At 44.1% G+C, this 144179-nt stretch overlaps 1 protein-coding gene across 1 annotated transcript; it reads left to right on the top strand.

Moving 5' to 3' along the window:
* The first annotated feature begins 53728 nt into the window (after nucleotides 1–53728).
* On the top strand, nucleotides 53729–133222 carry CALY (calcyon neuron specific vesicular protein). Its single transcript, XM_073596926.1, has 5 exons — nucleotides 53729–53916; nucleotides 102845–102999; nucleotides 108971–109090; nucleotides 111489–111602; nucleotides 131998–133222. The coding sequence occupies exons 2-5, from the start codon at nucleotides 102877–102879 to the stop codon at nucleotides 132190–132192; spliced, it is 552 nt and encodes a 183-aa protein (XP_073453027.1). The 5' UTR covers nucleotides 53729–53916; nucleotides 102845–102876; the 3' UTR covers nucleotides 132193–133222.
* The last annotated feature ends 10957 nt before the right edge of the window (nucleotides 133223–144179 follow it).

Below are 144179 nucleotides of genomic sequence, written 5' to 3'. Positions count from 1 at the left end.
GTGAGAGATCGCTGAACTAACCTTGCATGGTTAATACAGCGGCTCCAACCGGAGCTGACAGGTTTTTTTTTTCAACCCGCGGGGTTGAACGAAAAAAAAAAACTGATGGTGTGTACCTGGCTTTAAAGTTCACCTTTACCAAAAACTACCTATACAGATAAAGGATGCCCGTAGATAGCATAAACTGTTCTGCTTTGACCAAAGATGAATAATGCCCTTGCTATAAATGTAGGCCATTTATGTACCTCATGAAGCCTGAAAACTCCTAGGACAGTGAATGTGAACCTTGACACCCCAGATGTTTTGGAACTACATTTCCCATGATGCTCATGCGCTCTGCAGTGTAGTTGAGCATCATGGGACATGTAGTTCCAAAACATCTAGGGTGCCAAGGTTCGCCATCACTGTCCTAGAACAGTGCTAAGAGACTCCTAGCTGTTACTATTCACTGTCATAGGAGTGAGCTCTTTCTATGATTCAAACCCCCTCACCTGCACTTTCTCTCCCCGATGCAATAGCTTTGAGCTCAACATTTGAGAGCTCGGTGATAGTGAAGTTTAACAGTAACGGCTAGATGTCTCTTAGTAACATCCCAGGAATTTTCCAGTCAGTTGTGCGGTCGCAATAATTCACACAGGCGGGAGCAATAAAGAACTTGTATTAAAGTATGCAGAAACTGTTCAGAACAGAACCAGGGGGGAAGACCACCCAACCGGGAGTACTCACGGTTTTCAGCAAAGTGAATGGAGCTGGACTGACAGCACCTGTAAAGAGGGCAGAATGCAGCCTGGCTGTCTCATGCCCAATCGGGAAGATGTCTAGAGGAGTCGCAGACTCTATGCTTTCCCTCCTCGTCAGAAACCTTTTCCCACTACTAACACTGTCGCTAACAGACAGGGTACCTTTCTCCACGCTGCCCACACATGAAATATGTGCCAAACCTGGGAGCCAGGGCCTTAAATAGTCTCTGCCTGACCCCAGATGGCCACCACAGTCACATGGGGCAGCAGCTTTCAACAAAATAGCTTTCCCTGTGGCTCAGGGGTGCCGCTGTGGAGAAAGTATACAGCGCCTGCCTACACTCTCCCCCCCCCTTTTAACAGATGCTGTCCTCGGCATCGCAATACAGTAAGAGCAGCAACAGCAATCAAAGTGCAACAAAGGTTAAAATAGAACAATTAAACAATTATAAACATCTTATATTGCAATATCTTGCAGGAAGTTGCCCGTGGTTAGTCTGCTTTCAGCCGAGTCACTGAGCAAAGGTCCATCTTCTCGTAGTGACTCAGGGACTTCAGGTGGCAAGGGACTAGGGGTGTCTTTTGCATCCTCTCCCAATGCTCTTGTACCCAGGACCTGGGTGTTCTGTGTTCCCAAAAGGAGGTCCATGGGCATTCGGTCGTATCGCCCGAACATTAGGAAAAAGAACTGGTGGCTGGTGGACTTGTGGACAGTGTTGTTATAGGTCCATACCACAGCCCCTATGTGGTGGTGCCACCGATTCCGGTGACCCAACTCTAGAGTACCCCGCATTCCCAGAAGGGTGCGGTTGAACTTCTCCCAGGTGCCATTGCCTTAGGAATGATGGGGAGTGGTATGGGACTTCCTGTTGCCACTTAAGCAACATAGCTCAGTCATTATCACGGACTCAAAGTCCGGGCCTTGGTCCATTTTGTGTAGCCGTACGGTTGGAAAAGATGCTCCCAGAAGAGATTTGCAGTGATGGTGGGTGTGTGGTCCTTAGTAGACACCGCCACGTATGTGGTGAAGTGGTCAATGGTAGGCACCACCACTGCAAATTTGGTGAAGTGGTCAGTGAAGACCAGCACATACTGAAACCCAGAAGGAGCACTGGAGATGATTAGAAAGTCCATAGTCAGCAACTCAAAAGGTTCAGATGTGGTGATCGTTATGGGGGTTGTCCTCTCTGGAGGAGCCTTGTGGACATTTCAACTCTTACACTCCTGGCAAGCCTTGTGCACCCAGTTTGAGATATAGGGGCAGAAGAAATGTCTCCGAACTAGCGACTCAGTCTGATCTACCACAAAATGAAAAACGGCAGCATGAAGTACCTGACAGACTTGCAAGATGTGTGACTGTGGGACCAAAACTTGAAGGATATCTTGCTTGGTGGGAATGTGTGCCTGATCGTAAAATATTTTGTCCTGAAGTTCCAGCTGATCCCATTCCCTTAGGACAGCCTAGGCCAGAGGCAATAACTTTTGGCACTCTCAAAAAGTGAGCTTTGAAGGTATGGAGAGTGGCTGGCACACGCAGGACAGGGGCAACTTCTATGTCTTCCCGGTTGGAGTCCATGTCCTCCCCTGGGTTTTCCACCAGTAAATGGGGCATAGCGCCAGCATGCCGATTAATCTTTCCCGGCCGATAGTGGATTTTGAGCATAAACCGTGCCAGGCGAGCCACTCACCTTTGTTCCAGTGACCCCAGTTTCGCAGATTCTAGGTAGGCCAGGGGGTTGTTGTCTGTGAAAACTTCAAGTTTGGCCCCTGTAAGGTACCCTGCAAACTTTTTGGTGATAGCCCAGACCAGGGCGAGCAACTCTAGCTTAAAGGAATTGTAGTTGTAAGGGTTCTTCTCGTTGGGCCGTAAGTTCCTGCTGGCATAGACAATCACCCTCTCTTGGTCATCTTACATATGAGCAAGGACAGCCTCCAGAAACTGGAGGTTCCGATCCGTGTATATCCAGAATGGCTGGATGTAGTCAACGTAGGCCAGCAACATGCCCATGGTCAGTCTCTGCTTAAGTGTTTAAAAAACCCACTGTTGTGGTTCATGCCATTGGGCTTGAATGGAAGGTGAGGATCTGCCCTTACATTGGGTGCTGTGCCCACACAGCTGGGTAAGTGGGGTGGCTATCTGGACAAACTTCATTATAAACTGCCTGTAATATCCCACTAGACCTAGGAAGGAGAGTAATTCTGTAATGTTTTTTGGGGGTTGCCAATCCTGAATGGTTTGCACTTTACGCAGGTCCAGGGAAACGCCTTTATCTTTGGCTACATGTCCCACATGCTGGATCTTTTGCCTTATCAGGTGGCATTTGCTGGTCTCGAGTTTTAAGCCATATTGCGCCAAACAGAAGAACACCCAGTCCAGATGTTCCTTGAATGTCTTGGAGAAGATGATAAAATCATTGAGGTAAATGAGCACAGTCTTGAAATTACAATCCCCAAGACATCTCTCCATTGGGTGCTGGCAGGTGCTGGGGGTCCTACTGAGGTCAAATGGCATGCGGTTAAGCTCAAACAGTCCCAGGGGTGTAAAAAAAGTCTGTCTTTTCTTGGTCTTGATCCTGTACTGGGACTAGCCAGTAGCCACTGGCCAGGTTCAGGGTAGAGAAGAACTTGGCTTGCCCAAGGGCTTCAACACGAGGATGGGAGTAAGCATCTCTGTGAGTGCATGTATTAAGTTTGCAATATTCCACACAGAACCGTCTTTCTTGCGCACCACTACATCAGGAGTGGCCCATGGACTGCGGCTTTCCTGGACCATCCCACTTTGTAGCATATTGCGAAATAACTCCTTGACCTCTTGGCACAACACAAGGAAAATGTGAGGGTATCAGATGGGCGGTGTGTCCACCATAAGGATAGGGTAGGCAATGGCTTCAGTGAACCCTATCCAGGGCTGGAGGCTAGTATCTTTGCCAAAAGCTGGTGGAGCAGTCACTGTTGAGGCAAGGTCTTTAAAGGTTATGTCCAGTTGCTCCCAACAGGGACTGGTATTAGGTCTCACCCCAAGGAGACATAGCTCCCTGCAAGAGCACACATACCACTTCCACCCCTGACTGGGCCTCAGAGATGCAGTGACGGGGTACAGCATATATGTCAGCCAACGTGGCATGCCTGGGCAGTGAGATTGGTGTTGTTTCTAGGTTGATGAGCTGCACCCACATTCTTCCACAGGGGACCCTAAATAGCGTACAGCACACCAACCATTCCCCTGGGTCACAGGGTCCTTGCAGGGTTTTACTATAACAGTGGCTCCCTGTAGTTTCCTGTGGGCTCTTACTGAGAGGGACCAGACCACCTCTTGCAGGGGTGCCAAGATTAGCTTTTGTTTTGGGGGTGTGCGGACCACACCTATTTGTTGCGGTTGTCTCTTTGTTGCTCTATGTTTTGCCTCGAAAGTCTGAAATACTCTGAGCCATACGGCTGCAAATGCTCATATTTGGCTAGCAGGAGTGGTAAGTTCAGGTCCTTCAGGATTTTCTTGCCCAGCACCACAGGCACCGCAGGGTTAATTGGGTCACCACTACTCCGACCTACTACACCACCTTGTGCTCGATTTGAATCCTTGCCCAAGTGATGCCTTCGACCAGAATAAGCAGATTATTGGCCACTCTGAGGGACACCCAACAGGGGTCTAGCCATTTCCGAGCTCCAAATCTTTGCACATAGAAATCATATTTCATGACAGTGACCTCTGACCCAGTGTCAAATAAACATGGGACCTCTTGCCTGTTGACTAGGATGGATACCACTGGGCTTGGAACGACCATAATATTTAAAAGAACCTTGCGCCAATAACAAAGTGAAAAGGATTTGAAAATAAAATATAATAGTGAAGCTGCTCCCCTTAAAGTGTAGACGTGCTAACTTGCAAAGTGGTAATCAGGAGTGAGGGGACGCTAATGATGCAATAAATACAACAATGATATATTGCACAATTTCAATTTCATATGCAAAAATAAATCGCATGTGCTCAATATATGTTGCGGATAAATTTATAAGATATTCCAGTCCTTGTGAAGTCCATATATTGTTTATTGTTGTTCAATTGGGCTTTGATTCCTAAAGTTCTGCTTTTTACAGAACACAACCAGAATTCAGTTTTGCACACACAGAGACCGTAACTATGTCTGCTATGTGGACAGCATAGTGGTCAGTGTAGTGGACAGTATAGTGTAGTGGACAGTATAGTGGTCAGTGTAGTGTAGTGGACAGTGTAGTGGTCAGTGTAGTGGACAGTATAGTGTAGTGGTCAGTGTAGTTATGTGGACAGTATAGTGGTCAGTGTAGTGTAGTAGACAGTATAGTGGTCAGTGTAGTGTAGTGGACAGTGCAGTGGTCAGTGTAGTGGAGACAGTATAGTGGTCAGTGTAGTGTAGTGGACAGTATAGTGGACAGTATAGTATAGTGGTCAGTGTAGTGTGTAATGGTCAGTAAAGGAATCAGGTTGGTCAGTGTTGAAATCAAGTAGGTTAGTGTAGTGGTCAGTATAGAAATCAGGTAGGTCAGTACTATTGTATTTGAAGGGACTCGGGGAGTGCTAAAAGTCCACAGGTTAGGGGGCGCGAATTATATGCCTTGCCCCAGGTGCTGACAACCCACGCTACGCCACTGGTGGGTTGGTTAGTCTCAATGAATGTCTCAGATTTATCTAAATTTTTATCTGGTGCAAATTTTAATCCTTGAGCTAGGACCTCCATCTCCTCGTCTGAGAATTGGACTCCTGCCAAATTGAATAGTCCTTCATTTAATTGTCTCGCTTTCTTTTTTTCCCTCTTCTTCCCCTGTTTCCTTTCTTTCTATGTGATCTCTTGGGTACTGTTGGGGTGGTGGGGGTGGGATCCTGTAAGGCTCCTTCTAGCCCCTCAATTCCCCCCCTGGTGATAATAGTTCTTGTAAGGTGTTGGTCTACCTCTAAAATTATCCCTAAATCCACCTCCAGTTAGCCTGGGTGGATAATGGTTTCTATCATAGTCATAGTAGTCATGATAGTTGGGTGTCCTGTTTCCCAATGGTGCAAATCTATTTTGAGTGGGCACTGAATATTGGGAGAGTCCGTGGATAATCATTTTGATGATTACCGGAATTATTTTTGGGTTTATTTTGCACATTTGCAGTGTTCCCCATTTGATGGGGCACAGTGAGGCTGCATTTGATGGGGCACAGTGAGGCTGCATTTGATGGGCACAGTGAGGCTGCATTTTTTGGGCACAGTGAGGCTGCATTTGATGGGGCACAGTGAGGCTGCATTTGATGGGGCACAGTGAGGCTACATTGGATGGGCACAGTTAGGCTGCATTTGATGGGGCACAGTGAGGCTGCATTTGATGGGCACAGTAAGGCTGCATTGGGTGGGGCACAGAGAGGCTGCATTTGATGGGGCACAGTGAGGCTGCAATTGATAGGCACAGTGAGGCTGCATTTGATGGGCACAGTGGCTGTGTTTGATGGGGCACAGTGGCTGCATAAGATGGGCACAGTGGCTGCATAAGATGGGCACAGTAGCTGTATTTGATGGGGCACAGTGGCAGCATTTGATAGCACAGTGACAGTATTTGATGGCACAGTGGGAACATTTGATATGGCACAGTAGCTGCGTTTGATGGGCACAGTGGCTGCGTTTGATTGCACAGTGGCGGCAATTGATGGGCTCAGTGGCTGTGTTTGATGGCACAGTGGCTGCGTTTGATGGTACAGTGGCGGCAATTGATGGGCACAGTGGCGGCAATTGATGGGCACAGTGGCGGCAATTGATGGGCACAGTGGTTGCGAGTGATGGTACAGTGAGGCTGCAATTGATGGGGTTTTTTTTTCAGAATTTTTCAGTTTGTTTGTGCACCCCCAAAAATTTTGAGCACCAGCCGCCGCTGGGTTAGACGCTTTCTCTTCAGCTTTGCTGAGGGAAACTGTATATGGGCACAGCCTCTCAGGCAGCACCAAGGATTAGCCTGCCTGGATAGCTGCTGGTTGGAGACCAGTGCAATCAGCCTAACTTGATTTAATTCAGTTAATTGAGTATTCAGCCCTGTCCAGCCACAGCCTGCCATAGACTTTGAAAGACTGCAGGCAGCAGGGCTGGATGCTGCACCTATCCCATCCAGGTACAATGTCTCTGTGTGCAAGGAGCTTGATAGGCATAATAAATAAATAGCAAAATAATCTAGCCGAATACACATGGATAAATCTGTTCTAATCTGAAATGAAAGAATGTCTGCTTCCTTGAAGAGCACTACTATATATTAACCACTTCAATACAGGGCACTTAAACACCTTCCCGCCCAGACCAATTTTCAGCTTTCAGTACTCTCACACTTTGAATGACAATTACTCTGTCATGCTACACTGTATCCAAACAAAATTTTGTATCATTTTTTTCTCACAATTAGAGCTTTCTTTTGGTGGTATTTAATCACCGCGGGGTTTTTTCTTTTTTGCGATATAAGCGAAAAAAGAGCGAAAATTTTGAAAAAAAACACTTTTTTTTTAGTTTCTATTGTAAAATTTTGCAAATAAGTCATTTTTCTTCATAAATGTGGGCCAAAATTTATACTGCTACATATCTTTGGTAAAAATAACCCAAATTAGTGGATATTATTTAATCTGTGTGAATGTTATAGAGTCTACAAGTTAGGGTGCAAATCACTGAAAATTGATCACATCTGATCACACCTGATGTACTAAAGGCCTATATCATTTCCTGGGACACTAACAATCAAGGAAAGTACAAATACCCCCAAAATGACCCCTTTTTGGAAAGTAGACATTCCAAGGTATTTAGTAAGAGGCAATACAATAAGTTTTTACACAAACTTATTGTATTGACAGGTTATTTCTTATACACAGCATGCGCATACTTGCAACCACACCCAAAAATACATTCTGCTACTCCTCCTGAGTATGGCGATACCTCATGTGTGAGACCTTTACACAGCCTGGATACATACAGAGGCCCAACAGGCAGGGAGCACCTCCCAGGCATTCTAGGAGCAAAATTACACATATAATTTCATGACGACCTATCTCACTTTTGAAGGCCCTGGAGCACCAGGACAATGGAAATGCCCACAAAATGATCCCATTTTGGAAAGCAAACACCCCAACGTATAATCTATGAGGCATAATGAGTCTTTTGAACGGTTCATTTTTTTCCAGAAGTTTTTGGAAAACGTGGGAAAAAAATGAAAACGCATTTTTTTTACACAAAGTTGTCCATTTATAAGATTTTTCCAACATATAGCATGTACATAGCAAAAATGGCACCCAAAAAAAAAACAAAAACTGATTTTCTCTACTCAGAACGCTATTCTGAAGCCCCTCACATATGTGAGACCCCTGTGTACTGAAGTAGAAGGGCAAAAGATCAGTCCAAGTGGCAGGCAAAAACATGGTCAATTTAACAGGCCGAGGTCGGTGCACGTGGAAGTCAGAAACGTGGTTAAAACGGCAGGCAAAGGCATCGTCGGTAAACAGGCTGAGGTTGGTGCACGTGGAAGTCAGAAACATGGTTAAAACGGCAGGCAAAGGCATCGCCGGTAAACAGGCTGAGGTCGGTGCACATGGAAGTCAGAAACGTGGTTAAAACGGCAGGCAAAGACATTGTCGGTAAACAGGCCAGGGTCAGTTAACATGGAAGGTAGAAACATGGTGGCAGGCAAATGATGCACACAGGTAATTGAAATGGAGAAATGGCATTCTGTTACTAATAAGGGGAACTAATATCTGATGGATGTGTGATAATTTTTGAAACAATCACCGATACACAGGCCAGGTTGGGGGGGACATTGGGGACAATAATAACTTGTATCTATTCTGGCTCCTCTACGTGAGCATACACAACATTTCTTTTGGCGTCTTCTTCTGGATTCTGCACGGGGAATGTTATAGGGAAAATGTTGCTCATGAAGTCGACTCACACTATCAGAGCGAATGCTTCTTGGGGCGGGTCTTTGCTGGTAAATAAGGGCAGTAACAATATGTTCAATATATTTGAGGTAGGTGATGGGTTGGTTTTTGGGTGATTTTTGATAGCAGACAAATTAATTGAACATGGCTATATGAAACAGATGAAATGCAACTTTTTTATACCAATAATTGGACTTGCGGGTTGATAAATATGGTTGCAGCATCTGATCATTTAAATCCACCCCCCATATACAGATTGTAGTCATGAACACATTCAGGCTTTACTACGGGGCCACGTCTTCTCTGAACCTCCACCAAGGTGTTATTGTGAATGGTAGTCATCATGTGAACATCCTTCTTTTCCCGCCACTTCATGGCCAACACCTCCTCATTCCTCATGAATGCGGCTTCCCCCTTTTGTAGCCATTTTGAAAGTAAATTCTGTGGGAAGCCCTTCCTATTTTTTCAGAAGGTTCCACAGGCCAGGGTTTTTTCACGATACAGGTGATGGAAAAGGGGCAAGCTGCTGTAGTAACTATCTACATATAAGTGGTAACCTTTTTTGAACAGAGGGTATGCAAGGTCCCACACAATTTTACCACTGGTTCCTATGTATGTGGGGCACTCACGGGGCTGGAGCTGGGAGTCTTTGCCCTCATAAATACGAAATGAGTACACGTATCCAGTGGCTCGGTCACATAATTTGTTTAATTTCACCCCGTACCTGGCTCTCTTACTTGGGATATACTGCTTGATATTCAGCCGGTCAGTAAAGTGGATAAGGGATTTGTCTACACAAATATTTTGGTCAGGGACAAAGACTTCAGAAAATCGTTTGGTAACAGAATTTATTAGGGGGCGAAGCTTATATAATTTGTCGTGGTTGGGATGATCTTGGGGAGGGCACTGCGAATTGTCATTGAAATGTAGGAAACGCATAATCATATCGTATTGTGTCCTGGACATAACAGAAGAATATATGGGCATGTGGTGGATGGGGTGGGTGGATCAGTAGGCATGAAGTTCATTTTTCTGTAAGCTCCATATTAAAAGTAAGGCCCAAGAACAATTTGAATTCGTCTAGTGTGAGACGTCGCCAATGGAACATACGGGTGTAGGACGAACTGGGGTTGGCAGCAATAAATTGCTCTGCATAGAGATTTGTTTGGTCCACCATGTACTGCAACAAATCTTCCGGGAAAAACAAACAGAAATAGTCCAAATATGAAAAATTTGAAGTGTTGGGCTGCACACCTGGCTGTGCAGTGAAAGGGGGGATTGTTGCGGATCTTGAGTTGTCAGGCAACCATAAGGGGTTTGCCGGGGCATCGGGAAGGTAGGTGGGCCTGGATTCTTTGGGCTGCATGTGCAATTCCAGTACTTGTACTGGGCTCCTCTTCCTGGGGTCTGGCGCTGCTGGTGGTAGGCAGGTGTTCTGATCTTGGCCCTGATCTCCTTACTCTTTTAGGAGGGGCGGTTTCCTCCGCTGACTCGGACTCTGATCCACTACCCTCTACTGGCTCGTATTCCGAACCAGAATCAGATAATGAGAGCTCCCCACTGCTCTCATCATCCGACATGGTAAGGATGTTATATGCCTCCTCAGCTGTGTAAACTCTTTGGGATATGATGATGGTACTTTTGGTGGGCCTGTGTGACGGAACTGGTGGTGCTACTGACAGCTCACTGATGGCGGGCCTGTGTGATGGTACTGACAGGTTACTGATGGCCTGTGTGACGGTACTTATGGCGGGACTGTGCGATGATAGTGATGGCGGGCCTGTGTGACAGATGGGCTATGACAGATGGGCTGTCAGATCCAGATGGTACCGATGGCGGTACTGATGATGGTACTAATAGCGGTACCGTTAGTGGTACTGATGGTGGCCTGTGTGACAGATAGGCTGTCAGATCCAGATGGTATCGATGGTGGTGCTGATGGCGGTGTTGTGCTGATGGGGTGCTGATGGCGGTGGCTGTGCTGATGGCGGTGGCTGTGCTGATGGCGGTGGCTGTGATAATGGCGGTACTGATGGCGGTGCTGATGGCGGGCTGTGACAGGTTCTGATGGGCTATGACAGGTTCTAATGGGCTCTGACAGGTTCTGATGGGCTATGACAGATCCTGATGGGCTGTGACAGATCCTGATGGGCTGTGACAGGTCCTCTTTATTGGTGGGGGGTGCGTGTTATGCAGACAGTAGACAGTAGTGTAATAAAAAGTGTTTCACTCACTGATCAGATCTCTCCTTTTCTCTCCTCACACGATCAGTGTGTGAGGAGACAGAAGGAGCGATCACTGGAAACCGCTACTATGTTTATACTTGTGACCGGCTGTGATTGAACACAGCCGATCACGTGGGTAAACAGCCATTTCATTGGCTGTTTACCCTGATCGGGATGGGACTGTGTTCAAGGGACACTCGGGATCTCCGATCGGCGCGCTGCGCGCACCCGATTTGTTTTGACATGTGACCGGCTGTTATTGGACACAGCCGATCACATGGTAAACAGCCAATTTCATTGGCTGTTTACCCTGATCGGGGATGCGCTGTGTCTGAGGGACAAGCGTCATCCCCGATCGCCGTGGTGCGCGCCCCCGGGGGCGCGCAATAGCGGTGAATCCTGCGGACGTCATATGACGCCCAGTCAGGATTTTCAAACCACTTTGCAGTCGTCATTTTGTAATAGGGCGGGCGGCAAGTGGATAAACTCTGTTACCTTCCTGTCTGGTTGGCAATGAGTGTCACAGACATTTCCTAAAAGTTTAAATTATTACAAGAGATGCTGCGAATGGTACATGATTCTGTTAAAACACATGGTGGCAGCCAGTGTTTGTGTGTATAAAGGGTTGACTGCAGAGTTAATCAACCACCAGTGATGATCACTGCTGACGCTAAGGCCTAGTTCACACCTATGCATTTTTTAGTGTATTTTCAGTTTTGCCGAAACATACTACAATCCATTTAACATCTTTTTCTATTGATGTAGTTCACATCTATGCATTTTATGGAAAGGGCCAGGGACTTTTTTCTGGTTTTTGGTTCCATAGACTTCAATGGATCAAAAGCATATATTGAAAAACGCAAAATGCACCTGCAATATGCAAACTGCAACCTGCATAGGTGTGAATCAAGCCTCAGGCTACATTGACACCTAAGCATTCCAGGAACATGGACAGAAATACATGAAAAATGCAGTAAAGTGCACAATGATTAGAAAATTTGGAGGAAGAAGATGCACATTTTTTCTCAAACAAACACATTTTTCTAACTGTGAATGTGGTTTTCATTCAAGAAATAAAGTACATATCATTATGAAACCTGTTTCATATGTTTGGGATTCCATTCAAATAGCAGGTCTCGACAAACTTCAAGGGCTTTCAAATGAAATTGTTGACTCAATATGGCAAGGAAGAATATTCTGACAAAATATTTTTTGGACGGAAATCTAACCATGTATTCCTACTTTATGTGATAAAAAAGTGCAGTGCTACAAAGGCGTATATACCCCAGGTGTAAACTGAGTGATGGGTTGCCATGCACAACAGCAATTATGCTGTAATGTTTTAGATAAAAACGTGCACTAATCTGTAAATCCAGTCCTAATAATGGTAACCTTAATTCAATGACACCTGAGGGTCAGGTGACTCCAAAGTGACAAAAAATAAAATTATATATATATATATATATATATATATATATATATATATATATTATACCAAAATAAAGTGTTATATCAGTGAATATCGTAATTATCGGCGTATAACACGCACTTTTTTTCCCCTTAAAATCAGGGGAAAATCGCGGGTGCGTGTTATACGCCGATCCCCTGCGATCCGGAGCAGCCAGATCTTCAAAATCGCCGACCGCGATTTGAAAATGGCGCAGCCGGCGCCGAAATACACAGACTTCTCAGCCACTTTCGTCTTCACTCGAGCGCCGCTCGGCTAGGTTCAGATAGCTTCGCTCATAGTCACGCCCATCCCGGGCGGGACTACGAGTGGAGCCGAAAGTGAACGAGAGCCGCCGAGAAGAGCCGAGGACCGGCTCTGTGTCTTTCGGCGCCGGCGGCGCCATTTTCAAATCGTGGTCAGCGATTTTGAAGGACAGGATGGCAGGGGTCCGGGATCACAGGATGCAAGGCTGCTCTGGGGAAGGCTGCACTGACAAGGCTGCACTGGGGAAGGCTGCACTGACTAGGCTGCACTGGGGAAGGCTGCACTGACAAGGATGCACTGGGGAAGGCTGCACTGACAAGGCTGCACTGGGGAAGGCTGCACTGACAAGGCTGCACTGACAAGGCTGCACTGACATGGCTGCACTGACAAGGCTGCACTGACAAGGCTGCACTGACATGGCTGCACTGACATGGCTGCACTGGGGCAAGGCTGCACTGAGAAGGCTGCAATGATGGGCATTTAAATGTAAGTTTTTTTTCCTTCAACTTCCCTCCTAAAAGTTTTTTTTTCCTTAAAATTCCCTCCTAAATTGGGGTGCGTGTTATACGCCAATGCTTGTTATACGCCGATAAATACGGTAATTAAATCAACCTTAATACATATTAACACAATATAAAGTCCATCAATGATGAGTGTCATGATGTACTCCTCAGGAATGGCCCATGATGCCATGAGTATCAAATGAATCTCAAAAACATAGGTGGTAATGTTCCAGTATTCCTAAAACACCCAGGACTGTGCTTCCACCACCCAAGGAAGGGGTAGGTACTCTTACCAGAAGACGTGGACACACACGCCAGCAGCGGTGGGTCAAACAAGCATGTATGGAAACCAGGATCTCAGGCCATGATTTCCGATGGTTGAAAAGGTACAGACACACACTCTCAGCAATAGGATGAGCAGGCAAAACCGAAAGCAGGAAGGTGACCACAATTGTGGGTATGTTAAACATCACTAACCGTGCAAATGATCATACACCACAAAGTCCAAGACCCAATAATTTATAAACATAATGTCTAATATACTGACCTTATACGACGGTAAGAGGTCATAGATAAAAAAACAGATCAAATACGGTATCCATCAAATCACAATAATGTAAAACATGAATATTGTGGGAAATAAAACATATATATAAATATGAGCAAATTAAAGAAAAATAGACCATCAAAAACTTATCAACAACCATCTAGAGTCTATGCCTTATTGATGAAGGCATTTAAGTCCCAATCAATATTCATCCCAAAAGGCGAATATGATTTAAGCTGGTAAATCCAGAATGTTTCCAGACGTGATACCCCCGTAAGGAAGAATCTCCTCTCGAATGAGGGACAAATTTGTCTATAATCTGAAATGTGGTACCTAATGGATTCTTGTTATGATGGTGAAGATAGTGCCTAGGTACACTGTGGTTGATGAAGCCTTTTTTAATGCTGGCAATATGTTCATTTCACCCTTACAGAGAAAGATCTGATAGTTTGTCCAACGTACTGCTTCTTGCAAGGGCAAGTTATTAGATAAATGATGTATCAGGTAGCACAGGTGGTAAAGTGTTTCATCTCATATGTTGTAGAAGTAGCAGTAGACACAAAGGACTCAGATTTCGCCCTGCCACATGTATTATCATTTTTGAGCACCTTCTAATGACGGTTAAAAATATATTTTATTTGTTTATGTTGTACAGAAAACTCAGTCACAAAGGACCACCTGAAACTTGTGTCTTGTATGTGTTTCGGTTGTTCTGTTATCAATGTACTCCTATCCAACAAAGACACTTTACTAATTTCCTCATCTATGGTTGAAGGATGATAGCCTTTCTCTACAAACCTAGACTTAAGCGTTATGGCCTGGTGGTGAAAGTCGGATATATTCGTGCAATTGTGCCAAATCCACAATAGTTGGCTACGTGGAACTGACTTTAACTGTGAATTATGGTGGCAACTATCGACCGAAATGTATCCAGGTTGATAGATTTTAAAAAAGTCCTAGTGACCACTTGGTGATCTATAATAGATTTTTCTAGATCTAAAAAATGTATAGTAGTAAAACTAGCCTCATAACTCAATACTCATTATCATTCAGGATAGTCATGAAGTCCCGCAGGGATTCTTCATCACCCTTCCACAGGAGGAGGATGCTATCTATATATCTATCCCAAAGTACCAATTCAGGTCTATTAAGGGCATAGGCGACATCCTCCTCCCTTTGGGCTATAAAAAGATTGGCCAAACTGGGGGCAAATTTGGCCCCCATGGCCACTCCCTTTTGTTGCAAGTAAAACTGTGAATTATGGTGGCAACTATCGACTGGAATGTATCCAGGTTGATAGATTTAAAAAAAGTCCTAATGAGCAGTTGGTGATCTATAATAGATATTTCTAGATCTAAAAAATGTATAGTAGTAAAACTAGCCTCATAACTCAATACTCATTATCATTCAGGATAGTCATGAAGTCCCGCAGGGATTCTTCATCGCCCTTCCACAGGAGGAGGATGCCATCTATATATCTAGCCCAAAGTACCAATTCAGGTCTATTAAGGGCATAGGCGACATCCTCCTCCCTTTGTGCTATAAAAAGATTGGCCAAACTGGGGGCAAATTTGGCCTCCATGGCCACTCCCTTTTGTTGTAAGTAAAACTGGTTAAACAAGAAATAATTGTGTTTTGTTGCGTATTTAAGAAGTTCCATAATATACCCCCGTTGGACCATGGGGATCTTATCACTTTTGGCTAGATAGTAGTCTACACCAGAGAGCCAAACTTGTGTTGTATACAAGTGTACAGGGCTGCAACATCTGCTGTGACTAACAAATAGTCGTCACAGTAATCTACTTGTTCCAAAAGGCTGATGGTATCTCTAGTGTCCTTGAGATAAGAGGGAATGGATTTCACCAAAGGTTGTAAATGGAAATCAACATAATGTCCTATACGAGATGTGACAGAATCAATTCCGCTAACCATAGGACAACCAGAGGGGTGTACGGCATCCTTATGGACCTTTGGGAGATAATATAATACAGGTATCAGGGGAGCCAGGGGTACCAGATACTCATTTTCTTTTTTATCTAGAATTCCCAATTGTACACCCTTATCCACAAGTGCAACCATAATCTTTTTGAAGTCTGAGGTGGGATCCTTAGGCAATGGTCTATAAGTGTCTAAATTGTTGAGGATTCTAGACATATCTTTGTAATAGTCGCTTTTATCTAAAATGACTATGCCCCCTCCTTTATCGGCCGGGCGTATAGTCAGGTCTTTACGTTCACATAATTGTTTAAGCCCAACTCTGATATTGGAATTATCATATATTCTTTTTGGGCGATACGTCTAAATCCTTCAATACCAAGTCTGGAAAGACATTGATTGAAGGTGCAATGGGACCTGGAGAGTTAAAGAGGGAGGGGTTAGAAAGACCCGAATGAACTGTGCTTCCCGCGCTCTCCTGAATTGCTGATCTTTAAGGGTTAATAATAAAGTGTCTTTGTATATTCAGTTTGCGTATAAATTTCTGTACATCTACAAATGTGGAAAAGTTTTTTGGGTGGGACATATTTAAGTCCCTTATCTAATGAGCTTTTCAATGTAGCGTGACTGAGGTTAAAAATGCCTTTACCATTTATGTTCTTTTTCTTTTTCCTGGCACGCCGCCCCCCTTTGGAGCCTCGTTTTGTTCTTGTCCTTGTTTGTGACCTGGTATTTCCCGGGGAAAACCCCCAGCATGGGAGGGTCCAGGGTAGGTCTGATTGTAACTATACGGTGATTTGTTGTATTGGTCATTTTCCCTTTCCATATAGAAGTAATGAGTATTGTATGTCTCTCTCGAATAATCGTCTCTAAGAGGTGAGAAGCGATTGTAAGTGCGTATAGGTGTTCTCTGAGTATGATATTGATCTTGGTGGTAGTCTCCTTGGTTACCATACCAACCATGTGGTGATCATTCATGTCTCTGATGATCATAGTGTTGTGAGCCTTCCTGTTTACCACACTGTTGGCCTCTACCCCTATTCCTACAACCTCTCCCCCTCCCATAGTTGGACTGTGTCCCTCTGTAGTAGTGACTGGGAGTATGGACACTAGGATGTCTATTCCTAGGCCCACCGGGGTAGTTGGATGATCTATCCTCCCCAATTTGAAAGGCTGAATGGGGTATGATACTGGCCTAGATTAATCCCCCACCCTATTAGATTGTAAGCTCTTCTGAGCAGGGCCCTCTTAATCCTATTGTATTGTATTGTATTATATTATAACTGTATTGTCTCCCTTTTATATTGTAAAGCGCTGCGTAAACTGTTGGCGCTATATAAATCCTGAATAATAATAATAATAATAATTTGTCGATGTAGAGGGAATGGATGTCTCCATTTGTGATAATTCTACACCGACATCTAAAAGGTGTAGCTTCCCTCTTTTTCCAACTAAAGACCATGTTAGATTTATAATGATTGACGTCTCTAGTGTATTTTTTCTGTTTCTTTGTTCTCTGTTCCCTTTCTGCCTTCTTCGAATGTTTTTTTAGAGTGAAAGGGAAATATATTCAGATGTTGTTTTATGTGGGAGAAGTTTCTCTCTGAGATCTTTAATTTTTTTGTCAATAATTGTTAGTCTGATCCTTTTCTTTTCAGTCAGGAAACTAAGAAAATTGATCCCCGCTTCATTGAAGTAGCGGAACCATGGTTCTGTTTCAGAGTCTCCTTGTTGAGGATGTATATCCCATCGTAGGCCTCTAGGGACCATGCGTTCCTTAGAATATTGTTCAAGGAATGCTATGTCCCATTCCAAATGTAGTTCAGTTACCATAAGATTTTTTAGTCTCATAAAAAGACCACCTAATTCCGTATCTAGATTTAGAGTGACAAATACACCGTCTGTGTTAAAGGAACGGGTTGTTCTGTAATGGAGCATTACCACCTATGTTTTTGAGATTCATTTGATACTCATGCCATCATGGGCCATTCCTGAGGAGTACATCATGACACTCATCATTGATGGACTTTATATTGTGTTAATATGTATTAAGGTTGATTTAATTATTCACTGATATAACACTGTATTTTGGTATATTGTATATATATATATATATATATACATATATATATATATATATATATTTTTTTTTTTTAAATTTTTTTTTATTTTGTCACTTTGCTTATATGGAGTCACTTGACCCTCAGGTGTCATTGAATTAAGGTTACCATTATTAGCACCGGATTTACAGATTAGTGCACGTTTTTGATAAAGATGTGTAACATCGCGCCAAAAAAATTTGATAAATGTGACTAAATAAAAATGTAAGCTGCTAACCCCCGAACTAGATAGGAATTCTAGTGCAAGTGGAAGAATATATGTGATGAGGGGGGGAGGGCTGAATCTATATGAACAGTGAACTGAATAGCATCTAGATAATTATGCTCAAACAAACTGAATGTGAACACAACAGTGTACCATACAAAAAAAGAAAAATAAGAAATAAAAATATATGTATAAACTTAGTGTCAAAAGTGCATATTACAAGAGAATGACAACCATCCAATCTCTGCATATATAGCAAAATAATGTCTTTGTGAAAAACAGTATGAAAATTCTAATGATGAAAAAATGTGAATAAAAAATATTAGAATAAAATAGAGTTCACAGGCAATTGAAAATGGTGCAAATCAATATGCATTAATCTTCCGCTGTTGCAAAATATACAAAATGTACAAAATGAATATAGGTGAATCTTCCTTTGTGTCACATCACATAGTGCACGTTTTTATCTAAAACATTACAGCACAAATCACATAGTTTACACCTGGGGTATATACGCATTTGTAGCGCTGCACTTTTTTATCACATTTCTATTTACAATAAGTCTTATTGTTGGTGCTGGCAGCCTATTTTTTGACTAGTAGCGCAGTAATTTTTCTTTATAGCTATTCCTACTTTATACAGATGAAATAATACATGGTTTATCTATTTCTAAAGAATGATTAACTGGTAATCTTCTTGGTTTATCTTTCTGTGTAGGTTGGACAAAGATATTGGGTGCATTTATCAGTTTTCTCTAATTGATGCCAAGTCTAAAGGTTTATATTCTGATATATACATATTGATTTCTTGCTATACTTAGTTTATCTTTAAGGTATTACAAACAATAGAATAGTACAACAAACAGTACATACCATATTCGCTAAATCTTATTAAATATTATACTATTATACTACTATTGTTTGGTCAAAGTAAATCAAAACACAAAACTGTAATTCATTACAGCTTACCAATCCTTATTATACTAGACTGTTTGGTCAAAGTAAATCAAAACTCAAACACAAAACTGTAATTTATTACAGCTTACCAGTCCTTGGATGGATGTGGTGGCTGCACAGATTTCTTTTGTTTGGCTTTTTTTCACCTCTATTTCCATTGATAATCCTGCCAGTAACACACTCCTTGCCCTATGGGGGTTGATTTACTAAAACTGGAGAGTGTAAGATCTAGTGCAGCACTGCATAGAACCCAATCATCTTCCAGGTTTTTTTGTTAAAGTTTAATTAAACAAGCTGAAGTTAGAAGCTGATTGGCTATCATGCACAGCTACACCAGATTTTGCACTCTCCAGTTTTGGCGACATGGTACTGTATTTTTGGAGGAGCAGTGTTACAACTCTAAGCTGCACTTCTAATTTTTTCTCTTATACACTCCTCCCCATCTCCTCATCTCTATAACATAGGGGGAGGTGTTTTGTAGTTCACGGAAGATAGCTGGAAAACCTAATAACTGTTTGAGATTTTAGTTCAGTACACATGAAGTTATAAGGACATAAAACTTTAAGCAGTCAGCATCAATTTTCCTAGTTTTGCAAAAAATGTACTTGGCCTGAGAAAAAATGGAACGAATGCCGCCACCATAATTAAGGATAGGGAAGCTGCAATATATGAAATTTTTGTTCTGGGGTTTAGATGCACAGTATCATAAAGTGTCAGCAGACAGAAAATGGAACTTTGCTGAATTTCCAAAAATGGAGATCATCAAACTCCATATTCTGCTTACCGCCAGGACGTTACTCACTCTTTAGGGGTATGTACACAATGAGCTTCTCTTATTTCTTTTTGGTTTGTTAAATATAAAATTGGACGATTATTATTCTTACTATAGTACAGGAATTATAACAGTTTGCAAAGCTTTACAATATAAAGGAGGACAGTAACATTACAATACAGTTCAATCCAGAAGGAATAGGAGTTCCCTGCTCATGGAGATTGCAATCTAAAGGGAGAGGGAGGTGATACAAAAGTAATACCCGCGGTGGATGATCTGGTAGAGATGGCCCAAGTGCAGTTCTTAGGTGGAGATGGGGTAGGCTTCCCTAAAATTAGTTTTCAAGAATCGTCCAAAGGCAGACAGGGTAGGAGCTAACCGGACATATTGGGGTAGGGGGTTCCAGAGGGTGGGAAAGGTTCTGGAAAAGTCCTGCAGGCAAGCATGGGAGGAGGTAACAAGGGAGATAGAGGGCAAGATGTCTTGGACGGAACGAAGTGGACGCTTTGGTTGATATCTTGAGATGAAGTTGGTGATGTAGCTGGGGGGGCAGTGTTGTGGATGGCTTTGTATGTTATGATTAGTATGTTGAATGTTATACGTTAGGCTAGTGGAAGCCAGTGAAAGGATTGACATAGAGTGGCAGCATTCATGGTTTGATTAGTAAGGTGTATAAGTCTAGCAGCAGCATTCAGGATAGACTGGAGGGGGGGATAGCCTATATAAAGGTAGGCCAGTGAGGAGGGAGTTGCAGTGGTCAAGGTGGGATATAATCGGGGAGTAAATAAGTTGTTTTGTGGTGTTGTTAGTTAAGAAGGGGTGAATTCTGGAAATGTTGCAGAAGTTAAGGCAGCAAGATTTAGCCAGTGATTGGATGTGGGGCCCAAAGGAGAGGTCAGAGTGTGGGATTACACCTAGCACCCTGGCATGTGGGGAGGGACCAATAATGATGCTGTTGATCTCAATGGTAAAATCATGAGGGGGAACTGGGGAGGAGGAAATATTGCAAGTTCAGTTTTAGACAGACTGAGTTTGAGGAAATGGTGTGACATCCAAACTCATATGTTGCTCAGTAAATTTGTGATACATGAGGAGATTGGGGGGTAGAAAGATAGATCTGGGTGTTGTCCACATAGAGGTGGTTTTGTAAGCCATGAGAGGTTATCAACCAACTGGCCCAGGGAAGAAGTGTAAAGAGAGAATAGGAGGGGCCCAAGGACAGAGCCTTGGGGTACTCCAACAGAAAGAGGAAGAGGAGCAGAAGAGATAGAATTGAAGGTGAGCTTAGATAGGTAGGAGGACAACCAGGAAAAAGGCAGAGAAAAGTTGCGGAGGCCAAGGGAGTGGAGTTTATTGAGGAGTGAGTGGTTGACTGTGTTAAAGGCGGTGGAAAGGTCTAGAGTATAAGTATGTAGTAATGGCCGTTGGTTTTTAGCAGCTAGTACTGTAGGTTATTAGTGAGTTTTGTTAAAGCAGTTTCATGGAATGTTGAGGGCAGAAGTCAGACTGTAGGGGGTTGAGAAGGTTGTTATCAGTGAGGTAGCAACTCATATAGTTGAGGACAAAGCGTTCAAAAATTTTGGAGGCAAATAAGAGCAGAGAGACGGGTCTTATGTTGCTCAAACAGGTGGGGTCCAGCGAGGGTTGTTTAAGTATGGGGGTAACCAGTGCATGTTTGAGCGGGGAGGGAAAGATGCCAGTGGAGAGGGAGAGATTAAAGTTGTGGATTAGAGAGTGTAGGATAGAGCAGGAAGGGGACCATAGTAGTTGTGTGGGGGACAGGAAGGTTCAGGGGACAGGTGGTGAGGTGGGCCTCAGATAGGAGTTTGGCAATTTCCTCAGTGATAACACGATTGAAGGAGGAAGTATTCAGTATGGTTTTTGACCTGGTATGTTGATTTGAGGCGAAAGCTGGACACTGGAGATCTCACCACAAATTGTATCGATCTTGTTTTTGAAATCACTGGCAATCTTCTGGGCTGTAAGTAATGTAATGGTTGGAGGCATTTAGGAAATATGTTTAAAGCGGTAGTAAACTCAGTTTTTTCACTTGTACCTACAGGAAAACCTATAATAAGGCTTACCTGTAGGTACAGTGAATAGCTCCTAAACTTGCACTATTTATTACTGAGAGACATTATATAGTAAGTACCATTTGGTTTACATTGATAATCCCCTTCTTTGGAGTCATTACTATTGATCAAGTGTATCTATCCTAATAATACATAATTTACAGTGTTATCTTTATGGGATAGTAACATATTGTAGCCATTTAAGGTATTTTACCATTTTATATCATTTGATAATGTTTTGTACGCCCCCGTAATGACCAGTATATTTCTGCCTCTTTCGTGCTTACTCCTTGTTGGTGCAGTCTGGCCTTTGTGGGTTCCTGGCTGTTTTGTTTATTCATGCAAATCCTTGTGCTTGTTTTATTTTATATTGATTGTTTATATCTGTTTATATCTTCATCTATCTGTCTTTATCTAGCCACAATAATCTTTGCTCCTGAAGAAGCGTGAAGGCACGCGCAACATGTTGAGCACAATCTGCAGTTGAACTAATCATCGTATACCCACTGCCCAGCCATACCCTTGGATATCTATTTTGGATTGATCTCCAGACTTCCGGGTTTTGTATATATATGTATGGCTTTGTACAGGGGCAAAAATATATTGAAACATTGAATATTCATGTACTTAGATTGCTTTGTGGTTTTTTAATAATTGCATTTTATATGTCTTTTTTCAATAAATAAAATACCCCCTTTATTGTAAACTATTTTGTATTACTGTGCCTAAAAAGTCCAAAGTCCCTCTCTTGAGGGTGGTAAGGGGTAGTTCTCGATTTCTTTATGTTCAAGAGTTCACACAGACTAATTTGCTCTTGAAGTCCCGGCCTTGATCTGAGTGTAAACGCTGAGGAAGCCCATAATGAACAAAGAACTTCTCTACTAGGGTCTTGGCCACCATGCTAGCTTTTTGATCCCTGCTGAGGAAAGTCTGGGCATATCGGGTGAAATGATCTGTCACAACTAGGACATTACTCCTCCACTCAGATCAGGTTGCAGACACAGGAAATCAATGCACACCAACCCCATAGGTCCCTGATTTTGTAAGTGGCCCATTGGGGGGCTCTGCCCAGTAGAGTCTTTCTCTGGATACACCTGACGCAAGAGCAACAGTAGCTTTCCACTTCCGTTCTCATGTTTGCCAGTAGAATCGGTCCTTGACTAGTTTGAAAGTTCTATCTGGGCCTAAATGATCATGGTCATCATAAAGTGCGGTTAACACAGTCAAGCGATGTTTTTCGGGAAGGAACAGCTGGCTTAGACTTTTGGCCTCTTCAGAGGGGCCTCTTCGATAAGGATCCCCTCTTCTATTTTCATTCTCTCCCATTCTCTATGAATCACCTTGGCACCCTCAATGGAACTATCCATCAGTATTCAAGGGTCTTTGGTCGATAGTGACTTTCTTATTAGGCTTCCTAGCAGATCTTCCCACTGATCTCTCCTCATGTCCTCCTTAGTCAGCTGAGGCAATTCTTGGCTGCATACTAGGGTCAGGTTGCAATAATGTTTCGGTACTCCCCCAGGAGTGACCCTCACAGCTTCAGCCCCTATAATGCTGCGCACACACGAGCTGACTTTTCGACCGACTGGTCTGACGATCTATCCGATGGACTTTCGGCAGACTTCTGACGGACTTTCCTAACGAACGGACTTGCCTACACACGATCACACAAAACTCCAACGGATTCGTACGTGATGACGTACGACTGGACTAAAATGAGGAAGTTGATAGCCAGTAGCCAATAGCTGCCCTAGCGTCGCTTTTAGTCCGTCGGACTAGCATACAGATGAGCGGATTTTTCGACCGGACTCGAGTCCGTCGGAAAGATTTGAGACATGTTTTTTAGGAAAAAAAAAGTCCGCTGGAGCCCACACACGATCGAATTGTCTGACGGAGTCCGGTCCACCGGACCAAGTCTGATGGAAAGTCCGCTCGTGTGTATGCGGCATTACTCCCCTGTGCTTATACTCTACCCCTTTGCATACTGCTTGCCCTCCTTCAGGAGGTAAATTAACCCAACTTCTCAGATCATTATAGGTGAAGTGTGGTCTTCGGGAAAGAGCGTCAGTGTCTCTATTTCCCACTCCTGGCTGAAATTTCAAACTGAATTGGAACTCCGATAAAGCGGCTAACCACAGATGCCCAGTGGAGTCCAGCTTGGCAGAGGATAACAAATAGGTCAGGGGGTTGTTATCTGTTTTCACTACAAAGGTCGCTCCATACAGGTAGTGTCGAAGTTTGTCCACTACAGCCCAGTTGAGGACCAGGAGCTCCAATTTGTGCTCCGGATAATTCTTCTCAGGAGGCCCGAGGCTCACATATGCTACTGGGCGGAGCTTCCCTTCTTACACTTGGTACAACACTCCCCCAGTACCATCTCTGCTTGTATCCACTTATAATTCGTATGGCTTCGAGGGGTCAGCGTAGGCCAGCACCGAAGCTTCAACCAAGTTCCCCTTCAGCCTCTCAAAGGACCTCTCACACTTCACTGTCCACTGGTCCTGGATAGATTCCCTCGGGTTTCTGCCTCCTCCTTTCGGGATTTTCTGTTGCTCTCTATCGGTTGGCTTCTGTAGCATCTGGTTCAGTGGCCGAGCAATCTGAGAGACATTCTTCACAAACTGTCTGTAGTAAGAACAGAAGCCCAAAAACTACCTTAATTCAGTGACCATAGTGGGGTGAGGCCAAGAAGTGACTGCCTCTAGTTTTTGTGGTTCAGTGGCTATCCTCTCTGCAGATACCACATGTCCTAAGTAAGTGACAGAGGTCTGATAGAATTGGCACTTCTCCAATGACAGCTTCAACCCCTCTTCATGTATTCGCTGGAAAACCTTCTCCAACCGGGCCTCGTGTTCTTCCAAAGTTCAGCCAAACACTATGATGTCATCAAAGTAGACTAGTACTTCTACCAGGTTCATACCCCTCACTGTATTCTCCATCAGTCACTGGAACGTGGCAGGAGCCCCAGTCAGTCCCTGAGGCATCAGATCAAACTCAAAGAATCCCAGTGGGCTAATAAAGGCTGTTGTCATGAGAGGGTTTACCCGTTGGTGGCGCTATCAGTCTCTTGGATCGCAGTACCAGTGTCCATCAGCAGGTGTCTTCCAACACCTAGGACCTGCAGTAAGAGGTCTCTCCTGCTGGTGGCACTGTTGCATCCTTGGGCCGTAGTACCGGTGTCAACCAGCGGGTGCACTCTGGCAGTGTGGAGCAAACAGCACACACTGCGCTCAGCTGTGACATGAGGTCAATTACCACAGCCTTATAAATACCCGGCAAGCCCTCATAGGCTTGCCTTGGTATCTTTCTCCCTGTGCCTTGACCTTGCTGCCTGTATCCTGTTTGTGAACCTGCTCTGTCCCGCTCTGCTCTGCTCTGATCCGATCCGATCCCTATCCCAGGCCCATCCTGTTCTTGTCCCTCCTGATTCCCTTGGATCCCTACCCTGCAGCTTTACCATCCATCCTCTCCCCTTCCTGCTGGTTTCCCATCCTTACCCATCTGCTGACCTCCTGTGTATGACCCTGGCTTGGCTAACGTTTATGCTTCTGGTTTATCCCTTGTTCCTGCTTACCTGCTGTATATGACCCTGGCCTGGCTGACATCTGTGATTCCGGTATTGCCCCTTGCTGTATATACTATTGTTTGCTGTGGGTTTGTTGTGTTGGTTTTGCACTGTTTGTATTTTCTGGTTTATCACTTATTTTTAATAAATATTATTTATTCATTTACATGCGTTTGGGTTATCTCTGTGCAGTCCACACAGTCTGGTCAATTAGATCTCCTGACAGCTGTCTTCTCCTAACCTTTTGGGAGCATAGGGATCTGGTAGTATCCACTGTTTAAGTCCAACACACTGAACCATTTGGGCCCGGATAAGCACTGCAAAGCTTCTTCTATGCGAGGAGTCGTGTTTTGGGCGGGGATAGTCCTTTGATTCAAGGTTCGATAATTGATGCACATCCTGAGAGACCCATTCTTCTTTCTCACCATCACGATCGGAGAGGCATAAGGGCTTCGGGACTCTTTAATCACCTCTGATCTTTTCAGTTCAGTCAGTTGCTCCCGAAGGTCTTCCAAATCGCATAAGGGGACCCGCCTTGCCCTCTCTCGAAATGGCTTATCCTCAGTCAATCGGATACGATGTTGAGCACTCTTAGCACAGCCTACGTCTAAGTCATTTTTTGAGAACATCTTCTCCCATCGAGCTATTTGAGCTTTAATCCTTCCTTCCCAGGCAGGGTGGAGGCATGGGCAGTGAGCAGTGGTGTTTCTTCATCTCCCACTTGGACTGTCTTCTTCTTCTCTATCGGGGTAGCAGCACTAACTTTCTCAATCACCATTCGAGGCTTCAGGCTGATCGGGTGAGTAGTGACTAGTGACCAGGACAACTTGACGGTGGCTTTGAGGCAGGCTCTCTCCCTCGGCTTCAACACCCTTTCTTGAGTGTCTAGTCGCCACAACCTCCCCACTCCTTCGGCGGGTGCCTTCTTTTCTTGCAATACCCTCTGAAATGCTTGCCTCAACTGAGGATGGATTTTCCCAACAGGGGCACCCTCTAGAGCCAAGGGGGTGAGTAGTCTTCTTACAAAATTGGTATTAGTTCAGCAGGGAATTTCTGCCGGCTCCAGTCGGTCGAAGGTATACGACTGCTAATGTGTCGAATGTCTCTGACCTTCCGGCTAAAGCAGAGTGGAAGGTTACCTTGATAGGTATGTAACCATTGTAAGGGCACTTCTGAGTTCAGATTCCCCAAATTTCCAGCTCATCGAATTTGCACAAGGAGATGTGTTTCAAGTACTTATGATAGAAATCTTAATACAGCAACGTTACTTGAGCTCCAGTATCCAACAGTGCTTACGTATAGATGCCCTCCACTTGGACTGATACTATAGGGGAAAGCCCAACTAAGTTCTTGGGTATGTTTCCCCCAGGTGACTCTAAGGTATGTGCTCTAACAGGCATCCTGGGAGGAGATGCTTGAGATTTAATTGCTTGCTTAGCAAGGTGTGCATTGATTTCCTGTCCCCTTCTTCCATTGTTTGGGGATTTTAATTTTGGGTTATGCTTGGGCACAGGCGGGTGCGGGAGAACTGATTGCTGGCGTTCTCCTCTCTTGCTTTTCTTCCAGTTTCCTTTCTTGTCCTTGGAGCATAGCCTTCCCTTGGGACTCCTAACTAGCTACCTCATTGAGGTCTCTTGAAGTTTCTCGCCGCCTTGGGGAAAATGAATTTCTGTAATGCTCTCAGGACTTCATTGAGAAGTTGAGGACTGACACCCACCTTAGGACATTTGGCTCGAAAATGTCTGGCTTCTGCACATTCATAACATCTCCTTTCTGGTCCTGAGTACTGTTTTGGCCTCGCTTGCACGAGTCCCTTGCTCCTGAACTTTTGTTTGGGTCTCCATCACTCGCATCAGCACATGGTACATTTGAATCTGAGCCTGCGCTACCTGAGCCATCAGTTCCGTTGGCCCTAGTTCTACAACTGGTTTATGGATGTCAGTGAGAGCCAATCCCTTCGGTTTAGATCCGGTTCCGCTGTCGTCATCGGAAAACTATCTCATCATGGACAGAGCGGGCTACCACTTTCTCTTTGTTTCCAGTAACCGGATTCACGTCTCTTGGTCGTTGACTCTTTTCTTCCAACAGAGCCTCTTCCTCTCGAACCTCTCTTATCAATTCAGGATAGGTTGGTACCACCTGGGTTCTTTTCAGTAGCAGCTTCAACACAATAGGATGGTTTTGCAGAGCCCCGTGCAGAACCCAATCCAGTCGGGCCAGATCAGCGTCTTTGGGGTCAAGACATTTCTTGAGGATGATTTGGTGTAGCATCCGGCCTACCCGAGAGATATATTCGGACAGACTCTCCCCTCTCTGTTGATGGGAGTGGTTGAACTTGTACATCATATCAGCGATTGTTTCAACTCTTACAAAAACATCACACAAAGCCTCAATGTAGTCCATGGCAACACACGTCTTCTTGCCCATCCTTAGGTTATGGATCACATCGGCTGCTGGGCCTCCAGGGCTCTCACTAAGTCGTTGTCGTTTCACAGCCTCTTGAACACTCCACTCTTCCATAGCCTGTAAAGCTTGACTCATCCATGTTTCAAATTCGTCTTCTCCCACAGGCGTCGGCAACTTCCCAGAGAAAAATCAAAGTCTTAAATAACTCTGATTAGAATTTTACATGCCCATTCTTCACCAGGCTATCAACCAGGCAACTCATATCTGTGTAGAAAGAGAGTGGAGGGGCGCCAGCCCCTTGAGAGTCAGTTTCCATAGACACAAGACTTTTCTCATGAGCTTTTGTCGGAGGTGGCTTTTCATTCCCTCCTCCCTTGCTTCTGAGAAGGAATACCCTTGCCGTCACTTCCTCCGTTAAGCGGATGTCTTCCTCCTGAAAGCACACTGTCACTTCTTCCTGCCATTCTATCAGTGCCCTGACTTGATCCATTTCTGCGGAGGCTTCAGTTTCCACTAGGTATGCCCGGTGTCCTGGCACTAAAGCTCTCAGCTACCTTCTGATCTCCCTCTCGGTATGCTCACTCCCCAAGATCTCCAGAATGGTGCTTTTGTTGATTGGAGTCCCATAAATTCGACCCCAAGGCACCGTGGCCATGGATGGCTTCCCACCCAGATTGTTGCTTCGATCTAGGTTGACTGGAGCCTGCTGCAGATAGCATCCCAGATTAGCCCCCAAATGTAGCACGGCCCCCTTGAGGACTGCTGAGAATTACCTGCTCATCTGCATGGCCATGACAAGTGAACCTTCCAACCCACCTGACATTCTGGGTTCTGACATCCTGTTAGCACGTTATTTCACGTAGAGAAGGAATAAATCTGCTGAGCCAAGATAACAGCGCCAACTCAGTAAACAGATTCCTCCCAAAGATACAACAATTGGTAAACAATGAATAATACTTTATACATAAGTGTACACTATGTTCAGATCCAAAGTCACCTCCTAGTGGATATTTCAGTTAACTACTGATGTGGCCACACAGAGATAGCGGTAATATAGACAGCCTATGCTATTCTAACAAAAGAGCAAATCTCCTGATGTTGATATATATATATTATATATTGGCTTCCCTATGAGTAATGGCAATAGAGTTCCACATTGCAGATCCTCTGTCTCGGTCTTCCGTAGTGACTTATCCCACACACCCACACTGATGGGCCGGCGATCCAAATGATGTTAGTAATAGGATGTCCAACACGGATACCAGACTAGGCCTCTTAGGCGTCGGGTGGAAGTAGTGTTCCTCGTGGTAGCCCACGACCTCTCTCTTGTTTACACAGAGGAATCCGTATTTCCCCGTGTGCTTCTAGCTCCTTTTATCATCACTCCCAGCAACCTTCATGCCACCGTAAGGATCCCTGGGATGTGTAGTCTTAGGGTACCTGGATGCATAACAGTAGGCTCAGGAAAACCTTTCCCCCCCTATAAGTCACTTAGTTGGGCACACAAATATGAGGTCACTGGCCACACGAATAACCAAAGGGACAATTAATGTCTAGAGATACTGAAAGGTACGATGCTTTCTGGTAACATTTCTTATTGCTACATCTACACTAATAAAAAAATAGAAGTTTACCAAAGAGTCAATTAGTCCAGTCACAGTACTTCTGTATACCAACAACTTTAGGCAACTTAGATGTACATGCAATGTACAGTGTGATACTGACAAAAACACTTGTATTCAGGGCATGCTCAAAAGTACCAGCAGCAGTTGTTAATGGGACAATTGAGTAACACCCCATCTTAGTGTATGTATAGGAGTACAAAGCTAACGCATCTTCAGTAGTGATAAAGGTAACACATGTTGAACTGTATATAAAAACAGCATAAACGTATATGTAAAGGTCAACCAGGGTCAAGGGAGTAGGGCTGTGTGAATGTGAAGAGGGCATCTGTAACAAGTGATGTGGAAACCAAAGGAAAGAGCACAGTCTGGTGTCAGGTAGTGAGATATTCCCCTGGGGGAGACATTTTTATTTTATTTTCTTTATAAATGTTACAATTTCTTTAATAGCCCTGTTTGGGGGGGATGGGGGGGGGGGGCTTTAATGAAATATCAGCGGTCTAAACAGATCCCTGATGTCTCGCATTTGCACAGAGAAAGTTATTGAGGACACAGTCCTGAATCTGGATCTCTGCAGCCCCAGCTGCAAAAAATGAATGAATAGGAAGAGATCTACACAAATCTTCCTGTTCGTTCGCAAACTGAAGAATAGAAAACACAGATATGCTTTGGTTACAATCTCGGTATGGATAACTCACTGTGTTCATTCAGAAAAGGAAGGGACTGGTGAATATAACATACCCTGACCCACCCCACTGTCCATTCTGACACTGATCCCCTGTGCAGCAGCCGCCAAGAGGAAGAGGAATTAAAGCTGTAAGTGCTGTGAGGAGGGAGTGTGGTACTCAGGGGTCCCTGGGCAACAGAAGGAAGGGGAACCTGTACAGGAGGTGTGATCGGTGGGGCATTTATTTGGAACCAATCCCCTGTATTTCCTCCCAGCATTAGCTAAAAGCCAATGAGAGGGAAGGGAGGGAAATAAAGAGTAGTCGGCTTTAAGCTGCTGCAGGGAGGAACGACAGGGGATCAGTTCCAACAAATGCCACCCCTGCCACACTGATCATCCTTCCTGTACATGTTCCCTTTCCTTCTTCTTGTCAGCTGCCCGGGCCTCCCTGTTGAACTGATGGGGCCTGGGCAACGTACAGGAGGACAGGTAGTGCCTCCTTATCAACGGCCCTGGCTGGATCTCTAGATATCCTGATCACTTTAATATGTGTTTTTTTCACAGAATGTTGATTGTTGCAAGTTATGGGTTTAGAAGTTCTGCTAGCTTCTGCTACTGGAATGGCTCACATGTGAACCTGGCAGTGCTGCAGTGCACAATTGTTCAAGTTCCTAGTTTACACCCATATTTCTGCACAGTGGAGATATAAAAAGCTGGCTCAATCAGAAAATATTTAAGACACAGGTCAATCAATATTAAGTGACAGATAAGCTGAATAATTAATTATTAAACACAGCAAGTATGGTTAGGAGTTAAGTACATGTTTTTGTCACATAAAATCAATAGGAAAAAGTGTAGAAAACTTGACAAGAGTGTAAATGTGAGATATCTTGTGCTGCTTGTGGTACCTAACACCTCATTTTCAGGTGCTGGGACTAAAGCACTCTATGATGCCCAGCTGGAATATAAGCCAATATTATAGAGCAGTGTTTCTCAACCTTTTTTCAGACAAGGCACCCTTTATAAAACTGCACAATCTTGAGGCACCCCGTTGTAAAATGTAAAAAAATGAAACAAATCGTTTTACATAATGCAGTAACATCCACACACATAGGACACCCAACATTATGATGATTTATTCTTCCAAAGTAAATACACCTTTGCAGACTAGTACTCCAATGTTTCTCTTCTCCCTCAGTTTTTCTCCCTCACTCAACTAATGGGACCCCAGTGCTAATGGAGAGGGGCAAACAAGAATGCTGTGCAGGGTCCAATGTCTAATGGTGCACAATGAAATCTGTGACTTTGCGTAACTAAAAACCAGGATTGATCCACAGGCTGGCTTGTATGCAATTTTTGGGCAATGTTTAGGTATTTTGCCAAAGCACCCCTGAAGATACCTGAAGGCACCCTGGTTGAAAAAGATGCTAGTGCCAGAACTGTCCTGGTGGTGTACCTGGCAAATCTGGCACCTGGGGGCGATCATTTTTTTAACACCTCCCCTACAAAAGGGGCATGGTTGAATAAAACCTGAGTTTACTCACCCTATATATCATACACATGCCACAATCCTTTTAACCACAAAATATGCTTTAACAACTTGCCGAATGCCTCACGACGATATACATCGGCAGAATGGCACGGGCAGGCAGAGTAATGTACCCATACGTTACTCCCCTCCCGCGGGCGGGGGGCGTGATCACTCCGCCCTGGTGCCCAAGGCGGTTGGCATCGTTGCAGGAGCAATCCGTCCTGAGGGGGAGGCCACTGATTCATGGCCACCCCTCACGATCGCTCCTGACGAATGGGAAGCTTTCTCTGCTTCTGAAACTGTAAACAGAAGCAGAGGAAGTGATGTCATCTCTCCTCGTGTCAGTCTTTTCGTCCGGAGCCCAAGGAGAGAAGATATCACTGTGAGCTTGCATCAACAGCACACTAACACTAGTACACATAGGCACACAAATCACCCCCAATCACCCCCTGATCACTCCCCCCCTGCACCCCCAGTCACCCCCTGTCACAGTGACACCAATAGCAGTTTTCATTTTTTTACTGATCACTGCATTGGTGTCATTTTGTGACTGTTATAAGTGTTAGGGCAATTAGTGGTAGGCCCCTTTAGGTCTAGGGTACCCTCCTAACCCCCCCTAACAAAGGTTTAACCCCTTGATTTCCCCCAGTTAACCCTTTCACCCCTGTCGCCAGTGTCACTAATCAATAATTTTTCAGATCGCCGTATTGGTGTCACGGGTGACGCTAGTTAGCCTGTTAGTTATTTAGGTTCACTGTCAGCTTTTTATAGCGTCAGGTACCCCCATATACTACCTAATAAAGGTTTTAACCCCCTGATTGCCCCCTAGTTAACCCTTTCACCAGTGATCACCGTATAAGTGTTACGGGTGACGCTAATTAGTCAGTTTGTTTTTTTTACCAGCCGTTTATTACTCAATAAAGGTTTAACCCCCGATCGCCTGACGGGTGATATCAGTTAGGTTTTAGGGTCAGTTAGGGTCTGCGTCTCCCCAGGCAGCGTCAGGTTAGTGCCAGTACCGCTAACACCCACGCATGCAGCATACACCTCCTTTAGTGGTATAGTGTCTGAATGGATCAATATCTGATCTGATCAGATCTATATTAGCGTCCCCAGCAGTTTAGGGTTCCCAAAAAATGCAGTGTTAGCGAGATCAGCCCAGATACCTGCTAGCACCTGCGTTTTGCCCCTCCGCCCAGCCCAGCCCAGCCCACCCAAGTGCAGACGGAAAAACAGAAAAGAGAGGGCGCACCAGCCTTGTGCATTATCCTTTGATACATTTATTTAAAAAAACATAATAAAAACTGCTCACAAAGGTCCTGAAGAGAGGACGTGTGATCGCACGTCCTCTCTTCAAGACCTGGAGACTGCTATCAGTGGACAGACTGTCACAAGTCAAAGACTGTTATAAGCGTGATTTTCTTTCTACCTTTGTGAGTAGTTTTTTATTATGTTTTTTTAAATAAATGTATCAAAGGATAATGCACAAGGCTGGTGCGCCCTGTCTTTTCTGTTTTTCCGTTTCTCCGTTTGACTACTAGGATATCCCTATCCTGGAGGGCAGCAAGACCGAAAGCTATTGTCCATCCTGAACTTTGGACTGCCTAGCCAACACACCCATGCGCAAGAGTATTTGTTTTTGTTGCACCCAAGTGCAGCATTGATTGATAACTGTCACTTACAAAACACTAGACACTTAACTGCAGCGTCAGGCCTGATCCCTGCGATCACTAACAGTTTTTTTGGTAGCGTTTAATACAGTTGCTGACAGCCTAGGAGCTCTACCAGTAAATTTAGAGCCCAAAATGGCAAATCGAAGGTACACTAGTGAAGAGGCCTACACGTTTCTGAGCATGACAGATAGTGAAGAGGAAGTCACTCATCTGTCAGATACAGGCTCAGAGTACGATCCTGTAGAGGACAGCAGCTCCATGACAGATAGCTCTGACAACGGAGTTGTGGTCACTGCCAAGGTCAGGCGTACCAGACCCCGAAATTCTTCTGCTGTTGTTGAGGTGCAAGAACCGCAGGGCTGTCGAATGGAGCAGAGAAGTACTAGTGCCGCTCATCCTTCTGGTGAACTGGCAAGCACCAGCGGCCTAGTACACCCTAGTCTTACATCCAGCACTGCAGTATCACGTGGTGACATGGCAAGTCCCATAAGTGCAGTTCAAGCTGGCGAGGTGGCAGGCACAAGTAATGTCCTGCTGCCACCAAGAAGACAAAGACAGGCCTGTTGTGCCCATAGTGTCCTTCCTGCAGAATTTGCCAATCCTAATTGGGAGCCCACCACTTCTGCAGCACCCGTACTTCCCCCATTCACTGGCCAACCTGGAATTCATGTGGAAACAGTTGATTTTACGTCACTTGATTTTTATTCACTGTTTTTCACGGAAGATCTCTATATTCATCGTCGCTAATCCCCAGTCCTCCCTTGCCAGAGATTGGAAACCAATTACGGTTTCCAAATTTAAGACCTTCCTGGGCCTATCCCTCGACATGGGCATAGTTAAAAGGAGTAGGTTGCAGTCATATTGGTCCACTGACCCAATTTACCATATGCCCCTGTTCTCTGCCTCCATGGATATGATCGGCTCTATAAAATTTGGCCCCTCGTAAACCACTTCAATGAATGTTTTGCAGCCTTGTTTACTCCCCATCAAGTTGTCTGCATTGATGAGTCCCTGATTAAGTTTTCTGGCCGCTTGTCTTTCAAACAGTATCTTCCCAGCAAGCATGCCAGATACGGGGTCAAGATGTATAAGCTCTGTGACAGGTCCACAGGCTATACATATAGTTTTATGGTTTATGAGGGAAGAGATAGTCACGTAGAGCCGCCAAACTGCCCAGATTACATAGGGAGTGCTGGCAAGATTGTGTGGGACTTGGTGTCACCCTTATTCGGAAAGGGGTACCATTTGTATGTGGACAATTATTACACGAGCGTGCCACTTTTTAATCACTTGTTTGATCATCAGATTGGCGCATGTGGCACCGTGCGATCTAATCGCTGGGGCTTACCCCAGAGGCTTGTAGATTCCCACCTTAGGCTGGGGGAGAGAGCCTGCTTGAAGTGTAATAACTTGCTCACTGTAAAGTGGAGGGATAATAAGAATGTTTTCGTTCTGTCCTACCTTCATGCAGACACGACGGTCCAAATTCCTACGGCAACTGGTGTTGTGGAGAAACCCCTCTGTGTCCACGAATATAACCAAAATATGGGAGTGGTGGACCTCAACGAACAGTTGTTGGCATCGTACCTAGTTGCCCGTAAGGCCAGACGCTGGTACAAAAAAGTGTCTGTATACTTATTTCAATTGGCTTTGCTGAACGCTATACAGAGCTTCAGGATGGACTGGATCCTTCCTTAAATTCCAGGAAGAGATCGTCAGAGCCCTTCTGTTTCCAGACGGTGTTCCACCTCACCATCCCAATCCAAATGCAGTAAGCCAGCTGCATGAGAGGAAAATTTCTGTATGTCCTCCCTAGTACCCCTACCCAACGAGCCCCCCAAAGAAGATGTCGTGTCTGTAGCAAGCGCGGATATAGGCGTGACACCCGCTATTATTGTTCCTTCTGTCCTGACAATCCTGGTCTTTGAATTGGTGAATGTTTTGAACGCTACCATACACTAGTGGAGTTTTAGCGTAGGGTACAGCACTGCACAGACTAGGACACACTTTCACAGGGTCTCCCAAAATGCCATCGCATTTTGAGAGACCCGAACCTGGAACTGAACCGTTACAGTTACAAATAAAAGTGGAAAAAAAAAGTAAAAAAAAACCACAAAAAATATATAAAAAAAAAACAAAAATAGTTGTCGTTTTATTGTTCTCTCTCTCTCTCTATTCTCTCTCTGTTGTTCTGCTCTTTTTTACTGTATTCTATTCTGCAATGTTTTATTGTTATTATGTTTTATCATGTTTGCTTTTCAGGTATGTTATTTTTTATACTTTACTGTTTACTGTGTTTTATTGTTAACCATTTTTTTGTTTTAAGGTACGCCATTCAGTTGCGCGGATTTATTTATCTTGACAGCAACAGCGTTTGCTCCCACGATACATAAAGCCGATACTCCAGCGCTGTAGGAGGTGATTTCACCACCACAGTTAAAAAAAAAGAGCATATATGCCGAAGCATGGGGGCAGCAGTAGTGGAGGAGCGATTTGCTCCTAACTTTTGGGACGGATGCCCCCGTGCTTCGGCATATATATATTTTAGGCACAGATTGCGTTAAAAAATGTTTTATTTTTTACTTTTTTTTTGTATTTGCTTTGCAGGTATGGTATGTCTTACTGTTATACTGCAATGTTACTTTGTTTTATTGTTAATCATCATTTGCTTAGCAGGTACGCCATTCAATTGCAGCTCGGATTTATTTATCTTGACAGCAACAGCGTTTGCTCCCCCGATACATAAACCTATGACTCCAGCGCTGTAGGAGGTGATTTCACCACCACAGTTAAAAAAAAGAGCATATATGCCGAAGCATGGGGGCAGCAGGGGTGGAGGAGCGATGGGCTCCTAACTTTTGGGGCAGATGCCCCCATGCTTCGGCATATATTTTTTAGGCCATTCAGCTGCAGCACTGATTTATTTATCTTGATAGCAACAGCATTTGCTCCCACGATACATAAAGCTGTGACTCCAGCGCTGTAGGAGGTGATTTCTTCATCACAGTCAAAAACAAAATGGTGCATGTATGCATGTGATTTCACCACCACAGTCAAAAACAAAATGGTGCATGTATGCCCATCATTAGAAGTGGGTGGATGAAGGGAGGTATTTAAATGGTGGGCATAACCACCGATCAATCTCTTTTTTTTGTTCAGCCCACAGGCTGCATGAAAAAAAGATTACAATATACGCCCAACAAGGACCAGCAATGTACTGGTATGTTGCTGGACTTTGAGTGGTTATACCAGAATGATGCCTGTGGGTTTATGTAAAAGCAATCCTAGCAGCTAATTAGCATCTAGACTGCTTTTACAAGGAGTGGGAGGGAATGTCGTCCCCCCCACTGTCTTCCATGGTTTTCTCTGGCTCTACTGTCCCAACAGGGAACCTGAGAATGCAGCCAGTGGTTCCGCCAGCTGACCATAGAGCTGATCAGAGACCAGAGCTCCAATCATCTCTATGGCCTAAGAAACTGGAAGCTAAGAGCATTTCATTACTTAGATTTCGCCATATGTAAACAGCGCCATTGGGAAATTGGGAAAGCATTTTATCACACCGATCTTGGTGTGGTCAGATGCATTGAGGGCAGAGGAGAGATCTAGGGTCCAATAGACCCCAATTTTTTCAAAAAAGAGTACCTGTCACTACCTATTGCTATCGTAGGGGATATTTACATTCCCTGAGATAACAATAAAAATGATAAAAAAAAAATGAAAGGAATAGTTTAAAAATAAAATAAAAAAGCAAAATAAATAGTTAAAAAAAGCACCCCTGTCCCCCCCTGCTCTCGCGCAAAGGCAAACGCAAGCGTCGGTCTGGCGTCATATATAAACAGCAATTGCACCATGCATCTGAAGTATCACCGTGGTCAGATCGAGGGAAATAATTTTAGCAGTAGACCTCCTCTGTAAATCTAAAGTGGTAACCTGTAAAGGCTTTTAAAAATGTATGTAGTTTGTCGCCGCTGCACGTTTGTGCGCAATTTTAAAGCATGTCGTGTTTGGCATCCATGTACTCGGCCTAAGATCATCTTTTTTATTTCATCAAACATTTGGGCAATATAGTATGTTTTAGTGCATTAAAATTAAAAAAAAATGTTCATGTAAACAAAAAGTGTCAAAAAGGGCTTTGTCTTCAAGTGGTTAGATGAGTGGGTGATGTGTGACATAACCTTCTAAATGTTGTGCATAAAATGCCAGGACAGTTCAAAACCCCCACAAATGACCTCATTTTGGAAAGTAGACACCCCAAGCTATTTGCTGAGAGGCATGTCGAGTCCATGGAATATTTTATATTTTGACACAAGTTGCGGGAAAAAGACAATTTTTTTTTTGCACAAAGTTGTCACTAAATTATATATTGCTCAAACATGCCATGGGCATATGTGGGATTACACCCCAAAATACATTCTGTTGCTTCTAATGAGTACGGGGATAACACATGTGTGAGACTTTTGGGAGCCTAGCCGCATAAGGGCCCCCAAAAACCAAGCACCGCCTTCAGGATTTCTAAGGGTGTAAATTTTTGATTTCACTCCTCACTGCCTATCACAGTTTCGGAGGCCATAGAACGCCCAGATGGCACACCCCCCCCCAAATGACCCTATTTTGCAGAGCTCGCTTTTTGTCACAAAGTTTTTAAAATTGAAAAAATAAAAAAAAAAATACAAAAGCAAAATACTCACCATATCCCTGTACTCAGGAGAAGAAACAGCATGTATTTTGGGGTGTAATTCCACATATGCCCATGGCATGTGTAAGCAATATATCATTTAGTGACAACTTTGTGCAAAAAAAAAAAGTTTGTCATTTTCCCACAACTTATGGCAAAATATAAAATATTCCATGGACTCAACATGCCTCTCAGCAAATAGCTTGGGGTGTCTACTTTCCAAAATGGGGTCATTTGGGGGGGGGGATTGTGCCATCTTAGCATTTTATGGCCTTCAAACTGTGATAGGTAGTGAGGAGTGAAATCAAAAATCTACGCCTTTAGAAATCCTGAAGGCGGTGATTGGTTTTCGGGGCCCCGTGCGCAGCTAGGCTCCCAAAAAGTCCCACACGTGGTATCCCCGTACTCAGGAGAAGCAGCTAAAAGCATTTTGGGGTGCAATTCCACATATAACCATGGCATGTGTGAGCAATATATAATTTAGTGACAGCTTTTTGTAAAAAAATCTTTTTTTTTTTTTTGTCATTCAAAAAAAAGTTTAATATTCAATGGGCTCAACATGCCTCTCAGCAATTTCCTTGGGGAGTCTGCTTTCCAAAATGGGGTCTTTTGGGGGGGGGGGGGTTGTATACTGCCCTGCCATTTTAGCACCTCAAGAAATGAGATAGGCAGTCATAAACTAAAAGCTGTGTAAATTCCAGAAAATGTACCCTAGTTTGTAGACGCTATAACTTTTGCGCAAACCAATAAATATACACTTATTGACATTTTTTTTACCAAAGACATGTGGCTGAATACATTTTGGCCTAAATGTATGACTAAAATTGAGTTTATTGGATTTTTCTTATAACAAAAAGTAGAAAATATCATTTATTTTCAAAATTTTCGGTCTTTTTCCGTTTATAGCTTAAAAAATAAAAATCGCAGAGGCAATTAAATACCATCAAAAGAAAGCTCTATTTGTGGGAAAAAAAGAACGCAAATTTCGTTTGGGTACAACATTGCATGACCATGCAATTACCAGTTAAAGCAGCACAGTGCCAAATTGTAAAAAGTCCTCTGGTCTTTAGGCAGCCAAATGGTCCGGGGCTTAAGTGGTTAATGTACCACAGTGGTCATGAGTATGTGGAAGATAGCCCATGTACAGAATGCAGTAGTAAGTAGCATCAAATGTTAAAAGCTCTGTTCACATCTGTGCATTCCAAGAATGCTCAAATAATGTGCATTGTATTTGTGGTGCCTTTAAAGTGTAAGTTCAGTGAAACACTAACTATACTTAAAGTGGTTGTAAAGGCAGAGGGTTTTTTATCTTAATGCATTCTATGCATTAACCTTCAGTGTGCAGCAGCCCCCCTCAGCCCCCATAATACTTACCTGAGCCCCCTCTCTATCCAGCGATGTGCATGAATGCCTCAGCCATCCGGGACTCTCCCTCCTGATTGGCTGAGGCACAGCAGCGGCGCCATTGGCTCTGGCTGCTGTCAATCAATGTCAGTCAGCCAATCAGGAAAGAGAGGGGGGTGGGCCCAGCCCTGGCTCTGTGTCTAAATGGACACACAGAGCTGCGGCTCGGCTTGGGTGCACCCATAGCAAGCTGCTTGCTGTGGGGGCACTCGACAGGAGGGAGGGGCCAGGAGCATTAAAGAGGAACCCGAGAAGAGGAAGATCCAGGCTGCTCTATGCAAAACCTCTGCACAGAGCAGGTAAGTATGACATATTTGTTATTTTGAAAAAAAAAAAAACAATACTTTACAATCACTTTAAATTGTTTTTTGAGCTACGAGAGGACTCATCACCCTCAGGCAGGTGATGCCAAGGGGTGAAATTGCCTTGTTTCAGGAGCTGCGATGCACTCATCGCCTCCCGGGAACCTTTCAATTCCGATACTGGCAGCTGAGGCATGCCCTTTGATCCCAGTTTCCCACTCAGGTGACGCTTGAGCCTGATTCAGTTGAGCGTCTCCTGATCTCTGGGTTACTTGAGAAACCCCTGTCCTCCCTGTACCTGTATCTAATGGTAGCACATGACGCTAAACTCACAAGTTCCCTACACAAATGGAGGGGGGATATCCCCTCCCTGGTAGACGAGGAATAGGAAGATTGCATTATATCATTCATCTCCTCCCTGATTGCAGCCAAAGATAGGTTCATACAGTTGAAGTTCTTACCCAGAGCATATTACACTCCATAGAGGCTGTCTAACATCTATCGCAGTCTTTTTTTTTTTTTAATTCTTTATTTGCAAAGAAATATGATAACAGAAGCCCACATATATCGGTACATCAGACAAGGCAAGTTTTGTTCTTGCTATAAATACAGCTCGACTGTACGGATCAAATAAATCAAGCAATTAAGCATAACTAGTCATGAAAACCTGTATATTCCTGCTCTGGATAACCAATCTTTAGATTAGGGAGCTCACTTTTTCCCATAAAGTGTCAGAGGCCACTGTGTAGAAGTTATTGTGGGAAAGATTACGACCTGTAAGTCGTCATCCCTAACGAGAAGATAAATGAGCATATTCGTATAAATGAAATGAAAGAAGAAGAAAAGAAAGGTGTTGAGGGGGGGAAGGGGGGAAGGAAAGTATTGAGAAAGAAAAAGAAGGAGGAAGCTCTTTCCTCCAGCCCCTCCTTTAGTTACTCAGATTTCAACCTGTGTTTCCTAATTACTAGATGTTAATGCCGTCAGCTTTGCATACTCCTCAGAGTAGAAACATTCGAGCCAATAGAACCACTTCTTGAGGAACTGTTCCCTGAGTCCCCTATCGGTTGCTACAAGGTCCTCTATTTTGTGGATCTCAGCTATCCTTTTCAGCTAGACCGCTACCCCGGGGGGTTCTGTCCACTTCCAAAACAGGGGGATGCAACTTTTCGCAGCAGTGACCAGTAGGGGCAGGATTGATTTCCTGTAAGCCTTGCTTGGTATTTCATGGTGGTGTATTAGAAAGAACTCGGGAGTCTTGGGCAGCTCACGGTCTGTGAACTTCTGAGTGATGCTGTGAACCTCTGTCCAGAAGGGGAAGATGAACCTACAAGACCAGAAGATATGGAGAAGGGTACCCACCTCCTCTCCACATCTCCAACATAGGTCTGAACTCTGAGGAAACATCCGGTGCAGCCTGACCGGGGTGTAGTAGCATTGTGACAAAACCTTAAACCTTGCTTCCTGTTGGTTGGCACTTATCGATGTTTTAAATGTAAAGAGAATTATTCGCTCCACCTGTCTCTCGGTTAATGATATCCCCAGATCTCGTTCCCACTTAGCTAAATAGAGAGGTCTATACCCCTTGGGGGGGTGTGATAAGAAGTTGGTAAGCTAGCGAGACGACATGTCGTACTGGCTCTTGGTCCGAGCAGAGAAGCTCAAAAGATGTTAGGGCTCTTAAAAAAGGTGTCGGGGAGGGTTGTGCTCTTAGAAAGTGAGCTAATTGAATCTTTTGACAAAAGGAGAGGTTCACTAATAGAGGATCAGCCATCAATTCCTCTCTAGACATCCATTTCCCATTACTGGTAAAATGGCGAAGTTGACTCCTGTTACTTCCATTCAGGGCCTGGAATCTGGGGTCACTCAGTCCCGGGCTAAAAGTAGGGTTCCCACTTATTGGGGTAAGTGGTGAGGGGGTAGGCGCGATTGAGTGCTCTCCTACCGTAGGGTGGTCTTTAACATGCGCCGGAAGGTTCCTATGGCACCAGGGTAAGCCCTTTAGTTCCACCCCCGACAAACATCGCTCTATTTGAATCCATTGCTTTAGTGTACACCAGTCAACGATTCTCGTCAAGTGGCAAGCTTTCTGATAAAGGATCACGTCCGGGAGAGCTATTCCCCCTAGCGTTTTTGGTAAACGTAAAATTGACTGAGCCAGCCGTGGGGGTTTCCGAGCCCAAATGAACCTAACCAGTTCTTGGTTGGCTGTTCTAAGGAAAGCGTGCGGGATCCTAACGGGGAGGGTCTGCAGTTGGTACAGTAGTCGGGGCATAATGTTCATTTTTATTATGTTACACCTCCCGAACCAGGAAAACATGCCCATCTGCCACTTCTGTAAATCATTTTTGATGATCCTCAGAAGAGGGGGGAAGTTGAGAGAGAAGACATCCTCCGTCCTCCTTGGCAACCGAATGACCAAATATTTAATGTGGGAAGTCTGCTCGCAGCAGGTTGTCCAGGAATGTCAACAAAAGATAAAAGTGTAGCGCTATAAACTCAACAAACGTGTACATCAAAGACCCATAAGTGCATAAGTACAGTAAATAAATTTTATCAAACCATGTATGACCATAAATGTGGATAACACTATATAGTTATACTGTGTTAATCAGTAAAGCTATTAGGTGAAAACAATGGACAATACACCTTATTGGCAAATATAGCAGTGACTAATATTAAGGAAACCGTGATGGTTTCATAAACCTAACAACTCAAATATTGTAGAAAAAATCCTGAAACTTAATAGTCCATATTGAAAATGTAGAAAATTTGTGAAAAACACCACCAAAAGTCTATGGGGGTAGTGCATAAACAATGGTGGAAATATAACTCCCAGGCTCGCAGGTGGATAGTTTCACCAAATCTGGCAGGTAAGTAGACAGTGAGAGAACCACAAGTGCACAAAGGATTTAAATCGGTGCCGGGGCCATCACCAGAAAATGAAGAGGCTTACCGGAACTAAATGACCTGAAATGACATACGCCATACAAGTCAAAAAGGCTTAATGACCAACAGGTCTGAGCAGTGTGTCTTGTCAGATGTCATCAGCATACAGCAGAGAGGGGGGTAACAGCATGGCCACATCAATAGACACTCCGACATAAGCCAAACGAGTAGTTCATATGCCATGCGAGGAGCAAGAAAACTCACATAGCGTGATAACGTTTAAACACTGGTTTATTAAAATAATTAAAAACAGACTCACATATTAGAAGATAGGAAACAGCTCAAACATCATATAGCGGCAATCGTGAGGGGTCCACCCGACATGTTTCAGCTAAGAAGCCATCATCTGGGGTGTGGAACCCCCTCACCTCACCGCTTTATAAACAAATAATGACCCCCACTGGGAGTGTCCAAATACCGGAAGTGCAATGAGCCATTTCCGGCTTTAAAGGTCATGAGATAACTAATTACAATCCCCCATACACAGAGGTTCAAGGACAAGAGTCATTAAATAATATACTTCAGAAAATATCAATAGCCAAGAAATGTTCTAAAAAATAATACACTGTACATTAGCTCAGTCCGCCTGTCCGGAAATAATCCGAATGCAAACCAAGCCTCACTTTCAGTATATACAACACTTCCTGTATGGGCACAGCGGCGCCGCCGCGCTCCACCCATATGTCCAAGCCTCACTTCCGTGTAGCGCAATGACGTCATTCCCGCACTTCAAGTACGGCGTCAATGCGCTCCAGCCTGCTCACCAAGCCTCATTCTCATGTTACAGCCCGTCCCATCTCATATAGAGACGAGGATAAGAGGATCGAACCAAGCCTCAATCTGAGGCCGGCCACAAACTCCCGAAGTGTCAGCAGAAATGGACAATTAGAACCATTGAGGCAGCAGAGGTGGGCACTTATAATAAAATATAAAATATAAGGGTAAAAAATATAAAAAAAGTGAATGATGCCCAAAGTAATGAAATGAGCTTGTAAAGATCATAAAGGGGCATCTACCCAACATCTAATTGTGCTCAAATATAAGATCATAAAAACAGGATCTGAAATGACACTGCCAATGGGGGGCATCAATATCATTCATACCCAAGATACATTACATATATTAGATTGACCAATAATCAACCCAAAATACATTACATATATTAAATTGGCCAATAATCAACCAGAGTAATACAAAAAATCATAACAGTAATTATATTTAAAAATACTAAGGCTTGATTACAAAGGAGAGATCATAACAGTGCTTAAGCTTGGTTAATGAAAGAGTTGATGTCCCACTCCAAGTTAATACCCTGCGGAAAATGGGACCCCAACTTGTATATCCAATATGTCTCCAAACGGGAGACCCCTGTCCAGGCACGTCAGCACGGAGACATTTAAAGCCTCCGATTTTTGGAAATTGACTTTGAAAAAAGATAGTGTTCCGTATCTCTGCAGTTCTGACATCAATTTTGGTACCGAGATTAGGGGGTTGGATATAAAAAATAACAAATCGTCAGCAAAAGCTGCTATTTTGGGGGCCAGGGAATCACTAAGATGGATCCCCGATATGTTAGGATTGTCTCTCACTGTATGGAGGAATGGTTCCAGGGACAATATAAATATCAATGGGGACAAAGGGCATCCCTGCCTCGTCCCGTTGGTTATACCAAAGGGGGAGGAGAGATGACCATTAACCTTCACCCGAGCCGAAGGCCGGGAATATATGGCTAGTATCCAGTTCATCATCCGCTGACCTAGTCCTACGTGGTGAAAGGTCTCAACCAGAAAAGGCCAGTTCACCCTGTCGAACGCTTTCTCGGCGTCGGTCGAGAGAAGCAGCATCGGGGTCCCCTGTATTTTCGCTGCGTGGATAAGGTTAATTGCTTTATTGGTGTTGTCCCTCGCCTCTCTTGAAGGGACAAAACCGACCTGGTCTAAATGAACGAGTGATGGAATCCACTCTGATAACCGCATAGCGAGAACCTTAGTTAAAATCTTTAAGTCTACATTGAGGAGGGATATTGGCCTGTAGTTTTGACATAATAAGGGGTCCCTATGGGTATCACAGAAATAAAGGCTCGTAGTGTGTCTGCTGGAAGGATCACCCCCTCTCCGGCATCGTTATAGGCCGCTAAGAAATGTGGCGTCAAGATATCGCCGAAGGTCTTGTAGTAAGCCAATGAGTACCCATCGGGGCCTGGGGCTTTGCCAGTTTGCATTCGGGCTATGGCCAGTGCCACCTCCTCTCCCGACAATGGCTCCTCCATAGCTGCCAGAGCTTCATCAGGCAACCCGAGGAAGACCTGATTGTTGGATATACTCCCATATAGCCTCCCTTTCTCGGGACCTCCCCCCTTCTGAAGATTGCTGCGGAAGGTTATACAATGAGGTATAAAACTTGCGGAACTGCTCTGTGATCTCCTCTCCACCTTAGAGCCACCTTCCCCCATAAGCTCAGGGATGAAGGCTTGTGCCCTTTGAGCTCTCAGGGCCCTCGCTAACACCTTACCGCATTTGTTACTATGTTCGTAGAAGGTACGTTTACATTTCGCAATCACCGCCTTAGCCCTGACCAAAGCCAGGGATCTCAATTGATTTTTCAGGTTTGTAAGGTCTAGCAGTGCCCGGGAGGCTAAGGATTGCTTGTGGGTGGACTCCAGAACCCTAATCTTTTCCAGGAGGTCTAGAGTTTGTTGAGCTCTTACCTTCTTGAGGCGGGTACCAATTATTATTAGGGTGCCTCCGATAGTACACTTATGGGCTTCCCAGACCATCAGGGGGGCGCTATCCAAACCCACATTAGAGGAGAAAAAAATCCTCAATACTCTGGAGACTTCCTCCACTACCTCCGGTGTTTGGATTAATGTATTGTTAAGTTTCCACTGCCATTGTTTAGGTGTATGTGATAAGACATCTATGTCCACGAATACCGGGGCATGGTCCGAGAAGGTGATAGACCCTATTGAGGCGGATTTCACCCTAGAAAGTAGAGGTTGGGGCACCATAAGCAGATCGATTCTAGAATATGAATCATGTGGATGTGAATAGAACATGTAGTCCCTCTGGTTTGGGTTAAGAACTCTCCAGATATCCACCAAGTGAAAGGCGTAGAAGTTCCTCTTTAGGCGTTTAAGTGCTGCATAAGAGGCCTGGGAAGTTTGCCTGGAAGAGTCTAAGAAGTGTTCCATGGTAAAGTTAAGATCCCCCCCCAGGATCACCGCCCCTTTAGCGAAATCTTGTAATTTTGTCAGAGTGGATTCAAGGAATCCAATCTGGCCAGTGTTGGGGAGGTAAAGGTTCACCAGGGTCACTAATGAGCCACCCAGAGTCCCCTTCACAAACAAGGCCCGCCCCTCCCTGTCACTCCATTGATCACCCAGCTTTCACGGTGTTGCATTACGTATTAGTATGCTAACCCCCTTGGACTTAGACTCGCAGGAGCACCCATGATAAGCAGCCGGGAAGTAGCAGTCTCGGAATCTCTGTATTCTATCGAGCCGAAAGTGGGTCTCCTGAAGAAAGCATACGTGAGCTTTAGCATATCTTAGGTTGGATAATACCATGGTTCGTTTCTCCGGGGTATTGAGTCCCTTCACATTAATGGACATTAGTCTGAGACTGTCCTTCGGGTTCATGGTCTAAGCTGGGCTGGAGGAAAGAGACGCGAGAGGAAGAGAGAAAAAAAAAAAAGGGGGGAAGAGAAGGGAAAAGAGGGGAGAGTGAAAGAGGGAAGACAAGAAAGGGCGAGAAAAGGGGGTAGAGAGGAAAGACGTTAGGTTAAACAAGAAGACAGTGGGTCACTGGTATGACAGTGTACCCGACAAGCTAAGACGCCTACGGCGGTTGAGAGACTTGGTCTTATTACACCCTTAGGACTCCTACTCCGAGCCCCAGCGGGGTGTTATCCTAAGTGGGGTAGTAACTAGACACAATGGGGGTCAGGAGCTTCCTAACCAGACTCAAATTGTTGTAAGATATAATGACAAGCAAAACAAAACGAAATAACCAGCATATAGGCATATGTAACTATAACTTAAATCCCAGTGACCTTGAGATATCTCAGTAGTTGAAGAGTGTGAATTGATGAAGGCCCCCCCCCCCGCCCGCCAAGCACAGCATTCAACGCACTATGGATTATAAACCAAGGGATCACAATGTAAATCCCCCCCGTGTCCATCCCCCAGAGTGGGTGCGTAGCAGACGGGGGGCGATACTCCCCCCAACAATAATGGGGCCTAACATTACATTAGCAAGCATAACTTCGGGTTTATCTGTGCAGATTGGAATGACAATTTAGCTCAGGTACAACCTCCCCTGTCCTCCCTAATTCCATTCTACTAAAACTCTGTTGCATTGAGTTTCTATCGTACTGCTCAGCACCTGCTGCTTCCTTCCAGCCATGCATTACCTCACAGAATAAGGTCCCACTGTGAGGACCCAGCAACATGTCCCGCGGGGGAGAGGGGACCATCACTGAGTACAGACGGCCCCTCAGGCTCCCTTCACGGTTCTCTGAGAAGCATTGCCGAGCAGCACGGCAAAAATGAAAAAGCAGACTTTATTCCCATCTCCCCAGCATGTCCCACCGCCTCCCCACTCCCAGTCCAACCCATAACCGCACCAACACACAGTACCCCAGCAACATGTAAAATACATATTCCCACATTCCCAAACCGGACCACTAACATTCCAGGTTGCTGTATAAAGTTCCGTGGGTGGGTTCCTCGGTTCCAGCGTTATGAGACTCAAGTCATATGCAGTAGTGCGGTACATACATTAGCTGAAGAAAGCTAGACTGTTACATTCAGAGGGTGATACAGGGGGTAGGCCCCGGGAAGCACACCTAGTGTCATGTCCTGGATCAGGGAATTTCAAACTCCTGAGGGCGGAAGCGTGCCTCAGTCCTGGAGATGCGGTATAAACCGTCTCAAGCCAGCTGGACTCTGCAACAAGGGAGGTGGGGGGTAGAGGGGGAAGTACCGCGGGGATCTGAACGGAACCACACAGGGGGAGATTGGACTGCTGGAGGGGGGGGCTCTCTCCGGCATCCCCGAACCTGATACTGATGAGCATGTAACAATTGGTGGCCTATTGCACAGACAACCCGATCTGTCCGTCATTTACTTGAATATGTCCTCAGGTCTTACATCTCCGGTTCTCCCCTCCCGATCGGAGTGGTCTCTCTCTGTCTGCACCTGGCAGATCGACGGGGAGACCCATCGGAGCACCCTGGGGAGCCAGATGAAGATCCCTGTGTAGAAGAGGGCCCAGCCAGTCCTGCAACGGAACCGGCTCCATCTCCAGGAAGTCGAAAAGATCCGGGAGCTCGGTGTGGTGCAGCAAGGTGAAAGAAGCACTCCCTTTCCGGATGGTCAGCTGAATTGGGAACCCCCATCAGTACGGCAGTTCAGCACGACAAAGCTTTTCCAGCAGGGGCTTTAACATCGCTCTTCTCAGGAGAGTCGCGTGGGTCACGTCTGGGTATACTGAAATTTGAGCTCCGTCGAAGTCCACCGGTCCCTTGAGCCGTGCCACACGCATGATCTGTTCCTTATGGCTGTATCGGTGTAAACGGCACAGAACATTGCGGGGTCTTTCCATGTCGGCATGTTTAGGGCCAAGGGCCCTGTGAATCCCATCGAATTCCAGGGAGGCGGGAAGGTCTTGGAGTCTAGGATGATGTGAATAATTGCCCGCACCGTTTCCGTCAGATTCTCCGGGCCAGTGGTTTCGGGTATCCCCCTGAGCCGTAGGTTTTGGCTGTGGCTTCGATTCTCCAAATCCTCGGCATGAAGCTGCACCTCTGCCAGCTGGTCTTGGTGCCTCTGCTGTGCTTTCTCCAGCTGTGCAACTCGGGTTTCTTGTTAGCCGCTCATCTACCTCATGTACCTCCGAGTGGAGCTCCTGTAAGTCACGGCGGTGTTGCTCTTTCACTCTGAGCACCAGCACCTCCATGTCCGCCTTGGTGGGGAGAGCCTCCATGTCAGCCTTAGTAGATAGCGCCCGCAACAGTGCTCGTATGTCCGGATCTTACCCCAAACTCTGTGTAGCAAGGCTATTGCTCGACTGGCTGTTTAGCAGACTCGGGATTCCCGTCAGGTGTAGCGAGGTCGTGGGATGTGATGCCGCCATACCTCCAGAAGAAGACATTGGTGAGAGGGCCTCGCCACGTGCTGTATTAGTGCGGGCCTCCAGGCCAGACCTGGGTTTTTCTCTAAGGAATCGGTCGATTTGGGCCATCGGGGTCACCTTATTAGATCCCTTGTATTTGCCTCTCTTGCAAAAGCTCATGGCCGGTTAGAAAAGGGCTGGTTAAATGTCATAACATCCTCGATCTATGAGCCTGGAGTCGGGAGCTCAAGCACCAGGTAACTTCACTCCGCCATGTCCAGGCCACGCCCCCATCTATCGCAGTCTTAGACCAAGATGTACTAGATGTACACTTGAACCGGGTACCTTCTTTCACATGGTCTGGTCCTGTGCCCGAGCTCCGTCCATACTGGCGTGTGGTGGCGGGCACCTTGCGGGACATCTGGGGGATAGACATACCTCTGGATCCTCTGGTCTTGCTGCTGAGCCATCTAGAAGACATTGAGGGGGACCGATATGTCAAGTTGGGCCTTACATACTCCCTATTCTATGCCAGGAGAGAGATCTTGCTCAGGTGGAAGCTGATGGAGGCTCCTACTAAAGAATCCTGGCAAAAAACGATCAATAGCGTGTTACCACTCTACCGAATTACATTTGAGAGTAGAAATTGCCCGGGGAAGTTTGACAAGGTCTGGTCGAACTGGATCAACGCATGTGGTTGATTACTCACTATCACCCCACCCCCGGGGCCCTGGGTTCGGATGAAAGTTCCCCTTTATCTTGCCCCCCCTTTTTCCCCCCACTCTCGGGAGAAGTATCTGCTCATACCACTCTTTCTCCATGCCCCCCAAAGCTGAGATCCTCTGCCTCCCCCCTTTCCCCTCCCCCCCTCAATTTTGGCAGTAAACACCTGTTTTTTGGGATAGGGTAGGGAAGGAATACTTGCTTCCACCAGTTCAGACTGTTCACTATTGTTTGGTTATTTATTGGTACAATATGTGTTGCATGACCATCTCATTTTGGTGGAAGGATTTAAATTTGGTATGCTAAAGTCATGTCAGAGACCAGAAATTTTGTATTTGGATGCACCTGAATTGTTGTACTGTCTTGTTTGTTCAGTAAAACCTCTTCTGTTAAAAAGTGTTTGTTACTAAAAAAAAAAAAAAAAAAGGATCCTGTTCCCTTAAAGCATGAGTAACAGCATAGTGCTTGTGCTGTGTAATTTGGTCCCTTCTATCACCTAAAAAACCTGGCTGATCCTGCCTGGTTCTGCCCCCTCTGTAAACTGACCATGGTTTATCATGGCTGCTGAGCCCTGACACTGTGGTCAATTTATGTGTCTCTGTCATCCGCAGCTCTCCTCTCTGCTCCCCTGTGTCCTCCTCCCCCTCCTCTCCCTTCCTGTCAGTTCCATCCACTCCACGATCCTTCCATCCTGCTGCTATCATAACTATAGTATAAGCATGCCATCCACTCTGTTAAATAACATTATGTGTCCCCGTGCCAGAGCTGTATAAAAAAAGATGCAGATTTCTACCTATATTGGAGCATCTCCCGGCGCTCACAGACTCCTCGGCTCTCTCTTCTCTCTTCTGCCCGGCTGACGTCAGCGGGAGTTCTCCTCCCCTTCCACTATAGCTGTCAGCCAGGGAGAGGAGAGTGCCGAGGAGTCAGGTAAGCGCTGGGAGACGCTCTGATATAGGAAGAAATCGCCACAGTGACACATAATGATATTTAACAGAGGAGATTGCATGCTTATATTATAGTGGCTTAACAACCACTTTAAATCTACTCCCACCACCATTATAAGCCTATTCTATCTACCCTGTAAAGGAAATATCTATATACGTATACTTATACCTATGTTGAGAGAGATCCAGTCCGGTCACATCACATCATCAAGAGTTAACTCTTAGCTGTTCATGATACACTAGCTGCAGCACCTAAAACAGACTGAAGAATTCTCTGTAAAAACAAGGGGGCACAAGAGGGCGCCAATTGTAGAAATGTAACATTTTTAATAAATAAAAGGACAAGTGACAACTCAAATAAACCAGGTAAAAATCTGTGTTTGCCATCAAAATCATGGAACTGTCAGCTATGGTCCCAGGGGATCCCTTGTTCCAGGAAAAGAAGCAGTATCACCACTGCAGATCAGGTTGTATAGGGAAACCAGGAAGCAACAGGAACCAGGAAGTGTGGAGCACAGTGCCGCACCCAGGGCTTTTTTTCTCAAACAATAGGTGCTGGAACTCAACCCCGACCCCAAAACCCCTCCCCCTACACACACCCTCCAAATCACATCAAATAGTGGGTGTGGTCAGTCAAATTTCACGAACAGTAGGAGGGTCTTAAAGGGGCATTAAATTCCAGGATTTCATTACATACAGAATGCAGAGCTGTCACTTGTAAACACAGAAATCGGACTTGTGGTGATTGTGGTGAGCAGGCCCCCCACAAGGGTCTGAGCCAAAGGGGGTGGAACTGAGTTCCACCAAGTTCCCCCTGAAAAAAAGCCCTGGCCGCATCAGAAGTGACACACCAGTGTAACACACAGGGGACATGGCTATACTTTTTGGAGCCGCCCAGCTCCTTTGTCAAGCCTCTTAAATTTTAGGGGACCTGTGGAAGTGGAGGTTGGGGTAAATAAACATACTTTTTATGGCCCCCTCTACCTAAATGAGCAACTCAGCTTGCAGTGCAGGGGCAGCCTCACTACGAGGGAGGATTTTTCCTTTTCCCTTTCTTTTGCATTAAAAAACAAGGAAAACAAGCAACTGTGAAAGGGGTCCAAAATGTAATGCTGAAGTTCCTTTAAAGTAGTATTAAACTCAAAAGCAAACATTTATTATATTGCAGCTTACCGATTCTTAGATGTGATTGCTGCATTTGTTGTCTTTTAGGCTTTCTTTCTTTTATTTTCCCCTGGTGATCCAGCCAGTAAGTCTGTTGTTTTTAAAGAGAACAAGCTCTCCTGCAAATGTATCAGTTACAGGGATGAGGCAAACCATTTAACACTGGCAAGGGTGCTTACAATGATCAGCTTTTATTTATTTACATAAAACCTTTTTCCCAAAAGGAAATAAATGTTTTCTATAAAGTGTGAGCTGGAGTTTGGCTTCAATTTGTAAGGGCTAGTTTACACTTGCTTCAAAACATGGCTTCGCACACGCTTTGTTAAAGCTCTCTGAATGCCAGTCAAAGCCCCTGTCACTAAATAAAATGGTTAGCTTGCAGTTCTGTTTACACCTTGCTTTTTCAGTGGGGCTTCGATGAGGCTTTGGTGGAGCTTTGATGGGGCTTTGTGGGGCTTCGATGAGGCTTCCATGGGGCTACAAGCGAGCTTTGCCATAGACTTCTATGGAGGCTTTGAAGACGCTTTGAAGCACCACTAAAGCTACATGGGGTATAATTTTTGAAGCGAAGCCAAAGCAAAGCAAGCAGGACTGTAAGCTAACCATTTTATTTAGTGACAGGAGCTTTGACTAGCATGCAGAGAGCTTTAACAAAGCCTGTCCAAAGCCTTGTTTTGAAGCAAGTGTAAACTAGCCGTTAATGTGTGTTGAAATTGAAGCAAGTATAAGGTCCCTTTCACACTGGGGCAGTTTGCAGGCACTATTGCGCTAATAATAGCACCTGCAAACCGACCCGAAAGTGCCGCTGCTGTGTCTCCAGTGTGAAAGCCCTTGGGGAGCGGTGCGCTGGCAGGACGGGAAAAAAAGTCCTGCCAGCAGCATCTTTGTAGCTCCTTCCCCGATCCTGCCCTGCGAAATCAATGGGACAGCACGGCTATACCGCCGGCAAAGCGCCTCAGAGGCGCTTTGCGGTGGTTTTTAACCCTTTCTCGGCCGCCATCGGGGGGTAAAACTGCCCTGCTAGTGGCTGAATACCGGCAGTAAAGCGCTGCTTACAATAGCTGCACTTTACCGCCGACGCTGCCCCCGCCCCAGTGTGAAAGGGGCCTAAATGAGCCCTTAGTGTATCTAAATCTGCCAGTACATCCCCAGACTGACAATGCTGCTGTCCAAAGGTGCACCTCGTTCATCCAGAATGGAGGCATTCGAATACAGGAGGTGTGTTACTGGCTAGATCACCAGGTGCAAACAGGGAGAAAAAAAAACTTAAAAAAAAAAGAAAATAAATGCAGCCACCACATCTAATTATTGGTAAACTGTGATATATTACATTTTTGGTTTTGGGTTATTATTATTATTTCAGGTACTTATATAGCGCTGTCAATTTACACAGCGCTTTACATATATATTATACATTTACATCAGTACCTACCCTCATAGTTACATAGTTATTAAGGTTGAATAAAGACACCAGTCCATCCAGTTCAACCTGAGTGAGTGTGGGTGCGTGTGAAGGAGCTTCAAGGAGCTTACAATCTAAAACCGCTTTAAAAAGGGAGTCCCGCAAACATTTTTTTTTTTAAAAGTCAGCAGCTACAAATACTGCAGCTGCTGACTTTTAAAATAAAGACACTTACCTGTCACAGGGTCCAGCGAAGTCGGCACCCGAGGCCGAACCGTCCCTCAGTCCTCGGATGCTGCCGCCATCTTCGGTGTGGGAATCTGGGAATCAGGAAATGAAGCCTTGTGGCTTCACTTCCCGGTTTCCTACTGCGCATGCGCGAGTCACACAGAGCAATCTGAATGGTCCGTGCTGTCTCTGGGACCCGTGTGTGTCCCAGCAGACAGCGCGGCAGGACAGGAAGAGGCATAGACTCCCGTGGGATTTTTTGCCCGGAAGTGGGTGCAAATGCCTGTCTTAGACAGGTATCTGCTCCCCCCTCCCCCCTGAAAGGTGCCAAATGTGACACCGGAGGGGGGGAGGGTTCCGAAAAGCGGAGGTTCAATTTTTGTGTGAACCTCCGCTTTAAGCTTGTGGCCTCATGTATTCATTTCTCTCAAGTGCTTAGTGAATCGTTATACCTTTATAATTTACAGCAAGGTCTAAATGATGTATTTTTATTATTAGCTCTGCATCTCTAACCAGATATCTGCGAATGTCTTACGTAACTGTAACGGATGCACGTTTTTTTTTCTTTTGCACTATTTGCAGCATACTTTAGATTATCCATGATTTTGTTCCAGTGATATTCTTGCAGGCTTTGCTGCTTTTGTCAGGCTTATTGAAACTGCTTTCTCTAAGCCCACCCTTTGGGAGACAGTCTGAGAAAACGTCACCTTGGCAACCGGGCTCCATCAGATTCTTTCCAAAGAGAGAGACGCACACATATACACACACACACACATACATATATATACATATATCCTAACAGGAGCACCTCATACTACACATCTCTGACCATCTCCGGGTGAGAGGTAATTCTGGGGGCCGGGTGGGACACATTGATCCTTTGTTGTTGTTATTCATTTCTAACCTTTTACTATGCTGTGTAATGTGTTTTTTTTTCTGCATGAAAGGAGTTTGCATTTCATATTTATTGATCGCTGCATTTTTGATTTTGTCAGTTTGCCTCTCTATATTCCCTTGCATGCTCTAGCCATGAAAGCCTTTGTTAAACAATATACATACAAATATCCTCCTGAGCTATGAACAGGGACAAAGCTGGTGCGAATCATCTGTCCTCATTCATTACACCCTTGTGCTCCTAGTTGGGATCCTTGCTTTTTATTTTGTTGTTGAGATTGTGTTAATTGAATGAAGCTGAATTTGTATTTTGCATTTATATCAGAAAATGTTTTTGGAATGGCATCAGCCCTCTTGTAGACCCAAAGCAGGGCATTATGTAAGGTGCCTGGATTGATGTTTGCATTTTGACAGTTGACAGTTTATAGACATTCCTAATAGATGATTTCTCTTTATGTAGACAAATATTTGGCATAATTATTCACTGCATTTGATGTTAGTCTACAACTGCAGTATTTAAAGAGATGCATGTCGTATGATGTCATCCTAAACCCTGTGTGGAGCATCGCAGATCCATTAAATTGGCTGATTCTATGTTCCGGTGAAATGTAATTGCTCTTTGAATTTACCCTTGAATTGTCATAGATATGTATCTGATTATTTTAAAACCCTTATATACTGATTACAGCAATGCTTAGATAATTCAATCTACTCAATTATTCTTTTTTGTGCTTTTGTTCTCCCAATAAACATTAGTAGTCTGGCTACTTTTAAGGTAATATTACCCTTATTTCATCATTAAACATTCTCTAAAATCTATAAAGTGGCAGCAGCTTATATCAGGCCCTAATTTGCATTTTTATAAGCATTCTAACAAATTCAACAAATTCCAAACCTGTCTTAGGGATATTAGAGCTGTCGATGCTTTGTGATTCAGTTGCCAGGAGCGCAGGCCAACACTGGATTGTATTGCCTAAAAACACAATACAGTCAGCTCTGATCCTGTGGGAGAAATAAATAAGGAAGGTATTGGCACTTTGTAAAACATCTTAATGCAGTTCAATATTTAAGTCTTAAACACTGCAAGTGATTTTTGCTAGAGCGATCGTCATCCATGATCACCCAGCAATCAGGGATGCGTTGGGTTTGGGCAAAGCCCAGTTTGGCAAGCACTGTCACATGATCGCATCCCTGCTGGCTCAGTCAGCTGCGGCTGGGGCATTCGTCGCCCTGCAGCTGCACATGCACAAAGGGACGGGCATGCATGTGATCTTATTGACTTAATATGGCCAGATGACTATATTTTATTTATTATTTATTACAGGTACTTATATAGCGCTGACAATTGACACAGTGCTGTACATATATATTGTACTTTCACATCAGTCCTAACCCTCAAGGAGCTTACAATCTAAGGTCGCTAACTCACATTCATAAATACAAATACTAGGGCCAATTTAGACAGAACCCAATTAGCCTACCAGCATGTCTTTGGAGTGTGGGAGGTAACTGGAGTACCCAGAGGCCACGCAGGCACAGGGAGAACATGCAAACTCTAAGTGCCGGTTCACATAGGGGCGACTTGTCAGGCGACCTAGTCGCCTGACAAGTCGCCTCCCGTTCTGTGCTACGGAACCGTTCTAATAGGAGCGACGCAAGTCGCTCCGACTTAGAAAAAGGTTCCTGTACTACTTTGGGGGCGACTTGGGGCGACTTGCATAGACTTCTATACAGAAGTCGTTTTGCAAGTCGCCTCAGAAGTCGTTTGCAGGTCGCCTCGCTGAGGCGACCTGCAAGTCGTGCCGCCCCTGTGTGAACCGGCACTTAGGGAGTGCCGTGATTGGGATTTGAACTGATGACCCTGGTCAATGTCATTGACCTAGTATAGCCATGTGGACATGTTAGGTCAATGACATCACAAGCATCCCCACCCCTTTGATTACATGAAGCTTGCAGGGCGTGGAAAGCACTGTTCAGGCTGGCAGGGATACCAGCATGTGACAGCTTCCTATGGGTTCGACTGAACTGATATTTGACTGAGTTTGGACCGAACCCAGCTCATTCCTGCTAGCAATCGCAAATTAGATGGAACGATGGAGTGTAGCATGTAGTAGCTATTAAAAATAGTAGTCTAATACTCCAGATTTTGCTTGATCTATCCCTACTACATGCAAGTGAATGTGTATCAATTGCTAGTGATCAAATTGCAAGCAATGTTGCAGTCTGTGAAACGTAAGTATACCACATACAGATTGTCAACTTTTACATATTTAAACATATTTGAAATGGGTAGACATTGGATCCTGATTTAAACTATGCCATAAGATCAAGGTAATATACTTGCACAAAGGACTCATGCAATTAGCATTGTGTATTCAATCTTATTATTTAATGAATGAAATGCAGATTTGTCACATGCAAAAGTAAGCACACCTCTGAATTTACTACCACCTCAAATCTGTGAGATTAGACCGGCTGTTCCACATTAGGTGCCAATGGTTGCAACATCCTTAGGAAGTATGCAGGTGAAACCTTTCTTATTTAAACCTCAGATATTTAGGGTCTGGTGCTCTTCGCTATTGACATGTGTGGTGTTATCATGCCTAGATCAACAGAGCTCTCTAAGGCCCACATAAAGAAGAATATGAGTCTGGAAAAGAGATTTAAAAAGATTGCCAATCATTCATTGTAAGGAAATTAATCTACAAATGGAAAAGATTTCAAACGACTGTTTGCCCAGGACTGACCAGCCCAGCAAATTCAGCTCAATAGCTGAATATTTGATTCTAAAATTAGTCTCCAAGAACCTGAACATCTAATTGCGGGATCTGCAGGTAACTCTTGCAACAGTGGATGTTAAAATGCATGCATCTATAATCCAGAAGAGATTGCACCAATTTAACATGCAAGGGGGTACCAGGAAATCTCAATTGATGTCTAAAGAGAACAATAATGCAAGACCACAGTTTGCCTTTGAACATAGAGACAAAAACCAAGTTTTCTGAAATCATGTGTTGTGGACCAATGAATCAAAGATATAGTTGTTTGGTCACAGTAACAGTTGATGTGTTTGATGCAACCCATTGACATTGAACCATATCTCATACTACAGATATAATTTCATTTTCAGAAGAAACTCAAGACAAAATGTACATGTTTTTGGGGTACCTCTATGACCTTCAGAGGCAGGAAGCGATGTGACATCGCTTCTGGCGACGGCAGATGTAAACACTAATGTTTTTTTAGCTGGGAGACCTGAGATCGTTTTTTTTTTTTTTTTTTTTTTATCTCAGGCTTTCTCTAGAGGAGAGATCTGGGGACTTATAGACTGCAGATCTCTCTGTAAAGAGGACCTGTCGTGCCCTATTCCTATTACAAGGGATGTTTACATTCCTTGTAATAGGAATAGACGTGATAAAAAAAAAAAAATAAATAAAATAAAGGGAAAGTGTAAAAAAAATTTTTAAAAATAAAAATAAACAATATAAAAAAACAAAGCTCCCCATCCTCGCGAGCTTGCATGCAGAAGCGAACGCATATGTAAGTCATGGCTGCATATGTAAACGGCGTTCAAACCACACATGTGAGGTATCGCCGTGAATGTTAGAGCGAGAGCAATAATTCTAGTGCAAGACCTCTGTAACTCTAAACTGGTAACCTGTAAAAAAGTACCGAAGTTTGGCACCATTCCACGATTATGCGCAATTTTAAAGTGTGACATGTTAGGTATCTATTTACTCGGTGTCACATCTTCTTTTACACTATGCATTATAATAAAAAACTGCACTAACGTTAGTGTTTTTTTTTTTTTTAATGAATGAAAGTGTTTTTTTTTCCCAGAAAATCACGTTTGAAAAAATGCTGCACAAATACAGTGTGACATAAAAAATTGCAATAACTACCATTTTATTCCCTAAGGTCTCTAATAAAACATTTATAATGTTTAGGGGTTCTGAGTAATTTTATAGCAAAAAAATGATGATTTTTACATGTAGGAGAGGAGTGCCGGAATTGGCTTGGGCTGAAAGTGGTTAAGAAACATGCTATACACGAATTGTTGTTAGCATCCAATTTATCATGCTTTTTTTTGGAAGGAGTTTACCATGTCCACCTATTTTCATTTCTGCCTCCAGAAACCCCAGGACCACCACAGAGGGGGGATCCCCCTGATCAAACACTCCAACAAAACCCAAAATAGGGGAACTAACAGTGGACTGTAGAAGGAGATAAGTAAACAAAAACTGCAAAAATATCCCACTAAATATCTTGTTAGGGAGACTCTGCTTACTTACTATAACTATTATAGAAAGAAACCACAAGGGGACGCCCAAGAAGCACTTTGACTGACTGTGCCTAAAACACAAATGACAAAACAGAGGGGATTACCTTGGGGGTGTCCAATCTTTTGGCCTCCCTGGGTCACACTGGAAGATGAGGAATTGTCTTGGGCCACACATTAAATACACTAAAAATAAAGATAGCCAATGAGTAGAAAAAGTCAGGCATATCACTGATATGGATTATGTACCTATCTGAGTAATAAACTTAAATTTTTTTGTAATTTTTTTCCTTTAAAAGTAAAAGAGGGCAACATAAAATGAGTGTGATATTTGACACAGTTTTTGATAAACTAACGCATCAATATCTGGTTTAATGGATGTAGTAGCAATTCTCAATGAATTCTCAAGGTGCTTATCAATATCAGATATTTTGTTTCTTATTTTGCCCTTTGTGTGCCCTTTGTGTCCTAGAAAATAGTTGTTCACAAATATAGGTGCTGCCGAAAATTGATGACATGAATAAAATGTGATTGTAAAGAGTGGAATAATTTACTTTAGGAAGATAAAAATGGTAAAATTACAGTAAAGAGACACTGTCAATTTTTTCTTCGGCTGCATGTGTTCGCTAAGTGTAAATGCATTTTTACAAAAAAAAAAAAAAATCAACATTTTTAAGGAAGTTTACAACTTTGTGTTGCGCCACAGTTTGGACACCTCTGCCTTAATCCATATATGATATGTTTAATATATTTGATCAACAAAAAGGAGTTGCCAATCCTTAACAAGAATGGGGGGTGGGGGCTATTCAAACAGCCCCAAATATAATGGTGATAATATTGATGCTAACAACAATTCATGAATAGCACATTTCTTAATGATGTTCCCTTTTTGTGCAGTGTTCTAAGAACTTGTATGGTTTCCTGATGAAATCAAAGAGCAAAACATGTTGAAACCATGAATGATGAGTAAAGTTTTGTATCTGCCTAGAATGGATAAGTGAAGTATTGTCATGATATCTGGAGTCCATCCTTGAACAAGTGTATTATGGTTCAAGTGTCCATTATTACTATATTTAAATTTGTAAGTGATATCTGTTCAAGATCTTTGTAATAAATACTGTTTTTTTTTGCATTCTTTTACATATATTTAATGGCACCTAAACAGTTTTTAGGTGTCATTTTTTAGTTTTTTTTGTGTTTGTACCCTTGATAATAATAGGGGATGTGGGGCCATGACTTGGCTCTCCCCCGTTTGTCCTAAGTTTTGATTAACACCTCTCTTAGTGATATTATTCTTGAGGTTCTCATACCTTGCACTGATTTTTTTTTAATGATCTGTTTAAAAAAATACAGTATGTCAGGGTAAAATGATGTACATGCTATTTGTCAAATTAAATGGTATTTAATGTTATAGCTTAGATAAGGAGCAAACAATTGAATCTTAGGTTGTGAATTATTAAAACTCTCTAGAAGTATTTTTTGCTGAATGTTGCCCCTTTTTTGTTACGCTTGTTTTATACATGGTCAGAGAAACCTCTTTGAGTGTTTGAGAAGACTAGTCTGATAGCCATGTAGTCAAATAGGCATGCATTAAAGGTTATTTTCCACATTAATTATCCTACGTGAATGGCACTGAACTATAAACTCCCATGTGCACAAGGCCTAAGCCTGGAAACCAACACATCAGAGATATAAATTGTCTCAAAGGTGCTAATGAGTTGTTCATGCTAAGATAGGGTAGAATGTGATCTATAGACTGTAATTTGCACATTATAATTTTTGCAGACTATATGACATGTTTTGCCAACTAAAACTGTCATATAGTCAAGCATATCTGTTTTGGCTTTAGATTTACATTAAGGCAACCAATACCACTTGGGTGTATATACCTTTCCTCATAAATTCTTCTTCCCTTGAGCTTCCCCGAAGTCACAAAAGTGTTTAATATGCATACAGAGACTGCGTTTGAAGTCAGAATGTGGGCATGCTAGGCTTCCTCTGGTGTTCACTGTTCAGGAGAAGAATTTAAAATATATAGTCTCTATGTGCATGTTTGGTTGTTTTCAAACACTTAACTTAAAGCAGTAATAAACCCCCCAAAAACCCATATATATTGTAGTTTTCAAATATTTAAATATTGTGGCTGCATTCATTTTATTTTTTAGGCTTTTTTCCTTAGCCAGTAAAACACTTCCTCTCTTAGGGTGGCTCCATTCCACTGAAAGAACAACAGAGCCACCCTGGAACAGCAGCATTATCAATTAGAGGAAATAGAGAGATAGGGTTAGATGCACTAGCAGATTTAGATAAATTTGACTGACAAATTATAGCAAAATCCCTCTAACACTTTTTAAGCAGTTAAAGCAACATTTTTTTTCCTTTTGGGATAAACCTTTTACATAAATGAATAATTCTGGTTTATGATCAGGATTTTGTGTTGTTTTTATATTATGTTGTTATTGTGTTGTTTATTTTTTGGGTGGTGTTAGAGAAAGTGGTGTATTATTTGTATTTGGTAGTTTTATTGTCTGTTACTTTAATCTGTGCTATTTATTCTATGTTGTATTTAATTGTATGGCTGTTTTATTTGTAGTGTTGTTTTATTTGTTTTCTTTGGTGCTAATGGCTGTTATTGGTAATTTTGTTGTGTTTTGTATCTTGTTCAGTTTATTGTTGTAATTTTTTGTTGTCTTTGTTAAGTGTGTCTTCTGTGTCGCAACAATTTTCAATTTTCCCTTTGGGATTATTAAAGTATTTTGTATAAAAACTCATCATTATAAGCACCCCTGTCAGTGGTAAATGGTTTGTCTCAATCCTCTAATAAGTAGAAAAATAAGAGATTTACTAGCCAATTCAACAGGTGAAAATAAAGAAAAAAAAATCCTAAAAAAGAAAATGAATGAACCAATCACATCTAAAAAATGGGAAATGTGCATTATAATGCATTTTTGTTTTTGGGTAAATACCACTTTAAGTGTGCATACCTTTTTTCATTACATCATTACCCTGAGCTCCCCTGAAGCCATGCAAACTGCTTAGTATGCATACAGAGACATTGAACTTTAGGTCAGATGGTGGGAAGAACTATTTATTTTTACAAACCATTCACAAAGTATATTTTTTGGTATGGCAGATGTATTGATGATCTATTGTTAATATGGGATACAGTGGCGCTAAACATTATTGGGGGGGTGTCAAACAAACCCCCCCAGGTCCTCACTCACCCCTCCACTGGTCAAGGTGCTGTGGCTTCCCCCAGCTTCTCCAACTGGCTAACCCTGTCTTCTTTAGATCCACCTCCTGTCCTGATTGGCCGGGAGGAGAAGCCGGAAACCAATAGCACATATGGATTCACTAGTATCACAAGTGGGCGGATTCAGGGTGCAGTGCTCTGCGCCCCGAGCACAACCTATTTTAAGCCAATTAGAGCCTCAGGCTCTAATCATGTGCTTGAAATAAAAGACAGACCTCATAGAAAGGCATTAGTCTGGCGCCCCGCATGCAAACTAGTGGAACAGCGTCCCTGCGCCCCTTATGGACCGGCTGCCACTGATAGGATGGTAACAGCAAACTCTTGGCAGACTTTGTACAGTACCTCATTAGTAATGGCTTGAATATGAGTTTTACATAAGAGTGCCATAATAGAGCCATTGGAGAAACTGTTCCATAGATGAAGCATTTCTTTTGGAATGTGGAGTCATATGAGAGACACTTAGGGAAAGAGGTTACCTAAACACAATAATACAAAGAGGGAACAATGTTTCTGCTGCCAACGAGTGATAGTAACCTGAGACACAACAGGAGCTACACAACAGGAGCAACACAGAGGAGCAGAAAATGTATATACCATTCTTAGGAACAGTTGTCGTTTTTTGAGTAGAAGGGTTCCAACCTTAGGTTCTTTACTAGCTCCAAGTTACTACAGTTCAGACCATAAAAAGCAACACATGTGACTGTCAGCTGTGGTGTCTTATTATTGTGGGATTGGTACTTACAGATATTGCAGAGTTCACATTGTTAATAAGGAGGTGATGTCTCTTTCCACAGAAGAAACATTCCCTATTCAACATTATATTAATTGCAACATGAATAATGTATTTTATATGATACAGTGTAGTGCATGTTCCCTTCAATACATTGGGTGTACCATTTGACTACTTAGGATCTATATACTGTAGGTGAACATTTTTGTGATGCTATGAATATGAATGACAAGCAAATTTCTAAAGATTCCAGACATTTTAGGGAAACTTGTGGGCGCAAATTGTCTGCATTTTCTTTTTTGCTAGTTGAGAAAATGTTCTCATCTGGTAGAGGTAGTGATATATGTTGAAAATTACAAATTTCTTAAAAGAGAAGTCTGGTAGATTTTTAAATTAGGTGCCAGAACACTCCATGATCTAAATCATTATTGGGATGGTAATTTGTATCTTAAATTAAATAGTTTATGGTAAACATATAATTGTGCTTTGAAAATAAACTTCCTATTAAAGCCGGTTACACACTAACAGGTTTTTTTTGCGAAACCTGCAGTGTTGCGCGAATAAAAAAAAAAATGATAGCTACAGTCGGAGCTGTGAGGTTAGTTCAGCGATCTCCCCCGCTGTGCTGTTGAGTTCTGACAGGTGGACGCCCCCCCTGCCAGAACATTCCGATCAGCGCTCTCTGCCATTGGCTAAGAGTGCTGATGGGGAGTCGGTCGGCTGCTGATTTTCCAGCATGCTTGTCTGACAGAAGCCGGCCGAACGGTCAGTTTCTGTCGGACAGACCGACATACACACGGGCCAAATGTCGGGCCTTTTTTTTTTTGGACCGGCCGTTGGCTTCCGACATTTGGCCTGTGTGTACAGGGCCTAAGCCATTTCTGTGTTGAATTTTTTTTAACCTATAATTCCTCCCACTCCACCCGTGAGGGGATTGGGAATGTGCTGTATAATGTGTGTATTTGTGAGTAACAGATAGCTATGACTAATTCCAGAACGGCCGAAACGCATTAATATCTTTGTTATGTTGGATATTAACCCAATGTGCCAGAAAATTGTTACATGTACAGAAGATCCTGTCATGCTGCCCAGTTATTTATTTATTTTTTTTTAGTTTTGTAGTTTACACACCTCTGCCACACCGCATAGCCAGGCAGGTGGCTATTTTCTTTGCAACCTTAAGAAGCTACCTTTTCCACCTAGGTTCCTATTGTACAATGAATCAGCAATAGTGCTATAAAACAGTGCTAATTCAGTCTCCATTTCCATTGAGTATGTAGCTAACATTGTAAGCGGCACAGCTAGCATAGCAAATACTTATGTCACCTTCCTGACTATGCAGTGTGACAGAGATGTGTGAAGTACAAGGCTGGCTGAACAGTTTCTTGGCAGTTAAAGCAACTTACTTATACTATGATCAGCCATAACATTACGATCACTGACAGGTTAAAGTGGAGTTCCACCCCCCAAAAAAAAAATGTCATTAATGTACATGAAATAAATAAAAAAAAAAATTTGGAGAATTTTTTTTTTTTTACTCACCTCTTAATGCCTGTTACTAGGGGGTCCCTCATAATCTGCCTCCTTACTCACCTCGGCTCCTTACGTCACTTCCCTCGGCGCCGGAAGGGAGATCAGCTCTGCCACCTCCCTCTAGGCAATCATCTGGGACACGTCACAGGTCCCAGATGATTGCGCGGCCAGACACGGCGCGCACCCACAGTTACAATGCCGGCCCTGCCGAGTGGAGGGGGAGACGAGCGGGGCTTCGATCCCCCGCATCGCTGGACCCTGGGACGGGTAAGTGTCCGATTATTAAAAGTCAACAGCTGCAGTATTTGTAGCTGCTGACTTTTATTTTTTTTTTTTTAAGCGGAACTCCGCCTTAAGTGAATAATATTGATTATCTCATTATAGTGGCATCTGAAAGTTGGTGGGATATATTAGGCAGCAAATAAACAGCAAGTAAACATATTATTAATGAATTTGATGTGTTCAAAGCAGAATAAAATGGCATCGCAGTTTGTTGTGTATGGGGCTGTGTAGCCGCAAACCGATCAGTGTTCACAGTTAAAAGCTACTACAATGGGCATATGAGCATCAAAACTGGACCATGGAGCAATGGAAGAATGTGCTCTAGTGTGATCATAAGAAAGCGTGTTTATTCTATTAATATATACATATGGACTGCTGCTTATAAATATATATACTAAATGTCTAGGAAGCAAGAGGGACGTTTTATATAAGGCTCAATATAATACTATGCTGAATGCCTGTTTTTTGCTGAGTGTATTTTTTTCCCAAGCATTTGGCTCACAGTTGCAGCACACCCCTCTTGACTTCAGTGGATGGGTTTGACAGGCAGTGCCATCTGTCAAACTCCAAATGCCAATTTAAAATTGCCATATCACTGTTAAAGAAAAGTAAAGCTGCTCTAAAGTAGTCGTTTGAAGGTGGGCTGTGAGAGGTGGTAAAAATGCAGATCAACCAAAGGTTTTTACTGTTCTTCTGCTACCCCGTGTAAGCCAAGCCTTACTATGGCAATGAAATCATCAGGATAACTTGCCATACAGGTTTTATTTCTTTTCTCTTTTTCACCAAAAATGGTTTGGGACTGAATTTTTAACAGTTGGTAAAATTAAAATGAATAATAACAGTTATTTTATAGTACATGGCTTATTCTAAATGCTTTTTTCCATAATGTTGTAACAGGATGGTTTTTCATAGATGGACTGGGAAATATTTATTATATTTATTTAATATCATATTTATTATTTAAAATAAGATAACCTGGTAGTAACCTGGTTGAGCCTTGGTAGGGTGTGTGAAATATAAAACACACAACTTCTATCACAGCCATTCCAGATAACATACCTTTTAGAGGAAAAAGGAACTGAACTCTGGAAGTTAAAAAAAAAACAGGCATAGGGCAAAAGACAAGCCACCAGCATTTATTTCTCTGCAGCTAAGCTTTCACCACTACTGACATACAATGTCTTGTTCTACAATGTGTCTGTGTGGAGGCAGCCATTTTCGTAGCAAAAGAGCTTTGTATCCTTGTGTCAGGGCCTCCAGCAAGAACAACAGTGAGCAGCACAGTAGTGACATCACTAAATCTTTTAAAAGTAGCATTTACAAGTACCAGTGCATTAGATCTGAGGCTGCATGTTTAGTAAACAGCCATGGGTCTGCCTAGGCACGCTCACATACCAGGAAGTGCTGTGCAATTATGCAGACGGAATTCAAGACAAAATCTACATATTTCGGGGTATTTTAGGTACAATTATTATTGATCAATTTTCCTTATACCATATGTAGCTCTAACCCCTCGGAGAGCCCACTGGAAAGAAACTGAATCTCCCTACCTGTCCAAAGGTCTCCTGCAGGTTTTCAGTCCCAGAAGCAAACCCACAAATTCAAGTTCAGTCTAATCTTTTATTGCAATTCTTGAGAAAAATGCAGGGAGGAGGGTTGAGGTTTGCAGGTTACCCAAGGGCACTTACAGATCTTGGAGGACAGCTTCCTGAAAAATCTTGTCCCAGCAATATTTGGCTCTGCAGCCTCAAAAATAATTCTGAATAAATAGGGCACAGCCAGTAAATTTGAGACCCTATGAGAGCAGTCACAGTCCCTGATGCAACTTCTGGCATCGCAATCTCAAGAAGTACTTCTATATCCGGAGCTTCAGGCAAAAGGCACCCACCTCTCCAGCCAAGCTTCCACAGGCAGTTTTCTCCAGCAAGTTTCCTTGCGCCCAGTCTCTTTTAGGCCCTCAGCCATAGCACCTTTTGAGACATAGGAGAAGTAATGTCTTGAACACATGCACATGCTCCTCCTCCCAGGGGGGAACCCCAGAAGAGACAGACTGGTCAGATCCTCCCAAATATTTATCTTCTCCCCAGCAACGCCTTCTGGATCTCCCAGGAGTTGGCTAAGGTCAGATAAACTATTCAAAATCCAGTGACTTATGGAATATTCTTCCAACAGCAGGCAGAAGCACTCAGCCACCAGGTTTAGGGATAAACCTGATCAGACCTAAAAGGTGAATTGCAGCTCAGATAGATACAGCAAAGCAGCACACTAATTTTGCCAGCCCAAGGCACAATTATACAGTTTTAACAGTACATTACAGGACACAGGTTGGGTATTTATAGACCATGGGTTATAGGTTGCCACCTTCAGGTGATTGGACACTGGCAAAGCTTTGTTGTTCATACCACCCCAGGCTTATTCCTATACCCCACCCCAGGTCGTGAGTCTTCAGTTTGTAGGTGGGGTGCAGCGTGGTCAATAATTCACACAGGCAGGTGCAATAAACTTGTATTGAAGGAATGCAGCAACAGTTCACAGCAAATGAGTGAAAATCTATCACAGGGACAAATCGACAGGATGGATGTCCCAGAGATAAAGATAGCTACTTATGGCCAGAGAGGGCAGTCAAGAGAAAGGTATGTAAAAACAAATATCAAATTTTATTATCGATTTGAGCAAAATCATACAAATATATAAAAAGTATATGTATATTACTTCCCAATGGAAGTTTATAGAACATAGGTCCTCTGAGACCAACTGTAAAATGATACACCAAGTGTATAGGTTTACCAATGGTGTATCAATGAAACAGATAAACAAACAAAAACTGACAATACATTCACATTTGACAAACGAATAACACATGCAGTGCAGGCGCCTATAGTGATCCACATTTGCATTGAGACCCCAATGGCTAATCGCCAATATCGGTAATTGACAAAAAATGAGAAAACATATATAATGGGCTAACTATGCAAATGTGGTCCCCGGGGGTGCAGAGAAGAACAAATAATGAAGTGACTCTAGTGACCTTCATAAGCCACATTAGGTCCTACATATATTGCAATCCAGTGCACTATTAACAGTCCTATAATTTATGGCTCCAGTCCAACGGTGGTATCAACCTAGTCAGTTTTAGCTTCTCTGCACCCCCGGGGACCACATTTGCATAGTTAGCCCATTACATATTTTTTCTAATTTTTTGTCAATTACCGATATTTGCTCAAATTGATAATAAAATTTGATATTTTATTTTACATACCTTTCTCTTGACTGCCCTCTCTGGCCATAAGTAGCTATCTTTATCTCTGGGACATCCAACCTGTCGATTTGTCCCTGTGATAGATTTTCACTCATATGCTTTATACAGGCTACAGCCAGAGCCTCTGATTTAGAGGAGTGACAGCGAGCGAGTAATTAATACATAATTAGTAGAGAGAGAGTTATTTTGCGGTCATTCTTTTGGTAATTTACAGTTCACACCAAACCTGATGAGAAAGCCTCCCAGCCGGGCACACTCACGGTTCAGTAGCGTGACAAGAGTAGATTCCAGCCAGGAATGACAGCGTCTGTTGCAAGGGGACTAAATGCAACCTGGCTATCTGGTGCCCATCGGGAGATTGTCCACAAGAGACAAGGCCCTACCTTTACCCACCTCATCAAGAACCTTTCCCTAGCACTGTCCCTTACAGATGGGATACCAGTCCCTAGACTCTGTCCACTCGCCAATGCGCACCAAAACCTGGGAGCCAAGGCCTTTAAAAGACTCTGCCTCCTAAAGTCCATCTAGTTCAAACAATAAAAGAGAAAAAAAATCCAATAGGATAGCTTCCCCAGTGACCTAAGAAACCTCCTGACTTCCTCTCCAGCAACAGGGCCGCTATGGAAGAGCGCCACCTGCCATGAAGAAGGTAAACAACACCTGCCTACAAGTTCTTTGCTAGTGGATGATGGACCTCTTCTGCCCTCTGTAGTTTTCTATGTTTAACCAATTTTTATTTTGAATTCTTTAATCAATATTTTACTGCCTTCTACTATAAAAATAAAAGCCAATACTGTAGCTTTACAGGAAGTGTAAGGCTCACTATTTCCATTACTTGCAGTACACTTATGTAAGTGCCCCTAAATAGTATTCTCTTTGTGAAAGACTATCAGGAATCTGGGAATATGTTTTTAGTTTATTCATTATTGGGTATCAGGTCCACTTTAATACAGCCTTTTCAAATATTATGAAAAGCAGTAAAAGATCATAGGCCCTGCTTCCTCTTCATTTTCCTTCTTTTTGGTCTGAAGTATAGACCTTTATAAGAAGAATTTACGATTTAACTACCAAAAGTGTTATACGTCACTGAACCTTTCATCTAGCCTCTAAATTATTATATTTGTTATTTTGATAAAGCCAGTTTAAAGAAAAAGTAGTAGTGAAAAAGCATTTATGGGTCTAACCAATCTTTTTGTGCTTGTAAAGCGCTGCACACACTGTTGGCGCTTTAAAAATCCTATATAATAATAATGTACTGTAAATTGACTCGATCCTTGCAACTGGTGGGGCAACAAGGGTTGTTGCCTATACACTTTGTGCTAAATGTTGTCCTTCTTTCCCATCTCATACTATTGGGAGGTATATTGGAATGCCCCCTTCAATATTCAGTACATTTCACATACATTTCTTTTAAAAATCAGAACTGCATGTATTCTTTACCGTTTCTGCTGGTTGTTGTAGAATGGTGATACATAATTCAATAACATGACCCTGCTATGAGTATTCATCAGCATTCTTTTTGGATACTGAAAAGTTGATAAAAAATACTTATAAATTCACTGTAAATCAGTTATAACATTTTTAGGCTAAAACAGAATTTCTTTATCGTACATCATGGGTCACAGAGCCTTAAGTAATTACTTGATGGGTTATAGGCTACCTTCAGGTGCTGACACTGGTAAACCCAATCAAGGAAGTTTACTCCCTATATAACCCCTCCTCCTTCCAGGAGCATGTCAGTTTTTTAGCCAGTGTCCAAAGGTGTTGGTCACGAGGGAAGATGTGCTCTGAGGAGCTCAAGGAGGGATCCATGCTGGATTTAAATAGCCTCCATAGACCAGATCCATCCAAAGTGCCATTGAGGCCTAAAGGGATGGTACCTGGGGCCTTGTATCTGAAGCACAAGGTTTTGCCTGTAACGCCTCTCTTTGTAGGGCTGGACCCCAGGAAACCAGGGATTAGGTCTTGCTACATTACCTAAACTTCCTGATGGGGTGTTTTACAGGTCCAGGGCAGTTGGAACCCCATTTTAGGGACCCAGTCCCTGAAAGTTTGTTACGCAGCCCACCGTGATGGGTGAAGGTTGAATTGTTTGTTAATTCAACAAATCCTGCGGCGAGGATAAGGTAAGGGAAGAAACTTAGGTATTAAAAACATCTATGTATTTCTTCCATTAGGGAAAAAATGTTGTCATGCGTTAAATCTCCACTAGAGGGAGTCTATGCACATACCTTACTCTGTTGTCTTCACTGTAAGCTCAGTCCGTGTCTGATTTCAGCAGAGTGTAGAGGGAGACTCTACAAGGTAAGAGAAAGCTGCAAAAGTGTTTCCTTCTCCCTGATGGGACCAGAGGGTTAGGGGGACAGCAGCGCTGTACCCCCCTTACATTACCCCCCCGCCGCGGGGGGGGGGAGTCCCGCGAATACCGCTAATTGTTTTTACTGTGGCTGATTTCATTGTTGTTTATGCTTGCTGCTGGATGTCTCCTGAAAGTTCGGTTTCCTCCTTGGGTTCCTTAAAACCCTCTCAACCTTTGCATGTGTTTCCTGTGCATGCATTACAAGAACAGCTTATTTTTTTTGCTGAATGGGATCACCCAGATAAGCATTTTCTCCCTTCTAACAAAATTGCAATTCTCTATCCCCGAAGGAGAAATTCTCCAAAAGAAATACCAGCAGTTGACGCTGCAATTTCCAATGTGAATAAAGGCCTAACTTATCCAGTAGACAATGCACAGATGCTTAAAGGATCCAACAGATAAGGAGTTGGAACCCCTTTTAAGATCTACTTTTTCCATGGCAGGTGCCATTACTCAGTCTGCAGTCACTGCAATAAGCGTCTATCAATCCCTAAAGGACCAAGTTAAACAGGCCCTTAGAGAGCTTCCTGCACAACAAGCTCGGGATTTGGCTGAACTACCAAAAGCATTATGCTTTGCCATAGATGCTATTAAAGATTCTATTCACCAGGGGTCCCGCCTTACGCTTATGCTTGTGCATATGCGTAGAATCACATGGTTAAAAAATTTTGTCAGCTGAAGCACCATGTAAAGATCTCCTAACTAGGCTCCCTTTTTATGGGGAGCAACTATTTGGAGAAAACTTGAACAAATATATCAAAACAATTTCTAGTGGGAAAAGTACTCTTTTGCCAGTCAAAAGAAAGTATAAACGCCCTTCATTTAAACAGGCTCTTTCCCCTACACCAGGGGCTTCTGCCTCTAGGCAGGGGCGACGGCCTCCGCCGTCACACTCTGGGGGAAGATCTCAGAGTCAGACCCAGGCTCAAAAGAAGTCCTGGGGTCGGAAACCTGCAAGCCAGAAATCTAAAGCCTCATTATGAAGAGGCAACCCCCCTCACCAAGGTGGGGGGAAGACTTTTTGCAGTTTTCAGAAGTCTGAAAAGATCAGGAAAGATGGGTCATCTCCACGGTAACTCTGGTACTGTCTCGCTTCCTGAGGTCAAGCGTTCCCAAAGATCCAGAGAAAGGACAATCTCTGTTTCAAGCACTAGACCAATTAATATCTAATGCCCCGTACACACGATCGGATTTTCCGACAACTTTGTGTGACTGTGTGTATGCAAGACAAGTTTGAGCCAACATCCGTCGGAAAAAATCCTAGGATTTTGTTGTCGGAATGTCCGAACAAAGTCCGACCGTGTGTACGCCCTATAAGGGTGATCATACAGATCCCCACAAAGGAGCAAGGTCTGGGGTTTTTATTCAAATCTTTTCATGGTACCAAAACCAAATGGAGACGTCAGACCCATTCTAGATCTAAGAAATCAAAATCAGTTCCTGAAGATCCGCTCCTTTCAGATGGAGACGATCAGGTCAGTAGTTTATATCCTTCTAGGAGAACTTCTGGCATCAATTGACATCAGGGATGCATATCTGCATGTCCCTATATTTCATCAAAGGTTTATGTTGTTCGAGTTAGAACAGCAGCATTTCCAGTTTGAAGCCCTGCCCTTCTGGCTAGCCACAGCACCCCAGGAGTTCACCAAAGTGCTGACCCCACCTCTAGCCGGGTTAAGGGCACAGGGCATAACAGTCGTAGTGTGCCTAGATGATCTATTGCTAATAGATCAGTCGGTGGCTAGTTTGGGGTAAAGCGTACGCACTACAACCAACTATCTGAAAAGTTGGGTTGGATTCTCAACCTAGAGAAATCTTCCTTAATACCGCTAAAAAAGCTGGAGTACTTGGGTCTGATCATAGACACAGCCCAGGAAAGGGTGTTCTTGCCTCAGGCAAAAATCAGCTCCATAAGAGATTTGGTACAGATGGTCAGGTCAAATGGCGATCCCTCCATTCGCCTTTGCATGAGGTTGCTAGGAACTATGGTGGCTTCATTCGAAGCAGTTCCCTATGCCCAGTTTCATTTAAGACTGTTGCAAAACAGTATCCTGTCTGCTTGTAACAAAACAATTCAAGATTTAGACTTGCTAAAGCAGCTGTCCCCAAGAGTGTACCAAAGCCTCACTTGATTGTTACTAACCCAGAATCTGCTGAAAGGAAAATCATTCAGACCAGTCATCTGGAAAGTGGTAACGATGGATGCCAGCCTTTCAGGTTGGGGAGCAGTACTAGAAAAGACAACTGTCCAGGGACAGTGGTCAAGAACCGAAAAGAACCTTGTCCATCAATATCCTAGAGATTCGGGCAGTACGTCTGGCTCTAAAGACCTAGACTTTCAGGTTACGGGATTGTCCTGTCAGGATTCAATCCGACAATGCCACAGCTGTGGCCTATATCAATCACCAAGGGGGCACCGAAGGTCTCTCAGCGCAGAGAAAGGTGAACCATATTCTAACTTGAACAGAAAGGAATGTTCCGTGCCTATCGGCAGTCTTCATTCCGGGAGTAGAGAACTGGCAGGCGGACTACTTAAGTTGCCAGCAGTTATTCTCAGCGGAATGGTCTCTTCACCCCGACATATTTTGGGCTGTTTGCCAAAGATGGGGGACTCCAGGCGTAGATCTTCTAGCGTCCAGGTTCAACATGAAGTTAGTCAACTTTGTGGCCAGAACAAGGGATCCATTCGCATGTGGAACGGATGCGTTGGTGACCCCATGGGATCAGTTCTCACTGATCTATGCATTCCCCCCTATTCAGTTGCTGCCGACTTCTTTGCAGGATCAGGCTGGAAAGAAAGCCGGTAATTCTGGTGGCACCAGCATTGCCCAGAAGGTCATGGTATGCAGAAATCGTAAAGATGGCAGTGGAGGGCCCATGGTCCCTCCCACTATGGCCAGGTCTGCTCTCACAGGGACCGATATTCCATCCTACCTTACGGTCTCTAAATTTAACGGCATGGCTATTATAACCACATTCTGAAGAAACGTGGGCTTTCCGGGTCAGTTATCTCTACCCTAATTAGTGCAAAGAATCCAGCTTCCAGAACTGTAGAGTCTGGATGGCTTATGTTTTCTGGTGTGAATCCAAGGGTTGGCACTCTCGGAGATATATCATAGGCAGAATTCTTGCCTTTCTATAATTAGGGGTACTGTGAATTATAAACAAATATATACCGCGCTGTCTCAAAAAAAGAAAAAAAGACTAAAGCAGCCAGCACAGCAGTGGATAAAGTTGCAAAAAATGATAAATTAGGTGAAATGTGCAGCGCTTATGTGATCATATAAACCATAACAAATAATATGAGTACAGAAAACGTGAATAATAAATGATGTGCTCAAAAATACTCCAAGCAGTCCTCTATTATGACATGTGATGTCTATAAACAGAGGAACTTGGACGTGTGATGTCCAAAAAAGAAAAAAGTCAGTGACAAGCTTTAGTCATGTGTGATGATAATCCTCAACCACATGTGGATATAATAGTGACAGTCTTTAACTTCAAATATGTATGATGTAATAACAGTTAATAGTAGGTCCACCACCAAAGACACCAGAAGCTGCTTACCAGAGGGATTGAACTCAAATAGGTGTACACCTAGTGAGTCAATCAAGCTTTGTGGTATAATATACCAAGGGGATCAGATGCTCTATCCAGATATGACCTCCAGATGGACCTCCGAACAAGTGTAAGGTATGGATGGACTCAGTAGATATAGGCAGTCAGCCCCATCATTAAAAGAAAGAGGAAGGCATATAGTGTAACTCCGTATGGAAATTTGAATACATAAAAAGCAAAGGAAATACACTCATGTGTTTAGCAGTAAAATCAAGCGCTTGTATAAAAGAAGACAGTGGTCTCAGCATATCTTCCGACGCGTTTCGACTTAGAAGTCAGAAGTTGAAAGGAAGCTCCCCAGTTTGTGGGGGGGTGACCTTGGGCATGGGCTCGGGTGCGGACAGGACACATCGAGGTGTCCTGGAAAGGAGGCACAGGAGCAAGGAGAGGACAGCAGGAGAACACTGCCAGGTAAGTCTCCAGGAGGAACAACAAGTTGCAGCCAAGAGGGTTCATAAATGACACACAGTCGAGAGGACTGGGAGGCACGGCTGAAAGGACTGGGTGCAAGCAGTTTGAGATGGGTGCAGAGCCAGTGGAGAGGACAGTGGCGACCCCTCCATAGGGGGCGCCTGGGCGCCGCCCCCCCCCCCTCCAGGCAGCAAAAAAAAAAAAAGTAAAAAAAAAAAAAAGTAAAAAAAATTAAAAAAAAATTTTTTTTTATTACTGGCCCTTTAAAAAAAAAAGGAAAAAAAAGGTCCTTAAGTGCACTGTGTTTGGACGCCGGACACAGTGCGACGCCGGACACAGTGCACTTATAGGAAGCGCCACGTCTATGCAGTCATGAAATTGCAGACGTGGCGCTGCATTTGCGGGCGTTTAGCCCGCCTTGTGGAGTTTTCTGAAGCGCCGAGTAGCTTCCGCCCGGCCATAGTAATACATACTACAGGCGCCGGGCGGAAGCTACTCGGCACTTCAGATTTGATTGACATCTGCCCTGAGTCAGATGTCACTTCCTGCCTCTCTCTCTCATTGCGCCTGAGAGAGGAAACAGGAAGAATGCTGGTGCCAGTGTGAGGAGGAGGACACCGCAGGAGACCCAAGGTAAGTACTGCTGGTGCTGTGTGGACACCTGCTGTGGGGGGACTCTGAGACACCTGCTTTGGGGGACACCTGCTGTGGGGGGCTCTGATGGGGGACACCTGCTGTGGGGGGACTCTGATGGGGGACACCTGCTGTGGAGGGACTCTGATGGGGGACACCTGCTGTGAGGGGACTCTGATGGGGGACAACTGCTGTGGGGGACCTCTGATGGGGGACACCTGCTGTGAGGGGACTCTGATGGGGGACACCTGCTGTGGGGGGACTTTGATGAGGACAACTGCTGTAGGGGACACCTGCTGTGAGGGGGCTCTGATGGGGACACCTGCTGTGGGGGAGCTCTGATGGGGACACCTGCTGTGGGGGGACTCTGATGGGGACACCTGCTGTGGGGAGCTCTGATGGGGACACATGCTGTGGGGGACACTCATGGCAACTCTGATGTAAGGGGACAGAGGCTGTATTTGGGGGAGGCAGAGGCTGCATTTAGGGGGGGGGACAGAGGCTGAATTCTGGGTGGGGACAGAGGCTGTATTTGGGGGGGGATAGAGGCTGCATTTGGGGGGGGGGGCAGAGGCTGCATTTTGGGGGGGGGCAGAGGCTGCATTTGGGGGGACAGAGGCTGCATTTGGGGGGGGGCAGAGGCTGCATTTGGGGGGGACAGAGGCTGCATTTGGGGGAACAGAGGCTGCATTTAATGGGACACAGGCAAGCTGCATTTGGGGGGGACAGAGGCTTCATTTGGGGGGGACACAGGCATGCTGCATTTGGGGGGGGACAGAGGCTGCATTTGGGGGGGCAGAGGCTGCATTTAATGGGACACAGGCATGCTGCATTTGGGGGGGACAGAGGCTGCATTTGGGAGAACAGAGGCTGCATTTAATGGGACACAGGCATGCTGCATGTAATGGGACACAGGCATGCTGCATTTGGGGGGGCAGAGGCTGCATTTGGGGGGGGCAGAGGTTGCATTTGGGGGGACAGAGGCTGCATTTTATGTGACAGAGGCTGCATTTGATGTGACACAGGCTGCATGTAAGGACGGACTGCTGGGGACACCTGATGACATCTGGTTGTAGGTGACGTGACTAGTGACACACTCGGGGCTCCCACTGATTCTGCATTATGGTGAGTTACATAGTTACATAGTAGGTGAGGTTGAAAAAAGACACAAGTCCATCAAGTCCAACCTATGTGTGTGTGTGATTATGTGTCAGTATTGCATTGTATATCCCTGTATGTTGTGGTCATTCAGGTGCTTATCTAATAGTTTCTTGAAGCTATCAATGCTTCCCGCTGAGACCACCGCCTGTGTAAGGGAATTCCGCATCCTTGCCGCTCTTACAGTAAAGACCCCTCTACGTAGTTTAAGGTTAAACCTCTTTTCTTCTAATTTTAATGAGTGGCCACGAGTCCTGGTAAACTCTCTTCTGCGAAAAAGTTTTATCCCTATTGTGGGGTCACCAGTCCGGTATTTGTAAATTGAAATCATATCCCCTCTCAAGCGTCTCTTCTCCAGAGAGAATAAGTTCAGTGCTCGCAACCTTTCCTCATAACTAAGATCCTCCAGACCCTTTATTAGCTTTGTTGCCCTTCTTTGTACTCGCTCCATTTCCAGTACATCCTTCCTGAGGACTGGTGCCCAGAACTGGACCGCATACTCCAGGTGCGGCCGGACCAGAGTCTTGTAGAGCGGGAGAATTATCGTTTTATCTCTGGAGTTGATCCCCCTTTTAATGCATGCCAATATTCTGTTTGCTTTGTTAGCAGCAGCTTGGCATTGCCTGCCATTGCTGAGCCTATCATCTACTAGGACCCCCAGGTCCTTTTCCATCCTAGATTCCCCCAGAGGTTCTCCCCCCAGTGTATAGATTGCATTCATATTTTTTCCACCCAAATGCATTATTTTACATTTTTCTACATTGAACCTCATTTGCCACGTAGTCGCCCACCCCATTAATTTGTTCAGGTCTTTTTGCAAGGTTTCCACGTCCTGCGGAGAAGTTATTGCCCTGCTTAGCTTAGTATCGTCTGCAAATACAGAGATTGAACTGTTTATCCCATCCTCCAGATCGTTTATGAACAAATTAAATAGGATTGGTCCCAGCACAGAACCCTGGGTAACCCCACTACCCACCCCTGACCATTCTGAGTACTCCCCATTTATCACCACCCTCTGAACTCGCCCTTGTAGCCAGTTTTCAATCCATGTACTCACCCTATGGTCCATGCCAACGGACCTTATTTTGTACAGTAAACGTTTATGGGGAACTGTGTCAAATGCTTTTGCAAAATCCAGATACACCACGTCTACAGGCCTTCCTTTATCTAGATGGCAACTCACCTCCTCATAGAAGGTTAATAGATTGGTTTGGCAAGAACGATTCTTCATGAATCCATGCTGATTACTGCTAATGATATCGTTCGTATTACTAAAATCCTGTATATAGTCCCTTATCATCCCCTCCAAGAGTTTACATACTATCGATGTTAGGCTAACTGGTCTGTAATTCCCAGGGATGTATTTTGGGCCCTTTTTAAATATTGGTGCTACATTGGCTTTTCTCCAATCAGCTGGTACCATTCCAGTCAGTAGACTATCTGTAAAAATTAGGAACAACGGTCTGGCAATCACTTGACTGAGTTCCCTAAGTACCCTCGGATGCAAGCCATCTGGTCCCGGTGATTTATTAATGTTAAGTTTCTCAAGTCTAATTTTAATTCCGTCCTCTGTTAACCATGGAGGTGCTTCCTGTGTTGTGTCATGAGGATAGTTGAATGATTTCATTTTATATTACAATGTAATTATAGTAATAATGCGCTTCAATCATCCTGACACCATAACAACCATGGTGCCGGGATGATTGAAGCGCTAACACCAAGTGTTTGGAGTATCTTTATCTGCTGATTGTTAAACTTTCTAGAATACACATTTCTATTGTTGTGTAGGATCTAGGCCTGCTGTCCCTCTCTCCCTCTCCCTCCATCCCTTGTTCATCTCAGACGCTAACCACACCACCTTAGAGCCACACCCACTATTTCACTGAAACCACGCCCATTTTCACCGAGTGGGAGGGGTCAAAAAGGAAGGGCGGGGTCTGCCCCCCCCATCATAAAACTTCACCAGCCGCCACTGGGAGAGGACTGTTGTGGCACAGGCAGTGGAGAGAGGCAGCTGCAGCCAGGAGGGCTGGCAGGGCCTGAAGAGGTGGTACTGGGAGCCATGTGGGACAGCTAACACTAGAACTACTAATTTTGCTACACTATAGGGGCCAATGGTCCCTGCCTGTAAAAGGCATTTTCTGCTTTGAGCCTGGCAGAGCCAGTGTCAGGCCTGCAATTCAGTGCTAGCTGGTCCTGTGAGTTGTAGTTCTACAAGCAAGTTTGTGCTGGAGGTAGAAGAGAGGAAGTTGTATATACTGGAGGTGTATATAGTTCTTAGTCCCTATTGCTTTCTTCAATCAACTGGGCATCCCATAAGTACCCTATCCCCATCCAAGTTAAATCCCCTAACAAAAAACTGAGTACAATGACTGCTTCTTGACTACTGAGTGTCTGAAGATTTGTGTGCCTGGCTGTGCAGGGTGAGAGGTGGACCAAATCTACCAGTAGCCCCTACGGGGGTACCGCTACCCTTTTTATAGGCTTATAAGCAGTGCAGGGTAATGGCAGAGTGCACTGGAGGCAGGCACTGTAACCTCTTCTCTCCTAGAAGCCTGCTTGATCTCTTGACTGGCTTCTGTGCATGTGTTTTTCTGTTAGTTCACATTTACAGTTCATTTAACAATTCATATTTATTTGATGGGGCAGTATTTTTATGATCTTATGTAGATAGTTATTGTTCTACATATAGTGAATTACATGACTGGCATGGTTCTAACAGGATACTGTAACTGACCACTGCACTCTATATGACATGTGCCTGACCCAGAGGTGTAGCTTGAAGTTTGTGGGCCCTGGTGCAAAAGTTGACCTGGGCCCCCCCACTACCACCCACCTCTTCCACCGTGTGTGCAGATACATCCACCGCACGCCAATATACTCAAAGTGGCTTAAGAGTTTAGAGTTACCAGAGTTCCCCATTACAATAGAGGACAGGGCTCACCCCTGGAGAATCAGAGGACAGGGATCACCGCTGGAGAATCAGAGGACAGGATCCCCTGGCAGGTCATTTGGCAGAGCTCCTTTCCCATTCCAGCACTGTAAACAGCCCCCCCCCCACAATACACAGGGCTGAAATCACATTCCTTTACACACAGTCTATCAGCCTTCACAGGGTGTATCTGGCTTTTATGTTGCCATTTTGACCTGTGAAATCCCATGGACGGAACGGCAGTGTAGTTGCAGTAGGCAGATACACCCTGTGCAGATCATGGCTGACTGGCTGTGTTGTAAAGGAATGTGATTTCAGCCCTGTGGAGGAGCAGCAGTTTAGAGTGCTTTACTGGGAAAGAAGCTCAGCAGCGGGCATAGCTTCCAGGGCAGAGGGAGTGGTCAGGGGGCTTTGGGGGGGGGGGGGGGCGCAACTTAGATCTGGGGGGGGGGGCAATTTCTGAAGGTTTCAGAGAATCCCAGCTAGTGACTAGAAGACCCTGAGCAGTGTCTTACCTCACCAGTGACATTGGTCCCATCGTGGCTACAGGATGGCACTCTCCTCCTCTTAACTCGCTGAGCTCGGTTACCATTCTATGTTGCCAGCACACAGCACAGACACTTCCCCATCCTGGGCTGTTCTCACCCCAGGCTCCTTTCCATTCAGGAAATGGTTCACAGATTCTCCCCAGCCAATGAGAACAAAAGGGTGTGGACTGTGGAAGGCAAAGTGGAAGCCCAGTACTGGAGCGTGGCTGTGGGGCAGATCGGAGCTGGACTTTGTGGAAGATATGATAATATGACAGGGAGGCTGTAGGGGCCCCCTGGAAGTAAGGGCAGGGTTGCGATTGTAACCCCTGCAACCCCTTATGCTACGCCCATGGCTTAACCACTGCACTCTTTACACTGGGTTGTATATGCCCGTAAAGGGCTGAGGTTGCACCGCGATTCTTTGCAGGTTTGGCGACCCCTTATTTAAGTTATAAAGCAGCATGTGTTTTATTGATTTTAGGGTGAATGTTTTTTACTCTATATTTTTGGATTACGATTAAAACTACTACACTATGAGCATTTTTTATGACTGGTGGTTCCATGTGGATGCCAACACTGGTACTAACCCCTGGTGGAGTGGAAAAGAGCAGTCCTATCCTATTATGTATGGAGGGAGAAGGCTCATGCTGGATACCATATATATAACAAAGCGCTCATTGCTGTTCTAATATTAGACAGCATATCTTTGTGGTGAGTTTGAAATTTTACCATATGGAAAAGGATTGACACGGAGGGTGTTTTCCAATCGTTGAGTGAGGGCTGGAATGGAATACTTTTGGACTTTTCCTGTTTTTATGTGTTGTGAATCATTCACATCTGTGGTTGTGGGACTTGGGTATAAGAGTCACATGCTGCTGTTTCTCCTCCCCTAGCTCCTTAGGCAGCCGAGAACAGAGGGAATGTGATCACTTATAAAAAAGGGGAAACATATACTGTATTTTTAACATGTTTTTTATGTGTAAACGCAAATGTTTTGCCTTTTATTTCTATTTTAAACTGAATAGATTATTTTACAGGCTGAGGGTTTACATAGTTACATAGTAGGTGAGGTCGAAAAAAGTCCATCAAGTCCAACCTATGTGTGTGATTATATGTCAGTATTACATTGTATATCCCTGTATGTTGCGGTCGTTCAGGTGCTTATCTAATATATTCTTGAAACTATCGATGCCCCCCGCTGAGACCACCGCCTGTGGAAGGGAATTCCACATCCTTGCCGCTCTTACAGTAAAGAACCCTCTACGTAGTTTAAGATTAAACCTCTTTTCTTCTAATTTTAATGAGTCTTGTTAAACTCCCTTCCGCGAAAAAGTTTTATCCCTTTTGTGGGGTCACCAGTATGGTATTTGTATTTTGAAATCATATTCCCTCTCAAGCGTCTTCTCCAGAGAGAATAAGTTCAGAGTTCGCAACCTTTCCTCATAACTAATATCCTCCAGACCCTTTATTAGCTATGCCCTTCTTTGTACTCGCTCAATTTCCAGTACATCCTTCCTGAGGACTGGTGTCCAGAACTGGACAGCATACTCTAGGTGCGGCCGGACCAGAGTCTTGTAGAGCGGGAGAATTTATCTCTGGAATTAATCCCCTTTTTAATGCATGCCAATATTCTGTTTGCTTTGTTAGCAGCAGCTTGGCATTGCATGCCATTGCTAAGCCTATCATCTACTAGGACCACCAGGTCCTTTCCATCCTAGATTTCCCCAGAGGTTCTCCCCCCCAGTATATAGATTGCATTCATATTTTTGCCACCCAAATGCATTATTTTACATTTTTCTACATTGAACCTCATTTGCCATGTAGTTGCCCACCCCATTCATTTGTTCAGATCTTTTTGCAAGTTTTCCACATCCTGCGGAGAAGTTATTGCCCTGCTTAGCTTAGTATCATCTTATGCTTTTGCAAAATCCAGATACACCACGTCTACGGGCCTTCCTTTATCTAGATGGCAACTCCCCTCCTCATAGAAGGTTAGTAGATTGGTTTGGCAAGAACGATGCTTCATGAATCCATGCTGATTACTGCTAATAATATCGTTCTCATTACTAAAATCGTGTATATAGTCCCTTATCATCCCCTCCAAGAGTTTACATACTATTGATGTTAGGCTAACTGGTCTGTAATTCCCAGGGATGTATTTTGGGCCCTTTTTAAATATTGGTGCTTCAATGGCTTTTCTCCGCTGGTACCATTCCAGTCAGTAGACTGTCAGTAAAAATTAGGAACAATGGTCTGGCAATTACTTGACTGAGTTCCCTAAGATCATACATCATGCATATACCTTAAGATCACACCGTTTCCCATCCAACTGCATTGAGTGACTGTTTGTCATCTGAAAGTGTTACTAAACCCGCAACAGTAAAATCAGTCTGTATATGCAGTAAAGCATGTTTGTTATACTCACTGTGGAACCTAAGGTGTTAAATCTCCACATTGTGTAAAAAGGCTGTTTGATCCTGTCTTCTCTGATCCTCCCCTTCTTCCACTATCCCCAATCGATCTCCTGATAATACAGAGCCTTTGGAGTCACTCTGCCTATGCTCAGTTTGGTGTAGTATTTTTTTCTCGAGAAGGTGCATATGATTAGCACAGGGCTAATCAGCACTGTCCAGACATAGGGTCAGGGGACATCTCAGCATCATAGGAAAATCAGAGTAAAATGAAAACTCCTCTTACAAACTTTAATCAGACTCTGACAGAAGTCACAAGACTGCTATTTACTGCTGATGAAAAAAAGGGTATTTAGTAGTTTATATTTACTAAAATAATTGCATTTCCATGTTTTGAGTACTGTGGGAGACCAGATATAGTGAATGCCAGGTCCTGGGTTTAGTAACACTTTAAGTGACCTGAGACTAAGTAGGTTTCTCCCTATGCTAGAATCACCATTTAGATATGTAGCCAGGAGCTGGCTAAATGCTGCCTGCATAGTCCGGGGACAATGTACAGCGACGCTACTGTGGAGCTGTTCTCTCCAAGTGTTCAGCTGGCCTCTGTGTTGTCATATCCCGAATATAGATGTAGCCAAGTCCCGGGTGCTCTTTGGTCTAATAAAAACCTCCAGAGTTAGGAGTAGTCGACATCCTTCTATGTAGAGTGAGTTAAGAGGCATAGTAGGTGTAATGAAAGGTAGATTCATGGGCGCCAGACACTTCTTCAATGCAAAGAGATTTATTGTCTCTTAAACAGAACTGTGGGAGAGAGAGTTTAGGGCCAGGACACCCTTTAGTAGTTGTAATGTTAATTGGAAGACTTCAAGACTTCTATAGGTAGACAGCAATGCAGGGAAAGGCACCCAGCCAGACACCACATCTCCATGTGTAGAAACGCTGTCTCCTATGGCAACAATCTTGAACAGTTCCTAACAAAGGTTACAATGAACTTTCACTTCCTCTACAATCCCTATTGTAGATCTTCACTCAACTGAGCTCCCAGTCTCTCTCACTAGACTTGTTGATCCACTGCCACTGGATATCCTGAGCTCTTCCAACCTTCTCGCTCAGTATCTTCCTCAAGCGTCACCCCCGCTTCCCTGCTGGGTCCCTAGCTTGACACACAAGGCTGCTCTGCAAGCGTCGCCTACGCTGGCTGGGTCCCTGGCTTGATACCTGCTGAAGTTTCCCAATTCTTCACCGTCCCCAGTTGGTGAGAATACTTCTCCGGTACTTGCTTCAGCTACTCACTTTGGTCCCTGGTAACAAGTTGGATGGTCCCTCAGGGGCGTCAGCTTCCCCTCTACTTCTAACCATGACAGGTTTTCCGGCCGGCAGAACTGTCACTTCTGGTTGGACTGCAAGCCGCACTCCCAACCTACACTGCTCTCTTGCTTCTGGATAGGCTCTGAGACAGTCTAGCAGCCAGATCTTTCCGGGATAGGCCTCAGGCTCTGGCCTAGCAGCCCAGGGCAGCACAATGCACGTCCACCCAGACAGCTGTCCAGGTGGCGCAGAACCCCGATCACCTGACCTCACCCAAATAAATAGGCTCTCCCAGCAGGCCAAGGGACCCAAGAAGATCCTTGCTAATTGGCTGAGATACTCCATCTATTCCTAATCTGTCCTTGCAATGCCCTTGTCCTATCTAATGCCACCAGATACCCAGCCATCTAGTGACAGCAGAGAGAAATGCAGCAATTCCAGAATTAGGGTGGAACCAATTGATCCCCTATCAATTGGCCAAGGCAAATATACCTGGCAGGTAAATTTACTAGCAACCCTACCTACACATCAGGGTGCTACATAGAGTGACTGAGTTCTATGAGCAAAGCAAAGCATCTTGGGGCATGTAGTCCATGGAGTCAAGATTTGCATTCAGCTGGACTGTTTTGAACTATAAATACCAGCCGGCTGGAAGAATAACAGGATGCTGGGAGAGGTGATAAAAGGCCTGTGTGCGGGTGGGATCTTTCCCTTGGGCCCCCCTCCTGGCATAGGAGCATCCATTGCCTGCTACCTCTGTACTACCAGTGGCGACCTGGAGGTCGCTCTTCACACGTCAATGCCAGATCCAGCCGGGCTGAAGCGTGGTGTGTCACTGGACTGCTGTACCCTTTGAGCTGGGCTTTACCAAGGCCTATCGCTGAGCTCCATGCCACTTCCATTACCAAGAGTCGCTGGGACTATTTAGCAAGCACTTGCCCATTCTTTTACCACAGAGACACTGCATGCAGACATCACTGTTTGTTCCTTTGCCTATGCCTGTAGCACCTGGTGCTACACTGACTCTTTGTGGAGCAGTAGCAGCGCTCCTCTTTCACAGGACACCATAAATACTCTGTTAAGGTGTCACCAGGCTACTTCACCTTCTCCCAATAACCAACAGCTCTCATGATTGGCTGGCAACCATTCAAGGGTATTCCCTTTATTGCAGGGATAGAGAGGGTAAAAAAAGGTGGAAGGGTATGCCTATATATCAAGAATAATGTACAAGTGAATGTGAGAGATGACATCAATAAGGGAGCTAGAGAGGAGGTGGAATCTTTATGGGTAGAGCTCTAAAGGGATGAAGCTAAGGCGAAAATAATACTGGGAGTATGCTATAGGCTCCCTAACCTGAGGGAGGAGGGGGAGATGGACCTCCTATCACAATTTGGATTAGCAGCAAGTATGGGAAATGTTATCATAATGGGGGATTTTACTTATCCAGACATAAACTGGGCGGAGGGAACCACGCATTCGTCTAAGGCTCGTCGGTTCTTAAATGTCTTGACTGGACAATTTCATGGTAGACGCACCAACTAGAAAAAAGGCGTTACTAGATCTACTGATTACCAACAATACAGACCTGATCACGGATGTGGAAATATGGGGCAATTTAGGAAACAGTGATCACAGGTCAATTGGTTTCAGTATAAATCACACAAATAGGAAACACAAAGGGGTACACAAAGTCACTGAATTTCAAACGAGCCAACTTCCCTAAACTATGAACCTTGCTAGAAGATATAAATTGGGATAAAATCTTGGAAACAAAGAACATGTAGGAGAGATGGTTTTGCTTTAAGAGCATATTAAATAAGGGCATTAGCCAGTGCATTTCATTGGTAAATAAATTTAAAAGAGCGAACAAAAGTCCTGGATGGCTTAACTCCAATGTAAAAATGCATATAAAAGGAAAGGAGAAGGCCTTCAAAAAATACAAGGCTGAGGGATCATCATTAGCATTCAGACTTTACAAAGAATGCAACAAGATATGTAAGGGTGCAATTAGGTTCTAAGATAGAACACGAAAGACACATAGCAGAGGAGAGCAAAAAAAATCCCAAGTAATTCTTTCAGTATATAAACAGTAAAAAAGGGAGGACAGGTTATATTGGCCCCATAAAGAATGAGGAAGGACATTTGGTTACAAAGGATGGGGAGATAGCGTAGGAATTGAATTTATTCTTCTCCTCAGTCTTCACAAGGGCTTTAGTAACCAAAACTGCAGTGTTTGTCCTCATGATACATCACAGGCTAACAGAGGACAGAATTAGAAATAGACTTGGGAAACTTAACATTAATAAATCACCCGGACCAGATGCCTTTCACCCGAGGGTACTTAGGGAACTCAGTCAAGTAATTTCCAGACCATTGTTCGTAATTTTTACTGACAGTCTACTGACTGGAATGGTACCAGCTGATTGGAGAAAAGCCAATGTAGCACCAATATTTAAAAAGGGCCCAAAATACATCCCTGGGAATTAGAGACCAGTTAGCCCAATAGTATGCAAGCTCTTGGAGAGGATGATAAGGGACTATATACAAGATATGCAAGATGAAAATGGTATCATTAGCAGTAATCAGCATGGATTCATGAAGAATCGTTCTTGCCAAACCAATCTATTAACTTTCTATGAGGAGGTGAGCTGCCACCTAGATAAAGGAAGGCCCATAGATGTAGTGTATCTGGATTTTGCAAAAGCATTTGACACAGTTCCCTATAAACGTTTACTGTACAAAGTAAGGTCCGTTGGCATGGACCATAGGGTGAGTAGAAAACTGGCTACAAGGGCGAGTTCAGAGGGTGGTGATAAATGGGGAATACTCAGAATGATCAGAGGTGGGTAGTGGGGTCCCCCAGGGTTCTGTGCTGGGACCAATCCTGTTAAATTTGTTCATAAACGACCTGGAGGATGGGGTAAACAGTTCAATCTCTGTATTTGTGGATGACACTAAGCTAAGCAGGGCAATAACTTCTCCGCAGGATGTGGAAACCTTGCAAGAAGATCTGAACAATTTAATGGGGTGGGAAACAACATGGCAAATGAGGTTTAATGTAGAAAAATGTAAAATAATGCATTTGGGTGGCAAAAATATGAATGCAATCTACTCACTAGGGGGTGAACCTCTGGGGGAATCCAGGATGGAAAAGGACCTGTGGGTCCTAGTAGATGATAGGCTCAGCAATGGCATGCATTGCCAAGCTGCTGCTAACAAAGCAAACAGAATATTGGCAGGCATTAAAAGGGGATTTACTCCAGGTATAAAGCAATAATTCTCCCACTCTACAAGACTTTGGTCCGGCCTCACCTGGAGTATGCTGTCCAGTTCTGGGCACCAGTCCTCAGGAAGGATGTACTGGAAATGGAGCAAAGAAGGGCAACAGAGCTAATAAAGGGTCTAAAGCATATTAGTTATGAAGAAAGGTTGTGAGCACTGAACTTATTCTCTCTGGAGAAGAGACGCTTGAGAGGGGATATGATTTAAATTTATAGATACCATACCAGTGACCCCACAATAGGGATAAAGCTTTTCACAGAAGGCAGTTTAATAAGACACGTGGCCACTCATTAAAATTAGAAGAAAAAAGGTTTAACCTTAAACTGCGTAGAAGGTTCTTTACTGTAATAACGGCAAGGATGTGGAATTCCCTTCCACAGGCAGTGGTTTCAGTGGGGGGGCATCAATATTTTCAAAAAACTATTAGATAAGCACCTGAACCTGAACATTCAGGGATATACAATGCAATACTAACATATAATCATACAAAAGTTAGACTTGATGGACTCTTTTTTCAACCTCACCTACTATGTAACTAAGTAACTATATGTAACCAGGATACCTCAAGTACTCCATTAAAGAGCTAGCTAAAGACCAAAAGTTTCTTTCTTCTCTGAGAGACCAAAACATGTGTTCCTCCCCACTAAGGGACTGATCTGTTAGTAAGTACCTACACCTAGGGCTCTATATTCTGACTGAGTGAGTTTAAGTATTCCTGAGTTAATAGTTCTATTCATTTAAGGACATTGTTGTAACTTGCTGATCCATGTGGCCTGTAGTCATAGGTGTGCGCACAGGGTGTGCCAGGTGTGCCTGGGCACATCCTAATCACCCTGTGTGCCAGGGCTGCTAATAAGGCGGTACAGTCAGCCCTCCTGTACCAGGCCCGGGCCCCATCAGTTAAAAAGGGGGGCCTGGACCTTATTGTAGACACCGATCCTCTTGTTCCTCCCCCTGCAGCACTGCCCGTTTGTCCACTTTTCCCTTCCTCCGGCTGCACTGCAGGGGGATCAGTTCTAGCTTCTGCACCCCCATCTATGTCCAGGCCCCCTGTGTGCCCCTTTCCCTTGCAGTACTCCTAGCTTCCTTCCTCTCCTCTCCCACTGGCAGCTGCTATGGGCACACAGGAGGATGTTTCAGGATGGAGAGAGCCCCTTCCGTTTTTTGAATGAACACTGTAAATGATCGGTACCGATTGCTTCTGTGTCTATTCATCTCATAAGCATAGTAAACTGTGTTTACTATGCTTCAGTTTGTGAATTAATAGGAAGTCTGTGAGCGCTTCCTATTTATTCATCTATGCAGTTGAGGCTGCAAAGAAAGAGACTGCTAAATCTATGTTCTTAGTCCATTTCTGTGCGTTAAATGTGTTCTGATTTTAAAAATATCTCATTTTTAAAAATATGTTTAGACCCCTGTTATTTCACCACAGCCCCCAACAGGTCAGTTAAAAATGTAAATAAACAAATAAACAAATATCTGAAAAAAACTGTAAAAAAATTAAAATTCTAAAAAATATTTAGAAAAAAATAATTTCTACCATGGCTGCAAAGCATAGTGTTGCAATTGTGGTTTGTGCATACCCCTAGTCACTGCCTCTGTTGCTCTGTGTTTAAGCTTTGGGGTGTACACCCAAATGTAATAGGCTGCGCACACCTATGCCTGTAGTGCTGTGGCATGGAAGGGAGTGGTTTGACGTGAGCGGTCACCCCTCTGCCGTCCTCCTGCCTGTTCACAGGTTTCAGCTGAATAGAGTTTTGCTTGAAAAGTCTTTATATTGTACAATTACTTATTACTTCTGGGCACTGTTTTATATCATTGCTATTATATTTTTGCTGTAAAATTTCCTCGGGGGTTAGGTTTATACCACTGGGGATTAATGCTTATAGCCTTTCAGTAAACATCATTCAACATCTTTACTTAAATGGTGTGTGTGTCCTTAACTCTATGAATATCACAGAAAATGTCTGAACCCAGGGTGTCAGAGGTGTCGGAGGACTTGCATGGTTGGGGCAATCAGAAATTTAGATATTTCTAAATTTGCATTCATATTTCCTCTTAACTTCTTAGGATCCCCTGCAGGAGCTCTAAGTTCCTCCTGTTCTCCAATTTGCTGGCTATGGAGGCATATGTGTACTCCCATGTTGGCCTGTATGCATTCATAGATACACCCCCTGCTCCCTCCTCACGTGATTTGTCTGACGGTAGCAGGAGCCAATGACTCCTGCTACCCTCAATGAAACTTGTGAGAGAAGGAAGAGGGTAGAGAAGAACTAACGTTGGGCACAGCGCTGGATGAATACATGACTTAGATGTTTAAGGGGGGACTGGGAGGTCGCTACTATAGGAAGGTTCTTTACCTTAATGCAGAGATTGCATTAAGATAAAAAACCTTCTGCCTTTACAACCACTTTAATGATTGTACCCGCTCCTCATAACTGAGGTCCTCCAGCCTTCTTATTAGCTTTGTTGCCCTTCCCTAGACTCTCTCCAGCTCAAGAACATCCTTCCTGAAGACTGGTGACCAGAACTGGACGGTATACTCAACATGTAGTCGAACCAGAGTTTTTTAAAGTATAATGCCCTGTACACACGATAGGATTTTCCGATGGAAAATGTGTGATAGGACCTTGTTGTCGGAAATTCACACATTTTCCATAGGAATTTCTGACACACAAAGTTTGAGAGCTTGCTATTAAATTTTCCGACAACAAAATCCGTTGTCGGAAATTCCGATCGTGTGTACACAAATCCGACGCACTAAGTGCCACGCATGCTCAGAATAAATTAAGAGACAAAAGCTATTGACTACTGCCCCGTTTATAGTCCCAACGTACATGTTTTACGTCACCGCGTTCAGAACGATCGGATTTTCCGACAACTTTGTGTGACCGTGTGTATGCAAGACAAGTTTGAGCCAACATCCGTCGGAAAAAATCCATGGATTTTGTTGTCGGAATGTCTGATCAATGTCCGACTGTGTGTACAGGGCATTAGAATTATAGTCTTATCACTTGAGTAAATACCCTTTTTAATGCATGCTAAATAGTCTGCTAGCCTTGCTTGCTGAAGCTTGGCACTGCATGCTATTGCTGAGCCTGTGACCTACTAGGACCCCCAGATCTTTTTCCATCCTCCATTTTCCCCCAGAGGTTCTCCCCGTGGTAAGTAACTTGCATTCATATTTTTAGCCCCTAAATGCATTGCTTTACATTTTTCAATATTAAACCTCATTTACCATGTAGTTGCCCACCCTATTTTAAGTAGGTCTTCCTGTAAAGTTTCTGTATCCCGCTGTGAAGTTATTACCCTGCTTAACCAGTTTAGTATGCAGGTATGTACATTATCATCAATACCAACAGAACTCAGTTTGTAAATTCAGCGTTTATGGGAAACAATATCAAATGCTTTGGCAAAATCCAGATATACAACATGCAAAGGCCTTACTCTATCCAGTGTAGCAGAGCCGTCCCAGAGAGAGCCATGAAAAGTCTTCAGGGTTTATACATCTCCGAGGCTCCACTCATATACGTTTAGGGATCTCTGATCCATGGTCCAGTTCAGGTCTTGGTCCTCTCCTCTGGGTCAATTTAGTCTCACCTGAGACAGACAGCCAGTACTCTCATATCTGGGGAACAGACAGGTCCTGTCTGGGAGAGCTGAAGGTTGGTAACAAGCAAACAGGCTGTGTATGTGGAAGCTAACAAGCGTTAGGCTTGCTCAGTCTGATAGTAAGGGCATGTAGTTTGTATAGTTAGTTCTGGGACATGGCTAGGATCTTGTTTTTGTGTGTTTTACAGTTTATTATTCTGGAAATCTGGACAGCACCTGTAAATAGACTTGTAAATAGCACAAAAAAACCCACTGAACTGTTTGTCACTATCTCACTGGACTGGTATCTGTGCCTAAAAGTGTGCTCACCCCAGGGAACTTTTGTATCTGCTACCTATTACCCTTCTCACACCAGATTACAGCTCACTTCCTCATAGACATGTTCCTGACCACTGCACACTGTGAGCTGGGCTGTATATGACATTTTCCTGACGACTGCACTTTGTATGCTGGGCTGTACATGACATGCTCCTGACTGTTGTATATATATATATAACGTGGTACCAATAAATATGCTGTAAATACAGTATATGGATGATAACTGGTCTGTATATGACAATCCTGATGGCTGCACTCTGTATGCTGGGCTATATATGACATTCTCCTGAACATTTCACTCTGTCTGCTGGGCTGTATGTAAGAAAAAAAGGGGGGTTGAATCGTGCTAAAACAGATTGGTGATCATACGCATCATCACCAAACCAAATATTTAGAACTAAGTGAAGAGTTCCCCTTTAGTGTATACATAATATACAAAACACATGTCAAATGAATAATCAATTCAAAAATAAAATGTTCAAAGTGATAATAAAAAGTCCATGTATAAAAAATAAATCACCCAAGTGATATGAAAGTATCTTAAAAAAGTTCCAAAAAAACCTAAATTCTTGCTGTGAGAAGAAAAAAGCGTGCTTGCTCCACCACCGTGAAATCAGACTGGCCGCTTACCAGAAACTCATGATCCCCCGTTACAGAGGATCAGAGAAAGCTGTTTGTTAATACTGCTTCGAACCACGACCAATGGATCAGAGACCTTATACCGAGATGGGACATCATAGACTGCAGGGTCAGGCTAAAGATGTTCACACTGACAGGTACTCAGACATCAGCCCACAGCATTGCAGATACGGTCATAGAAGGAAAAAAAGGCTCCATATAGTGTAAAATCATTGACTTTATTGGATAAGTAAAAGGTTAAAATCACATGTTAGTAGACAATAGTAGGCATGTAGTGTAGTCTGGAGTGCCAGCCGGAAGCTCACAGACAGCCCGTCCTACTGGAAACAACAGCAGCAATGGGAGGTGATGAGAACACGTTGCTCTGCCCTACGCGGCGTTTCGTGATAGAGTCACATCATCCAGGGGCTGTATGTGACTTGATTCTGACGTAAAGAGGAAAAGAGTAAGCGCACTTCTGTAAGAGTAATTCCTCCAGTACCAACAGCAAACTCCCAATGAGTATAAGTAGCAACAATAGATAAGAGGAATGTCACTTGCAACAGCACTTCAGCAAAGAGAAGCGACTGTAATAGAATGTAAAAGAATAACAAGAAGGTGCTTCTAAGTGCAGCATTCACAATGTTTAATTAAGAACAATTCTTAAAAACACTCACAAGATCCGTGGTGTGCCAGCATAAAAAACGTCCTTGCGTAGTCCTGCGCCTCTAGGGGGAGATAAGCCACCAGCAGCTGTTTTAGATATCCAAGGGGGAGAAGCGATAAGCAAAATGGCCGCCAGGCTTCTGGAACCATGCTGGAATGCACAGCACAGAAAGAGATGGCAGACGGGGACGGTAACGCTTTTCGGAGTAAGCGCGGATCGCTCCTTCATCAGACCCCTCACATTTTTGTAAATATTTTATTATATCTTTTCATGTGACAACACTGAAGAAATTACACTTTGCTACAATGTAAAGTAGTGAGTGTACAACTTGTATAACAGTGTAAATTTGCTGTCCCCTCAAAATAACTCAACACACAGCCATTAATGTCTAAACCGCTGGCAACAAAAGGGAGTACACCCCTACGTGAAAATGTCCTAATTGGGCCCAATTAGCCATTTTACTTCCCTGGTGTCATCTGAATAATTAGTGTTACAAGGTCTCAGGTGTGAATGGGGAGCAGGTGTGTTAAATTTGGTATTATGGCTCTCGCTCTCTCATACTGGTCACTGGAAGTTCAACATGGCACCTCATGACAAAGAACTCTCTAAGGATCTGAAAAAAAGAATTGTTACTCTACATAAAGATGGCATAGGCTATAAGAAGATTGCCAATACCCTGAAACTGAGCTGCAGCACGGTGGCCAAGACCATACAGCGGTTTAACAGGACAGGTTCCACTCAGAACAGCCCTCGCCATGGTCGACCAAAGAAGTTGAGTGCACATGCTCAGCGTTACATCCAGAGGTTGTCTTTGGGAAATAGATGTATGAGTGCTGCCAGCATTGCTTCCGAGGTTGAAGGGGTGGGGAGTCAGCCTGTCAGTGCTCAAACCATATACAGCACACTGCATCAAAATTGGTCTGTATGCCTTTCATCCCAGAAGGAATCCTCTTCTAAAGATGATGCACAAGAAAGCCCACAAACAGTTTGCTGAAGACAAGCAGTCTAAGGACATTACTGGAACCATGTCCTGTGGTCTGATGAGACTAAGATAAACTTATTTGGTTCAGACAGTGTCAAGCGTGTGTGGTGCAACCAGGTGAATAGTATAAAGACAAGTGTGTCTTGCCTACAGTCAAGCATGGTGGTGGGTGTGTCAAGGTCTGGGGCTACATGAGTGCTGCTGGCACTGGGGAGCTACAGTTCATTGAGGGAACCATGAATGCCAACATGTACTGTGACATACTGAAGCAGAGCATGATCGCCTCCCTTCAGGGACTGGGCCGCAGGGCAGGATTCCAACATGATAATGACCCCAAACACACCTCCAAGATGGCCTTGCTAAAAAAGCTGAGGGTAAAGGTGATGGACTGGCCAAGCATGTCTCCAGACCTAAACCCTGTTGAGCTTCTGTGGGGCATCCTAAAACAGAAGGTGGAGGAGCGCAAGGTCTCTAACATCCACCAGCTCTGTGATGTCATCATGGAGGACTGGAAGAGGACTCCAGTGGCAACCTGTGAAGCTCTGGTGAACCCCTAAGAGGGTTAAGTCAGTCCTGGAATATAATGGTGGCCACACAAAATATTGACACTTCGGCCCAATTTGGACGTTTTCACTTAGGGGTGTACTCACTTTTGTTGCCAGTGGTTTAGACATTAATGGCTGTGTGTAGAGTTATTTTGAGGGGACAGCAAATATACACTGTTATACAAACTGTACACTCACTACTTTACATTGTAGCAAAGTGTCATTTCTTCAGTGTTGTCACATGAAAAGATATCATAAAATATTTACAAAAATGTGAGGGGTGTACTCACTTTTGTGAGATACTGTATATAAGAACTGTCAAATTGTGGAGCCTGCAGTAGGCAGTTAGCCTTAGTTGAGGGTAGAGCGTTTATTTATTTTTTTGGAGTCCGGCGGTGGTGTCGGGATTGACGATGGATCATCATCAGGGGATTTTTTTTTTTTTTAATAAAGGAATTATCAAAAACTTTTTCGATTTTATTTAATTTTGACACTTTTTACGGTGAATGGGTAGGGGTATTATGTGCCCCATATTCATTCACATGGGGGGGCAGGATCTGGGGGCCCCCTTGTTAAATAAGCTTCCTGATTCTGATAAGCCCCCTGTTTGCAGATCCCCACAACCACAGCCCAGGGTTGTCGGGAAGAGGCCCTTGTCCCCATCAACACGGCCCCATAGCAACCTCCATGTTGAAGGCATGTGGCCTGATTTGGTTCAGGAGTGGGGATGCTTGCTCGTCCACCCCCCTTTCTTGACCTGCCAAGCTGCATGCTCGGATAAGGGTCTTGTATGGATTTTGGGGGGGGGACCCCAAGCCATTTTTTTCTGTACTGCCGGGTCCCGTAATAGCTTGCAGCCACGAAGTACATTTCAATGCATTTTTTTCCTTTAGAAATAACGTTTTTTCTGCAGCAGGTTCTATTTATAGTACAGATGCATCACATTACAGGCACGCTAAGGGGACATCCCAGGTTCTATATTTAAAGACATTTTTAATTTCTATTCTTTTACTTTAAGCATCATTAAAATCACTGCTCCTTCAAAAATGATAGTTTAAAAAAAAAAAAATTGCATTGATACTTGTACTTGGGCCCCCATACCCTTTTTATGGCCAATAACTTGTATATAAGAATTCAAAAAAAGCCTTTTGATTTTTCAAGTTCGGGTCCTTTTGACTTCAATGGGGTTCTTGTTCGGATTGAAACTTTTTGTGATGTTTGGCTGTTCTGGTGCGAACCGAACCGGGGGGTATTTGACCCATCTCTAATGTAACCCCTTCCCAGCCAGTGTCATTGGTACAGTGACACATAGTATAATCACTGATTAATGTATTAATGTCACTGGTGATATCAGTGGCAGTTAGTCAGTTCCCCCCCAGCATCGGTTAGTATCAGATTGGCCGCCGCAATATCACAGTCCTATTATTAAGTCGTTGATCACTGCCATTAGTAGTATAAAAAAAATGTCAGTATATATACCATAGTTTGTAGGCACTATAACTTTCTCACAAACCATCCAATATACAATTATTGGGATTTTTATCCGAAACATGTAGCAGAATACTTTTTGTCCAAATTTTATGAAGAAATTTGATTTTTTAAATTTTTTTATTGAATATGTTTTATAGAGGAAAGTAAAAAATATTTTGTTTTTTCAAGATTTTTGATTTTTTAGTTTATATCGCAAACAATAAAAAACCCAGTGGCAATCAAATACTACCAAAAGAAAGAAAAAAAGGGGGGTTGAATTGCGCTAAAACAAATTGGTGATCATACACATCATCACCAAACCAAATATTTAGAACTAAGTGAAGAGTTCCCCTTTAGTGTATACATAATATACAAAACACATGTCAAATGAATAATCAATCCAAAAAAATGTTCAAAGTGGTAATAAAAAGTCCATATATAAAAAAATAAATCACCCAAGTGATATGAAAATATCTTAAAAAAGTCCCAAAAAACATAAATTCTTGCTGTGAGAAGAAAAAAGCATGCTTGCTCCACCACCGTGAAATCAGACTAGCCGCTTACCAGAAACTCATGATCCCCCGTTACAGAGGATCAGAGAAAGCTGTTTGTTAATACTGCTTCGAACCACGACCAATGGATCAGAGACCTTATACCGAGATGGGACATCAAAGACTGCAGGGTCAGGCTAAAGATGTTCACACTGACAGGTACTCAGACATCAGTCCACAGCATTGCAGATATAGTCATAGAAGGAAAAAAAGACTCCATATAGTGTAAAATCATTGACTTTAGTGATTAAGTAAAAAGTTAAACTCACATGTTAGTAGACAATAGTAGGCATGTAGTGTAGTCTGGAGCGCCGGCCGGAAGCTCACAGACAGCCCGTCCTACTGGAAACAACAGCAGCAATGGGAGGTGATGAGAACATGTCGCTCTGCCCTACGCGGCGTTTCGTGATAGAGTAACATCATCCAGCTAAATATTTGGTTTGGTGATGATGTGTATGATCATCAATTTGTTTTAGCGCGATTCAACCCCCCTTTTTTCTTATTTAATTTCACTGTGTTTGTGTTACATAGAGGAATTGAAGCTTTAATTGTTATTGTTTATGTATTTCACCGTAGTGCAGTTATTCCCCTCATTTTTCTTACTACCAAAAAAAAGTTCTATTTGTGTAAAAAAAATTATATAAATTTTGTTCGTGTACAGCATTGCATGACCGAGCAGTCGCCAGTTAAAATTGTGCAGTGCTGAATAGCAAAAATGGCCTTGTCATAAAGAGGGGAAAATCTTCCGAGGCTAAAGTGGTTAATGAAGTTCTTGAAGGTAGACTGTGTGCAGAAAAACATATGTTTAATTCCTGCTTATGAATGAAACTGTAATTAAAGCATATTTTCTAGTGTCACTGATCCCACTATCCATCTGCCTGATCCTATCTATCCCTCTGCCTCTGATCCCACCATCTGTCTGCCTCTGATCCCACCATCTGTCTGCCTCTAATCCCACCACCCCTCTGCCTCTGATCCCACCATCCGTCTGCCTGAGCCCATCTATCCCACTGCCTCTGATCCCCTCATCCCTCTACCTTTGACCCCACCATCCCTCTGCCACTGATCCCACCATCCCTATGCCACTGATCCCACCATCCCTCTGATCCCACCAAGTACTGACCCAGTGGGAGAGTTCAGCTCCGTCTTCCCCTTTCACACATTCCACTATAGTAACTCCTAGTGTGCTGGAATGTGCAACAGGGAAGAGCTGAACTCTCAGCACTTCGAGAATACAATGAACCTCACAGATCTTTTTGTCAGCAGCAGATTCCATCACTTCTGTCCTCCCGGCAGCAGTGTGTTTTTCTACTATGTGAATGCCTGTACCCTAAGTGCCAGTGTCACTGATCCCACTATCCATCTGCCTGATCCCATCTATCCCTCTGCCTCTGATCCCACCATCCATCTGCCTCTGATCCCACCATCCGTCTGCCTCCAACCCCCCCACCCCTCTGCCTCTGATCCCACCATCTGTCTGCCTGATCCCTCTGCCTCTGATACCACCATCCATCTGCCTGATCCCACCATCCATCTGCCTCTGATCCCACTACCCCTCTGCCTGATTCCCACTACCCCTCTGCCTCTGATCCCACCATCCGTCTGCCTGATCCCTCTGCCTCTGATCCCACCATCCGTCTACCTGATCCTATCTATCCCTCTGCCTCTGATCTCATCTATACCTCATCCCTCTGCCACTGATCCCACCATCCCTTTGCCACTGATCCCTCCATCCCTATGCCACTGATCCCACCATCCCTCTGCCCCTGATCCCACCATCCCTCTGCCTCTGATCCCACCATCCATCTGCCTGATTACATCTATCCCTCTACCTCTGATCCCACCATCCCTCTGCCACTGATCCTACCATCCCTCTGCCACTGATCCCACCATACCTCTGATCCCACCATCCCTCTGTCTCTGATCCCACCATCCATCTGCCTCTGATCCCAACATCCCTCTGCGACTGGAGAAAAATTGAGTTTTTATGACTGCTTGAATTTTCTGGTAAAAAGTTTTTAACCATGCATAGTAATCGTGATGCTTTGTATAATCAAATCTAATCGAATCATGGACAGGATAATCGTAATCGAATCAAAGTGTGAGACCAGTGAAGATGCGCACCCATATGCAACTGGGTCTTTGAGCTTCTCTATGCCTGTGGTTCTCAACCTCAGTCCTCAAGTACCCCCAACGGGCCATGCTTTGGGAACTCCCCTTAGATAAAATAGCTCTTATCAATACCATGTCAATACCATGTCAATGTCATTAACATTGATTTAAAGCAGCTGTGCAAAGTAAAGGAAAACCTGAAAACATGGCCCGTTGGGGGTACTTGAGGACTGAGGTTGAGAACCACTGCTCTATACAATGCATGCAGAATGTGGCTGGCAGAAACAGCTATACATAGCACCCTGCCTCAGTAGAGCCTGATGCAAGCTATTGCCTCCAGCTTGATGCAAGCAATGAACTGGCTCTTGGGAGTTATGCAAGTGTAGCACCCTCTAGTTAGGTAGGTGCTAGAGTGAGGATTTTTCTAGTAGAGTAGGAAAATTTAAGCAGGCCTAGTTGGTGGCTAGGCCTGTTTGTTTTCGTTCTTGGCTGGGCGTGGCTCAGGGCAGGGCTGGGTGACTCACGGGTAGCATCACTGTCCCCTCCCTCTTCTTTCTAGAAGGTGCTGGAAAGAGAGGAGAGGTGGAACTGCCTGGGGTATTTTTAGGAGCCTTGACCAATCCCCAACTTGGATTGGCAGGGGGCAGACCTCCCTAAATACCTGGGGTCAGTCCAGCTGGGAGGGATTGTCGGGTGGAAGAGCTGGAGTTAGAGAGTATGGAGGCTGTCGGGGCCCACGGGGAGATCCCCAGTCTGGGAGGGGGGTGACCTTGGGCCGGGCTGGGGTGCATCCAGGAGGAGAGACGAGATCCTGGAGGAGAGGCACATGAGAGAGCAAAGAGAGGACAGCGGGAGAAAACACTGCTAAGAGACTCCAGGACAACTGGTCACAGCCTGGAGGGCTGGTGAGTGAAGCACATTCGGGAGGACTGGGGAGGCACACCTGAGCGAACTAGGAGATTGCAGTTTGAGATGGGTGCAGAACAAGAAGAGAGTATTGTGGGAAGGGCAAAGGATAGAGGTCATTGCAGCCAGGCTGGCTGGCAGGGTCTGAAGATTGGTACCTGAATAGAGGACAGTTAGCACCTGAACTATTTCTACACCGCATGGGCCCGAGGTCCCTGCCTGCAAAAGGCAGTTCACTGAGGCCTGGCTGAATTAGCGTCAGGCCTACCCATGCGGTGCTAGCTAGTCTGGAGGAGTAACAGCCTGCAGCATGGGAAGTGCTGGTGGAGTAATGGTATGCAGCAAGTGAAGTGCTGAAGGAATGAAGGATAAGGGGTCTTAAGCAAGAGTTTATGCTGGAGAGAACACTGGAGTGTATATACTGGAGTGTATATAGAATTCCAAAGCAAGTTGCACTGAATGTTCCTGGCCATCCCATAATTTCCTCTTTCCCATCCAAATTCATTCCCCTCAATAAAAAACAAAACAAAAACAAAGCTTATGGACTGTTCTATGTCTCTGAGTGTCTAAGAGATGGATGTCGGGCTGGGCAGGGTGACAGATGAACCACTACACTCAGCAACCCCTATGGGGCATAGCTACACAAATATAAAAATGTCTGGAGGAGTGGGTTTGTATGCAGACCACCCTAGGTAATTCCCACATGTGATGCTGAGCCGCCATGATTGAAAGAACTTAAATCCAATAAATGAAAGAGTTGGGCCAGGAACAGTAATGCCAGGGAGGAAAGGACTTGGTAATGTTGGACGTCCCACATCCAGGAAATGAGGCAAGCTTCCCATGACTCCATCTGACTTGCTGTATCTTCTAATGAACACTGTGAGAAGCTCACAGTTTGTAGGGAAATCAGAGTACAGTGGAGGACTGGAGTTTAGCTTTAAGAAATATTGCTTTGATCTTTGAGAATTTCCGAGAATAATTAAAATCACAGTACAAGCAGCTAGAAAGGTCAGGGATGGCTGGTGTTAATGCTCTGTTACTGCTTGTTAAAGAAAAGCTCCAGCCAAAAGGGGAAGCTCCACTTGACTGCCTCCTCCCCTCTCTGCTGCCACATTTAACACCTTGTGGGGGGGGGGGGGGGGCGGGGACCTGGTCTGGACAGGTCCCCTCTCCCACTTCCGGGTGAGTTCGCTGTGGCAAATTCACCTGGAAGTTCGGCCCCCCCTCCTCCTTCCCCCTACAGCCGGTCCATTCACAGAGCACAGCGCGATTTGCGCATGCGCAGTAGGGAGTTGGCTGTGAAGCCGCAAGGCTTCACTGACGGTTTCCCTTAGTGGAGATGGCGGCGGCAGCACCTGATAGCTGATTGAAAAATTGGCCTGGATGACGACAGCGCTGGATTCCTGGACAGGTAAGTGTCCTAATATTAAAAGTCAGCAGCTACCGTGTTTCTAGCTGCTGACTTTCAATTTTTTTTGAGCCTGGAGATCCTCTTTAGGGATGTGTAAATGCAGATGTACTTTAAAATGTGAATGCAGAAACCCCTGCCTTCACTGCTGTCCAGGGCATTGGCATATTTTATCTTTCTTCCCAAAAAACACAAGAAATGGATCTCTTTTTCTATTACACAGCACACACACAAAGCAGGGAGTAGATTAGGAGTGTGCAGGTGTTAGGCCTTGTTCACACAGCATTTTTTGGAAAGGCACGCAGGTTCCTGCTGGGAGAATCTTTTATAAAAAACACATCCATTTTGAAATGTTAAGGCGTGTTTACATGCACATGCACACATCTGTATGTGTCTGTTGGTGTTCTATAGTATAGATTGATTCATCTCATTCACTTGCTGTTTGACTCCAGCAAGGCTTGCTAGAGGTGACATTCTGTATTATGGAAATTTGATGTACCAGCCTATCAGCAGGCTTGAGGGGCCTGCTTTTGCATGCTGGGAAAGTTATTATCTGACGAAATAATACATGTATAAATGCCGTGCTTAGGTATCAGAAACACCAAATGCATGAGGATAATGATGTAAATTAAACACACAAAAAAAACAAACAAAAAAAGAATGTGATGTAGAATATCCCAAAAGACGTGAATCTTGCAAGGAAGATTCTGGTGTACACCATAAAATCTCCAAGTGCTCCACCACCTGAATGTGCAGTAGGAACTCTTACCAGAGTTGATGGACTAAGGTATTAATACGAGTCAAAACAAGCATATACAGTATGTGAAAATGGTCCCTGTTGAGGGAAAGACATCATCCAGATCATTCGTCAAATCCTCCAGCACCTTCTCGGCTGAAATTCATGCAAACATGAAAGGAAAGCCGTAAGAGCCACATAGTGTGAAACCGTATGGGAATTTACTATTAAAACATGTGCAAACTAATTAAAAATACATAAATATAAGGTGCCTGTAAAAGCACTCCATCTAGGAAGCCTGATAAAACACTTCCCGGTATCGAACAGCGCAATGACATCACGAGATGTAGCTCCGTCTTACGTGTTTCGTCACAACTGACGTCGTCGGGGTACGGGGAAGCTACGCCATCACGTTCAATAAATACTAGAAACAAGAGGGGGAACAGGAAGTAGAACCATATCGTGTGCATTCCAAGCCTCTCTTTGGTCCAACAAAGGACCAAGCCTCAGTATGGTATAAGATATCGGAGCCGACTAGTATTAGTTCCGAGGATGATATCCTCATTATAATGTATTATAATGGATCCTGCTTCCACCACTAGTTCCATAAATCATTAAAAATAAAACATTTGGAGGGGCTGGAGGATAAAAATATAAAGCAAACAAATGAATCCCAAACAATATATAATAATAATTGTTAAAAAAAAGCAGATATATATTACACAAACTAAAAAAAACATTATTAATTATTATTAAAAAAACATTTTAAAGAAAATAATTAATTGATTGTGTTACCTCCTGTTGTAAAAGACACTACAATACCTGGTCATTATCACATAAAAAAAATGTAATAAACACACATAATAAATACATAAAAATGGACTTGATATGGGGAAGGAGTGTCATGCATTATTAATAAATGTGTTATCATTCCATTCCACATTCATTCCATATGGAAGGAAAGATCTAAGCTCATGGACCCACCATGTCTCCAACTGTGAGACCCCCCCCCTCTTAGTAGACCCACCTCTCCATGGTGCTACAAATCTGTCAATAGCCAAAATAGCGTTCCCCTAGGATCCTTGTTATGGCACTGAGCATAATGTTTTGGAACACTATGTACTTTTAGACTCTTTTTGCTATTATTAATATGCTTTATTTTTGTGTTTATCATACATCATTAACCTCTTGCATTTGGTGTGTCTATTACCTTAGCGCAACATTTATATGTGTATTATTTGTACACAATTTATATCAATTGTTATGCCAGCTGCATACGATTTTTCATCGCAATTTAACTTTTTTAATTATCTGAGGAACAACCTGGCACATGCTCCTATCCAATAGGTTTTTGCCTAGTGAGGATGCAACATTAACAACTATCTTGCTACCAGGCCTGTGGGTTTAGGCATGTGAAGTGCTGTGAGAATCTCCCCTCCTGGCAGGACCTCTTGAAAACTCTGGCTACCTTGGATGTTCTACTTGGACGTAGAGGAAGCATACTACAGTTGTTCCCTTCAATGAAGGTGGTGAGTGGCCGAGAGTGGAAAGTCAACACAGGAAACTTTCCATGTTGTCCTGCCTTAAAAACCATTAGAACATCTATTGTCAAGCCATATTTAACGTGTCCAGAAAGCATAGCCATATGAGAAAGGGACCCAGAAAGTTGATGAAGAAATGCTGAAGACCAGAGATTGTGTTCTGTGTAGAAACTGAGCTGAATGTGACTAATACCCTATTGCCAATATAGTGGACTTAGGACATTCAAAGTGTAGGTTATTAGCTGAAGATCAGTATTTAGCCACATCTATTGAAAATCAATACAAATAGTGTCACAGAATAATGAAGACCCTGTTACACAAATTATTTCTCTTTTGTAATAGTCAATTGCTCCTGTTCTATCCCCAGCTGTGGTTGTGGGTTTGAATCCTTGGTTTCTGATAATGACTACACAATACCACATAAAGTGTGATTTTAATACAGCAAAAACAAATAACAAGGTAGGGTCACAGGGAATGAAGGAAGAGAGGAAAAAAGACATAGCATTTTGGAAGGCTTCTATTACCTTAGCATTGAAGCTTATTTTTGAAACTGGAATAATGTTAGGCCAAATATGACACTTTTGTAATAAACCATTTTGATGTTTTGGGAAACAGTTGCACTTTTGGCCAGTCTGCAAACCTCAGCTTGATTTCAAATGACTTACTCACAAGGTCTGCCTTGTCGTGTTTAGCCTAGCCTTGTTTACTGCAAGTTAGTTCAGCCACTTCTCTTGTTTTCCTAGTTATTGTATGTTATATCCAAGTTGCTTTTCTTTATGTTGTACATACACATTTACAGTATTTTTGTTAAAACAATTGAATTGATGTCATTTGGACTTTACTAAGCTAAACATTTGGTCCTATTATCCTTTTTATTATACCATCGCTGCGATGGGAATCCCCACTTACCAATAGTAAGTTGCACGGGGTGGGTGGCCAATACCAGCCAGAGAGCTGCCAACATTATGAAGTGACTCAGTTTTGAGGCGCAGTAGCACAACACTAGGGATGACGGTACGGAGTTCAAACTCCTGAAGATGTCTGCTATTCACAGTCATTAAGGCAGTACAAAATTAGCTTGAAAGTATAATTGTAGCCAAACCTTTTTTTTTCTTATTTTGCTTAGATGCGTAATGGTTGGAAATCCCTTCAGATTTTTAAGACTGTCTTGTCCCCACTAGGGAGATTTTCTTTTACATCCTGTTCTGGTGACCCTATCATTGGGACAGGAAATGATAACATTTTCTCCATTGGGCACACATCAGTTCGGTTCCGACAGGGGTCCTAATCCTTTCTCACTCTACTAAAACAGTTTTAATTGTTTTGTGTCCCTGTTGGAAAGATTTCATCCTACATTGTTAACCAGTTGTTGTTGTTGCCACCGGAGATGCTAACTCTTTACCATTTTATCAATTTTGTTTGTTATTTTTTTCAGATATTCCTCACGGTTTAGCTGTGCCTGACACAATGGTGCAGCTAGGGGTTAATCTGGCAGATAAAGGGGACAATGAACAAGGTTTGGATGAGGACAAGGTGCCCTTGATAACGCCTCTCGATGTTGACCAATTGGAGCAACCATTTCCTGAAAAGGTTAGATATGAACTACATTATTGGCAAGCTCAGTTCACTTTACTGTGATGGTTATGTAATGTGTGTCCAGAGTGCCATACTTGATGAGTATTACATTCCTGCAAAGAATCTGTTGTAAATAATTTTCTGTACATAATCAAAATTGTACAAGAGTGAATTTATTATGTTTGTTTCAAATCTTTTGAAATTCCATGAATCAATAAAGTAAAATACATTGGAAAATGCTCTACATACTTTATATTTACATCTGCTCTCTCATTATGGTAGGACTCTTGTTTGTCTCATCACACACTGGTTCATTAAAACTTGAAGTGCCGTAATCCCTGGATCTACAGCAGCTCTCCTTGTCTTTCTAAAAAGGAAAAGCTCTGACACTTCCTGGTAGTTATGAAGATTGCCTGCCCCTTACATATTCTTATTGACCAACAAGGCAGCCAATCATAGTAATTGGCCACTGGGAATAGGAATAAGCAGGAGAGAGTTGTTGACATGCTCTGATACTATCTGGAATTGCCAGTTTTGCCCATTTAGAACAGTCTAGCATTGGGATATACCAGAAGGCAATGAAAGCTGCTGCAGATATGTGAAGACACCTCAGGGTGCCTACAATTTATACTGCTTAGCAGCTTTCCTTAATAATATGGAGACTTCAAATCTGCAAACACTTCTTTTCTGTTTATAGAAAAAGAGGTAAATGGGACTTTGAATGAGGCCCGCCATGTCAGATAAGAACATGATCAAAACATAAATCAAATTACAATACATGATTTATTGTTACAATCTAAAATTCATAACAAATCTTGAGAAAGACAGTGTATCAAATAAATAGGTAGTCACAAGACTTGCACGAAGATATGCTGCTCATCTAATGCAATACAATTGATAAATGTATATGATAAAAGTACATGATAAGATAAATCAATTGAAATGTATAATAAGACCCGGAATCTCTTGGCATATAGTGGCACTCAACACGTTTCTTGTTGGGAAACACATTTTTGCATCCCGCCCTCTTTTTAGAGGGCATTACTAATTACCAACTTCTATTCTCTCCGCTAGTATATTACATCATTACACTCCTGATAAATGGCTACAATGCCAAGAAACGCGTCGAGTGCCACTGTATGCCAAGAGATACCGGGTCTTATTATACATTTCAATTTATTTATCTTATCGTGTACTTTTATCATATCCATTTATCAACTGTATTGCATGCTATGAGCAGAATATCTTGTGTAAGTGTAGGTCTTGTGACTACCTATTTATTTGATACAATGTATCGCTCAAGATTTGTTATGAATTTTAGATTGTAACAATAAATCATGTATTGTAATTTGATTTATGCATTGATCTTGTTCTTATCTGACATGGCGGGCCTCATTCAAAGTCCCAATTACCTCTTTTTCTATAAACCAATACAGGGATGGAGGTCCGCCATGTGTATCAAGTGTATGTGCCAGGTCACATCCTATTAATGGTCTTCTTTTCTGTTGTTGTCAGAACTTTGCTCATTTGTCTTACAGGAAAAATGTTGTCACTCTCCCATGCTCAATTCTCCAGCAACATTTGGAGACTGAGAAAAGAGAGCAAAAGCAGGGGTAGAACTGTGATCTTATGTGTACTTGGGCGTTAATTCTGGATGGACTGATGTAGCACCCACTTGAGTAGGTTGCTAGGTATATTTAGTTTTTTTGGCTCCACTGTAATCAGTGGAGCAGCTTGTGATTGCTTTGGGCTGTTCTTAGTTCCACTGGTTTGATTGTTTCCCCCTGCTTTCTGGAGGATTACAGAATGTAGTGGGCTGAAAAGGCAAATCAGTAACCCGAATATTTATGTTATCTTAGCCAATCCCTGGTGGAGGGATCTTGGTATTGAATTCGGAGCTACACTATTCTTGTCCAGGAGGAGAAGTTCCCAGTCTGAAGGGCTGCTGGCCTTCTAGGCAATCTAACTGAAATTCTACTCATGCTCATCGAGGTCCCAGCTATACTAAAGCTGGAGGACCTGTTTGCTGAGAATCTCTGAAGCTAAGCAAGGGATTTCACTGAGGATCTGGTCTGGAGAGTTCACTAGGTAAATGTCTGCCTAATATTGGAAGGAGGCATCCAAGAATCCAGGAACATTTTGAGTAAAGACCTGATTGCAGGATCCTGTGTGACACACAGCCCTTAATGTCTAAACTGCTGGCAACAAAAGTGAGTACACCCCTAAGTGAAAATGTCCAAATGTGGCCCAAAGTGTACTGGAAAAAAAATATTTTCCAGTACTGCCTTAACCCTCTTGGGCATGGAGTTTCACAGGTTGCCACTGTAGTCCTCTTCCACTTCTCCATGACGACATCACAGAGCCGGTGGATGTTAGAGACCTTGCGCTCCTCCACCTTCCATTTGAGGATGCCCCACAGATGCTCAATAGGGCTTATGTCTGTAGACATGCTTGGCTAGTCCATCACCTTTACCCTCAGCTTCTTTAGCAAGGCAGTGGTTGTCTTGGAGGTGTGTTTGGGGTTGTTATCATGTTGGAATACTGCCCTGTGGCCAGTCTCTAAAGGGAGGGGATCATGCTCTGCTTCAGTATGTCACAGTACATGTTGGCTTTCATGGTTCTATTAATGAACTGTAGCTCCCCAGTCCCGACAGCATTCATGCAGCCCCAGATCATGACACTCCCACTCACCTGGTTGCTGCCACACACGCTTGACACCATCTGAACCAAATAAGGTTATCTTGGCCTCATCAGACCACAGGATCTATGTCCTTAGTCTGCTTATCTTCAGCAAACTGTTTGCCGGTTTGCATTATCTTTAGAAGAGGCTTCCTTCTGGGATGACAACCATGCAGACCAATTTGATGCAGTGTGTGGCGTATGGTCTAAACACTGACAGGCTGACCCCCCACCCCTTCAACCTCTGCAGCAATGCTGGCAGCACTCATACATCTATTTCCCAAAGACCACCTTTGGATATGACGCTGAGCATGTGCTGTGAACTTCTGTGGCCGACCATGGTGAGGCCTGTTCTGAGTGAAACCTGTCCTGCTAAACCACTGTATGGTCTTGGCCACCGTGCTGCAGCTCAGTTTCAGGGTCTTGGCAATCTTCTTATAACCTAGGCCATCTTTATGTGGAAGAACAATTCTTTTTTTTCAAATCCTCAGAGAGTTCTTTGTCATGAGGTGCCATGTTGAACTTCCAGTGCTCAGTATGAGAGAGTGAGAGCGATAACACCAAATTTAACACACCTGCTCCCCATTCACACCTGAGACGATGTAAGACTAATAAGTCACATGACACCTGGAAAGAAAAAAATGGCTAATTGGGCCCAATTTAGACATTTTCACTTAGGGGTGTACTCACGTTTGTTGCCAGCAGTTTAGACATTAATGGCTGTGTGAGTTATTTTAAGGGGACAGCAAATTTACGCTGTTATACTAGCTGTACACTCATTGCTTTACCTTGTAGCAAAGTTCTTCAGTGTTGTCACATGAAAAGATATAATAAAATATTTACAAAAATGTGAGGGTGTACTCACTTTTGTGAGATACTCTGTGTGTATGTATGTGTAAGTGTGTATATATTATATATATATATATATATATATATATATACAGTGGGGCAAAAAAGTATTTAGTCAGCCACCAATTGTGCAAATTCTCCCACTTAAAAAGATGAGAGAGGCCTGTAATTGTCATCATAGGTATACCTCAAGTATACCTCAACTATGAGAGACAAAATGTGGAAACAAATCCAGACAATCACACTGTCTGATTTTTGAAAGAATTTATTTGCAAATTATGGTGGAAAATAAGTATTTTGTCAATATCAAAAGTTCATCTCAATACTTTGTTATATATCCTTTGTTGGCAATGACAGAGGTCAAACGTTTTCTGTAAGTCTTCACAAGGTTGTCACACACTGTTGCTGATATGTCGGCCCATTCCTTCATGCAGATCTCCTGTAGAGAAGTGATGTTTTGGGGCTGTCACTGGGCAACACGGACTTTCAACTCCCTCCAAAGGTTTTCTATGGGGTTGAGATCTGGAGACTGGCTAGGCCACTCCAGGACCTTGAAATGCTTCTTACGAAGCCACTCCTTCGTTGCCCGGGTGGTATGTTTGGGATCATTGTCATGCTGAAAGACCCAACACGTTTCATCTTCAATGCCCTTGCTGATGGGAGGAGGTTTGCACTCAAAATCTCACAATACATGGCCCCATTCATTCTTTCATGTACACGGATCAGTCCTGTTCCCTTTGCAGAGAAACAGCCCCAAAGCATGATGTTGCCACCCCCATGCTTCACAGTAGGTATGGTGTTCTTTGGTTGCAACTCAGCATTCTCTCTCCTCCAAACACGACGAGTTGTGTTTCTACCAAACAGTTCTACTTTGGTTTCATCTGACCATATGACATTCTCCCATTCTCCCAATCCTCTTCTGGATCATCCAAATGCTCTCTAGCAAACCTCAGACGGGCCCGGACATGTACTGGCTTAAGCAGGGGGACACGTCTGGCACTGCAGGATCTGAGTCCCTGGCGGCATAGTGTGTTACTGATGGTAGCCTTTGTTACGTTGGTCCCAGCTCTCTGCAGGTCATTCATTAGGTCCCCCGTGTGGTTCTGTGATTTTTGCTCACCGTTCTTGTGATCATTTTGACCCCACGGGGGTGAGATCTTGCGTGAATCCCCCAGCCAAGCATTGCTAAAGTGCTAGTGATAGGATGGCAGCCCAGCCTGCGTGTTGGAGTGTTCCGAGGAGTCCTGAACAATCCCCAACAGAGGACTGTGGTGGCATGGGCAGGAGAAGGGGGCAGCTGCAGGCAGGAGGGCTGGAAGGGGCCTGAAGAGCAGTAAGCACAGATAGGACAGCTAGCACCATAGATTTCTATTTTTGGTACACCAAAGAGGCCCACGGTCCCTGCCTGCAAAGGGCATTCTGCTAAGTGTCTGTGGTTGGATCTGGGACCTGTGCTAGCTGGTCCTGAGCGTAACAGTCTGCAAGCAAGTTGTGCTGAAGGTAGAAGAGGGAAAAGAAGTGTATATTGGATGTATATAGTTCAAGTCCCTAAAGAGTTCTGTTGATCAAATGGGCATCACATATCAACCCTTACCTATCCAAGTTAATCCCCTAATAAAAACAAAAAAAACAAAAAAAAAAAGCTGCAAGGACAGCTTCTTGTCCCTGAAGTGAGTGGAAATTTGTGTGCCTGGCTGTGCAGGGTGGGAGACAACCACATACACCAGTGGCCCCTACGGGGGTAGCGATACACTATGGCAATAAACAGCAAAAGAAGAAAGATAATTTTGTAGAAAAATTGCTTGCCTTTGAAAAATTGTGCTTTTTCATTACTGAGTTTGCGTTGCTAAAGCAGATATCTTGTTGTGAACCTCTTAGCATAAGAAAACCAACAATAACTTTCACGGTGCTGTAAATGAACCAAAATGTTTTACATCATTTAAAATTACAATCTTTTTATTATATTACATGATAAAATTTTACATAAAAATAGATGTTTTTGGTCAATAAAGTACAATATAAACAGTACAATTCAGAATCAATGTTCTTGAGCTGAGTCGCCTCAGGTACTCTACATGTTTTGCCTGGTTTGGCTTTGTTAGCAAGTTTTTAGTACCAGGGATATAACTATATTAGAAAAGATACAAATCACATAAATATAAAAATAGTATATATTCTGACATGTACAATTTCTGGGTTGCAAGCTTATTCTCACCACAACCAAATGGCAGCCTCCCACCTCTAGAACCAATGTATACGCAGATAACTCCATAAAAAAAGATGGTAAGTGGGTGTTTTATTTTAATAGTTAATAAGCTTTTGAAAAGTATCAGGCTCATTCTAGGTCACCAAAAAATGTCTTGTGTGTGTCTGCTTGTTTGGTCCTCTATACAATTAAAAATACCACGTTATATGCAATCTCATTTTTACATTTGTTTTTTTTTTTTTTTTTGACTAGTTGATTGTAAAGACTCGGACAGAATATCAGCTGCAGCAGAAAAAAAAGAGGAAGATTCATGTGCCAGGGATTAAACGACTAAACATAAACCTGTATGATGAGGTCTCTGAAAAGGTCAAGGTATGGCAGTGAATAGCATGTTTATGTGTTAATATTGTGAAGATGTGCTCCTCTTGTTGATGAATCTTTAATAACGCGAATTTAGTATTTTTGTTGCATAAAGATTTTATTGAGAAAACACAGATTTAGCATATACAACCATGGCTCAGTGAGCCTGTTTTATCAATACATATAACACTACAATTCAGTCAACTAGGAACGCTTTGAATCAGGATTAAATATCTCTATATATCAAGCAGAAAATTAGGGATGGTTATGACATCTAGTCGTATATATTTCAGAAGAAGGTTTAATCGGGGAAAGGGGGAAGTAAAAGTGTAGAGAGAGGGGTACATGGGGAGAAGAAGGGGAAGAGAAAAAAAAAAAGGGGGGGGGGAGAGGGAGAGGAGGGGAGGGGGGGAACAAGCAGGGGGAAGGTACTTAGGTGAAGAACAAAGGGGGGGGGATGCTGCTGAGGAGAGGGGGTGAAATCGGCACCAACTACCCTCTCCAGCTTCTAGTGGTCAGTACCCTCCGAGTATCATAACTGTGCTAGAGTTTGAGTTTGGCTTCACACACAGGGGTGGAGTTGCCCCATTTGGGAGTTAGTTTGAGGCGTTTCTAAGATCTTGATACGATTGGGTTCTTTTGAAGTTTATCCATGCTTCCCAGGTATCTGTGTATTTGGAAATGTTATCCAAGGTAGTATAGATCAGCTCCTCCATCTCAGCAATACGATTTACTCTGTTAAGCCAATCAGGGATGGAAGGCGGGGATGTGGACCGCCAGTAGATCGGAATACACATCCTTGCAGCATTGATCATATGCATGGCAACTGACTAATATTGTTTTTTAGAAAGTTTAGCGGAGAATTTAGTATTTTTGAGACCAAAGTCTAGTAAACTTTTCACAAGTAAAGGCAATTTAAAATACGCATATGCTGACAAAATACTACTTACGCAAACATTATATTTTTAGTGAAAATCAAATATCAAAATGATCGGTAGATTCAGATGGATAGGGAGGTAAATGTATTTGTAAATCTCTTATTTTAAAGGTTAAAGCGGAACTAAAGGGATCCTTACTTATCTTTCCTCCAACAGTCCATGACCCTTGCTGGTGCTGCCATCTTTTTCTGTGTGCCAGTCTTCAGCCATCATCATTGGCCGGTGCAGGATGATGCCACTCCTATGCATGTGCATGAGCCACTCATCCCATTACACAGGGATCTGTTCGGTGTTGTAAGCTGAGCTGCGCATGCACAGCTCAGATACATGATGGAGAATGCTGCAAGCAGGCAGGTAGTTGCATATTACTGCAGAAGAGACATTGCATGTCTTTTTTGTGATAATAGCCTGCCTGCTCGTAGTCTATCATAAACAAGTCCTCAGTTCCACTGTAAATTTATTCTCACCACCTAACCACCTCTCGAGCATCCCTATGAGTCCTTTCATTTGATAATAAACCTTACTGACCATGGGATGGCTTGGTGGGGGGTGTGGCTATGTTTAAAGTTGACTTAAAAGACAGTTCCTGCCTATGCATTTTTTTTTATCATATACTTAGTGTGAAATGTCAATGCTTCTGACTTTTATATTACAAGTAACCTATGAGCTTGCAAAGGATCATAGTTAATAGTTACATAGTTAATCTCGTTGAAAAAAACCCCTCCTCTAAAAACACACAAATCAAAACCTCCATATACACTATCCTTTAACCACAGTTGATCCAGAAGAAGGCAAAAAAAACCTTTAAAGCATGATCCAATTTGCTCCAGCGGGGGAAAAATTCCTTCCTGATGCCCCAGGAGGCAATTGGATATTCCCTGGATCAACTTTACCTATAAATATTAGTATACAGTTATATTATGTGCATTTAGGAAAGAATAAAGGTCTTTTTAAAAACTATCTACTGAGCTGGCCAGAACCAGCTCTTGAGGAAGTCTATTCCACACTTTCACAGCTCTTACTGTGAAGAAGCCTTTCTGTATTTGGAGATGAAATCTCTTTTCCTCAAGATGTAAGAGTGTCCCCTTGTCTGTGATGATCTTAAAGTGAATAACTCTACACCAAGTTCACTATATGGACCACTTATGTATGTATACATGTTGATCATATCCCCCCTCTACCTCTTCTTCTCAAGAGAGAATAAATTCAACCTTATTTCTTCTTGATTGAGTCACAGCCCTGCTTTTCAGTTCAGTTGACCACAAGTGACTATATTTTTAATTGAAACATTTTAAAATATGTATGCCCTTCCTTTAATGTGATGCGTGCTGTGATTGTAATTTAAAAAATACCTCCACAGACCTTCCATTGTCTGCAGAAATAAATTATAAACATTTCATCAAAATGTTTTCTGTTATTTCTTCTTAAAGATTCCTAAAATATGTCTCATTTTGTTTTCTTGACTTCTCAAGCTGACTGGTCTGATCCTGATCACCATGGTTTTTCTGGCTTGTCTTCTGATGCTGGTGATGTACAAGGCTCTGTGGTATGAACAGCTCACTTGTCCTGAAGGTTTCATTTTCAAGGTACTAGCTCAACATATACCTTAAACACTGCAAAACTTTCAATCAAAAAACTATTATCAACAAGGTTCTTGTTCTGCTTCCCCAGTCTAAAAATTGCAAATGTGATCTCTATAACTAATCCAGTTGTAGTGAGATAGCTATAATCTCAGCAGAGCTGGCAGACAGTGACTTGATCCAAATAAGATCTTGCAGATTATAGAAAACTTTAAACAAAAACTTGCGCAAGTGAACATCCAATAGGTTAACAAAATCATAGTATGTCTAGCTCCAGCAATTATATGTGATCAGAACTGAAAATAAAGGCACACTAAAAAGAAGGTCAGGCTAGGTATACAGAGCATCCCCTAGCTACAGATTGAAGAAGGAACAAAATTGTTTAAAGGCAACCAAACAACAATGCATTTTTAAAATGACAGACCTGATGCCAAATCCTACTCACGATCTAGTTACTCCTGAGCACAGAGTTTTTACCCAACCTTTTTTTTGTATAATTGATACTTTTTTTGCTGCTAGGAGTCATGGATATCTTTGATTTTAGATCCCAGTTTACATACTAATGATGTATTCAATGGACAAATTGAAGAAAAGAAAGAGATTAGTGGTCTTTTTTTTTTGAGACTAAAGAATATTCTGCTCTCCGAGTTACACATGTCCTGGAATATTTTTATCTGGAAAAGTATATGGAGTACATGGTCCCCCAGAGCCTCAGATGGGAGGTCACACCCCAAAGAGATAAAGTTGATCTTAACTAATGATTTATTTATTTTAATAAAGTAGGAGTTGGTTTCCTTAGTTTTTTATTAGAAAGAAAAAAGTGTAAACTTGTTACCTTAAGGGAGGAGGTTAACCCTATTAAAGAGAAACTTCTCCCATTTAGGAAAAACGCTGACTATGTAAATAGAGCTGATGTCCTTAAAAAATTATTAGAGAAGGAGGATGCAGAACAGAGATCCAAAAAGGAAAAGAAGTATAACGGAGACTTAAATGATTATTCTTCCAACAAAGTCTTAAAATTGAAATTTGAAGAGAATGCTAGTTCTATGCCATCTACAACTAGTGGAGGAGTGGCGCAGCATCCAGTAGGTACAAGTGGAAGTAACATTTCTAATAACTCCACTGTTCCTAATACTGGGAAAGGGAGACCTCCAAGAGGTAGACTCCCTAGCTATATGGGCCATAATGGGCACTACACCCCCGCTGGTTACAATAACGGTCCAGGTTGGAGGAGTTATCAGTACTCCCCGGTTTGACGACATCATCAACTGAGAGGAGAAATTAGTCACTATAGACCTTACAATCGACCCAATGGAGGCAACAACATATGGGGGCCTGATGGCCTATATAGACCCCATTGGGGTTCTCACAATGGTAACAGATACACACCCTTGTCAGATAACAATCAAGACCCTTATAAGGGAAATGCCATAACCAGACATCCTCTACATACCCCTAGAGGTGATTATGGATGAGTTTTTGGAGACGGTGATTACAACAACTCCCCTAGAAATACCAATAAACTAGAACAGCCACATTTTTTCCCAAGGGCAATAAAACTCAAAAAAGGAGGTACAAAACAAGAGAGGGTGCAGAGGGAGAGGAAACTCAGGGCCAAAGAGAAGAAAACAGTAAGCAATCAATGTATTTTTAATTTAAGTAAACAAGTACTTTCTAGGAAAGAACAAGAAGTCCTTAATCGAGGTTTAAAATACTGACCTCCCAAAAAAGTAAAAAATGTGACACCTTTATCGATATACAAAAATATATCAGAAAAATCAATATCAAACAATATTTGATATCTAACCTTGCTTGTTCTAGTAATGTATGTACAGGTAATACTGGCACAAATACAGCTAATTTGAATAATTATGTTCACACTAAATTATCTAATGTTTCCCTCTTTAACCCTCCTGGGACTCTAGCTTCCTCTTTTTCAAATCCTCTGGGATTTCGTTTTGGCAGACTTGGACAATCTCCAGATTCAACCATTTAGAATGAGTAAAGATTTCAAAAAGGGATTAGAATCTTTATGTGTACATAGGGACATCATTGTCCGTCCTGCAAATAAGGGGGTGGAGTATTGGTCCTTGACAAGGAGGACTATGTAAAAGAGATGAAACGTCTTTTGTCTGACCAAAACACCTATGTCCCCCTTAACTGTAATCCAACTGTAGAATATAAATTTCCTTTACAACAATTGAATAATAAAGCATAACGCCATATTATTAGTGGCATCAATTCCATAACATTGCGTATAGGCAAGTATATAGAGGAGTTCTTGCAACCTTTGGTGGTTAATACTCCCTCGTACCTTAAGGATACAACCCATGTTTTGAATCTGCTTAGTAATATACAATGGAAAAGTGGGTACATTTGGGCCACAGTAGATGTGGCCTCACTGTACACCATAATCTCCTATGAACATGGGTATACGGCAGTTGAACATTATCCAAATACAAATACCTCTGATGTTCTACCTGTTAGTCAGAAACAATTTATTTTGGAACTTTTGACTTTTGCTATGATGCACAATTGTTTTTGGTTTGGGGGACGATATTTTTTACAATGTGGCGTAGCCATGGGAGCTCAGTTCACCCCAAGCATAGCGAACTTGTTCATGGCTAAATGTGAGGAGAACATCATCTGTGGTGATCTGATACCCCAGTTGGTCCTTTGGAGGAGGTAAATAGATGACATCCTCCTTCTATGTGAGGGGTGTATGCACTCCTTCCAGTCCTTTATGCAGGAACGAAATGTCAATGATAGAGGCATTCTATTGAATTTTCAGGCTAGCACTGAGGAAATCCATTTCTTGAATCTAAACATAAAAGTGGTTGATGGCCAGTTTACCACCACAACTTATTTTAAGGAGACAGATAGAAACTCATACATACCCCTGTCCAGTTGTCATCACAGGTCATGGCCCAAATCCATACCTAAAAGTAAATTTCAGTGAGTTCATAGAAATGGCACTAATCTTATTGACTACTTTTCTCAAGCAGAGGTATTAAAAAACAGATTTCTTGAAAGAGGGTATGACCTGTTCGATATGCGCACTCTTCGTCCTCTCGATCCCGGCTAGTATAAATAACATGAGGGGTGACACTATCTCTCAGGCCACTCCCCCTGACGATGTCCTCTGTGACGAAATGCGTCAGTCGGGGCCAGAGAGAGTGATAGAATCACGCCAGCTGGGACCCAGACGTGGACGTGCAGCACGAGGAGTAAATTTGGATGCCTTTATTTGCGGTTTCACATGTTGGCTTGTGAGTATTTTTTTTTTTCAAATAGTTTTTATTGAATTTTGTCAGGTTAACAAAAACAAGCTTGCATTTGACATATGAAGAAATAAGAATACAGTCTACAAGAGGCTGGAGTAACACAACTTCAATAGCCTAAATTTGCAAGCGGAGGAACATTAATTAAAGTCAACTGGATGATATGGTTCTCCTGATGAACCGAATTGAGATTGGTAGTATTGACTGTGAAGCTAAACATCAAGGGGCCTCTGTTATGAGCGTGAAGCTGTCTTTAAGTTGAAAGATTAGTACATGAGGATTTCGAAGGTCCTCTACGTGTAGGGAGGAAGAAGTGTGTGGGCGTTCGGGCTTAAAGGTGGTTTGGTATATACCGATAAAGGCTTACCCAGGACCCAATCACCCCTATAGGGACCATGCTGTGAATGGGTGGGGGCCAGGGAGTCTGTATGAGAGTTAGGCATGTTTGGTATTTTTTAGGCCTAATAGAATGCTCCAGTGGGCTGTAGGGTTTTATTGGGAAATGGGGAGGAGGGTATCTAGTAACCTATCCTGTTTGAACCTCTATTTGGGTCAGAAAGGGGCGAAGCTTGGATCGGGGAGGGGAAGTGGGAGGAGTCCAGGCATTATTATAGATGCTGTATAAATATGTATGTGTAGGGGAAAGTGTAGGGGGAAGCCTGGGGGAGAGGGTCCAGGGTTATTTGAGGATTGGGATCCGTTTACGGTACTCCTGGTAATGGGGGTGAGCCGGCGGGCTGCTTGGACTGCCTGGTTGACTCCCTAAAGTGGAGCCAACATGCCCATGTGTCATTGAATTTGATTGGATTATCTTTTGCTTGCCAAATGAGTCTTTCCATTTCCGCAATCCTATCCACCCGTCAAAACAAATCTTCTACCGTGGGGGGGGGGGGGTTGTGTTCCTCCATAGGGCTGGGACACAAAGATTGGCGGCGTTAATGAGGTGTATAGTAAGGGATTTTTAGTAGGTGGAGGGAGACACGGGGGTGTGGTGAAGCATGTAATGTGCAGGAGTGAAAGATGGGGTGTAGGTGGTAATTTGGGTGATTAAGCGTTGTATTTCTGTCCAAAATGGTTGGATGATGGAGCACTCCCACCATATGTGTAAGAGGGTGCCTCTGGTTGAGTTGCATCTCCAGCAGATAGAAGGAACGGTTGGGTGGAATTTTCGGACCTTATCACGCATCCTGTACCATCTAGAAAATATTTTATATCTATTCTCTTGGGTGGAGACGTTAATAGAGCCTTTGTGAGTATGACCCAGTATTCGTTCCCACTCCGCCATGGTGAGATCTACGGACAGCTCAGACTCCCAGTGTCGTATGATCATGTCGTCTTTAATTTTGTGATTCGAGATCAGGTGACGCTGGGGTTCTTCACCGTTACATAGCAATTCAAAAGGTGTATAATCTCTGTGCCAGCTTGAGGCGGGTCTGGTCTTTGTAAGAAAAAGCCGGAGTTGTAGGTAAGTGTAAAAGGGGACGTTATATTTCGGAAGTTTAGAGGACACCGACAGTTTAGAGACCCAGAGGGAAATCTGGGTTGTGGTCTAATGGGGTCATAGGGCTTGGGGAGGGTGTAAGCGCTAGAGACTTGCATGCTACTCTAAAGATTTGCAATGTAGCTCCGATAAGTAGATGTGACATGTATGTCTTAGGGGCGGATTTGTAATTAATCCATGGTAGGTTGGACAGCGGTGTACTAGCGAAAGAATCCTCCAGTGTGATCCAGTCCTTATCGGGGTGGTGTAAGTGCCAGTCAACAATCCTGGTTAGGTGACAGGCTCAGTGGTACTTTTGGAGGTCAGGGAGACCTAGGCCCCCTGACAGCTTGGGGAGGACTAATCTATCCCAGCTTAATCTGGGGGTCTTGGCTGCCCAGATGAAGATCCTGCACATTCGTTTGTATGAATTGAAAAAGGAAGTGGGTAGTCTAATGGGTATCGCTTGAAAGTAGTAAAGGAGTCTAGGCAAGACATTCATTTTCAAAATGGCAGTTTTTCCTAGCCAAAAGAAGCAGCCTAGGTGCCATTTCTGAAGGTCCCCTTGTATGTTCCGTAGCGCAGGTTGAAATTTTCTAGCGTACAGGTCTTTTAGGTTGATCGGTATTTTGATGCCCAGGTATGTTATTGCGCTGGATTCCCAGCCGAAGGGAAAGTTGTGCTTGCATTGCTTGACGAGAATGTTCGGTAGTGTTATATTGAGCGCTTTCAACTTCATGAAATTGATTTGAAGGTTTGATAAAGTTTTGAACAATTTAAAATCTGCTAGTAGGCTAGGGATAGCGGTAACAGGCTCTGTGAGGAAGAGCAAGATGTCGTCCGCATAAGCGGCTAGTTTATGATGTTTATTGAGGATTTCTATGCCCTTGATGTCCGGGTTGTCACGCAACCTACGGAGCATGGATTCCAGAGTCAGTATGAAAATCAACGGTGATAGGGGGCATCCCTGGTGGGCAGAGGCGTAACTAGAATCTTCAGGGCCCCGATGCAATAAACCATGAAGGGCCCCCCTGACCCCCGGACAGGGCTCTTGTCTCCGAGCCCCATGGCGGAACACCAGGGTCCGGTCGCAAGTGGGTGGCTGCATGTAAAGGAATCGATTTCTTCCCCCCCCCCCTGCTTCTCCTCCTCTCCCTCCAACAGGCATTCAGTGGCTGCAGGAGGAAAATGGAGAGATGGGTTCCTCTATGTCGGTGTTTCTCAATCTTTTTCCAGTCAGGGCACCCTTGAAGTGGCTGCACTGCAACCACCCTGCAACTGTGTGTATTGCATGCAGTTGCAGCATAGCGATGTTGCATCTAAGGGGTTAAAACATATTGCCTCTTTACCGGCTGTCAAATGCCTCTGAAAAGCGATCTGAGCATGGATCACTTTTCAGAGGAACAGCATTTTTTTTTGCTGGTACTATGAACAAGAAAAAAAAAAAATCGGTTCTAATGGGACAAATATAGGGGGTCAGGATTAAAAGCGCATACATAAAATGTACATATATACATGTAAACACACATACATACACACAAACACACACATACATAAATATACACACATATAAACCAGTGGCAGATGGTGCTCAAAATTTTTTGGGGGGCGCAAGCAAACTGAAAAATTCTTTAAAATACGCATCAATTGCAGCCTCACTGTGCACATCAATTGCCGCCACTGTGCACATCAATTGCCACCACTGTGCCCATCAAACGCAGCCACTGTGCCTATCAAACGCAGCCACTGTGCCTATCAAACGCAGCCACTGTGCACATCAATTGCCACCACTGTGCCCTCAAACGCAGCCACTGTGCCCATCAATTGCCACCACTGTGCCCTCAAACGCAATCACTGTGCCCATCAAACGCAGCCACTGTGCCTATCAATTGCCACCACTGTGCCCTCAAACGCAGTCACTGTGCCCATCAAACGCAGCCACTGTGCCCATCAATTGGCACCACTGTGCCCTCAAACGCAGTCACTGTGCCCTTCAAATGCAGCCACTGTGCCTATCAATTGCCACCACTGTGCCCTCAAACGCAGCCACTGTGCCCATCAAACGCAGCCACTGTGCCTATCAATTGCCACCACTGTGCCCTCAAACGCAGCCACTGTGCCCATCAAACGCAGCCACTGTGCCCATCAATTGCCACCTATGTGCCCTCAAACGCAATCACTGTGCCCATCAAACACAGCCACTGTGCCCATCAATTGCCACCCCTGTGCCCTCAAACGCAGTCACTGTGCCCATCAAACGCAGCCACTGTGCCCATCAATTGTCACCACTGTGCCCTCAAACGCAGCCACTTTACCCATCAAACGCAGTCACTGTGCCCATCAAACGCAGCCACTGTGCCTATCAATTGCCACCACTGTGCCCTCAAACGCAGTCACTGTGCCCATCAAACGCAGCCACTGTGCCTATCAATTGCCACCACTGTGCCCTCAAACGCAGCCACTGTGCCCATCAAACGCAGCCACTGTGCCTATAAATTGCCACCACTGTGCCCTCAAACGCAGTCACTGTGCCCATCAAACGCAGCCACTGTGCCCATCAATTGCCACCCCTGTGCCCTCAAACGCAGTCACTGTGCCCATCAAACGAAGCCACTGTGCCCATCAATTGTCACCACTGTGCCCTCAAACGCAGCCACTGTGCCCTCAAACGCAGTCACTGTGCCCATCAAACGCAGCACCTGTGCCTATCAATTGCCACCACTGTGCCCTCAAATGCAGTCACTGTGCCCATCAAATGCTGCCACTGTGACCCCCCTGCCCGCTCGCAGTCTGCCCGGAACTTACCCTGTCTCGGTGGGGCAGCGGGTGACGGCGACGAGTGGGGTTCTTTATGCGTCTCCTCCCATCCTCTCCTCCTGATAGGCATCCAATAGCAGCGCCTGTCGTTTCAGCCAATCAGGTGACGGGTAACAGACCCGAGCACCTGATTGGTGGAGAGGCGGTTCAGTGTTAGGAAAGCGAATATTTATTCGCTTTTCTAACACACCTGGGTGGACTGTGAGCGCCAAGCATGGCACTCGCAGTTCATTTTTTTTTAAGCCTATTAGTGCTTTAAAAACACCCCTGCCTGTGTAATTCAGGCGCCCGGTGTCCAAAAAGGGGCCAGGCGTATGAATAGGGGGGCATTTGTGATAGAGGGGTGCCTGGAGAGAGGGGGCGGTGCCCATGCGCCCCTATGGACGCACCACCACTGATATAAACACATACATACATACATATACATACATGCACACACACATGCACATACACACACACATACATACATACATACATACACACACATGCACATATACATACATGCACACACACACATACATACACACATACATGCACATATACATACATGCACACACACACATACATACATGCACATACATATAAACACACATACAGTAGATAAAAAACGGCAGTCCTTTACCTTTAGCTCTTCCTGCCGGGTACTGCACTGTAGGGGGAGACAAAGAGCACAGCACACACTGCTTTCACTTTGTGATCAATGTGACAAGCTCCCTGCACAGTGCCGAATACAGTTCGGCTTAGAAACGGGGAGCTTGTCTCCGCTCCCCCTATCAAAGTACTGTATACAGGGGGCCCTCAAGGGCCCCCTGCAGCAAGGGGCCCGGTCGCCATGGCAACCTCAGCGACCCCTATAATTCCGCCACTGCTGGCGGGTGCCGTTACAAATCGGGAAGGCGTTCCACAGGTGGCCGTTGATACTAAGCTTAGCCGTCGGGGAGGAGTACAGGGCCAGGATCATCATTACGCATAGCGTTGCCTCCATATAATCCCAGGCCACCCTGTCAAACGCCTTCTCAGCGTCCAAGGAGAGAAAAAAGCCCTGTGTGGACGTTTTGGAGAGCCAATGGTGGATATTGAGAGCCTTAATGGTGTTATCCCTAGCCTACCTGCCAGGAACAAAGCCAACCTGGTCCAATGAAATTAGTTTGGGTAATAGGGATAGGATTCGATTTGCCAAGGCCTTGGCATAAAGCTTCAAGTCTACATTGAGAAGTGAGATCGGACGATAGTTGGAGACTATTGTAGGGTCCTTGTCTTGTTTGGGGAGGAGCGCAATATGCGCTTCCAGGATGTCTCTACCTGCAGTGGCAGAGGACGAGACATCGTCGAAGGCCCGGGTGAGGTTGGGAATAAGGATGTCTGGGAAGGACTGGTAATAACTGACCGTCAGGCCATCTGGGACAGGACTTTTGCCTGGTTTCATCTGTTTTAAGGCCGCCAGGATCTCATCTACCGTGAGTGGGAGATCCAGGTTTGAGGATTCTGTTGGAGTAATGGGGGGTTGGCCGTATTGCGCTAGAAAATCCGTGAGAAACGTTGTGCGCTCAGGGATAGTTTTGGATGAGTGTGCGGGGGGAAGATTGTAGAGTTTGGAGAAGTAACGGAAGAATTGGTCAGAAATGTCTTCGGTGGTAACCAGGGTTGCACCGGAGGGGTTTTTGATTTTGTGAATAACGTGGGAAGCTCTCTTGCTTGAAGTGCTCTTGCCAGTAGTTTACCCGATTTGTTGCTAAATTCGTAAAACAGTTTTTGGGTCAGGGCAAATTTACGTTTTAGTTTACCATTAAGTTCATCGAGAAGTTCCTCCCTAACCTGGGTTAGTTCGGCCAAAGAGGAGGCAGCTAGCGAAGCTTTATGTGTACGTTCTAGTGTGCTGATGCGTGTAGTAAGTTCATTGACACGTGCCTGCTTAGCTTTAGAACGTCTAGCGGCTAGGGAAATGAGTTCCTCCGCGTATAACACATTTATGTGTGTCCCAGGTGGTGTGGGGAGAGATGTCCTCTGACGTATTATCCTTGAAATAATGTGAGAAGCTTGTGGTTATCTGTTGTACGTTAGCAGGGTCAGTCAAACCCTGACACCTGTACTCTTAGCGAATTATACACTAAGCTGCTTTCCCGGCAGCCTGAAGGAATTTCCGACAACAAATGTTCGATGTGAGCTTGTTGTTGGAAACTCCAACCGTGTGTAGGCTCCATCGGACATTTTTTGTCGGACTTTCCGACAAGCAAAATTTGAGAGCTGGTTCTCAAATTTTCCGAGAACAAAATCCGTTGTCGTAAATTCCGATTGTGTGTACACAATTTCGACGCACAAAATTCCACGTGTGATCGGAATCAAGCAGAAGAGCCGCACTGGCTATTGAACTTCATTTTTCTTGGCTCGTCGTACGTGTTGTATGTTACCGCGTTCTTGACTTTCGGCATTTCCGACAACATTTGTGCGACCGTGTGTATGCAAGACAAGTTTGAGCCAACATCCGTCGGAAATAAATCCAGGATTTTGTTGTCGGAATGTCCAATCGTTTGTACGTGGCATAAAACATTTGATACTGATGGAGACAAGGGATTCTGCTTTTTCTCTGCCGCCATCAGTAAAAAAGCTTTCCACACTCGATGGTAAGTGGTGTTGGTCAAATTGTTCCTGGCTTGTAACAGTGTCCCCACCACATTCTCTGATAGTTCCAAATGCCTCAATGACCCCCTTCCAATCTCCGTACTGTTGACTTCAATCTGCTGGGATTCAGATGATAAACTCTGTTTTGAAGCAGGAAGTCTTGGCAATTCAGCAAAGGAACAGTCTGCTCCAGTTTCATACTCAATGCCAATGTGAACCCTGGCCTCCTGGGCCAAAAGGGAAGAATGACTATTGCTGATACTTTCTCCCTCTGGATCTTCAGGTGTACTTTTAGTATCAAGGGTACTTGAGGAAAAACACAAACCAGATGAAAGTCCCAGGGTCTGCTTAGGGCATCTTGGGCTAAGGCCTGTGGGTCCCAGGCTTAGGAGAAGTCAAGAGGAAGCTGGGAGTACCCCACCTTTGGAAGATATTGCACAGATAGTTAGGATTGAGCTTCCACTTGTGGTCTATAAACCTGTGACTCAGGTGATCCGCTAAAACATTTTCCGATCCCAGAAGATAGGTGTCTGTGAGTGATCTGACATTCTTCTCTGCCTATTGGAATATTTGACATGCAATTTTAAGTAAAGGGAGACTTTTGGTGCCACCTTGAAGAGTCAGATAGGCAACCGTGGTCCAGTTGTCTGAAAAGACAAAAGAGCGCGCTGAACTTCATGTTCTTCCATCTGCCCTGGGAGTGATCACCCAAACAATGGGCTCCCCAGCCCTGAAAGCTGGCATCCGTAGTTAACCACTACTGGCCTTTAGAGGCACTAGAGGGACCCCCCTCTTCAGATTCTGGTAGATTGTCCACCAGTTCAAGGACTGGGCTACCGCTGATGAAACTACAATTTCTTGAGACAGGGAATGGTGATCCCATTGGTGAAGGAAATTGAACTGGAACATCCTCCTTCTCCACCTGGCCCATGGTACCACCGGAATGGTTGATGAAAGAAGGCCCAGATACTGCATACATTCTTTTGCCGTGAGAGTTGATTCGAACATTATTCTCCTCATCTGGACCTGTGCTTTTCTTTGGGGGAGGAGCACTCTGCCCAGCATTGAATTAAACTGAACCCCCAGGTATTGCAGGACCTGCGTTGGCTGCATCTAGCTCGTCTGAGTGTTGATCACCCAGCCGAACCGATCTAGTGTTTCGCAAAATCTGCATGACGTGATTCGGCAGAATTTCGCTTGAAGGGACTAGTAACAAGATATTGTCAAGATAGTGATATATTTGAACACGCTTGATCCTGAGAGTTGCAAGGTAAGCCGATAACATCTTTGAGAAGGTCCGAGGAACGGAGCAAAGACCAAAAGGGAGGCAAAAAAACTGAAAGTGCGCTCCCTCTACTGCAAACCTTAGGAAGTGATAATGCATTGGATCTATAGGAACGTGGAGATAGGCATCTGCCAGATCGATTGAAGCCATCAAGTTGTTTTCTCCCTTCCTCATACGATGCAGCAGCGTCACTCGTCATTGGTGGGATGCGTCACACGCGTGGCTGTGTGACGCATCCCACCAATGACGAGTGACGCTGCCGCATCGTATGAGGAAGTGACACATCGATAGAGCGGTGAGGCGCCGGGGAGTAGGTGAGAGAGATACCAGACGCCTGCATAACTTGGGTCCGCCGTGACCACAACCCATATAGTGGCTGATCTGTTTACATCTGTTGCTGTGCTTTAAAGATCGGTTTGCAGTGAAAGTGTTTATCTGCGTTTTTTAACACTGGTTACATGTGAGTTTTATACTAAAGATTTGAAGTGTTTTTAATAAATTTTCAAACGTTTTTGCACTATTGGAGTATCTTTATATTTTTCACATATGGAACGATCCCCGCACACGATTCTGTTTATGTGATCTGCCGATGTGACCCGTGTGATGTGGTCAACAAGCGTGTAAGCCCTAACACGAAAGTGTGGGCATTAGGAGTCGGTAAGTGGATTACCATAGGGAGTGGGATCACCAAACACTGTGGTGTGGTGGAAGTTGAAGAAAAGTAAAGAAAGCCTACAGTGAAAGGACTTTTGCTACCCTATTAACCGTTTTTTGGATGTTTTATGTTTTTATAAGTTTATCACTTGTCACTGGGTGGGCATTTATTTATTCATTGGATTTATTGTGGATTTTTTTTATAGGTTCATCTATATTAGCGCCATTGTGTTTTATTTATTTTGTGTTAGAAGGTCACTTATTTTTACACAGAGAAAAACACTTTGTACAGTATCCCTATTCTTTAAAGTGGCAGCTCTAGAATAACTGTGGTTCTAGGTCCAAGGCGCAGTGGTGGTAAATGAGGTAGGAGGGCTATTTAGAACTCATATTACCAACGGTTGAGATTATATATATATATATATATATATATATATATATATATACACATGTAGCACTAACTCACGGTGGAGCTGCTGGTTTAAGCGGGTCTGTTACCTTCCCTCTGTTTCACTGGCACTAGGGTTCTGTTGAGTTTACTCCTGGACAACACATGCACCAACACTGGAGTACTTTTCAATGCTTTATTAAAACAAACGACTTAGGAAGTAGCAGGAAAGAGGTGGAAAGGAAACTTGCAGAAGAAACTCAAATATTCTCTGGTAGGGTTCTCTTGACAAAAATGTCCTGGTAGAATTCAAATACTATTCGTCATGCGCTCCCCCGTGGGACACACTCCTTGTTCGTCTGGATAGACCTCTCTCACCGGTCTAGCAGCCAGTAAGCAGCACGAATCAAAGTCTCTGCCACAGACTTGTTTGGGAACAAAATCCGTACAATCCTCTGCCACAGGATGTATAGGGTTTTCTATAATGAAAGTCAGTCACAGTGCTTGAACCTTTAAGCCAAGCCGGCAACATTGTGCTGTATAGTTACTTTTGGATGCGTCCTCCAACCGAGTCACCAGGCCCCTCTATAGACCAGCACGCTGCGTGATCTCTCCAAGACGGGTCCTCCCCTGGGATCTCCTCGGTTGTCCAGCTTCGTCACACAGAAACGACAGCGCAGGACCATTCCTCGACCATGGTGCTAGGCTTCAGACAAGCCCCTGGACCCACCCCTACGCCGCTGTATCGTGGGCCTCCTAATCGGAGGACCACGAGGTAGCTCCTTAACGCATACCTGTCGGCCAGGGGGGCCAGCAGGTGGCTGTAAAATGAACCCCAAAATATGGCGTCTGTCCCATAAATACCCTCGCCCAGCATGCAACTCGGAGGACCACCTCCACCGAGCGTGCCTCCGAGACAGAGGAGCATCCATTCGCTTCAACACGTTGCCTTTCCAACCCTGACCAGTGGTAACAGCGACATCACCGGTCAGCACGGAAACACACACAACGTCAGCCAAGCTGGAACAGAGGCAAACTTTAACCTTCCTAACGCACAATTTATTAAATTTACCTAACCTGCGGTAGATTGCAAATCTACCAGCGCTACATACTCCCCCCACTACAATAGACGTTGTCCCCAATGTCTGTCCCAACACAGTAACAGTAACTCTCAAGCCTGAGAGCAAGCATTTGAGTTTCTTATAACTTTGGATAGGCAAAGGGAGAGAAAGGACAGTTTAAAGACACTATGAGACTTATATCTATAAAACATTATGTTTACAGCCGCAAACAAAACCACAGTATAATGGTACACAACCTCACTAAGTAACTAGCTGAAAAGCCTCCCAGCTCTATATATGATCCGGTAATCCCTGAAAATGAAACATAGTTAGACACACATATATACATCCTATACAACAGTAGGAGCAAAGCCTCATTAAAAATGAAACTCTCTTTCCACAACCTATACAAAAAAAAAAAAAAATATTCTTTAGGAGTCTATCCCTGCATAAGAACTCTTTTTTTTTCTTATAAAAGAAATCCGGCTAGCAAAAGAAGTCCTTGGATTTAAACACCCAACAGAATCTGTAGATCTTGACCACGCAGATCTCTTTACCCTGACACTATCTAGCTAGGTAATTTCAAAGTTCTGTTGTCCATAATTACCAGTAAAACCGAGGATCTGGCAAGGTCAACGATTTCCCTTCTTTATCCACAGTGGTAATAAAGTATACAACATTGTCTTTTCCCGGTCTGCAAATTACCACTTTATCGGCATAGATGTGCCGACCGAAGTTCCAATGTACAAAGCATCCGCTGAAACGTTCATCCATCCGGATGGAACATCCAGTCTTTCTGAAGGGCTTAGGTACAGACAAGTAGTCCCAAACAGCTTCACTGTACCAAAGTTCCCAATTAGCTTCAATCTCCTGCATAACATCCTAGGGCACATAGGGAAACTCCAATCCATACTCTGTGGCTACACGCTTGTTTAACATCCGTAGTCTCTCAATTCTTCCGCTGGCAAATATTTATTTACAGTCCCCAACAGTGGCTTACCCGTTCCGGATGTAGACTCTGGTAGCACTGGCTCAGGCATCCTCTGGGGTAGGCCTCAACCACAGCCGCAGGAAGCCTTTACATAGCCCACTTTCTTCTGAGTATGCACCATAGGAGTAGGCTTAGTGGACTCAGGAACTAAAGTAATGTCTCCGGGCGAGACAACAGCAACAATGTCTCTTTCTGGAACACTGTCATTAACAACAGGCAAAGTGGCAGCCCGTCGCTCCCCCTCTGTAGCGATAGCAGCTTCCACTGTAGCGATACCTGTTACCCAATCCATCCGATAGGCACGGGGCGACATGGTAGGTTGCTCCACCACAAACAAGTATTCTCCACACTGTGGACATCGGCCGCATGGACAAAGATGCACGGCCAATCCTTCGCATCGATGGCAGGTCATGCCCAGTCCCTCAACATCTCCCGAGGTATACAGGACAAACCTCCCCTGCGGCTTTAATCGAACTCCAGTATCCGTGAGCAGAGTCCCAGATTGCACAGCATTCATCATGGTGCTTGTAGGGAACATTCTGGGTCCCACAACTGATTGCAACGCCGAAAAAGACATGGCCACACTCTGATCTTCTCAGCACGATCACGAGGCCTCTCTTTTCCTCTGGCGCCAAACACATACACGCGTCCCACGCGGTAGCAAGTAGGGTAACTTCTCCCACTTGTTGTTCCAGTCACGTAACTCCCGGGCCTTTTTCTGGCGCCCAGCGTCTATGCACTTAGAAGCAAAGTTCTGCAATGTAACCTTTCCTCTTCCTGAAAAGATTTTTTTTTTTCAAAGTCCAGCTCTGTATACTCCCGGTAAAACACTCCACTGGGTTCCGTTGAGTTTACTCCTGGACAACACGTGTACCAACACTGGAGTACGTTTTCAATGCTTTATTAAAACAAACGACTTAGGAAGTAGCAGGAAAGAGGTGGAAAGGAAACTTGCAGAAGAAACTCAAATATTCTCTGGTAGGGTTCTCTTGACAAAATGTCCTGGTAGAATTCAAATACTATTCGGAATGCGCTCCCCTCGTGGGACACACTACTTGCTCGTCTGGATAGACCTCTGGATAGACCTCTCTCACCGGTCTAGCAGCCAGTACGCAGCACGAATCAAAGTCTCTGCCACAGACTTGTTTGGGAACAAAATCCGTACAATCCTCTGCCACAGGATGTATAGGGTTTTCTATAATTAAAGTCAGTCACAGTGCTTGAACCTTTAAGCCGAGCTGGCAACACTATGCTGTATAGTTACTTTTGGATGAGTCCTCCAACCGAGTCACCAGGCCCCTCTATAGACCAGCACGCTGCCTGATCTCTCCAAGATGGGTCCTCCCCTGGGATCTCCTCGGTTGTCCAGCTTCGTCACACAGGACCAACAGCTCAGGACCATTCCTTGGCCGCGGTGGTAGGCTACAGACAAGCCTCCGGACCCACCCCTACGCCGCTGTATCGTGGGCCTCCTGATCGGAGGACTACGAGGTAGCTCCTTAACACATACCTGTCGGCCAGGAGGGCCAGCAGGTGGCTGTAAAACGAACCCCAAAATATGGTGTCTGTCCCAAAAATACCCTCGCCCAGCATGCAACTCGGAGGACCACCTCCACCGAGCGTGCCTCCGGGACAGAGGAGCATCCATTCGCTTCAACACGTTGCCTTTCCAACCCTGACCAGTGGTAACAGCGACACCCACCGGTCAGCACGGAAACACACACAACGTCAGCCAAGCTGGAACATAGGCAAACTTCTTAAATCACAATTTACTAAATTTACCTAACCTGCGGTAGATTGCAAATCTATCACCGCTACACACACACACACACACATATCCCTGTATGTTGTGGTCGTTCAGGTGCTTATCTAATAGTTTTTTTTAAATGCTCCCCGCTGAAACCACAGCCTGTGGAAGAGAATTCCACATCCTAATCGCTTTTACAGTAAAGAACCCTCTGCGCAGTTTAAAGGTTAAACTGCTTTTCTTCTAGTTTTAGTGAATGGCCGCGTGTCTTATTAAATGTGTATTTGCATAATGAGGGAGGGTGTGGCCTAGGGAGATCAACACCCTATATCGATGTGTGGATGTAGCACCCTGATGGTTAGGCAGGGTTGCTAGTAAATTTACCTGCAAGGTAGAGCTGCCTTGGCCAATTGATAGGAGATCAATTGATTTCACCCTAATTCTGGAATTGCTGCTCTTCTCTTCTGTCACTAGATGGCCGGGTATCTGGTGACATTAGATAAGACAAGGGCATTGCAAGGACAGATTAGGAATAGATAGGGTATCTCAGCCTTCTTGGGTCCCTTGGCCCCCTGGGAGAGCCTATTTATTTGGGTGAGGTCAGGTGATCGGGGTTCTCTGCCACCTGGACGGCTGTCTGGGTGGACGTGTGTTGTTGGCTAGGCCAGAGCCTGAGGCCTATCCATGGGACATCTGGCTGCTAGGCTGTCTAAGGGCCTATCCAGAAGCAAGAGAGAGCAGCTTAGGGTTGGGACTGCAGCTTTAAGTCAACCCATAAGTACCAGTTCTGCCAGCAGGAGAACCTGTCGTGGTCAGAGGTAGAAGGGAAGCTGTCGCCACTAAGGGACCAGCCACCTTATTACCATGGACCACAGTAAGTAGCTGAAGCGAGTACCAGGGCAAGCAGTATTCTCACCAACTGGGGACGGTGAAGAATTGGGAAACTTCAGCAGGTGTCAAGCCAGGGACCCAGGCAGCGGAGGTGATGCTTGCAGAGCAGGTCTTGTGTGCCAAGCCAGGGGCTGAGCAGGCCAGTGGGGTGACGCTTGAGGAGTATCTGTGGGTGCCAAGCTAGGTTAATTGCATATTCTTGCAGACTAAATGAGAAAGCAACAATTGATGTAAAAACAAATAAATAAATCAAACCAATCTTATCTGTGCACTATTTAATATAATTGTTAAAGGAATCTGTGCAAATAATAAAAAAGTGTAAAATAATAATTGTGTAAAATAGTCCAAAAAATGCACTTCCAGTGTCCAAAATCCAAAATGGCAACAGTGTCCAGATTTCAGGTCTTTAACAAAGTGCGTCCATGTTCCTTATTTGAATTGACACGCCTTCTCTTTATCCCCTTCCTGCCCCCACCTGGTGACACTTTCCTGGGTCCTTATGTTGGGAGCGCTCCCAGAACAGAACAATGAATACATATGTGTGAGAAAATGGGCAATAAGGCCCATCCTCCCTGCAACCTCTTGGGAACAGGTGAAAATACCTTGGTTCCTCTACCACAAAGTGTCCCCAGTGGGATCAAACTCAACTAATATAGATAACCAGCTAATGCACTTATGCTGGTCCATGAAGCACTTGTTTATATACACTGATCAGCCATTACTTCATGACTACTGTTAGGTTCAGTGAATAGCATTGATTATCTTGTTACAATGGTATCTGAAAGTTCATGGGATGTATTGGACAGTAAATAAACATGTTTTTCATGAAGTTGATGTGTTGAAAGAAGAAAAAATGGGCTTCGCAGTTTATATGGGGCTGCGTAGCCACAGACCAGTCAGAGAAAAGATATACCTGTGCTCAAATTCCAATAGCTTGTACATGTATTTAAACTATCAGGTGCTAAAGGGATGTGACCACTACAAATTCTGGATGGACCCTCTGCACACTGCTATACACCCTTTTCAGCAAGCTATGCAATAACAGGGATTTTTAGTTCACACATATTGCAATACATGCTTAAGCCGGTCAACTGCGTTAAAGTAACCCCTCTTATAGCTAGTCCTACACTGCTTTGCCACTGAATATGCTATGGTGGACATCATGCCAACCTGGGGCATAAAGACACAAGGTGGGGGAGAGCTACTAGGTTCAAGTCTGGTCACTGACCTGTGTAACAACAGTGAAAAAGTATACATGTGCTCCAGTGGCGTAGCGTGGGTTGCCAGCACCCGGGGCAAGGCAAGTAATTTGCGCCCTCTAACCTGCGGACTTTTAGCACTCCCCGAGTCCCTTCAAATACAATAGTACAGACCTACCTGATTCCTATACTGACCACTACACTAACCTACTTGATTTCAATACTGACCAACCTGATTCCTTTACTGACCATTACACACTACACTGACCACTATACTTTACTGTCCACTACACTGAGAACTTCACTGACCACTATACTGTCCACTACACTATACTGTCCACTACACTGACCACTATCAATACACTGACCACTATACTATCCACTACACTGACCACTATATTGTCCACTACACTGTCCACTACACTAAACTGTCCACTACACTATACTGTCCACTACAATACACTGACCACTATACTATACTGACCCCTACACTGAGAACTACAGTGACCACTATACTCACTATACTGTCCACTACACTGACCACTATACTGAGAACTACACTGACCACTACACTGTCCACTACACTATACTGATCCCTACACTACACTGACCACTATACTACACTGTCCACTACAATACCAATATACTGTCCACTACACTGAGAACTACACTGACCACTATACTATACTGATCCCTACACTACACTGACCACTATACTACACTGATCACTATACTATACTGACCCCTACAATGAGAACTACACTGACCACTATACTGTCCACTACACTGAGAACTACACTTACCACTATACTGTCCACTACACTATACTGACCACCATACTACACTAAACTGACCACTATATTGTCCACTACACTGTCCACTACACTAAACTGTCCACTACACTATACTGTCCACTACAATACACTGACCACTATACTATACTGACCCCTACACTGAGAACTACAGTGACCACTATACTCACTATACTGTCCACTACACTGACCACTATACTGAGAACTACACTGACCACTACACTGTCCACTACACTATACTGTCCACTACACTACACTGACCACTATACTACACTGTCCACTACTTTGCTGGAAAGGTTGTATAGCAGTGTGCAGAAGGTCTATCCAGAATTCACAGACCAGTCCGGGTGCCCATGCTTACCCATGTCCTCAGCCAAAAGCTCCTACAAATAGGCACATGAGCACCAGAACTGGAGCACGGAGCAATGGAAGAAGGTGGCATAGTGAATAAAATTATCTTTTACATCATGTGGATGGCTGGGTGTGTGTGTGTGTGTCGCTTACATGGGGAAGAGATAGCACCAGGATGCAGTATGGCAAGCAGGCTAGCCAGTGGAGGTAGTGTAATGCTGATTTCAGTGGGATAATGCACCTTGCCACATTGTAAAAATGGTTCAAGAATGGTTTGAGTAACACAATGTTGGAGGTGTTGACTTGTCCTTCAAATTCTCCAGATCTCAATCCATCAAGCATCTCTGGAATGTGCTGGAAAAACACATCTGATCCATAGAGCCCCCCTTCGCAACTTAAAGGATCTGCTACTTACGGCTTGATGCCAGATACCACAGCATACATTCAGAGGTCTAGTGGTGGCCATGCCCCAGTGGATCAGGGCTGTTTTGGCAGGAAAAGGGGGACCCAATTAATATTAGGTGGGTGTTCAAAAAAGTTATGGCTGATCAGTGTATATCTCTCCAGTTTGGCCTCCTTCCTCCACAGGTAATAGTTAATGTGTATACACAATGAACATACTGTATGAGGCAGAAGAAGTGAGCATATTGCAGCAACAATCATTACTCATAAAAGACATAATGTTTAAAAACACGGCACAAGTGCTTTCCCAGCACTAGGGACAAGATCGCTCATTATAACATCATAGTAGCATATCTATTGCCAATTGCATATTTTTATTTGTGTTGAATCTATTTTTTTGTAACTGAGCTTTTTCTTCTACAGCACAAGCATTGCTCTCCTACAGACCTGGAAATGTATTATTCCCAGCAAGAAGCAGGACCACATGGCACCCTATACACAGCAATCACACAGGCCAAGAAGACTCTTCCAGAACTGCCTTCTCCCTGGCTGCCAGTCATCAATGCCCTAAAGGAGGCAGAAAAAGCCAAAAGAGAGATGGGGGCAGCACAGCAGTGAGTTTATATAGCTAAGGAAGGGGGGAATCTGTGAGATCAAGGAAGATTTAAGGAAGAAGGTTGGCTTTTGGAAGAGCTGGAAGTTTTCCCTATCACCATGCACTACTTTGCCTGAAACATCTTCATGTAAAAAATAAAAATTAGTCCCAGTTAGCAAGGTGTGTCGGAGATGCAATAAAGTTAACACACTTAATATTTTGCCGAATGTCTTTTGTGGGTCAGGGTTTCCATAAAAATACTACTCAATGTTACAGAGAGGGAAATTAACAGAACTGGAGAAAAAAGTAAAAGTAAAACATAGACAAATTATTTTACCAAGATTAAAAGATATCATGGACAAGTCATAAGAAACAGAGTGATATCCCAAACAACTCTGTGCAGCACTTTAAGGACAGTCAGTACTCATTTTTGCTGTACTCTCATAATCTCTAGAAAAAAATGTTCACTTTCTCAATGCAGTTATTTCCATGTATTGCTTTTAACTATCTTTTATTATAGTCACCATATTGTTGCTTGTTAAAATGATGGACTATGATTAAATGGGATATGCCACTTGAAAACAGAAGTGAACCCCCCCATCAAGACCATCAATATAATACCTTTTCATTATACTGGTAAACCTAAGTTGATAATTACCAAGATGATGTAATATTTGGGTCTGATTTGCTACTGTGTAAGGTTAAGGACAGTGAATTAAACAGAAGCGTCCAATTATGTGCAAGAGAAATTTTAAAATATAGGAGCCTTTTCTCCACGTGTTTGGATATTTGAAATGCACCATTTCAGTTCATTTCACATTATACGTTAATAAACGAGGTACGCGGAGTCTGCCAAGTCAACATAAACTATATCAGGGCATGGGTCCCAGTGTTGTAACTTGAACAGTATGAGGGCCAGAGACCCTTCATGTTGCTATTTGGAGAGGATGTTATCCGTTTTAAGCGTAAAGTGGAAAAAAAAAAATCATATTGTATTGTGAAATCATGGCATATCATTTGTATGCTACATTAAATATATTACTTTTAACTGTACAGTGGCCTATGTTTCATTAATTTCTTATTCCCCGCTCAGTCGATTGGATATTTTCATATAGATAATTTTCATGTGATCAGCAGTTTACCTGAGAAAGGCAAACATTTGGATATCTCATTTACCACAAGTAAGTATCCATGTGAAGTTATTACTGGTATTTTGCTTTGATTCCACAGTCTGTCCGCCATCATCATCAGCATTAAAAACATTTTTGTGCTTTTTTTTTAATGGAATTTCTACCTATATTTTTTTCTGGTCATGGCTTTGCATTTAATAGAAGACTTGGGAGACCACTGGCTTCCTGTTGGTGTTCACTGAAAAGAGAATGCACAACTTGCTAATGCTACAGCTTCCTGCTATTAGCAGAATGGTATCAAGGGATGTAGCTAAGTTTTAATCCCTAAAAAGTATACCTATATCTTCAATGTCAAATGCTAAAAGTAACTGTCAAGGATCTGCAGGTCTCCTCCATTCCCAAAGATCAGCAGGCATGCTGGTTTACAGGGCTACCGATAAGGGGGTACCACCGGCCCTCATGTACGGGGCCCAGGCCCCATCAGTTCAGTGGGGTGGGCCTGGGCAGCAGGAGGGAAAGCATGAGGACAGTGATCAGTGCAGCAGTGAGGGGGTGGGGGTATTAGAAATGGAAAATTGTATACTTACTTGACGGTAATTTTTCTTTCCTGACAGCATGACAGCATATACAGATGGGTATAGGCTCCGTCCCCCACCCTGTCACGGGACTGGTTAAACTATACAAGGTGGCATTCTCATAATAAGGCTAAATGCAGAGCCCTGGGAAGGATTTGTCCTGCTTAAGCGTCAAGAAAGGAAAATTACAATTTTCCATTTTCCTGACACAAGCTTGACTGCATACACACATGAGATGTAGCATGCAAAAAAAATAAGGGAGAGTAATGCTGAAGTATTTTAATCAACATATGATTTAATTTGTTAGTACTGAAGCAGCACGGCCCCATTGTCAATGTTGCTTGAATAACTGTGTAATAGGGTAGAAGTGGTTTGTAATAGGTTAGAAATGTGCCATATAAGCCCACCAGACTACTTTGACCAGCGACAATGCAGTTGTCCTAGTGGACAGTGAAAGCTCTCTTCAGACACTGTCAGGCCTCAAGAACCAATTGTCTGACTTCTAGAGGAAGGGGCCACTTTTTTGTATTTATTCAACATCGTGCACACGTCAAATGCTTGTGTTGGCTCAGATGTTTCACTATAGACATGCTGGGAGGATGTCCTGATTCAAATGGAAATATTTGCAGACCTTTGGATAATACCAAAGAAGTGGTTAGAAACAGGGTTGCTGACTGTCAGTAAATTTATGAACAGTTTGTAAAATCCGTAATTTTTGCATCTGTCCATGAATGTCCATTAGGGACATACAAACTCTTCGTAAATTTACTGACAGTTGGCAACCCTGATTATAACTACCCTATTTGTATAGTAATCCTATTCTGTAATTAAATACTGCTTTCAGAGTTACTGGCTATCTTGAGGAAGTCTGATCTGAAAGAAATGGAGAGTGAGACAACATGTTCAGCACTATTTGTAAATCCCAAGAGGAAAGAATTTTCTTGAAGGGTGTATTCTTGCACAGAATCGGTTTACCAGGTTATGTGACAGCCACTGTATCCCAGAGAGTGAGGACATGCCCCAGACTCAACTAACACTTAATCCCATATCCAGGCCTACTTGCCAGAAAATTCATTATATCTTTCACAGCAGGGAAAAGAGGATTACCGCATTTATCGGCGTATAATACGCGCCGGCGTATAACGCACCCAAAGTTTAGGAGAGAGTTTTAAGGAAAAAAACTTTTTAAAGAAATAAACTTACATTTAAATGCCCATCAATGCAGCCTTATCAGTGTCCATCTGCAGCCTTGTAGTGTCATTTGCAGCCATGTCAATGTTATCTGCAGCCTTGTAGTGTCATTTGCAGCCGTGTCAATGTTATCTGCAGCCTTGTAGTGTCATTTGCAGCCTTACAGTGTCATTTGCAGCCTTGTAGTGTCATCTGCAGCCTTGTAGTGTCATTTGCAGCCTTGCCCAGTGACAATGCAGACTTGTCAGTGTCACTGCAGTTTTTAAATATGGCGCTGCCGAGATACATAGAACCGGTTCTGTGTATGTTGGTGGCTCTCGGCCGCTTTCGTCTCCTCTAGTAGTCCTGTGGGCGGAGCCGAGCGCCGCCGATATACATACATAGCCGAGTGTACTCGGCTAGGTTCGCCTAGCTCTGCTCACAGTCACGCCCAGTCCCCGTGTTATGTCCATCATAGGGCGGGACTGGGCGTGACTGTGAGCGGAGCTAGCCGAACCTAGCCGAGTACACTCGGCTATGTATGTATGTTGGCGGCACTCGCTCCGCCGCTCACAGTCAGCGGGGATCAGCGTAGAACACGCACCCGCGATTTTCCCCTGATTATAAGGGGAAAAAAGTGCGTGTTATACGCCGATAAATACGGTAAATCCTTTAGATTTCTGCAAATTTTCCCTCATTCTAGTATACATGAGGTTTGTAGTAGGTGCCCAGGCTTAAAGTGATTGTAAAGTCTTGTTTAAAAAAAAACAATATAATAAACATGTTATACTTACCTCATCTGTGCAGTTGGTTTTGCACGGAGCAGACTGGATCCTCCTCTTCTCAGGTCCCTCTTTGCTGCTCCTGGCCCCTCCCTCCTGTCCAGTGCCCCCACAGCAAGCAGCTTGCTATGGGGGCACCCAAACTGAGTCACAGCTCCCTCTCTCTCCTGATTGGCTAACTGACTTTGATTGACAGACGTGGGAGCCAATGGCCCCGCTGCTGTGTCTTAGCCAATCAGCAGGAGTGTATTGGATGGCTAAGATGCTCGTGTTCATCGCTGGATAGAGAGGGGGCTCAGGTAAGTATTAGGGAGGCTGAGGGGGACTGCTACACACAGAAGGTTTTTTATCTTAATGCATTAAGATAAAAACCTTTATCCATCCCCCCTCCTTTAACAGGGTTTCAAACACTAAACCTCAAAACCTGAGATGTAATGGACCCACCAGATGTCATTGGCTGGATTTGGATGAAGTACTTGACCCTACTGCACAAGGTCTGAAATCTCAGGAAGAAGAGGAGGTTCCAGGGCCAGAGACTGCAATTTGGGATACCATGGCATGCAAGGTCACAGGTGCGTGGGCGGGGGGGTGCCGGGTGTGCCTGGGTACACCCTAATCCCCTGACATACTTGTCTACACCTGGATGAGAGGGGCAGCAGGCGGCAAATAGAACATCCGATGCTCTGCATTTTCTGCCCTACAGCCGTTGAATGCCTTCCGGAGGAAGAGGAGGAGAAGCGAGCATTCAGAGGCTGCATGGAGGAAAAGGCAGAGCAATGGTTGTTCTATATGCCGCCCCGCTGCCCCTCTCATCCAGCCTGGTGCTCTATGTATCCATCGGCGACTCTACTAGAACTGCTGGCTCTGCCTCCCAGCTCCCCCTGACTCCTTTGTTCTAAGTAACTGCTGCCAGACCACCCACCCAGCTTCTCCGCGGCTCCGCCCATTGAATTTACAGCAGCAGGCAGATGGGGGCATGGTGTCCGGGGGACTGCAATAGCCAGCTGATCCAGTAGGAAGAGCGGAGGAGGTTTCCACTGTGTGAGGAAACAAGTGAAGCCTGGAGGGAGCCGGAGACACAGCAAGCATGGAGTCCACACTGAGAGCAAGTGAGTGCCATCGTTCTCATCCATCCCCCCACCCAGTACTGCCACAATCCCATCCAACCCCCACCCAGCAGTGCCACCGATCCCATCCATCCCCCCCACCCAGCACTGCCACTGATCCCATCCATCCCCCCATACAACACTGCCACTGATCCCATCCATCCCCCCACCCAGCACTGCCACCGATTCCATCCATCCCCCACCTAGCACTGCCATCGATCCCATCCACCCCCCCATCCAGCACTGCCACCGATCCCATCCACCCCCCCCACCCAGCACTACCACCGATCCCATCCATCCCCCCCACCCAGCACTGCCATTGATCCCATCCATCTCCCCCACCCAGCACAGCCACCGATCTCATCCATTCCCGCATGCCACTAATCCCCCCCACCACTGCCACTAATCCCATCAAACCACAGCACTGCCAATGATCCCCCCCAACCTTGCCACTCATCCCATTCCCCCCCAGTACTGCCACTGATCCCATTAACCCCCCTCCCCACCACAACCACCATCAACACCACTGATCTCATCAACTTTCCAACACTGCCACTGATCCCTTCCCCCCAGCACTGCCACTGATCCCATCAATCCCCTAGCACTGCCACTGATCCCCACCCCCCCACCATTGCCACTCATCCCACCCTAGTACTGCCACTGATCCCATTACCCCCCACCACAACTGCCACTGATCCCATCAACCCCCTAGCACTGCCACTGATCACCCCCTCCCCAGCACTGCCACTGATCACCCCCCCTCTCCAACACTGCCACTGATCACCTCCCCCTCTCCAGCACTGCCACTTATCAACCCCCCTCTCCAGCACTGCCACTGATCACGCCCCTCTCCAGCACTGCCACTGATCCCATGCCCTCCCCCCACCACCACTGCCATTTGATCCCATCTCCCCCCTCTCTCACCCCCACTTTCTTTCTCCCCCTGACCAGCTCTGTCATAAGATGTAAAATGTATTGAAATATTAGAAATTGTTTTAACACATTTCAAAATGTTTGTTTACATTTATTTAAAAGTGTGTGTCTGTGTATATGTATATATATATACATATATACAGTGGGGACGGAAAGTACTCAGACCCCCTTAAATTTTTCACTCTTTGTTATATTGCAGCCATTTGCTTAAATCATTTAAGTTCATTTTTTTCCTCGTTAATGTACACACAGCACCCCATATTGACAAAAAAACACAGAATTGTTGACATTTTTGCAGATTTATTAAAAAAGAAAAACTGAAATATCACATGGTCCTAAGTATTCAGACCCTTTGCTCAGTATTTAGTAGAAGCACCCTTTTGATAATACAGCCATGAGTCTTTTTGGGAAAGATGCAACAAGTTCTTAACACCTGGATTTGGGGATCCTCTGCCATTCCTACTTGCAGATCCTCTCCAGTTCTGTCAGGTTGGATGGTAAACGTTGGTGGACAGCCATTTTTAGGTCTCTCCAGAGATGCTCAATTGTGTTTAAGTCAGGGCTCTGGCTGGGCCATTCAAGAACAAAGTTGTTGTGAAGCCACTCCTTCGTTATTTTAGCTGTGTGCTTAGGGTCATTGTCTTGTTGGAAAGTAAACCTTCGGCCCAGTCTGAGGTCCTGAGCACTCTGGAGAATGTTTTCGTCCAGGATATCCCTGTACTTGGCCACAATCATCTTTCCCTCGATTGCAACCAGTTGTCCTGTCCCTGCAGCTGAAAAACACCCCCACAGCATGATTCTGCCACCACCATGCTTCACTGTTAGGACTTTATTAGACAGGTGATGAGCAGTGCCTGGTTTTCTCCACACATACCGCTTAGAATTAAGGCCTAAAAGTTCTATCTTGGTCTCATCAGACCAAAGAATCTTATTTCTCACCATCTTGGAGTCTTTCAGGTGTTTTTTTAGCAAACTCCATGCGGGCTTTCACGTGTCTTGCACTGAGGAGAGGCTTCCGTCGGGCCACTCTGCCATAAAGCCCCGACTGGTGGAGGGCTGCAGTGATGGTTGACTTTCTGCAACTTTCTCCCATCTCCCGGCTGCATCTCTGGATCTTTGGGATCTTCTTTACCTCTCTCACCAAGGCTCTTCTCCCCCGATAACTCAGTTTGGCCGGACGGCCAGCTCTAGGAAGGGTTCTGGTCATCCCAAACGTCTTCCATTTAAGGATTATGGAGGCCACTGTGCTCTTAGGAACCTTAAGTGCAGTAGAAATTTTTTTGTAACCTTGGGCAGATCCTTGCCACAATTCTGTCTCCGAGCTCTTCAGGCAGTTCCTTTGACCTCATGATTCTCATTTGCTCTGACATGCACTGTGAGCTGTAAGGTCTTATATAGACAGGTGTGTGGCTTTCCTAATCAAGTCCAATCAGTATAATCAAACACAGCTGGACTCAAATGAAGGTGTAGAACCATCTCAAGGATGATCAGAAGAAATGGACAGCACCTGAGTTAAATATATGAGTGTCACAGCAAGGATCTGAATACTTAGGATCATGTGATATTTCAGTTTTTCTTTTTTAATAAATCTGCAAAAATGTCAACAATTCTCTGTTTTTCTGTCAATATGGGGTGCTGTGTGTACATTAATAAGGAAAAAATGAACTTAAATTACTTTAGCAAATGGCTGCAATATGACAAAGAGTGAAAAATTGAAGGGGGTCTGAATACTTTCTGTCCCCACTGTATATACCTACACACATGTGTGTTTGTGTTTTGGGGTGCACACCCTAATCCAATAGGCTGCAAACGCCTATGGTCACAGGTAAATGATTGTCATTACCACATCTTGGATGTTCGCAGATCCTGTTGAGGAGCCTGAAGATCACTGGGACTGCTGGATATATATAGACTAAGTTGCAGACCCAGCTGGATGTCAGTACAGCCACAACTTCCAGGAATTGACTGCCACAAAAACACTATCTAAGGTCATATAGGCCTTCCTCGTTTTCATAACCATTCTGCTGTTCCAAGGCATCTGCAAAGCATATTCTGCCATCCATTAGCAAGATGACTCATCTGACTAGTCTGATGAAGACTACTTGGCCCACCGCTTCTGAGGTAAAGTGGCACTTTGAACAGATGTAGCTGTTTGATTAGGCTTAGTATCTGACAATTATTGACTAGAGCAGTGTTTCTCAACTCCAGTCCTCAAGGCGCCCCAACAGGTCATGTTTTCAGGATTTCCTTCAGATGAAACAGCTGTGGTAATTACTAAGGTAGTGAAACTGATCAAATCACCTGTGAAAAATAATGGAAAGCCTTAAAACATTACCTGTTGGGGCACCTTAGGACTGGAGTTGAGAAATACTGGACTAGAGATCAGTTTGACTAGAGTTAAAAATCTGTTTTCTTTGCCTTCTTGTCCATTGCTGCCTATGCCATTCAGATTTGGCATAGCATCTTGCCAGGAAAGCCAGCTAACACAAGCCCAGGATGACACACCTGGTCAGTCTGATGAAGACTCCTTGCCCAACTGGTTCTGAGGCAGAGGTAGCCTTTAAACAGATGTAGCTGTTTGATTAAGCCTAGTATCTGACCATTACTGACTAGAGCTCTTCACAGTCAGTTTAAAGCAGGGATCTCAAACTGGAGGCCCTCCAGCTGTTGCAAAACTACAAGTCCCATCATGCCTCTGCCTGTGGGAGTCATGCTTGTAACTGTCAGGCTTGCAATGCCTCATGGGACGTGTAGTTTCTCAACAGCTGGAGGGCCGCCAGTTTGAGACCCCTGGTTTAAAGCCTCGTACACACAGTTTTTTGGAAGGGGATTGTCTTTTGACAGACTGTTGTCCAAAACTCTTATGCCCCGTACACACGGTCGGATTTTCCGACGGAAAATGTTCGATGGGAGCTTGTTGTCTGAAATTCCGACCGTGTGTAGGCTCCATCAGACATTTTCCATTGGAATTTCCGTCACACAAAATTTGAGGTCTGAACGTGTGTACACAATTCCGATGCAATTCCGATGCACAAAATTCCACGCATGCTCGGAATCAAGCAGAAGAGCCGCACTGGCTATTGAACTTTTTCTCGGCTTGTCTCGTGTTGTACGTCATTGGAATTTCTGACAAGATTTGTGCCGTGTGTATGCAAGACAAGTTTGAGCCAACATCCATCGGAAAAAAAACATGGATTTTATTGTCGGAATGTCCGATCGTGTGTACGGGGCATTACCGTTAGTACTCTCCTTTTGACAATTGTTTTCCAATTTTCCGACAACAAATGTTGGATGACAGGCTAGTACATTTTTGTCAAACGACAGCTCCACGTCAGATTTTCAGATGGTCAGTACACAAATCCGTCACACAAAAGTCGAAAGTACAAACACGCATGCTCGGAATCAAACACGAAATTAGGAGAAGGGGCCCAAAGGGTGGAGCTCAAGAGCTGAATGTTCGTGTTTGTGGCACGACAATTTGTGTAACATTGGTATGCAAGACAAGATCCTGGCACACGCCCTTTTGACAAAAAAGACGCTCGGTTGTCCAACAATCGAACCGTGTGTACCAGGCTTTAGACCTTCCTTCTTGGCCTCCTTTTTCATTGCTGCCTCTGACATGCAAACTTGGCATAGCATTTTGCAGGCAAGCCAGTTAACCACACGTCCTGTACCGCTCAAAGGTTAGATGATCATTGTAGCATGCCGAGTCTTGAATGCATAGCAGATTCTTCAGGACTAAAGAGGAGTTGTGATGGGAATGAGATGTCATTGTGGAGGGAATAAGTTGCCTTTCTTCTTCTTGAGAAGTGGAGCTGGTGTTGAGGGCTGAAGAGATTACAATACATTATGCCCATTAAGTGTACTCTTTTTTTTAGGATAGTAAATACCTACCTGACCCTCACCTTAATGAACATGGCTCGTCTCTAGGTAAGATCATAGTTACTAACTCACAGATGAGCTGAAGGACTGTAGGCATAATAAATACCCATGAGTACCAGCTAAGACCTTGAAGGGGATAACACACAATCTGCAGAGCACTGAAGGGTTAAGGTCTCATTACCTGTGGGACATTGACAAATCAGACAAAACTGTGGACAACAATAACCAGTCAGCAAGAATTTCAATGTGTGATGCCTGCTCTCAGCAGTGAAAGACATAATAACATATAGATGTAGGCAACACTTAACAGAGTATAACCACAGTTGAGTACTATGGTTTCGTGCTCCAAGTGGTGCCCCCTACCACCTGAATGTTTCATAGCTAGTAGGAAGTCCAATGGATGTCAAAACGTTGAGGGATAATGAAGGAAGGGGACACTTGTGCAATCCATTACAATACATTTTGGCGTGGGGGAAAGGTTCTCTCAGAATCCATGCTAGACCCAAAGGGCCTGGTATGGACTTGGGGAGGATCCCATGCCATTTTTTTTGTGTTTTTTTTCCGGCAATTTGTTTTTTACATTCAGCTGTCAGTGGGGAACCCCGCTGACAGCTGATGACTCATCAGTTGTTAAGGACGCGGCAGCAGGCTTCCCGGCCCCCTCCTTAGCAAACAGCTATATGCAGTGTTTAACTGCTTGCCGCCCACCCACCATCAAATGACAGTGGGTAGTGCGGCTTTTGTTCTGGGATGCCATCATATGATGGCGTCCCAGAACGGCCACTCACGCGGGGGCGCGCAGTGCGGCGATTGCTGCGTGTTGCTAGGACACGGTGCGACCCCGATCTCTGTGAAGAGCCGCATCCGCAGCTCTTTAACCATGTGATTGGCTGTGTCCAATCACAGCCGGTCAAATGTAAACAAGGAGATGCCGGTAATCGGTAATCTCCTCACAGGGGGACATCTAGGGATGTAATTGGGGCACTGATCATCAGTGCCCCGATTACAATGAATAAATACAGTGTCATGAAACAGTGCCCACTATTGCCCACCAATGCCAGCATACAGTGCCCACCAGTGGCAGCAATCAATGCCCACCACTGCCCACAAGTGCCACCAATCAGTGCCCATTAGCGATGCCAATCAGTGCCGCCTATTAGTGCTGCCCATCAGTGCCCATCACTGCTGTTGATCAATGCCCATCAGTCTCGCCCATCAGTGCCACCCATCAATGCCCATCAGTTCCCACCAGTGCTGCCTATCAGTGCCTACCAGTGCCGCCTATCAGTGCCCACCAATGCCGCCTATTAGTGTCCATCATTGCCGCCCAACAGTGCCCATCAGTGCCGCCTACCAGTTCTCATCAGTGCCCATAAGTGCGGCATATTAGTGCCTCCTCATCAGTGCCACCTCATCAGGGCCCATAAGTGCCACCTTATCAGTGCCCATCAGTTCAGGCTATCAGTGCCGCCTCATCAGCGCACATCAGTGAAGGCAAAAAATGACTTAGTTATAAAATTTACTGACAGAAAAAAATTAAAAAACATTTATTTTTTCAAAATTTTTGGTCTTTTTTTGTAAAAAATAAAAAACCCAGCTGTGATTAAATACCACCAAAAGAAAGCTCTATTTTTGTGAAGAAAATGATCAAAAATTTGTTTGGGTACAATGTAGCAGTGCCGCGCAATTGTCATTCAAAGTGTGACAGCACTGAAAGCTGAAAAATGGCTTGGGCAGGAAGGGGGTGTAAGTGGCCGGTAGGCAAGTGGTTAAACAGAAAAATAAAAAACGCAGAACACATCAAAAATCGCATCACAAACACAACACTTGCATTTCTTTTCTGATTCCATTGAAGTCTATTACACGCAAAACGTGGAAAAAAAGTCCTCGACCCTTTCCAAAAGCGCATCCTGCCACAAAACGCATAGATGTGAATGTGTACCATAGGGAACCATGTTAAATGGACTGTAGTGCGTTTCTGCAAACTGCAAAACGCTCTAAAAACCGCATAGGTTTGAACCTAGGGTTAAGGGGTCGTGACAGGTGGTGTATCCTATGCTTACATTATTTTTCTAACGCTGGGTTTACACCTAATGCCAATGTGGCTCACAGCAGGAGTCCTGTGCGTCCTGGTTAAACGTTTCAGGTCTTTTTTCAGCCAAAATTTTGGGCTGAATTTGGACCTGAAACAGACCAAAAGACGCACAGAGCTCCTGTGCAAATTCGCACTGGAGATATGTGAACCGGCTCTATAGAGAGCCATTGACAATCTCCTGCTATTGCGAATTGGATGCGGTGATACCGCATCCAATTCGCAATAGTGTGAGCCCAGCCTAATAGATGTCCCTCATTCCCATCTCAAAAAGTTGGGAAGTATGCACAGGGCCCATGTGAATGAGCCCTAAGACCCTATTCACACATAGAGCTTTATT

This window comes from Aquarana catesbeiana, linkage group LG08 (genome assembly GCF_042186555.1).
Source record: "Aquarana catesbeiana isolate 2022-GZ linkage group LG08, ASM4218655v1, whole genome shotgun sequence".
Lineage (NCBI taxonomy): Eukaryota > Metazoa > Chordata > Amphibia > Anura > Ranidae > Aquarana > Aquarana catesbeiana.
Note: the sequence above shows the minus strand (reverse complement) of the source record. Positions and strands in the feature narration are given on the sequence as shown.

What these genes read in the sequence shown, in the direction of transcription:
- CALY (XM_073596926.1), top strand. Translation starts at nt 102,877, where the DNA reads ATGGTGCAGCTAGGGGTTAATCTGGCAGATAAAGGGGACAATGAACAA. An exon ending in AGCAACCATTTCCTGAAAAG is followed by an intron (nt 103,000 to 108,970) that starts GTTAGATATGAA and finishes TTTTTTGACTAG; the next exon opens with TTGATTGTAAAGACTCGGAC. An exon ending in AGGTCTCTGAAAAGGTCAAG is followed by an intron (nt 109,091 to 111,488) that starts GTATGGCAGTGA and finishes TGACTTCTCAAG; the next exon opens with CTGACTGGTCTGATCCTGAT.